Source organism: Pristiophorus japonicus, chromosome 17 (genome assembly GCF_044704955.1).
Source record: "Pristiophorus japonicus isolate sPriJap1 chromosome 17, sPriJap1.hap1, whole genome shotgun sequence".
Classification (NCBI taxonomy): Eukaryota; Metazoa; Chordata; class Chondrichthyes; family Pristiophoridae; genus Pristiophorus; species Pristiophorus japonicus.
This window is the reverse complement of record NC_091993.1, coordinates 95,889,029-96,032,640: the sequence shown is the minus strand read 5'-3', so window position 1 is coordinate 96,032,640 and position 143,612 is coordinate 95,889,029. Positions and strand designations below refer to the sequence as shown.

The 143,612-nt window shown below is 46.3% G+C and overlaps 2 protein-coding genes across 2 annotated transcripts; one reads left to right on the top strand and one right to left on the bottom strand.

Moving 5' to 3' along the window:
• Positions 1 to 46,480: 46,480 nt before the first annotated feature.
• rnpep (arginyl aminopeptidase (aminopeptidase B)) lies at positions 46,481 to 87,039 on the top strand. Its single transcript, XM_070858951.1, has 11 exons — positions 46,481 to 46,911; positions 58,892 to 59,032; positions 60,329 to 60,480; positions 63,126 to 63,242; positions 71,356 to 71,591; positions 72,482 to 72,595; positions 78,014 to 78,126; positions 80,913 to 81,021; positions 83,699 to 83,923; positions 85,806 to 85,948; positions 86,695 to 87,039. The coding sequence occupies exons 1-11, from the start codon at positions 46,549 to 46,551 to the stop codon at positions 86,839 to 86,841; spliced, it is 1,860 nt and encodes a 619-aa protein (XP_070715052.1). The 5' UTR covers positions 46,481 to 46,548; the 3' UTR covers positions 86,842 to 87,039.
• Positions 87,040 to 95,597: 8,558 nt separating this feature from the next.
• On the bottom strand, positions 95,598 to 116,448 carry timm17a (translocase of inner mitochondrial membrane 17 homolog A (yeast)). Its single transcript, XM_070858950.1, has 6 exons — positions 116,375 to 116,448; positions 111,842 to 111,941; positions 107,631 to 107,694; positions 105,459 to 105,587; positions 97,645 to 97,755; positions 95,598 to 96,737 (listed from the first exon to the last, which is right to left on the bottom strand). The coding sequence occupies exons 1-6, from the start codon at positions 116,398 to 116,400 to the stop codon at positions 96,667 to 96,669; spliced, it is 501 nt and encodes a 166-aa protein (XP_070715051.1). The 5' UTR covers positions 116,401 to 116,448; the 3' UTR covers positions 95,598 to 96,666.
• Positions 116,449 to 143,612: the final 27,164 nt, after the last annotated feature.

Below are 143,612 nucleotides of genomic sequence, written 5' to 3'. Positions count from 1 at the left end.
CATGATCTAATTAAATAGCAGAAACAGGTTTGAAAAGCTGAGTGGCCTACTTCTGTTGCCAAATTTTCACCTCATTAGTCTTCCTGCCATGGGCCCAAGCCTAGTGCAAGCACAGTTCCCCTCCCACTCCCTCTACCCAGGCAAAAATGTAATCTCATTGAAAGGGCAAGGTAAGGGCGTAGATTCCCGGCAAAATGGGTCTCCAACCCTTTTGCTTGACCTTTGCACCTAGGGAAATGGCTATGCCCTTGAATAAAGATTACTTTTATTTTAGTTCTGGACACGGAAGCAGCTTTTGCTCGCCTTACCAACATGAAGAGCACAGCACTTTATTTTTATTGAGGACCATTTCACCACTTATATTTTAACTATACTTACCCTAAGGTAAATGAAAGGATTGATGAGGGCAATACGGTTGATGTGGTGTACATGGACTTCCAAAAGGCGGAATAAGCTTGCCAGAAAAGTTGAAGCCCATGAAATAAAAAGTACAGTGGCAGCATGGTTATGAAATTGGCTAAGTGAAAGGAAACAAGAGGAGTGATGAATGATTGTTTTTCGGACTGGAGGAAGGTATACAGTGGTGTTCCCCAGGGGTGGGTACTAGGACCACTGCTTTTCTTGATATATATTGACTTAGACTTGGGTGTATAGGGCACAATTTCAATATTTGCACTTGACACAAAACTTGGAAGTATAGGGAACAGTGAAGAGGATAGTGATAGACTTCAAGAGGACATGGGCAGGCTGGTGGAATGGGTGGGCACGCGGCAGATGAAATTTAATGCAGAATAGTGCAAAGTGTTACATTTAGTTAGGAAAAATAAGGAGTGGCAATATAAACTAAAGGGTACAATTCTAAAGGGGGTGCATGAAGAGAGAGACCTGGGGTATATGTGCACAAAACATTGAAGATGACAGGGCAGGTTGAGAAAGCAGTTCAAAAAGCATACTATATCCTGGGTTCATAAATAGAGGCATAGAGTACAAAAGTAAGGAAGTTATGATGAACCTTTATAAAACAATGGTTTGGCCTCAACTGGAGTATTGTGTCCAATTCTGGGTGCTGCACTTTAGGAAGGATGTGAAGGCCTTAGAGAGGGTGCAGAAAAGGTTTACAAGAATTTTTCCAGGGATGAGGACCAGTTACGATAGACTGGAGAAGCTGGGGTTGTTCTCCTTAGATCAGAGAAGGTTGAGAGGAGATTTGATAGAGGTGTTCAAAATCATGAGGGGTCTAGACAGAGTGGATAGAGAAAACCTGAAGGGTCGAGAATCAGAGGGCATAGATTTAAGGTGATTGGCAGAAGAACCAAAGGCGACATGAGGAAAAACTCTTTTACGCAGCGAGTGGTTAGGATCTGGAATGCGCTGCCTGAGAGGGTGGTGGAGGCAGATTCAATTGTGGCTTTCAAAAGGGAATTGGATAAGTATCTGAAGGAAAAGACTTTGCAGGGCTATGGAGAAAGGACGGGAGAGTGGGACCAGCTGAAGTGCTCTTGCAGAGATCTGGCACGGGCTCAATCTGCCGAATGGCCTCCTTCTGTGCTGTAACCATTCTATGATTCTATAAAGCTGTGGGTGCATTTTATTAAGCATTCTCTTGTGAGATTCAAATATAAATCTCCTTCCGACCTTTGAACTGTTGTCCAAAAGTCTCTCATAAAACAGTAAAAAAATGAATGAGGGAACATTGGTGAATGGAGTATACCCTCATGCAAAGAAAGGCATCATCATTTACTAGTAGCTCATAAGAGGGCATGCCCATGATGAGCGAAATGTAAAGTTCAGCAGGGCTCTGCCAGACTTCTTAAACTTTGATCAGAAACATCAGATCAGTAGTGCTTCATAACTGATGTGCTAATTTCCTTGAGGCTGCCACTGGATACTATGGCAGAGGTTCTCAAACTTCACTCATTGCGTACCCCCTTCCAGATCTACCAGCTGCCCACATACCCCAACCAGCAGACAGGTTTAATATTTTAACCCCTTTAATACCCAAGCATCGCTCCCGCGTACCCTCCCCCCCCCGCCCCCAACCACCCCGGAGATGTCTTGCGTACCCGTACCACAGTTTGGGAACCTTTGTACTATGGGGTAGAACAAAAGAATAGGAGCAGGAACAAGCCATTTGGACCTTCGAATGTGCTCCGCCATTCAATAAGATCATGGTTGATCTTCTACCTCAACTCCACCTTCCAGCAATATCCCCATATCCCTTGATTCCTTAATATCAATCTATTCAATAAGTTTCAGCTTTAGGTTCAACTGGCAACCTGGGCACAAATTGCACCCAAAATTGCGCTAGTTTTGTGCTTTTTCTCGAGTTTCTGCTCAAACTCCATTTGCATATGGCCGAATGTAAAGTCTGCATTAACCAGTGCAATTATAAAATAAAAAATGTTGCTTTAAAAATATTCCTTGATATATTTAAGAGTGGTAACAGTTTTAATCATACAGCTGAAAATGGGTTTATCACAAAAAATAAGCATTTTAATCGGAGTGTCTAGTCCACCACGTGTAAGTCATCTGATTTTAAACAGCTTTTAAAAGCGATACAGAACCATTTTCTAGCTACATTGGGGTACAGTTGTCCGTTTCTTAGTAAAGTTAAAAAATATTTTTATTTAAAAGCTTTTAAAACATGCCTTTTAGTTTCCTGGTGCCTAAACAGTTTAATGTTTAAAGCCTCCTCAAAGGCCTCAAACGAGTGCAATTAACAAAAACTCGCAATGGTGATAAATTCGATCTAGGGTTGTGGCCAGTTTAATGAGTGGAGCCAGCTTCTAACACATAAGAACATAAGAACAAAAGAAATAGGAACAGGAGTAGGCCACACGGCCCCTCGAGCCTGCTCCGCCATTCAATAAGATCATGGCTGGTCTGATCATGGACTCAGCTCCACTTCCCTGCCCACTCCCCATAACTCCTTATCGTTTAAGAAACTGTCTATTTCTGTCTTAAATTTTTTCAATGTCCCAGCTTCCACAGCTCTCCGAGGCAGCAAATTCCACAGATTTACAACGATCTGAGAGAAGAAATTCCTCCTCACTTCTGTTTTAAATGGGCGGCCCCCTATTCTAAAATCATGCCCTCTAGTTCTAGTCTCCCCTATCAGTGGAAACATCCTCTCTGCATCCACCTTGTCAAGCCCCCTCATAATCCTATACATTTCGATAAGATCACTTCTCATTCTTCTGAACTCCAATGAGTAGAGGCCCAACCTACTCAAGCTTTCCTCATAAGTCAACCCCCTCATCACCAGAATCAACCTAGTGAACCTTCTCTGAACTGCCTCCAAAGCAAGTACATCCTTTCGTAAATATGGAAACCAAAACTGCACGCAGTATTCCAGGTGTGGCCTCACCAATACCTTGTATAGCTGTAGAAGACTTCCCTGCTTTTATACTCATCCCCTTTGCAATAAAGGCCAAGATTCCATTGGCCTTCCTGATCAGTTGCTGTACCTGCATATTATCCTTTTGTGTTTCATGCACAAGTACCCCCAGTTCCCGTTCTACTGCGGCACTTTGCAATCTTTCTCCATTTAAATAATAACTTGCTCTTTGATTTTTTTTCTGCGAAAGTACATGACCTCACACTTTCCAACATTATACTCCATCTGCCAAATTTTTGCCCACTCACTTAACCTGTCTATGTCCTTTTGCAGATTTTTTGTGTCCACCTCACACATTGCTTTTCCTCCCATCTTTGTATCGTCAGCAAACTTGGCTACGTTACACTCAGTTCCTTCTTCCAAGTCGTTAAAATAGTTGGGATTCCAGCACTGATCCCTGCGGCACCCCACTAGTTATTGGTTGCCAACCAGAGAATGAACCATTTATCCCGACTCTTTGTTTTCTGTTAGCTAGCCAATCCTCTATCCATGATAATATATTACCCCCAACCTCGTGAACTTTTATCTTGTGCAGTAACCTTTTAAATGGCACCTTGTCAAATGCTTCTGGAGGTCCAAATATACCACATCCACTGGTTCCCCTTTATCCACCCTGTTCATTACATCCTTAAAGAACTCCAGCAAATTTGTCAAACATGACTGTCCCTTCATAAATCCATGCTGACTCTGCCTGACCGAATTTTGCTTATCCAAATGTCCTGCTATTGCTTCTTTAATAATGGACTCCAACGTTTTCCCAACCACGGATATTAGGCAAACTGGTCTATAGTTTCCTGCTTTTTGTCTGCCTCCTTTTTAAAATAGGGGCATTACATTTGCAGTTTTCCAATCTGCTGGGGCCTCCCCAGAATCCAGGGAATTTTGATAAATTAGAACCAATGCATCCACAATCCCTGACGCTACTTCTCTTAAGACCTTAGGATGCAAGCCATCAGGTCCAGGGGATTTATCTGCCTTTAGTCCCATTATCGTACTGAGTACCACCTCCTTAGTGATTGTGATTGTGATTGTGTTAAGTTCCTCCCCCCTTATAGCCTCTTGACTATCCACTGTTGGAATATTGTTAGTGTCCTCTACCGTAAAGACTGATACAAAATATTTGTTCAGAGTTTCTGCCAGCTCCATGTTCCCCATTACTAGTTCCCTGGTCTCGTTTTCTAAGGGACCAACATTTACTTTAGCCATTTTTTTCCTTTTTATATACCTATAGAAACTCTTGCTATTTGTTTTTATATTTTGTGCTAGTTTACTTTCATAGTCTATCTTCCCTTTCTTATCATTTTTTTAGTCATTCTTTGCTGGCTTTTAAAAAATTCCCAATCTCTGTCCTCCCACTAGTTTTGGCCACTTTGTATGCCCTTGTTTTTAATTGGATACTCTCCTTTATTTCATTAATTAGCCACGGATAGCTATCTTTTCTTTTACACCCTTTCCTCCTCACTGGAATATATTTTTCTTGAGAGTTGTGAAATATCTCCATAAATGTACACCACTGTTCATCAACCGTCCTACACTTTAATCTATTTTCCCAGTCCAACTTTGCCCTCATACCTTCATAGTCTCCTTTATTTAAGCTTAGGACGCTGGTTAGAGATCCAACTTTCTCACCCTCCATCTGAATTTGAAATTCAATCATGCTATGATCACTCATTCCGAGAGGATCCTTTACGAGTAGATTGTTTATTAATCCTGTCTCATTACACAGGACCAGATCTAAGATAGCCTGCCCCCTGGTTGGTTCCATTACATACTGCTCAAGGTACTCGTCCCTTATGCACTCTGAACTCCTCCTCAAGGCTACCCTGACCAATTTGATTTGTCCAATCAATATGGAGGTTAAAATCACCCATGAATATTGCTGTTCCCTTTTAACAAGCCCCCACTATTTCTTGGTTTATACTTCGACCAACAGAGTTGCTACTGTTAGGGGGCCTATAGACTACGCCCACCAGTGACTTTTTCCCCTTATTTTTCCTTATCTCCACCCAAACTGTTTCAACACCCTTGTCATTTGAGCCAATATCGTTTCTTACTATTGCAGTGATTCCATCCTTTATCAATAGAGCTACCCCACCTCCTTTTCCTTTCTGCCTGTCCTTCCGGATTGTCAAGTACCCCTGAATATTTAATTCCCAGTCCTGGTCACCTTGCAACCACGTCTGTGTAATGGCTATCAGATCATACCCGTTTGTCTCAATTTGTGCCGTCAACTCATCTATTTTGTTACAAATGCTACGCGCATTTAGATAAAGTGTCTTTAAGTTTTTTTTTTACCCTTTTTTCCTGCTTGTTTCCTCGCTCCTTCAAACTCACTTTCTTTATTTTTGCTTGCTAATTCCAGTTTTACTCTCCTCCCTACTGAATCTATTTTCAGGTTCTCATGCCCCTGCCAAGCTAGTTTAAACCCTCCCCAACAGCACTAGCAAAGCCGCCTGCGAGGATATTGGTCCCGGCTCTGTTGAGGTGCAACCCGTCCGGCTTGTACAGGTCCCACCTCCCCCAGAGGTGGTCCCAATGCCTCAAGAAACTAAAGCCCTCCCGCCTGCACTATCTCCAGCCACGTATTCATCTGCTCTATCCTCCTATTTCTGTACTCACTAGCTCGTGACACTGGGAGCAATCCGGTGATGACTACCTTTGAGGTCCTGCTTTTTAATCTCTCTCCTAGCTCCCTAAACTCTGCCTGCAGGATCTCATCCCTCTTCCTACCTATGTCATTGGTACTGATGTGGACCACGACCTCTGGCTGTTCACCCTCTCCCCCCAGAATGCCCTGCAGCCACTCGGTGACATCCTTGACCCTGGCACCAGGGAGGCAACATACCATCCTGGAGTCACGTCTGCGGCCACAGAAACGCCTGTCTGCTCCCCTGACCCATTGAATTCCCGATCACTATAGCTCTTCCATGCTTCTTCCTCCACCCCCCTCCCCGTGCAGCTGAGTCACCTGTGGTGCCGTGGACTTGGCTTTGGCTACACTCCCCAGAGACACCATCGCCCCACCGGCACTCAGAACAGAGTACCGGTTGGCGAGCGAGATGGACTCAGGGGACTCCTGTACTACCTGCCTAGTCCTCCTCTTCTGTCTGGCAGTCACTCACTCCCTCTCTGCCTGCACCCTCTTAAGCTGTGGGGTGACCGCCTCTAGAAACGTGCTATCCACGTTGCTCTCAGTCTCACGGATGCACCGCAGTGACCCCAGCTGCCGCTCAAGCTCCAAAACACGGAGCTCGATTTGATGCAGCTGGAGACATCTCTCACCCCGGCTGTGCAAAGCACCCGGGACTTCCCACATGGCACAGGATGTGCAATCCACGGGACTGAACTGCCCTGCCATCCCTCTAGTTACACTCGCAAATATCGAGTAGAACTAAACTTTAAACACACCCAGCCGCTACTCAGGTAACAGTCGATTTAATTAACTGGCTCTCCATAGATAATAAAGATCACATATATTTACTGGCAGATCCTACTTACAACAATGCCAAAGGTTTCCTGCTGAAAAGAAAAAGAAAAAGAAAAAGAAAAGAAACATACTCACCAGTCCACCACCAATCACTTACCCGCTTGGTTGTGACGTCACACTTCGATTTTGATTTTTTTAAAAACTTTTTGTCCCTGCACCAGCTGGCTCCTCCGACTGCTGCTGGCCTTTTTATAGGCCTCGACCTCCCGTTCCCGCTTCTGATATGTTTTAAACTATTAAACTCCATTTGCGCTGCATGTAATTTGCGCTTAAATTTGCTCAATCTTTTACGCTGGTTTTGCTGATTTCAGGCGAATAGTGCCGAAAAACCAGAGCAACCGAGCAGAAACTCTTGGCCTGTGTGTTTGGAACTGTAGTTGCCCCTAATCTGGGTGATTGACATTAATCTTACTTGATTACAGTATAACTAAGACTGCCTATTTCCACCTCCGTAACACTTTCCTCCTCCGCCCTTACCTCAGCTCATCTGCTGCTGAAGCTCTCATCCATACCTTCATTACCTCTAGACTTGACTATTCCAATGCACTCCTGGCTGGCCTCCCACATTCTACCCTACGTAAACTAGACGTCATCCAAAACTCAGCTGCCCGTGTCCTAATTCGCACCAAGTCCCGCTCATCTGTCATCCCTGTGCTCGCTGACCTACATTGGCTTCCGGTTAAGCAACGCCTCGATTTCAAAATTCTCAGCCTTATTTTCAAACCCCTCCATGGCCTCGCCCGTCCCTATCTCTGTAATCTCCTCCAGCCTCACAACCCCCTGAGATGTCTGCGCTCCTCTAATTCTGCTCTCTTGAGCATCCCTGATTATAATCGCTCAACAATTGCTGGCCATTCCTTCTGTTGCCTAGGCCCCAAGCTCTGGAACTCCCTGCCTAAACCTCTCCGCCTCTCTACCTCTCTTTCCTCCTTCAAGACGCTCATTAAAACCTACCTCCACGTGCGCTAATTTCTACTTATGCGGCTCGGTGTCAAATTATTTATCTCATAGTACTCCTGTGCAGCACCTTAGGACATTCCACTATGTTAAAGGTGCTATATAAATACAGTTTGTTGTTGTTGTTGATTAACACTAGGAACTAGTAGCAGAAGCTGTGGCTTGGAGACTGACGAGCCAAGAGCATTGCCCCATCACTAAATCTTTATAGAGTAAAAAGGAAGTTATATTAAACCTTTATAAATCACTGGTATGGCCTCAGCTGGTGTATTGTGTCCAATTCTGGGCATCACACTTTATTAAGAATGTCAGGCATTGGGGAGGCTGCAGAGGAGATTTACTAGAATTATATCAGGGATGAGCGATTCAAGTTACGCAGAGACTAGAGAAGATGGGGGTGTTCGCCTTCTGTAGTGGGGAAAATGCTTGAAACTATCATTAAGAAAGAAATAGCGGGACATCTAGATAGGAATAGTGCAATCAAGCAGATGCAACATGGATTCATGAAGGGGAAATCATGTTTAACTAATTTACTGGAATTCCTTGAGGATATAACGAGCATGGTGGATAGAGGTGTACCGATGGATGTGGTGTATTTAGATTTCCAAAAAGCATTTCCAAATGCCACACAAAAGGTTACTGCAGAAGATAAAGGTACGCGGAGTCAGAGGAAATGTATTAGCATGGATAGAGAATTGGCTGGCTAACAGAAAGCAGAGAGTCAGGATAAATGGGTCCTTTTCGGGTTGGAAATCAGTGGTTAGTGGTGTGCCACAGGGATCGGTGCTGGGACCACAACTGTTTACAATATACATAGATGACCTGGAAGAGGGTACAGAGTGTTGTGTAACAAAATTTGCAGATTAGTGGGAAAGCGGGTTGTGTAGAGGACACAGAGAGGCTGCAAAGAGATTTAGATAGGTTAAGCGAATGGGCGAAGGTTTGACAGATGGAATACAATGTCGGAAAATGTGAGGTCATCCATCTTGGAAAAAAAAACAGTAAAAGGGAATATTATTTGAATGGGGAGAAATTACAACATGCTGCGGTGCAGAGGGACCTGGGGGTCCTTGTGCATGAATCCCAAAAAGTTAGTTTGCAGGTGCAGCAGGTAATCAGGAAGGCGAATGGAATGTTGGCCTTCATTACGAGAGGGATGGAGTACAAAAGCATGGAGGTCCTGCTGCAACTGTACAGGGTATTGGTGAGGCCGCACCTGGAGTACTGCGTGCAGTTTTGGTCACCTTAAGGAAGGATATACTAGCTTTGGAGGTGGTACAGAGACGATTCACTAGGCTGATTCCGGAGATGAGGGGGTTACCTTATGATGATAGATTGAGTAGACTGGTTCTTTACTCGTTGGAGTTCAGAAGGATGAGGGGTGATCTTATAGAAACATTTTAAATAATTAAAGGGATAGACAAGATAGAGGCAGAGAGGTTGTTTCCACTGGTCGGGGAGACTAGAACTAGGGGGCACAGCCTCAAAATACGGGGGAGCCAATTTAAAACCGAGTGGAGAAGGAATTTCTTCTCCCAGAGGGTTGTGAATCTGTGGAATTCTCTGCCCAGGGAAGCAGTTGAGGCTAGCTCATTGAATGTATCCAAATCACAGATCGATAGATTTTTAATCAATAAGGGAATTAAGGGTTAGGGGGAGCGGGCGGGTAAGTGGAGCTGAGTCCACGGCCAGATCAGCCATGATCTTGTTGAGTGGCGGAGCAGGCTCGAGGGGCTAGATGGCCTACTCCTGTTCCTAATTCTTATGTTCTTATGTTCTTAGAGCAAATAAGGTTATGGGGAGATTTAATAGAGATATTCAAAATGAATAAGGGTTTTAATAGAGTAAATAAGGAGAAACTGTTTCCACTGGCAGGAGTGTCAGTAACCAGAGGACACAGATTTAAAACATTTGGCAAAAGAACCAGTGGAGAAATTAGAAGAATTTATTTTACACAGCGAGTTGTTATGATCTGGAATGTACTGCTTGAAAGGGTGATGTAAGCAGACTCAACAGTAACATGCAAAAGGGAATTGGATATATATATGAAAAGGAAACATTTGCAGGGCTATGGGCAAAGAGTGGGGGTGGTGGCAGTGAGGTGGGGAGGGGGGTGGTGAGTAGGATAGCTCTTTCAATGAGCTGGCACAGGCACAATGGGTTGAACGGTCTCATACTGTTGTCTATGTTCATTAATATTGCTAGGCCATGATCAAACCTTTCTTGTACAAGATTCTGTATTTTTAAATTATTTCTTCATTTCCACATTAAAAAAAGGGAACAATTAAACTGTTGTTAAAATATCTCAATCAATATGTATGTACAGAGAAAAATAAACATGAAGGTCAAAGATATTGAGGGGAAATTATATGTCGTAGAGGAAAATGGTCACAATTATACTTATAAAATGTATTTTTCTTTTTCTTTTTCATTAAGTCTTTCCCTCAGTTTTTTCTGCTCTCTTTCCCAGTCTACTTTTATCTTTTTTTTCTAGAATCCTATTTTCCTCTGTCTTTTACTTTTGATGGAGTGTATTTTTCTCTCTCACTCAGTATCCAGTCCGGTTGGTTATATTCTCTGCATCTCTTCCATGTTTCTCCATTTTGCTAGTCATTATTTCCCTACTTTCTTTGGCTATTACTCTTTCTTTTCTTTCATCTTGCCCACTCACATCATCAAAATTGTAGCTTTTTACAAGAAGCGGTATAAGATAACGTGATCATTCACAGAGGTCTAAAATGAACAAAATAGCAGCAAAATACATGACTATGAGATTCATGATTGGATTATTTTGAAAGCAATAAACCGATTATTTGTAGCATCCTGGCTCTGTTTGCCTCCAGCATCTAAAGGATATCAAATAACCTGTTAACACTAGGAGCATGTTGGCAGTTGTGTTTACTTGCGGTAAGGCTGAACTATTCATGTGCAAAAGGGCTTTTCACTAACCACATTATCAAACCATAAGAATGTAGCTTTCTGTATTCAAATGGTAATTGATTGCTGGCAGGAAAATTGAATGGAACATGTAATAATAAAAATTTACCAGTTTAACAATAAACAAGCCACCTTTATTTATGTGTATCTTATAGATTCTGGCACTAAATGTAGAAAATAGTGTACAAAACCAAATTAACAGAAACCACCAAATAATGACTATAGAATAATACAGAAACACAGAAAAGACGCAAAAGAGACAGCACAAAGGAAAAGTACTCCACAGTTCAACCAACAAGACAGATATTGACTAGCTAATTCGTTATTAAAAAAGGGAGTATATGCTCTTATAATATTAATTTACTGGCTTTCAAAATGCCTGGATTATATGAGGCAAAAAGCAATCCACAAATCTTCCAAACCTACAATGGACAACTACATAAAAGGTTCAATGATCTTAAACTGGTAATACTTTTAAATATGGTCCATAATAAATTGAGAAAAACAGTAATGATGTTTACAAAACTGGTCTGTTACTTTTCCCTAACTTTTGGTGTCTAGATAATGAATGTTGTGTTTACTGCTAGGTACAATCCTCAAAGCAACGGAGATGTTGAGCGATTTAACTGCATCATCAAAAAGCCAACCTCGCAGCAGGCCAAACATTCGACGAAGTGGTTCATACCATTCTCCGCACATAGCGCTCGACAAAGCACTCACTAACGGGGAAGGCACCCGCTGAGCTCATGATTGGCCGGAATCTTCACTGGCTACTGGACATTCTGAAACCCCCAGCCAAACCTAGCGCAAAGATAACCACACTCACATCCCAGATTTCGGAATGCGAACAAAAAGCAAAGTCGTACACTGACCCAAAACGACGCGCTCAAAAGCCCCAACTGAAGAACGGAGATTGGGTCAGAGTTAAGTGCCCAAACCGTAGTCATAAGCTCACATCTTCACTTTTGCCTCTAAATCAGGTCGTGCGAAAGTTCAGCCCTCACACCTACGAGCTCAATGATGGAACTCGATGGAACGCTCGTAGACTGATCCCAACTCACAGGCCAACAGACCAGTAAGGTGGAACAGAGGCACTGTTCTGTTTCCCAACTGAAAACTTCGATCAAACACCGCAAGCTCTACGTCGATCTCAGCGTATCAGAACATGGCCTAGCTACCTCAAGGACTTCTGTCTGTTCATAGACTGTTTTCAGAAGTGGGGGAAATATGTTGTGTTCATACTCTATTTGTTTGTTACAGGACATTAGTTGGGCATTAGGACCCTGCGGGAGCAATTCACAGTTGCTGTAAACATACTGGTTCATACTGGTTTTGGGACACCATTTTAGGAGTTGCTATAAAGAACACAGTTAAGTTACTTTACTCCTGGTTCAGTTAGTCTGTTATTTACGGACACAACAATGAACAATCATAAAGTTAAGAGTTAGGAAAATCAGCCCCGGTATTTTTGGGTACATTCCAGTGAGTTTCGATAGAAAATCCATGTATTTATAGAGCTTCTAAAATATTAACCAGAACTCTGCCCATTTTCTCAGCCATTTACTTGAGGAATCTAGGGTGCATTTAAAATATTTTAATAATTTCCAACTGCCCTTTGCATTCTTCTTCTGAGCCTGGGCAAAGCTTGCCCTCGTAGCTTTCAGTTAAAAGCTTGACTGACTTCACAGCCTTTTACTGGGCCTGACAATTATTGCAGCATTCTGACTTAAAATAAATCTTGAGTTTCTGTGTTTCTCTCTTTATTTCCCTCTGTTCACAGCCAGAAGAAGCCAGTGGGAGACAGTGGGTGATGATAAATTGCTTATTATTTGCAGTCTGTTGGAAAATAGTATTAATGCTTATCTCATGATCATGCTAACCACTTATTGTTTCTGTTATGTCTGTAATGTACCTATGAATGACTCCACGAAGCAATATGTTGTACTCAAACTGTAGTGACCTTGGTCCTTTATTTGTAATTCCAGAGTGAGGCACAAGCATGGTGGGCAGCCTTTTATACTGGGCCCTGCACACCTATGCAGGTGACCCTCTGGTCTCCCACCGCAATGCCCTCTGCTGGACAATCTCTGCCACAGGGGCAGGAAACCCCGGTCTCCACCAGTTGCACCCTCTAGTGGTATATACACAGTGTAAACCTTATTGACAGTACATCAGGTAACAAGTCTCCATCTTATGCAACTATACAGTGACTACACAGAGAGTATATCTATAGTCTGCATATACAACATCACTCTCCCCCACATCTTTTGTGCCGATTACCTTTGCACTATGTGCTCTGGCTTAGCTCTCCCCAGGCTTAAGTGCCAATAGCCCTTGCACCTTGGCTGTGCTTCGGCTTGGCTCTCTCCGTGTTAACCTCCAAGTCCTTTTGCCACAACGTTGGGTAGTGGTTACCAGTTTTGATGGTTCGATGATGCAGTGGAAGTTCCAGTGGGTTCTGGGTGTGATCCATGTGTGTGTCCATGGTTACATACATCCATTCCCCCCCACAGCGAGATCACGAGATCATGCAGCAGGCCCGTTACATTAACATACAGGATCAGGCACAGAGTAAGTACAAAGAAACGAAGTTACAGCTTGTATCGTGACACCTTGGTTCAGTGACTTACATTCGTTACGTTTTGCGGTCGTGCGCCAGGATTGGGTAGATTGCATTCATGGTTCAGTCATGGTAAGTACTTAGGTAGCAGTACAGGTATGCGAGGATGCAGGTTCCGAGCAACCGGAAGGGGTCCTAGTCATCTGATAGCGGCGATGCGCCCTCTGCTAGCGGGGTGGGCTTGGTTCGCTCTCCTAGCCAGGACTCAGAGCATTTGCTGTTGCCTAGTGGTGGGCAGAGCCACAGATGTGTGTGGCCTCCCTGTCCTCCTTGGATGGCTGCAGAATCTTCTGCCTGCTCTCTAACGGTGTTGGGAACCTGGCTGTTCCAGGTCCCGTTTGGGGAACTCGTTGGTTCTGAACTTTCGTTCCTGGACATGGCCGAGGTAGTGACTGGGTATATGGGGGCTGCACCGTCTCCACCCGGGTGGTGGGCAACGGCGGCCGACTGCGCGTATTGGCACCGTTTTCATTTCCAGGTCCATGGCAAATAGTGTTATTGGGTGCCTGCAGTGTGGGATAGACCTGGGGCAGGGTAACAGGATCAGTGCCTTCACCCTCCTGAGGTCATTGGCCTATAACTTGTGGGGACACCTGGGGATGGGCATCAGGATCAGCGCCTTTACCCTCCCGAATTCGCTCGCTTGATACTTTTGGGGATACACTATTCCCGACATCTCGCAACAACATTTTGTTCTTTACATTAGGAATAGTACCGACATCTCGCAACAACATTTTGTTCACAATCTTAATCGGTTCATTACATTATTGCCATGCATACCATGTCTCTTTAAGTGCAGTTGGTTGCAGGTCTCCTTTAAGAGAACCCTGCTGGCTTTACCCCAATCAAATCCTTTGTTAGACACCACGTGTTGGTCCCTCAGCGTTGCACCTTGTGATATGGCCGTGGCCATCTTTTTTTTCAGCCACACTGCACCTTGCTGCAGCAGGGACGCCATCTTGCCTCTCTCCTCGAGGTTGACTGTCTTGATCCTTCTCTCCCGCGATTCTGCCACAAAAGCTGGAAGAGTGCCTGTGAATTCGATCTTCCTTCCCAGGAGTCCTGCCACTCGAGCCGGGAAGTTACTTTTAGGTCGTTCCGGTCGAAATATTGCCACGCAGTCATGATGGACGGTCTGAGCCTCAGGTGCTGCGCTGTTCTGTTCTCCGGTGCCTGGCCCAAGCGAAGGTGAGGTTTTGCTCTGCCTCTGAGCATGGGGGACATCGATTGCTGGAGTGAAGAGATCTTCCCATTTCCACTGGATCTTCCCCATCCACCTTCTTCCGAGTAGCATTGGACCATTAACTGCAACAATCCACAGAGGTAACTTGTGCACCACGTCATTATGGATTACACCTACATCCGCACTACCAAGGACTGGGATCAGCTCCTTGGTGTAGGTGCGCAACTTTTCCTGTACTGGAACCAGCTCCGTTCATTTTTCGTTCCATAGCCTCTCAAAGGCATCACTGACGGGCTCGCTCCCGTGTCCACTTCCATGAAGACTGGAACGCCGTGCATCTCGACTTCCATCTTCATTGGAGGGCAATTGGTGGTGCAGGTATACACTCCATACACTTCTTCTTGGGGCTGAGCTGCCTCTCTGGCCAAATGGTTTCCTCCGCAACGCCAGCATGGTGCTCCTCAATTAGCACTCCTTGGTGGACTCTGAGTTCTGGAAACCTGAGGTCTGTGCTCTCTGCCCTGAGCAGAGCCACATTCTATAGTCTTGCCTGTGAAAGGCACCATTTTGTGTACAGTACTTGCCGGGTTTGAGTCCACAGGATGAATAATTTGCTTGGTGCTGCAGATTGAGGTCATGAACGCCTGACTGATGCTGATGGCCTTCTGCAGGTTGACTGTGGTGTCGGCAGAGGGCTTGTGAAGGAGGCCCTCGTGGCCAATTCCCATAACAAAGATGTCTCGCAATGCTTCGTTGAGGTGCGTGCCGAAATCACATGGTGCTGCAAGTCTCCTGAGGTCGGCAGCATATTTTGCAAACTCCTGGCCCTCAGGTCTGCGGTAAGTGTAGAATCTGTGCCTGGCCGTGAGGATGCTCTGTTTTGGTTTTAGTTGGTCGTGAATTAGTTCCGTCAGCTCATCATATGTCTTATCCTTAGCCTTCGTGGGTGCCAGCAAGTCCCTGACGAGACAGTAGACCTTGGGCCCACAACTGGTTCTCCACCAATGTGTCCATCTCCCCTGCCAGGTCGTTTGCCACAAAATATTGCTCATGCCTTTCCATGAAGGCATCCCAATCATCAATCCTCTGCAAAGTCTTTTAGTGTGCCAAAGGTAGCCATAATCGCGTATTCTCGTTGCCAGTTATTATGTCTGTAATGCACTTATGAATGACTCAAACTATAGTGACCGTAGTCCTTTATTTGTAACTCCAGAATGAGGCACAAGCATGGTTGGCAGCCTTTTATCCTGGGTCCTGCACACCTATGCAGGTGACCATCCGGTCTCCCACCGCAGTGCCCTCTTGTGGACAGCCTCTGCCACAGGGACATCCCAGTCTCCACCAGTTGCACCCTCTAGTGGTGCCAGCATAGTATATACACAGTGTAAACCTTATTGATAATACATCAGGTAACACGTCTTCATCTTATGCAACTATACAGTGACTACACAGAGTCTGCAGTTATAACAGTTTCAAAAATGTGTAAATACACTTTGTTTTAAAAGCCCAACATTTAAAAGTAAGCCTTTTTTCAAGTCCTTTCAGTGGAAACATGGCCAAAACAATCCAGTAACATGACAATAGTTTACTGTAGAAAATATTAAACTACATTTTAGGAATGGTAAATGAATAAAAGTATTATTGAACTGCGTCATCATCAAAGGCAGTCCCTCGGAATCGAGGAAGACTTGCTTCCACTACTAAAGTGAGTTCTTTGGTAGCTGATCAGTCCAACACGAGAGCCACAGACCCTGTCACAGGTGGGACAGATATTCGTCGGGGGAAGGGGGAGTGGCACTGATTTACCATACACTCCTTCCGCTGCCTGCGCCTGACCTCTTCACGCTCGCAGCATTGAGATTTGAAGAGCTCAACGCCCTCCCGGATGCACTTTCTCCACCAAGGGCGGTCTTCGGCCAGGGTATCCCAGGTGTCAGTGGTGATGTCACACTTCCCCAGGGAGGCATTGAGGGTGCCCTTGTAACATTTCCGCTGCCCACCTTTGGCTCGTTTGCCATGAAGGAGCTCTGTGTAGAGCAGTTGCTTAGGGAGTCTCATGTCTAACATGCGAACTAAGTGGCCTGCCCAGCGAAGCTGATCTAGTGTGATTAGTGCTTCAATGGTGGGGATGTTAGCCTGAGCGAGGACACTGATGTTGGTGCATCTGTCCTCCCAGGGGATTTGCAGAATCTTGCGGAGACATCGTTGGTGCTATATCTCCAGCGACTTGATGTGTCTTCTGTGCATCATCCATGCCTCTGATCCATACAGGAGGGCAGGTATTACTACAGCCCTGTAGACCATGAGCTTGGTGGTAGGTTTGAGGGCCTGGTCTTTGAATACTCTTTTCCTCAGGCGGCCGAAGGCTGCACTGGCGCACTGAAGGCGATGTTGAATCTCCGCTTCAATGTCTGCCTTTGTTGACAAGAGGCTCCCGAGGTATGGGAAGTGGTCCACGTTGTCGAGGACCGCGCCGTGAATCTTGATGACTGGGGGGCAGTGCTGTGCAGCGAGAACAGGCCTGTGTAGTTACTCAGCCATTGCATCGTCCGTCAATGAGAAGTAATTTAATTAATCTTTTCTTCATTCTCTATATAATGTTCTATAGCACCACCTAGTGCCAAAGTTAAGTAAATGTTTTCATCAATTGAACTTTTTGAACATGCACTTTTTGATTCAGTAACATATCCTCCACAAATCTGATCTACCATCTGTTTTTAATTAAATAAAGTTACTTACCTCGGTGGAGCAGCATTTTATTGAGCAAGTCTGTTGATATATGTAACCATGAAAATCATAGGCAGTCCCTCAAAATCGGGAAGACTTGCTTCCACTCTAAAAATGAGTTCTTAAGTGACTGAACAGTCCAATACAGGAATTACAGTCTCTGTCACAGGTGGGACAGACAGTCATTGAAGGAAAGGATGGATGGGTGGAAAAATAGAGACTTTAATGTCATAAATGCAAGTCTTTTTATATAGAGCCTTTCACAATCTCAGGATGTCCCAAAGTATTTACAGCCATTGAAGTACATTTGAGGTCTAGTCATTGTTGTAATGTAGGAAACATGGCAGTCAACATGTGCACAGCAAGATCCCACAGAGAGCAATGTGATAATGACCAGATAATCTATTTTTATGATGTTGGTTGAGCGATAAATCTTGGCCATAGGTTAGGTGAGTGGTCAAATGCATGGCAGATGAAGTATAATGTGGATAAATGTGAGGTTATCCACTTTGGTGGTAAAAACAGAGAGACAGACTATTATCTGAATGGTGACAGATTAGGAAAAGGGGAGGTGCAAAGAGACCTGGGTGTCATGGTACATCAGTCATTGAAGGTTGGCATGCAGGTACAGCAGGCGGTTAAGAAAGCAAATGGCATGTTGGCCTTCATAGCGAGGGGATTTGAGTACAGGGGCAGGGAGGTGTTGCTACAGTTGTACAGGGCCTTGGTGAGGCCACACCTGGAGTATTGTGTACAGTTTTGGTCTCCTGAGGAAGGACATTCTTGCTATTGAGGGAGTGCAGCGAAGGTTCACCAGACTGATTCCTGGGATGGCGGGACTGACCTATCAAGAAAGACTGGATCAACTGGGCTTGTATTCACTGGAGTTCAGAAGAATGAGAGGGGACCTCATAGAAACATTTAAAATTCTGACGGGGTTAGACAGGTTAGATGCAGGAAGAATGTTCCCAATGTTGGGGAAGTCCAGAACCAGGGGACACAGTCTAAGGATAAGGGGTAAGCCATTTAGGACCGAGATGAGGAGGAATTTCTTCACCCAGAGAGTGGTGAACCTGTGGAATTCTCTACCACAGAAAGTTGTTGAGGCCAATTCACTAAATATATTCAAAAAGGAGTTAGATGAAGTCCTTACTACTAGGGGGATCAAGGGGTATGGTGAGAAAGCAGGAATGGGGTACTGAAGTTGCATGTTCAGCCATGAACTCATTGAATGGCGGTGCAGGCTAGAAGGGCCGAATGGCCTACTCCTGCACCTATTTTCTATGTTTCTATGTATGTTTCTATTTACATCCACCAGAGACAGACTGTTTAACGTCCTATCTGAAAGATGGTATCTCCAACAGTGCAGCCCGACCTCAGCAATGTTCCTTTTAATTTTATTTGGGTGCACGGCCCCTTTAAGAGGCTGAGCGGCCCATTCAAAATACTGCATATGCGCAGTTTTTCCTATTTAAAAGCTGGTGAGGTGGCTGCGCGGGAGCTGCAGAGTGCTGCGCGGCAGCGTAAAGGGAACATTGTCCCTCAGAAGTGCCTATTTAAGCAGAACTCAGTCAATCGTTGCATATTGTTTAGATTTCCTGCACAAACCGTTTAAACATTTAACTGTTGATTTGAGTTGGGAAAAGGTTACTATTGGGGACAGGGAGATCATTTCAAGAAATTAGAATGATACAAAATGTGCCAGGTGCGTATTGCATTCATTCTCAGATGCTCAACTGTTCCACAACCCCCCCACAGCACTGGCCCCCCAGTCATCAAGATCCACGGCGTGGCCTTGGACAACGTGGTCCATTTCCCATACTTCAGGAGCCTCCTATCAATAAGAGCAGACATTGACGACAAGATTCAACACCGCCTCCAGTGCACCAGTGCAGCCTTCGACAGCCTGAGGAAAAGAGTGTTTGAAGACCAGGCTCTCAAAACTGCCATCAAGCTCATAGTCTACAGGGCTGTAGTAATACCCGCCCTCCTGTATGGCTCAGAGACATGGACCATGTACAGTAAACACCTCAAGTTGCTGGAGAAATACCACCAATGATGCCTCCGCAAGATCCTACAAATCCCTTGGGAGGACAGACGCATCGTCATTAGCGTCCTCAACCAGGCCAACATCCCCAGCATTGAAGCACTGACCACGCTTGATCAGCTCCGTTGGGCAGGTCACATCGTTCGCATGCCAGACACGAGACTCCCAACCGAACGGAGGGTAAACTTAGTCACCTTTTTCAATTCCTGTAGCAAACTGGAGGTCTTGTGGTGCAGTCTTTTATTCTCAGGAGATTTCAATGGCAACACACCATTTTGAAGTCTAGGAAGTAATCTGCAAATTGTAGGATGTTAAAGTCATAAACGTGACATTTTTACATCGGATGCACAAAAACAAAATGTGTATTTTCCGTTATGCTCATAATAAAGTGATACAACTGAGTACTGTATGCAATGAGTAAGTGTGACCTTAGCTCCTTTAATTAAACTCCAGAGTTTCAGTACAGCGTGGGAGGCCTACTTATATACCGTGCTCCCGAGGGATGCTGGGATCCCTTGGGACTCTGACAGGTAGGCCCTCTGGTGGTCGTGTGATACAGGTTGCCAAGGGTTACATATATAACATTTTCAGATCCCTGGAGAAGAAAATCTAGCTGAGCAGCGCATCAGGATTCTTCAACCAGTTGCTTGAGTGTTTAAAAAGTCAGTGAGAAATGCAACAGACTGTTTAACAATTGCAGCACATTCCTAGCGGCACGTAGCTGCTCCATCGTTGAATCAACCCATCTCAATGAAAGAAAGAACTTGTACTTGTGCAGAACCTTTTTGTATCCTCAGGATGCCTCTCATTCAATGAAACATTTACATGTAATCAATGTAGGCAAATCAATCAAGGTCCAACAAAAAGCAATGACCAATTATTCTGTTTCTGGTGATATTGATTGAGGTGTAAATGTTGGCCTGGACATCATCATGTTTTTTTACATCCGCCTGAACAGGCTAATGTCTCATCTGAAAGATAGCACCTTCAAGTACTACATGGAAGTGTCAGCTTAGATTATGTTCTCCAATCTTGAGAGTGGGCCTTTCTGACTGATGAATGTGCTACTACTGAGCCAACCTGACACTAGAATGGGTGAGCTAACTCCTCCTTGGCAGAGGTGGATTAAAAATTCTTGGGATCCTGGAACATTTGGAAGAACGATAGTGTAGAAAAATGTGAGGGAGAATTAGACATGTATTTAAGGAAGTGAGCAATTGAGAAGTATTGGCTTTTGGGACTGGCCAGATAATCTGCAAAGTCTTTTCTGTTCCTGTGTTTCTGCATTAAATGATGAAAAGCAACCCTCCATATGGGTTTACCCATTAAACAAATGGCTTTCAAATTGGCCGTGGGATCTACAAGGGAATTCCAAATGTACCTGAGGTTATCCGATTTCTATATTTTTAATTTACCAGGACATACGAATATGCACTATCGACAGGGAGCTGCGCATGCGCATAAGAAACAACTGTGGACAATTTTCTATTCATTCAAGAGTAAACGATCACTGGCTCTTTAACCTCTTCTTATAAATTGAAGGCACAGAAAATATTGGGCAGCATGCCCACAGTTTCCTGAATCAGCAGGAGAGGCTCCCCACCAATTGTGTGTATTTGCAAGGTTGGCCCTAACTTCTGTATATTAACACAAAAATTGTTTTCCGTCTTCATAGCACTGTTTACTTAGGGTAGCTGACATTGTGTTTCGAAAACTGGGACAACGGTTCCAGGAAAATGAGCAAAATTTAAATCAATTGAATTATGCCATGGGGGAGTTGGATTTTCTTTTTGGCAATCTAATCTAATTAATTCATTTCAAAATCAACCTATTGCTTTGAACCCAATTTTTTTATATTAAACTGCAAATTTATGTTTTCTAGTTAATTCCTGAATGACCAGTTACTTCAATATTATAGATATATATTTTACAAGGCATTTCATTGTTTGTATTCATTATTGGAAATCCCTAAATTTGCTGAGGATTTATCCTGCGCCAGTTTTAAGTCCAGTAGCCATCATCATAGGCAGTCCCTCGAATCGAAGATGACTTGCTTCCATGTCAAGAAGTTCACAGGTGTTTCAATAAAGGACCTAATATTCCAGGTCCCGAACAAAGCCGACCCAAGCAAAGCGATTGCAATCAATGAAATGCAGAAACCGCAGGATGTCGCAGGTGTACAACAATTTGTCAGCATGACAAAGTACCTTGCAAAATTCTTGCCAGATCTTTCAGACCTCAGAGAGCCTCTGCGATGGCTTACTCATGAAGACACGGTCTGGAAATGGACTGAAGAACAAGAAAAGCGTTTGAAGTTATCAAACAATGCGTGACAGGTTCTCTGCTGCTCAGGTACTTGCAACCGAAGGTCAAGGAGATGCTTCGAGCAAGAATCTTGGATTCGTCCTTCTGCAACAGGGACAACCAATTGCATACGTGAGCCGAAACGCAATGCTCTCAAATCGAAAAAGAGCTGCTTGCTCAAGTCTTCGGAATGGAACGAATCCATCAATATATATACGGTTGCAAGATCACGCTATGGACAGACCATAAGCCTTTGGATGCTATACGATGCAAGCCGTTATCTGCAGCAAACAAGCGACTGCAACGTCTGCTCATTCGGCTCAACCAATATGATGTCAAAATAAAGTATCAACGAGGAATAGAAATGTACCTAGTAGAAACCCTCTCGCGCGCATACCTTGAAAAAGTGGAGAGATCACCGACAGAAATTGAAGTGGAATGCATCCACACGGTGGATTTTCTCCTACTCTCCAAACAAACACTGACTACCATACAACGCACAACTGCAAGTGACTCCATACTACAACTGGTCATACAACAAATCACAACAGGATGGCCAGAAACGACACATAGATGCCTGCCTGAAACACATGCATACTTCAAAATTTGTGACGAACTCACAATACAGGATGGCATAGTCTTCAAAGGCTATCGCTGTGTCATACCAAAATCCCTGAGATCCAACATTCGTCAGCGACTTCATGCTGCTCACACTGGTGTCAAGAGCACTCTTCAACATACCAGAGAATTTGTTTACTGGCCAGGACTGAACAGTGACATAAAAGACTATGTTTCAAAGTGTGAAACATATAACACCTATCAATCGAGCCAACCAATAAAACCATTGATAAGTCACAACCTCCCTCAGAGACTGTGGGAAAAGATTGGTTGTGACATATTCACACTCGATGGCAAAGACTACGTATGTATAGTGGGCTACTATTCCGACTATTTCGAGATAGACAATCTGCATAGAAAAAAAGATGCCACTGTCATCATCAAACACCTCAAGAAATACTTCTCTAACCAAGGTATTCCAGACACGATTCAATCCGACAATGGACCTCCCTTCAACTCACAACAGTTTACAAACATTGCCACAGAATATGGATTCGATCATCAACAAGCTCACCAGAATATCCACAAAGCAACAGAAAGGTTGAGAACATGGTTATGTTCATAAAGTGGTTAATCAAGAAGACAAAGAAAGACTGTGCTGATTCCTACATGAACCTTCTTGTCATGTATGTAGACCATGTATACTAACTGTATAGTCACATAAGGTGTGCCACCAGAGGGCACTGCAGTGGGAGACCTGAGACTCACCTGCATAGGTGTGCAGGGCCCAGTATAAAAGGCTGCCCACCATGCTTGTGCCTCACTCTGGAGTTACAATAAATGGGACTAAGGTCACAACAGCTCAAGTACAATACTAGACTTCATGGAGTCATTCATAAGAGTATTAAAGACATAACAACTGGCGACGAGATTACGAACTTTCACGCAAAAATGACTAACGTTGGTGCATTAGAAAAGTTCTCAGAGGGTGAAGATTGGAAAGCCTTTACGGAGCGGCTCGACCAATATTTTGTACCAAACGACCTGGTAGGCAATGATCTGGCCACACTGGCAGATAAGCGTAGAGCTATCCTGTTGACCAGTTGTGGGCCCGCAGACTACGGCCTTGTCAGGGACTTGCTTGCACCAGAGAAAACAACAACCAAGCCATATGAGGAACTGAAAGTACTAATCCGGACCAACTCAAACTGAAGGAGAGCATCCTCATGGCCAGGCATTGGTTTTATACACACCGCTGCCCCGAGGGCCAGGAAATCGCGGAGTTCGCTGCCGACCTCAGGAGGCTGGCAGGACCGTGTCAGTTCGGTGCATCACTCGCCGATGTATTGCGGAACGTCTTCGTAATTCGCATCGGTCATGAGGCCCTTCTTCACAGGCTACTGTCTGCCGAAACCACCGTCACTCTGCAGAAGGCCATCAGCATCAGCCAGGCATTAATGACCTCAAGCTGCAGCTCCAAGCAGATGATAGAAACATAGAAACATAGAAAATAGGTGCAGGAGTAGGCCATTCGACCCTTCGAGCCTGCACCGCCATTCAATGAGTTCATGACTGAACATGCAACTTCAGTACCCCATTCCTGCTTTCTCGCCATACCCCTTGATCCCCCTAGTAGTAAGGACTACATCTAACTTCTTTTTGAATATATTTAATGAATTGGCCTCAACAACTTTCTGTGGTAGAGAATTCCACAGGTTCACCACTCTCTGGGTGAAGAAGTTTCTCCTCATCTCGGTCCTAAATGGCTTACCCCTTATCCTTAGACTGTGACCCCTGGTTCTGGACTTCCCCAACATTGGGAACATTCTTCCTGCATCTAACCTGTCTAAACCCATCAGAATTTTAAATGTTTCTATGAGATCCCCTCTCATTCTTCTGAACTCCAGTGAAAACAAGCATAGTTGATCCAGTCTTTCTTGATATGTCAGTCCCGCCATCCCAGTATTTAGTCTGGTGAACCTTCGCTGCACTCCCTCAATAGCAAGATGAATCACTCTCAGGACTCAAACCCGGCAAGTACTGTAAATAGAACTGTTGAACGTGAATCTGCCCAGGGCAGAGTGTACAGGCCCCAGAGTCCGCTGAGGGATAAGTTGAGCAGCACCATACTGGCATTGCGGAGGTAATCACAGGGCTCATCAGTGTCAGTTCAGAGACTATGGGTGCAAAGGTTGCAGCACAAAGAGCCACCTCCAGTGAATGTGCAAAAGAGCTGTGACTCACCACATGGAAGAGGAGTCAGCAGATGGCTGTGAATCCAGTGCAGATTACGGGGAGATGGCTAGAGAGGCAGCTCAGTCCCAGGACGAAGTGTATGGAGTATATACCTGCACCACAGATTGTCCTCTAGGGATAATGGGAGTCGAGGTAAATGGCGTTCCAGTCTTCATGGAAGTGGACACAGGGGCGAGTCAGTCAGTAATGAGCCAGAAAGCCTTTGAGAGGCAATGGACCGATTAAGCTGAACGACCCAAGCTGGTCTCGGTTCAGGCAAAGCTGCGCACCTACACCAAGGAACTGATATCAGTTGTTGGTAGTGCGGATGTAAGTGTATCCCATGATGGCGCGGTGCACAATTTACCATTGTGGATTGTTTCAGATGATGGACCAACGCTACTTGAAAGAAGATGGATGGGGAAGATTCATTGGAACTGGGAAGACTTCATCCCTCCAGCGATCGACATCCCCCGTGCTCAGAGGCAGAGCAAGCCCCCACCTTCGATTGGACCAGGCATCGGAGAGCAGATCCGTGCAGCCCCGAGGCACAGACCGCTCATCATGACTGTGTGGCGATGATCCGGCCGAGACGACCCGAACGCGCCTTCCCGGTTTCAGTGGGAGGACTCCTGAGGAGGAAGATTGGATCCGAGGGTGCCTTCCCAGCTTCAGTGGCAGAATCTCTCGGAAAGAAGATCGCGGCAATCGACATCATGGACAGAGAAAAGATAGCGTCCAAACCACGAGGTGCAGCGCTAATGGAGTAACGACACGTGGTTCCATGCAAGGAAGACGATTGGGGTAAAAGTAGTAAGGCCATTTTAAAGGAGGCCAACAACCCGCCATTTTTGAATGAACTGCTTGAAATTGGTAACCAATGTAAAAGTCCAGCTGTAACGAGCAAAATGTTGTTGAGCAATGTCGGGTGCAAATTACAATCAGCCAATGTAACGGGCGAACACCTAACGGTTGTATACAGGTCCAGTGGGCTACCCAATGTTGTAGCCTGTGTCCCCGGGACCAGAACGATGTATCATAAAGTGTCCCCACAGCTGACAGAAGTAGACAAGCCGCAGAGTAAACGATCCCTGGAGAGCAGAGGCACCGGTAGCGATACGCTGACTCAGATCGGTTTAGCATTGCAGGCACCCGATGGCATGAACCGCCACGGGCCAGAAACAGTAAACTGCGCCTATGCTCGCACTCGATTACCGTCGCCCACCACCTGGGTTGAAAAGGCGCAGCCGACAAACCCACTCGCCACCACAGCAATGACCAAGAAGGGTCACCCGCAATGGCTCCTCCGAATGGGACCTGGACCAGCCAGGATCCCAAACTAGAGAGTGCTCACAATGGTGCCCTCAAGGAAAGTGAGTCAGCAGTCCCCTGTGAACTGCTAGACAAGACGAGGCAGCCTCACCGTCGCTTAGACAAAACGCTCACTTGCTCAGACCGCTTCCCAGGGAGCAGCAGCGACACTGTGCAAACGAAAAGGACAGGGAGGTCACAGACACACCAGCTGTCTTTGGGCCTGCCCGACACTAGGAGTAACGGCAAGAGCCCTGAGCTCCGGCAACTCGAGCAAAATGAGCTCACCTCGCCCACAGACCCACTAGCATGGGGCACTGCACCGCCACCAGACGACCCGGATCTCATCCGGCCGTGCTGGAACTAGACTGTCCTTGTGTACCTGTACTGATATACGTGTACTGATCATGTAAATGTACCACACAAAAGGAAATGCAAATGTAACCCACCTAACAAATGTACCAAGATGTAAATGTAAAACCCAGTAATGAACTTGAATGCAACTTGCATATAATGGGCCATTAGCATGATCTCTGTGTGGGGGGGAGAATGGAGTAGTCATGGACTCACAACCAGAAATGCTCAGGCCCCTTTATCTGGGCCTGGAACTCATGATCCCGCTCCTGGAATATTGTTTGATTGCCTTTGGGAGTGGGGGAGCAATTTCCCAATAGTTTTTCCACAAATTCGCCAGTAACTTTATGCTTGCCGAGGAGTGAGAAACGGTACCTGCAGTTGTTAACTGGTGCTTCAGGTTACATTGACTAGTGGGAGCATTGGGTAGTGATGTAACTGACCATTCCTTCTTGCACTTTGCAGCAATTGTACAAGTGAGCTGCAATATGAGTGAATATGAGTCTAAGCTGTGCACCTGGCTTTGACTTGGGTTGCAATCTGCCACCCCAGTGCACTCCCAACGTCTTCAGTATTCTCTCAAGCAAGATATTAAGGCCCCAAGTTTCCACATGATTTGCTCCTGATTTTTAGGAGCAACTGGTGGAGAACGGAGTATCTTAGCAATCGGAATTCTCCACATTTAAGTTTTCTGCAGTTCTAGTCAGGTAGAACAGTTTCACTTTTGAACAGAATTTTTTTTTCAAAAAGGGGCGTGTCCGGCCACTGACGCCTGATTTGAACGTTTCCACAGTGAAAACGTACTCCAAACTAACTTAGAATGGAGCAAGTGAAGATTTTTGTACGCTTGAAAAAACCTTGTCTACACATTAAAAAAATCAGGCGCAGGTTACAAATTAGGCGTCGGGAACGAGATGGGGGGGGGGGGAGGGGGGGGAAGGCAAGTCATTAAATTCTACAATCAATCCTTAGTTATACTTATACAAATATTATACAAATAAATCCAACCTGAATAAAAATTTATAAGCAAAGAAAAGATTAAATAAACCATGTTCCTACCTGTGTGAAAGTGCTTCAGGCAGGCCTTTCAGGCAGCGGTGTGGCGTTGGTCCCGACGGCAGGGGCAAGAAGCAGCAAGTAGCCTCAGTGCTGATCATGGAAGGGAAATGTGGTTTTATTAAAAAATTTTAAAAATTGAACAGCTACAAAGAATTTGAATAGTCTCAAACAATTGCATGTGTCCCGTTTATCACAGTCTATCTTTAATTACAGAATGAGTGGTGGAGATTGAAACGGTAATGAGTTGTAAAGGCTGAATTAAAATGCACAGTTGCTGCAGTAACACTGGTTAAAGAGCCAACATTAATTCAGCAGGTGATTTATTCAGCAGTGCTGCTAACAGCACTCCCTCACACACAGAAATATCAAGAAAATTAAAATGCAAGCCTTTGCAAGGGTTCAATAAACAAATTTTCACTTTTTCTGCAACACTTTTAAAATAGGCCGAGTGCCAATGTTTACTTCAGACTGCGCGTGCGCGAACGCTCCACACGGAAGTGCAGGGTTGCCGGCACCAAAAAAACTCATTTAAATTGTACCCGCCCCCTCCTACTTACAAGATCGGCGCGAGTGGTAGGCTCCGCCCCCTGTGCGCCGCGCCAAGCAGACATCGAGCTGCAAGGAGCTCGAGAATACCGCGTTTTTTTTCAGGCGCCGTTTTCACCGCGTGTGGAAACTTGGGGCCTATGTGTGCAATAGAGCACGTGCTTTTGTGCCCACACACACGGCCACCACACGTTAAAAAAATCCACGCACAGGCATCTTCCATGCTTCAAGATTTAGTTCGGGATCTGGAATTTTAGGTCCTTCATTGAAATACCTGTGAACTTTATGACGTAGAAGCAAGTCATCCTCGATTCGATGATGCTTTTGTGCCTGTGATGCTGAGTATTGTGTGGCTGGGTTTTGTCCACAGTGCTCAGTTGGGAATGTTTCAAGCCTTGCACTAATGCCTGCCTGTTAAATGCAGTATCACAGAATGTGGCTGTTTGTCATTACCACGTTACATGGATTCCTGTATCAAAACCGAGTCTCGAGTTCATCCTGTCCTTTGTCTGGTGAATCCTGTTCCAAATTAATGCTGTGAAATAATGCAATACCAAGTGTAGCTTTTGACAATCCTGTATCTATTAAATCCATGAAAGTCATGCTCTACTAATTTTGTTTCTCATGAGTCTTGTTTCTCATAAGTCTTGTATCAATAAATTCCATGAAATTCTTCTTTTCCAGGATACTGTATTGGTAAAATCCATGTAATTCATGTTATGCCAATTATCTGAATTGTGAATCCTGCATCAAAACAATCTTTTAATTTGAGCCTGTCGCCTTGCAGTTTGTCACTGATGCAGTGACTCGAGTCTGCAGATTGGTGAATGTTCAGCTGAAATCCCACAATTTGAAGGGCCACACCACCATAACATGAGCCAAGGCACATGAACATCCCATTTCCTTTTTTCTTCTTTCGAAAGTAATGCCCTGAAAATGTGGCGTCTTTAGGCAGTGCTGACAGCTTCTGGAATTGCTAAGGTGGAAAGCACACCCGTCCTTAGAGAACATGCCAGTGTCAGTTGACGGCACCCTTCTCTTCTACTTATCCACAACTTTACTCACTGCTCCTCTCGCATGCCTATTGTTTTACCTGCTCTGAGGTCGTATTGCAGCATACACTGGCAGTCGCCTGTTAATGAGCAGAATAATCGGGCCTTGAGCTAGGTGCAGGGGTAATCCTCCTCACAGGAGGGTTTAGAGTTTATGCCAAGAACACAGGCTTTGATTTAAGGGTGTGAGGTGAAACAGCTGCAGCACCACACATGAACTTGCAGTGCCCATTCATGGGGTCACATATTTGAAGGGGTCCACAGAAATTGCTTGGTGGGAAGGGTTTTCAGAGTCAAAGCAAGGTGGGAGGCCAATTGACCTCGGAGTGGTGGTTTGTGGGAGTTTTTACAGGGTTCTGTTGATTGAGTGCAAATCCTCAGTTGAGCAAAATGAATCTTCGACTGGAAGTGTCACGCCAAGGAAGAAATCCAGTCAAGGATAACTATTCTGGAATTTTCTCTCTGCTTTGCTGGATTTTCCATGCTTCCCTCTCCCTGTGTTATTTTTCTGTAACCAGAGATCGGCTAATAGCAACCTATATTATGGAAACGTTATTTACATATGTGCACACTTCAGATGTCACATACTGTCTGATAGAAATTTTTAGGTTATACTGGGGGTGGAAATGATAATGAAACAAAGGTAACATTTGGATTCCACAGAGCAACGGCAGGAACAAAGCATTATACTGCACAATCTTTGCACCTTTTTAAGTCATCTTTGACTGCATTTACTCAGTATTTATTTATCAATTAGACTTTGTAGCCCTAAAGAAACATACAACTGCTGAAAAGTAACACATAATTCCTCCTTATTTACTCTCAGAACCATTCATGATGTTGAACACCTCTATCAAATCTGCTCTTCTCCTTTTCTATTCTAACAACCCCAGCTCTCCAGTCTCACCACGCAACTAAAGTCACTCATCCCTGGTACGAGTTTAGTAAATCTCTTCTGCATCCTCTGTAAGGCCTTGACATCCTTACTATAGTGTAGTCCCCAGAACTGGACACAAAGCTCCAGCTGAGACTTAACCAGTGTTTATTAAAATTTTAGCACAACTTCCTAGCTTTTGAATCCATGCCTCTATTAATAAATCTAAGGATCCTATATGTTTTTCTAACAGCCTTCTCAACTTATCGAGCCATCTTCACAGATTTGTGAGCATACAGCTCCAGGTTCCTGCACCGCCTTTAAAATTGTACTATGACAGTGTTCAGTTCCATTGGCAACTCCTCAGATAATGAAGCAGTCAATGCCCGCATGCAGCAAGACTTGGACGACATTCAGGCTTGGGCTGATAAGTGGCAAGTAACTTGTGCCAGGCAATGACAATCTGAGAGTCTAACCACCGCCCCTTAACATTCAACAATATTACTGTCATGTATTCAACTATCATTGTAACCCATGTATAAGCTGACCTAAGTTGTACACCTTGAAAATATTGACCACAAGGGGGTGAACTTGTGGGAGACATTCCTAACTTGGACTTTCAGGTATAAAAGGGGAAGCTCCACCCACCTTCATCACTCGAGGTCTTCGTAATAAAGGAAACAGGTCACAGAGTGACCTACTCTCAAGTATGGGCCTCGTGTGCATTTATACTGTATAGTAAGGATATATCATTGGCGATGAGAAACTGGGATTTAAACCACGCGAGCATGGCCACTTGCAGCACAGAAGAGAGGTACTGTGTTGGTGATGATTGGGACGACTTTAGTGAGAGACTGCAGCAAAGTTTTGTCACTAAGGAATGGTTGGGACAGGATTCGGCTGACAAACGCAGGGCTCATCTCCTGACGGTTTGTGGATCCAGAATGTACTTCCTGATGAAGAACCTTCTAGCGCCAGAGAAGCCGGCGGACAAGACATTCGAAGAGCTCAGTAAGTTGATCGGGGAACACCTTAAGCCGGCGAGCAGCATGCACGTGGCGAGACACCGGTTTTACACACACTGGCGACGAGATGGGCAAAGCGTTCCTGACTTCGTGGCAGATCTCCAGCGACTGGCGAGCCTATGTAAGTTCATAGATGCATGCAGAGCGGAGATGCTGCGAGACTTTTTTATTGAGGGCATCGGGCACGCTGGGGTTTTCAGGAAACTGATTGAGACCAAAGACTTGACCTTGGAAGCGGCGGCTCTGATAGCCCAGACATTTATCTCAGGGGAGGAAGAGACCAGAATGATATATGACAAAAATCTTGGCTCAAATGCGGCAAAAATCAGGGAGTCAACATTGTTAACGCGGCACACAGTTTTCTGGGCAGACAAGGGCAATCGGACATGCCCCAGCATGTAGTCGAACCCAAAGGGGAAATTCAACAGAGACAACGGCTAGCTGAACGGCGATTCATGCCTTCGCAATGGACAATGCGGCCAGTAATGGGGCCATCAACACCTGTTAATGTTGCGCTTAAGGACAGTTACAGAGACAGTCAGAGATGATCGACTGGTAATGGACCTTTTGTTTCCAACAACGGGGCCTCCAGCTCATGCTGGAGATGTGGAGGCAAACACCCAGCCAGAGCTTGCAGGTATCAGCAATATATCTGCAGAAACTGCAACGTCAGCGGTCACTTAGAAACATAGAAACATAGAAAATAGGTGCAGGAGTAGGCCATTCGGCCCTTCTAGCCTGCACCGCCATTCAATGAGTTCATGGCTGAACATGCAACTTCAGTACCCCATTCCTGCTTTCTCGCCATACCCCTTGATCCCCCTAGTAGTAAGGACTTCATCTAACTCCCTTTTGAATATATTTAGTGAATTGGCCTCAACTACTTTCTGTGGTAGAGAATTCCAAAGGTTCACCACTCTCTGGGTGAAGAAGTTTCTCCTCATCTCGGTCCTAAATGGCTTAACCCTTATCCTTAGACTGTGGCCCCAAGGTTCTGGACTTCCCCAACATTGGTAACATTCTTCCTGCATCTAACCTGTCTAAACCCGTCAGAATTTTAAATGTTTCTATGAGGTCCACTCCCCTCTAAACTCCAGTGAATACAAGCCCAGTTGATCCAGTCTTTCTTGATAGGTCAGTCCCACCATCCCGGGAATCAGTCTGGTGAATCTTTGCTGCACTCCCTCAAGAGCAAGAATGTCCTTCCTCAAGTTAGGAGACCAAAACTGTACACAATACTCCAGGTGTGGCCTCACTAAGGCCCTGTACAACTGTAGCAACACCTCCCTGCCCCTGTACTCAAATCCCCTCGCTATGAAGGCCAACATGCCATTTGCTTTCTTAACTGCCTGCTGTACCTGCATGCCAACCTTCAATGACTGATGTACCATGACACCCAGGTCTTGTTGCACCTCCCCTTTTCCTAATCTGTCACCATTCAGATAATAGTCTGTCTCTCTGTTTTTACCACCAAAGTGGATAACCTCACATTTATCCACATTATACTTCATCTGCCATGCACATGCCCACTCACCTAACCTATCCAAGGCACTCTGCAGCCTCATAGCATCCTCCTCGCAGCTCACACTGCCACCCAACTTAGTGTCATCCGCAAATTTGGAGATACTACATTTAATCCCCTCGTCTAAATCATTAATGTACAATGTAAACAGCTGGGGCCCCAGCACAGAACCTTGCGGTACCCCACTAGTCACTGCCTGCCATTCTGAAAAGTACCCATTTACTCCTACTCTTTGCTTCCTGTCTGCCAACCAGTTCTCAATCCACGTCAGCACACTACCCCCAATCCCATGTGCTTTAACTTTGCACATTAATCTCTTCTGTGGGACCTTGTCGAAAGCCTTCTGAAAGTCCAAATATACCACATCAACTGGTTCTCCCTTGTCCACTTTACTGGAAACATCATCAAAAAATTCCAGAAGATTTGTCAAGCATGATTTCCATTTCACAAATCCATGCTGACTTGGACCTATCATGTCACCTCTTTCCAAATGTGCTGCTATAACATCCTTAATAATTGATTCCATCATTTTACCCACTACTGAGGTCAGGCTGACCGGTCTATAATTCCCTGTTTTCTCTCTCCCTCCTTTTTTAAAAAGTGGGGTTACATTGGCTACCCTCCACTCCATAGGAACTGATCCAGAGTCAATGGAATGTTGGAAAATGACTGTCAATGCATCCGCTATTTCCAAGGCCACCTTCTTAAGTTGCAGTCCATCAGGCCCTGGGGATTTATCGGTCTTCAATCCCATCAATTTCCCCAACACAATTTCCCGACTAATAAAGATTTCCCTCAGTTCCTCCTCCTTACTAGACCCTCTGACCCCTTTTATATCCGGAAGGTTGTTTGTGTCGTCCTTAGTGAATACCGAACCAAAGTACTTGTTCAATTGGTCTGCCATTTCTTTGTTCCCCGTTATGACTTCCCCTGATTCTGACTGCAGGGGACCTACGTTTGTCTTTACTAACCTTTTTCTCTTTACATATCTATAGAAACTTTTGCAATCCGCCTTAATGTTCCCTGCAAGCTTCTTCTCGTACTCCATTTTCCCTGCCCTAATCAAACCCTTTGTCCTCCTCTGCTGAGTTCTAAATTTCTCCCAGTCCCCGGGTTCACTGCTATTTCTGGCCAATTTGTATGCCACTTCCTTGGCTTTAATACTATCCCTGATTTCCCTTGGCGCATATGTGCAGGAAGCCTGCAGCCAGGTTGATGTATGAGGACGGGCCCGATGTAAGCCTTACGAGGCCAAATGGACACTGGGGGAAATCGCTGGAAGCTGAAGTTCAGCGAGTTCATGTGGAGCACATATACAGTTCATACACCAGGACGCCACCGATAATGATGAAAGTGCTCCTCAATGGCATTCCAGTATTAATGGAGCTGGACACGGGGGCCAGCCAGTCCCTGATGAGTATCAAACAGTTCGAAAGGTTGTGGGTATCCAAGTCCAGGAGGTCAAAATTATTGCCGACTGACGCACAGCTACAGACATATACAAAGGAGATCATTCCGTGGCTAGGCAGCGCCACAGTAGTCGTGATCCACAAAGATTCGGAGAACAGGTTGCCACTCTGGATTGTCCCGGGGGATAGTCCCGCACTACTGGGGAGGAGTTGGCTTGCTGTCATGAACTGGAAATGGGGCGATGTCAATGCAATTTCTTCTATGGAGCGAGTATCATACTCACAGGTCCTGGACAAATTTGACTCATTATTTCAACCCGGCATCGGCACTTTCATGGGGGCCAAGGTAGTGGTTCACATAAACCCGGTAGCCAGGCCAGTGCACCACAAGGCCAGAGCGGTGCCGTACGTGATGCGGGAAAAGATAGAATGCGAATTGGACCGCCTGCTGAGGGAAGGCATCATCTCGCCAGTCGAATTCAGTGACTGGGCGAGCCCGATAATGCTGGTGCTCAAGGCGGATGGGTCGGTCAGGATATGTGGCAATTACAAGGCCACCATCAATCGGGTGTCACTCTAAGACCAGTACCCGCTACCGAGAGCGGAGGATCTGTTTGCGACGCTATCCGGTGGCAAACTTTTTTCAAAATTGGACCTGACCTCAGCTTACATGACCCAGGAGCTGGCGAGTGAGTCGAAGAAGCTGACCACCATCACAACACACAAGGGATTGTTTGAGTATAAAAGATGTCCGTTTGGGATTCGTTCAGCCACCGCGATCTTTCAGCAAAATATGGAAAGCTTCCTCAAGTCGATTCCAAGGACGATGGTTTTTCAAAACAACATCCTCATCACGGGTCGCGATATTGAAGAACACCTCCACAACCTGGAGGAGGTGCTACGCAGACTGGACCAGGTAGGGCTGCTACTGAAAAAGGCGAAGTGTGTCTTCTTCGCTCCAGAGGTAGAATTCCTGGGGAGGGGGGTAGCAGCAGATGTGATCAGACCCACTGTGTCCAAAACGGAAGCGATCCAGAGAGCACCCAGACCCCGTAACACGATGGAGCTGCGTTCGTTCCTGGAGCTCCTGAACTATTTTGATAACTTTCTTCCCAAATTGAGCACGCTGTTAGAGCTGCTACACATGCTCCTACGCAAAGGTCGTGATTGGGTCTGGGAGGACAGCCAGCACAGGGCTTTTGATAGAGCACGCAACTTGTTATGCTCCAACAAACTGTTAACGTTATATGACCTGTGTAAACAACTTGTTCTATCGTGCAATGCGTCATCCTATGGGGTCGGGTGTGTGAATGCCAATGGTCAGTTACAGCCGGTAGCTTATGCCTCCAGAAGTCTGTCCCAGGCAGAAAGGGCTACGGAATGGTAGAAAAGGAAGCACTAGCATGTGTATATGCAGTAAAAAAAATGCACCAGTACCTGTTTGGCAGGAAATTTGAGCTGGAGACAGATCACAAACCCCTAACATCCCTTTTGGCTGACAACAAAGCCATAAATGCGAATGTATCGGCCCGCATACAGAGGTGGGCACTTACGTTAGCCGCCTATGACTACACAATTCGGCACAGGCCAGGCACTGAAAACTGCGCCGATGCACTCAGCAGGATCCCACTAGCCAGCACTGAGGGGGCAACTGAGCATGATGCTGAGATGGTCATGGCTGTTGAAGCTTTCGAAAGTGAAGGCTCACCTGTGACAGTCCATCAGATTAAAGTCTGGATAAATAAAGACTCGCCACTGTCTTTAGTTAAGAAATGTGTCCTGAATGGGTACTGGGCAGCCACGTACGGGGCATGCCCTGAGGAATTTAAACCATTTCATAGGCGCAAGGATGAACTCTCGATTCAGGCCGATTGCCTCCTGTGGGGAAACCGAGTAGTCATGCCCCAGATGGGCAGAGAAGTGTTTATCAGAGAACTTCACAATGAGCACCCGGGCATTGTCATGATAAAGGCAATTGCCAGGTCACACGTTTGGTGGGCAGGAATAGATGCAGACTTGGAACTTTGTGTTCGCAGGTACAACACGTGTGCTCAGCTGGGCAATGCAGCCAGGGAAGCCCCCCTTAGCCCCTGGTCCTGGCCCGCCAAGCCATGGTCACGCATCCATGTGGACTACGCAGGTCCTTTCATGGGAAAAATGTTTTTGGTTGTAGTAGACGCCTACTCCAAATGGATTGAGTGTGCCATTTTAAATTCAAGCATATCCTCTGCCACGGTAGAAAGTCTACGGGCAATGTTCGCCACCCATGGTCTACCGGACGTCTTGGTCAGCGACAATGGCTCGTGCTTCACAAGCACTGAATTCCAGGACTTCATGGCAGGCAATGGAATTAACCATGTCAGAACAGCACCGTTCAAGCCGGCCTCAAACGGCCAGGCGGAACGAGCAGTGCAGATAATCAAACAGGGAATGCTCAGAATCCAAGGGGGTTCCCTACAAAGCCGCTTATCACGCCTCTTGTTAGCCAATAGATCCCGACCACACTCGCTCACTGGGGTCCCACCCGCAGAGCTGCTAATGAAAAGGACGCTCAAAACCAGGTTATCCCTTATACACACCCTACCATGAAAAAAATTGTGAGAGCAGGCGTCAGTCACAATGTGACTACCATGACAGGAATGCGAGGGCACGATGTATTGATGTCAATGACCCTGTTTTTGTCCTTAATTACGCTGCTGGGCCCAAATGGCCTGCAGGCACTGTGATTGCCAAAGAGGGGAATAGGGTTTTGGAAGTTAAACTTACCAATGGACAAATCTGCCACAAACATGTGAATCAAACTAAAAGGAGGTTCAGCAACCCCATAGAAGAAGCAAAGGAAGAATACAACGTAGAGTTTACTCCACCACAGGTGACCGAACACCGGAACCAAGTGGAGGAGAGCCCAGTCACTGTGGACAGTCCAGACAGGCCTGAGGCACCGCAAACAGCAGACACTCAGGCCAGCGCCCAACAAACGGAGCCCCAACTCAGGCGCTCTATAAGGGAGCGTAAACCACCAGAGAGACTTAATCTGTGATCCCAATAAGACTTTGGGGGGGAGGTGATGTCTTGTATTCAATTATCATTGTAACCCATGTATAAGCTGACCTAAGTTGTACACCTTGAGAACATTGACGACAAGGGGGTGAACTTGTGGGAGACACTCCTAATCTGGACTTTCAGGTATAAAAGGGGAAGCTCCACCCACCTTCATCATTCGAGGACTTGGTAATAAAGGTAACTGGTCACAGAGTGACCTTCTCTCAAGTATGGGCCTTATGTGCATTTATACTGTATAGTAAGGACATATCAATTACCATCGCCGAATCCCCCACCATGAACATCCTGGGGGTCACCATTGACCAGAAACTTTACTGGGCCAGCCACATAAATACTGTGGCAACAAGAGCAGGTCAGAGGCTGGGTATTCTGCAGTGAGTGTCTCACCTGCTGACTCCCCAAAGCTTTTCCACCAAGGCACAATCAGGACTGTGATGGAATATTTTCCACTTGCCTGAATGAGTGCAGCTCCAACAACACTCAAGAAGTTTGACACCATCCAGGACAAAGCAGCCCACTTGCTTGGCACCTCATCCACCACCTTAAACATTCACTCCCTCCGCCACCGGCGCACCGTGGCTGCAGTGTGTACCATCTACAAGATGCACTGCAACAATTCACCAAGGCTTCTTCGGCAGCACCTCCAAAACCCGCGACCTCTACCACCTAGAAGAACAAGGGCAACAGGCGCATGGGAACACCATCATCTCCTAGTTCCCATCCAAGTCACACACCATCCTGGCCTGGAAATATATCGCCGTTCCTTCATTGTCCCCATGTCAAAATCCTGGAACTCCCTCCCTAACAGCGCTGTGGGAGTACATTCACCACACGGACTACATCGGTTCAAGAAAGTGGCTCACCAGCACCTTCTTAAGGGCAATTAGGGATGGGCAATAAAAGACCAGTGACACCCACATCACATGAGTGAATAAAAAAAATTATTGTTATTGTTTGTTATCATCCTATGCTGTCACCGTTCCCGGTAATGACCAGTGATTCTGTGCACCAAGATTATCTGCTCCCCTTGTCTATTGGAAGACCGCTCGGACACCTTGTGGATTCCAGTGTGAAATCTCGTGAGGTAAGGCCAGCCCACACTGCGATTTGTGTGCACACTAGGTCCGTACAGCAGAGCTGGTCTTCAATCGTCTTGGTCAATCTTTGCCACTGGGCCAAGACCTAGCTCTGTCAAGACCGTGTGGTGGCTGGTGTGCAACAGCGACCATACATTAAAAAAATCCACGCACAGGCATTTTCCACCCTTCAACATGTAGTTTGGGAGCTGGAATATTAGGTTCTTCATGGAAGCACCTGTGAACTCATCCCTTTTTGGCGTGGAACCAAGTCATCCTCGATACAACGGACGCCTATGATGATGATGATGATTTCATTTATATTGACTCTCCTCATTCTTGTTACCAAAATGTATCACTTCACACTTCTGCACATTAAATTTCATCTACCATGTGTCTGTCCATTTCACCAGCCTGTCTATATCCTCCTAAAGTCTGTTGCTATCCTTCTCATTGGTTACTACATTTCCAAGTTTCATATCATCTGAAAACTTTGAAATTATGCCCTATATACCCAAGTCTAGGTCATTAATATACTGTATATCAAAAAGAACATTGGTCCGAATACGGACCCCTGGGATACACCAGTGTATATTCCCCGCAGTCTGAAAAAACTGTTCACCATTACGCTCTGCTCTCTGTCCCTTAGCCAATTTCATATCCATGCTGCTACTTCCCCTTTAATCCCATGGGCTCAATTTTGATTACAATTTGATTATGTGGTACTTTGTTAAATGCCTTTTGATAGTCCATATACACAACATTAACCGCGCTACCCTCATCAACCCTCTCTGTTATTTCATCAAAGAACTCAATCAAATTAGTCAAACATAATTTGCTTTTAACGAATCCGTGCTGACTTTCATTTATTATATAATTTTCCAAGTGCTAATTCATTTTTACCGTATTGCCTCTAAAAGTTCCCCATCACTGACATTAGGCTGACTGACCTGAAATTGTCTGGTTTATTATCCCTTCCCTTTTTTGAACAGGGGTGTAACATTTGCAATTCTCCTGTCCCGTGGCATTACCCCATGTCTAAGGAGGATTGGAAGATTGTGGCCAGAGCCTCTGCAATTTCTACCCTTACTTCCCTCAGTAACCAAGGTTGCATTGCATCCAGACTGGGTGGCTTTTCTGCTTAGAATACTGTCAACCTTTAAGTATCTCCTCTTTATCTATTTTTATCCTATCAATATTGCTACTTCCCCCTCCTTTACCACTACAATGGCAGCATCCTATTCTTGGGCTGAAAAGTCACTGATCAAGAAAGTTCTCTTGTACACATTTTAAGAATTCTTCCCCCTCTTTGCCCTTAATACTGTTATTATCCCAGTATTAGGATGACCATTATCACCACTCTATACTTCTTGCATCTTTCTGTAATTTGCCTTCAAATTTGCTCCTCTATCTCCTTCCCATTATTTGGTGGCCTATGCTATAGTAGGAGTGTAATAGTTCCTCTATTGTTCGTTAATTCGAACCAAATAGATGTTGTCTTAGACCCATCAACATCATCCCTTTCCAGTGCTATAATAGTTTCTTTGATCAATAAATACTGCCACCCCCTCCTTCCCTATCTTTGTAGCCAGTAATATTAATTACCCAATCCTCCCCTTCTTTGAGCCAGGTTTCTGTTATTGCAACTACATCATAGTCCCATGTGGCGGCTTGTGCTTGCTGATGACCAACCTTATTTACTATGCTATGTGTATTTATCCATATAGACTCCAAACCCAACTTCGACTGCCTCACTTTCCCCCCCCGTCTGATCTCTCCTACTTCGGAACTATTAACATAAGCACATAAGAAATAGGTACAGGAATAGGCCATATGATCCCTCAAGCTTGCTCCGCCATCCAATAAGATCATGCCTAATCTGATCATGGACTCAGCTCCACTTCCCTGCCCGCTCCCCATAACCCCTTATCCCCTTATCGTTTAAGAAACTGTCTATTTCTGTCTTAAATTTATTCAATGTCCCAGTTTCCACAGCTCTTCCACAACCCTCTGACAGAAGAAATTTCTCCTCATCTCAGTTTTAAATGGGCGGCCCCTTATTCTAAGATCATGCCCTCTAATTCTAGTATCCCCCATCAGTGGAAACATCCTCTCTGCATCCACCTTGTCAAGCCACCTCATAATCTTAGACGATTCGATAAGATCACCTCTCATTCCACTGAATTCCAATGAGTCGATGCCCAACCTACTCAACCTTTCCTCATAAGTCAACACCCTCATCTCCGGCATCAACCTAGTGAACCTTCTCTCAACTGCCTCCAAAGCAAGTATACCCTTTCGTAAATATGGAAACCAAAACTTCATGCAATATTCCAGGTGGGCCTCACCTGTTATATATGTAAACCTGTATATACATTGTACAGCCACCAGAGGGCTAATCCCTTGGAGTCCTAAGGGATCCCACAATCCTTTGGAAGCACAGGTACTTAATGAGGTCTCACAGGCTGGAGAGGCACTCTGGAGACCTGCAATAAAAGACTAAGGTCACACTTTACTTTGAGCTCACAGTATCCAGTTAGACTCTTTATTCATACATAACAACTGGCGACGAGATATAGATGACGAACCCAACAATGCAGAGAACAGTGGGCATCCTGGAGAAATTCTCGGAGGGAGATGATTGGGAAATCTTCGTGGAACGTCTCGACCAATACTTGTGGCCAATGAGCTGGAAGGAGAAGCGAACACTGCCAAACGAAGGGCGATTCTCCTCACCGTCGCAGGGCATCAACGTATGGCCTCATGAAAAATCTGCTTGCTCCAGTGAAACCCACAGAGAAATCGTACGATGATTTGTGCACACTGATCCAGGAGCATCTGAACCCAAAGGAAAGCATTCTGATGGCGAAGTACCGGTTCTACACTTACAAAAGGTCTGAAGGCCAGGAAGTGGCGAGTTATGTCGCCGAGCTAAGACGCCTTGCAGGACATTGCGAATTTGAAGGACATTTGAAGCACATGCTCAGAGACTTTTTTGTACTTGGCATTGGCCATGAAGTGATACTTCGCAAACTTTTGACTGTAGAGACCCCAACCTTGAGTAAGGTCATAGCGATAGCCCAGGCGTTCATTGGCACCAGTGACAATGCCAAGGAAATCTCTCAGCACACGAGTGCAGCTACAAGTACTGAGAAGAAAGTGATATTGTTTTCAAATCGCAACGTACAGGGAAGGCCCCACATGCCTGCAGCTACATGTTCGCAGATGTCTCAGTCCATCATCAAGGGTGATGAATGCAAGGCCATTAACACCTTGTTGGCGCTGCGGGGGTGATCATCATTTCTATTCATGCCGCTTCAAAGGGTACGTTTGCAAGGGCTGTGGAACAATGGGACACCTCCAATGTATGTGCAGGCGAGCTGCAAACACTGTCCTGAAACCACCATGATGCAGAGGAGGACAGATCCATGGTGGATCATGATGAACCAGAGCCTCAGACCGAGGAGGCAGAGGTATATGGGGTGCACACATTTACCACAAAGTGTCCCCCAATAATGCTGAAGGTTGAATTAAATGGACTTCCGGTGTCAACGGAACTGGACAAGGGCGTGAGCCAGTCCACTATGAGCAAAAAGACTTTTGAAAAATTATGGTGCAGCAAGGCCTCAAGGCCAGTCTTGACTCCCATTTGCACGAAACTGAGAACTTATATAAAGGGACTGATTCCCGTAATCGGCAGTGCTACTGTAAAGGTCTCCTATGATGGAGCGGTGCACAAGCTACCACTCTGGGTGGTACCGGACGATGGTCCCACACTGCTCGGCAGGAGCTGGCTGAGAAAGAGACGCTGGAACTGGGACGACGTCCGAGCGCTCTCGTCCACTGACGACACTTCGTGTGTCCAGGTCTTAAACAAGTTCCCTTCGTTGTTCGAACCAGGCATCGGGAAGTTCCAAGGAGCAAAAGTACAGATCCACCTAATTCCAGACCCATCTATCACAAGGTGAGAGCAGTAGCGTACATGATGAGATAAAGAGTAGAGATCAAGCTAGACCGGCTGCAACGAGAGAGCATCATTTCGCAGATCGAATTCAACGACTGGGCCAGTCCCATTGTTCCAGTCCTGAAGGGAGACAGCACCGTCAGAATCTGTGGTGATTACAAAGTAACTATCAATCGTTTCTCCCTGCAGGATCAAACCCACTACCAAAGGCTGACGACCTTTTTGCTACGCTGGCGAGAGGAAAGACGTTCACGAAGCTGGACTTGACCTCGGCCTACATGACGCAGGAGCTGGAGGAATCATCGAAGGGCCTCACCTGCATCAACACGCACAAAGGTCTCTTCATTTATAACAGATGCCTGTTTAGAATTCGCTCAGCCGCGGCGACATTTCAGAGAAACAGGGAAAGCTTACGGAAGTCGGTCCTGCGCACGGTGGTCTTCCAGGGCGACATCGGGACACGGTCAAGCACCTGCAGATCCTGGAGGAGATTCTTAGTCGACTCAACCGCGTGGGGCTCAGGTTAAAATGTTTGAAATGCGTTTTCCTGGCGCCTGAAGTGGAGTTCCCGGGGAGAAGAATCGTGGCGGACAGCATCAGGCCCACCGATTCGAAGGCGGAGGCAATCAAGAACGCACCGAGGCCACAGAACATGATGGAGCTGCGGTCGTTTCTAGGACTCCTGAACTATTTTGATAACTTCTTAACGGGTCTCAGCACACTGTTAGAATCACTGCACGCCTTACTGCGCAAAAGAGACGAATGGGTATAGGGCAAAAGCCAAGAAAATGCCTTTGTAAAAGCTAGAAAATTGTTATGTTCAAACAAATTGCTTGTGTTGTATGATCCATGTAAGCGTTTGGTACTAGCATGTGATGCGTCGTCGTACGGCGTCAGGTTGTGTATTGCAACAAGCTAATAAATCTGGGAAATTACAACTGGTTGCTTATGCATCCAGAAGTCTGTCTAAGCCTAAGAGGGCCTACAGCATGGTTGAAAAAGAAGCGTTAGTGTGTGCTTATGGGGTAAAGAAAATGCATCAATATCTGTTTGGGCTCAAATTTGAATTGGAAACTGACCATAAGCCACTAATATCCCTGTTTTCCGAAAGTAAGGGGATAAATACAAATTCATTGGCCCGCATCCAGAGATGGGTGCTCACGTTGTCCGCATACAACTATGCCATCCGTCACAGGCCAGGCACAGAAAACTGTGCCGATGCTCTCAGTAGGCTGCCACTGCCCACTACGGGGGTGGAAATGGCACAGCCCGCAGATTTAGTCATGATTACGGAAGCATTCGAGAGTGAGCAATCACCCATCACAGCCCAACAGATTAGAACCTGGACGAGCCAGGACCCCTTACTGTCTCTAGTAAAGAATTGTGTGCTTCATGGGAGCTGGTCCAGTGTCGCAGTGGAAACGCAGGAAGAGATAAAGCCGTACCAGCGACGCAAAAATGAAATGTCTATACAGGCAGACTGCCTTCTGTGGGGTAATCGGGTTGTGGTCCCCAAGAAGGGCAGGGACACTTTCATCAGTGATCTCCCCAGTGCTCACCCAGGCATTGTAATGATGAAAGCGATAGCCAGATCCCACGTGTGATGGCCCGGTATCGATGCGGACTTAGAGTCCTGCGTGCACAGACGTAACACTTGCTCGCAGTTAAGCAATGCACCCAGGGAGGTGCCACTAAGTTTATGGTCTTGGCCCTCCAAACTGTGGTCCAGGATCCATGTCGACTACACAGGCCCGTTTTTGGGTAAAATGTTCCTTGGGGTTGTCGATACGTACTCCAATGGATTGAATGTGAGATAATGTCGGCAAGCACGTCCACTGCCACCACTGAAAGCCTGCAGGCCATGTTTGCCACGCACGGACTGCCTGATGTCCTTGTGAGCGACAACGGGCCGTGTTTCACCAGTGCCGAGTTCAAAGAGTTCATGACCTGGAACGGGATCAAACACGTTACATCTGTCCCGTTCAAACCAGCATCCAATGGTCAGGCAGAAAGAGCAGTGCAAACTATCAAGCAGAGCTTGAAGAGGGTAACTGAAGGATCACTGCAGACTCACCTATCCAGAGTCCTGCTTAGTTACCACACGAGACCCCAATCGCTCGCTGGGATTCCACCCGCTGAACTGCTCATGAAAAGGGCACTTAAGACAAGGCTCTCATTAGTTCACCCTGATCTACATGAACAAATAGAGAGCAGGCAGCTTCAACAAAGTACATATCATGATAGCGCAAATGTGTCACACGAAATTGAAATCAATGATCCTGTATTTATATTGAACTATAGACAAGGTCCCAAGTGGTTTCCCGGCACTATTGTGGCCAAAGAGGGGAGCAGGGTGTTTTGGGCCAAACTTTCAAACATTCATCGGAAACACTCGGACCAAATCAAACTCAGATTCGCGGACTATCCTGAGCAACCCACTTTGGACCCTACCTTCTTTGACCCCCCAACATACACACCAGTGGCAACCGACACCGCGGTTGGTCACGAAGCAGAACCCATCATCCACAGCAGCCCAGCAGGACTCACCACACCAGGCAGCCCAGCAAGGCCAGCTGCACAGCAGCCCAGCAGCCCAGCGAGGGCCCAATAAACGATTCACTAAAACCAGCATTTGCACCGAGACGATCAACCAGGGAAAGAAAGGCCCCAGATCGACTCACCTTGTAAATAGTTACACTGTTGACTTTGGCGGGGGGGGAGGGGGAGTGTTGTTATATATGTAAACCTGTATATACTTGTATAGCCACCAGAGGGCTCATCCCCTGGAGTCCCAAGGGTCCCACAATCCCTTGGGAGCACAGGTATTAAAGAGGCCTCACAGGCTGGAGAGGCACTCTGGAGACCTGCAATAAAATACTACGGTCACACTTTACTTTGAGCTCACAGTATCCAGTTGGTTTCTTTATTCATACATAACATCACCAATACCCTGTATAGCTGTAGCAAGACTTCCCTGCTTTTATGCTCCATTCTTCACTCTAGCACTAGTTATCTCTTCCAGTCCTCTGTGCACCTTGTTTCCCCCTGCCCAATCAGTTCAATCCCTCCCCCGCAAGGATATTGGTCCCAGCTCTGTTGAAGTGCAACCCGTCCATCTTGAACAGGTCCCTCCTGCCCCAGAACTGGTCCCAATACCCCAGAAATTTTAAGCACTCCATCCTGCATCATTTCTCCAGTCACGCATTAACCTGTTTTATCCTACTATTCCTATGGTCATAAGCATGTGGCACTGGGAGTGATCTAGAGATTGCCTTTGAGGTTGCTTATGTTTATCTTCTTTTAGTTTGATTTCTTTCCTATATTAGTGGTGCCCCAAAAGGGGCACTTGCTGTGCTGATTCTTGTTTGGTGACCCTGGGGCAACCCAGTGTCACTCTTAATGGTCCATCAAAATAAGCCCGGCCATACAATTTGTTTCCACCCATCTCTTACTTTTTTCTTCTAGTATTAGTGAATATCGGGTAATATCTGCAGCTTAAGTTACAAAACATCTGTAGGAACAAAGGAACAGGGGTAGGCCATGTAGTCCCTCGAGGCTGTTCCGCCTTTCAATTCGATCGAGGCATGGTTGATCTGCAACCTAACTCCATATACCCACTTTTGTCCCATATCCCTTAATACTTAATAAACAAAAATCTAACAGTCTCTGATTTAAAATTAACAATTGATCAAGCATCAATTGCTCTTGAGGAAGAAAGTTTCAAACTTCTACCACCCTTTGTGTGTAGAGGTGTTTCCTAATTTCACTCCTGAAAGGTCTGGCTCTAATTTTTAGACTATGCCCCCTAGTCCTAGAATCCCCAACCAGTAGAAATTGCTTCTTCCATTAACATAGGCTGGCAGCTTTCTTGAATTGTAAAAGATTTATTATGAAAGTTTAGCTGGTTTGCTTGGATGTTGACTGGTGCATGAAAGAAGTAACCTCTCTTCACCCTGACTCTGAAACAGCAATATGAGGACATAGGCCTATTTTGATGAATCCGTAAGGGGGACATTGGGTTGCCCTCAGCATGTGCCCCAGTAGTAGGGCCTTGGACCTCTGTGACCTGAACAAAGCCAATGTGGAGTTGCTAATTGAAATGGGGGTTGACGCCAAATGGTCGCGCCGTGTTGCACCGCAACACTTTTACAAAAGACGGCAGGTTGCGAGATTTAAACTGTGCAGCGATTGATCTCCGCAATCGGAGGGATTGGAGTGCATCAACACCCAGGGGAATAAAATTTTGATTTAATTTGCTCAGTTTCCTTTTAATTTTGGTTAAGTTACAGTTTTTAATGTTTGTGCCCCATTACCTCTAAATTGGCGATGGCGATTGCCATCCACCAGTGCAATAAGAATGAGCAGCGATTGAACCTCCTCGTGGGACAGTTCCGTGGCCTGGCCAAGGTAGCGGGGTGGTCGTTCGGCCCGACTGCCTGCCTGTCTTCCGCGGCTACGTTCACGCCCGGGTGTCCCTGGAGATGGCGCGCACGGTGTCCACCGGCGCGACCGGTGGGCACCGGAGCGACTAGTGTGCATCATCATCCCGGGGAATAACGTCTTAATTTAATGTTATGATTCCTTTAAACTTTTTTTGTTGTTAACTTACAGTTTTATTGGTTGCGCCTCTTTTAAGGGCGGGGAGCGCATGATTAACTCTGAATTGGCAACTGCCAGCAAGAAGAGGCGTGAGCAGCAGATTGGGAGTGAAAGGCCTGGGCAGTGAAGGGGCGGATCGGTGAAAGGGCGGGGCATTGAAGTGGGCGGGGTGTGTGTGACCCGGGGCCAGAGGAGGTGTATTTGGGCGGGGAGCGGGATCTTGAATCGCACTCGATGCGAGCATGGCGACCGAGCCACTGCAGGACACGGCCACCGCCTCCAGCTTCCGACACTTTGGGCTGCGCCACTTCCACCTCGAGCTGCGGGTGGATTTCGCGCGGCGGCGGCTGCAGGGCCGCCAGGTCTTGGAACTGACCTGCCTGCAGGCCGGCGCCGAGCAGCTGAGCCTGGATATTCACCCCAGCCTCACCGTGCAGTCCGTGTCGGCCCAGTGCGGTGCCGGTGCCCAGTCGGTGGCCTTGCCGCATGAAATCCAGCCCTTCGCCAGCTACGGCTCCATCCTGGTGCTGACCTTACCCGGCCCGTGTCGCCATGGCGACCAGCTGCAGGTGGCCATCGACTACACCGCCACCGATGGACCCGGGGTGAGTTGTTGCAGCTGCTCTTGTTGTTGGGGTTTGGCATCACCCACTGTTTAAAAATATATATTCATAGAATCCTGTTACAACACAGAAGGAGGCCATTCGACCCATTGATCCCTTGCCGGCTGTTTGCAGCAGCACTTCAGCCAGTCCCACTCCCTGCCCTTTCCCCGTAGCCCTGCAGTTATTTTCCTTCAGGTACTTGCCAAATTCCCTTTTGAAAGCTGCGATTGAATCTGTATCCACCAGCTTATCAAGCAATGCATTCCAGATCCTAACCACTCGCTGCGTGTAATCGTTTTCCCCCGTTTGCCTTTGGTTCCTTCGTGTCAGTTATGGTTCAGTGGGTAAAACTCGCCTCTGAGTCAGCAGGTTGTGGGTTCAAGTCCCACTCCAGGGACTAGACCACAAAAAAATCGAGGCAGTGTTGGAGGTTCCGTCTTTTAGGATGAGCAGTCACTGAGGTCCTGTCTGCGTGCTCAAGTGGACAAAAAATCCCATGGCACTATTTTGAAGAGCAGGCGAGTTATCCCTGGTGTCCTGGCCAATATTTATCCCTTAATTAACATAACAAAAAACATTATCTGATCATTATCATATTGCTGTTTGTGGGAGTTTGCTTGTGTGCAAATTGGCTGCTGTGTTTCCAACATTACAATAGTGACTACACTCCAGGTATTTCATTGCCTGTAAAGTGCTTTGAGACGTCTGGTGCTATATAAAAATCCAAGTTTTCCTCCTTTGGTTCTTTTGCCAATTACCTTAAATCTGCGTCCTCTGATTCTTGACCCTTCTGCCAATGGCCAGTTTCTCTACTCTGTTGACCTCATGATTTTCAACACTTATCAAATCTCTTCTCCACCTCTGCTCCAAGGAGAATGACCCCAGTTTCACTTATTCCCCTTGATTTTCTCCTCCAAAAAGCTGAGGCTGGGGGTCATTTGAAAAATTTCAAATTGAAATGGATAGACTTTTGTTTGGCAGTGGTATTAAGGGTTTTTACATAGGATTTACAGCACTCCAACAATCCACTGGAGCCTCCGCCTGTCTTCCCTTATCTAACTCTACCAGCATAACCCTCTTCCTTTCAACCGTGTATGCTTATCTAACTTCTCCTTAAATGCATCTATACTATTTGCCTCAACCACTCCCTGTGGTAGAGTTCCAAATTCTCACCACTCTAAAGAAGTTTCTTCTGAATTCCCTATTTGATTTCTTGGTGACTATCTTGTACGAATGGCCTCCAGTTTTGCTTGTTACTGAACCACGGCGGTTGGACGAAGTTAAGATACAGACCAGCCATGATTTAATTCAATTGTGGAACAGGCTCGAGAGGCTAAATGGCCACCTCCTGTTTCTGTGAATCATCATCAACAACAACTTGCATTTATAAAGCACTTTTTTCAGTGTAAAAAAACAAACAAAATCCCTTCATGGAGGTGTGAGGAAGAACAGACGCTGAGCCAAGTGGGGGAGAAGTTAGGAGGGGTGACCCAAAGTTTGGTTGGGGAGATTGGTTTTAACGAGGGCCGTAAAGGAGATGGTGGGGAGCGGCGGAGGGATTTAAGGAGGTCGGAGTGGAGTAACTTGCATGCCGAGCTAAATATGGGGGCACCGGTAAACTTTCATAATGCAGATTAAATTGCATACAGCTGTTTGGGAAGCCAGTGATGAGGAACCATGCATTTAAAATTGTCACCTGAGATTGAAGTTGGGATAAATTTCTTTACATAGTGCTGGAGCATGCCTTGGAATGCCTTGTGAAAGGGAATGGTTGATGCAGATACTATTTTAAGGCAAAAGTGGATAAAGATTTGAAACCAGAAGATGTAGAGTTATGGGGAAAGAGCAGGGCAGTGGGACTAGTTTTGAGTTGCTTTAACAAAGAGCTAGTGCAGACTCAATGGGCCAAATGCCCACATCCTGTGCTGTAAACATTTTTGGTATATACAATAAATAGTAATTTTAAAAACCTGTGAAAATTATTTGCTGCTACTTTCTTGCTGTTTTCAGGCACATACTGTTTTGGTGTGGAGTAATATATTTGTTGTGGTTTGGGTGATGTCAGCATTAGCTTTTTAAAAAAAATCTCTTTCATTGTCATGTGCTTGCACATGATACTAAAGTTTTTTTTTAAATCCTCTGGTTGGGAAACAAAGCACTTGAGCATAAGGCATCACCTATAAATATTATGACGTTAATCCTTCCCTAAGCTAAAAATATTTTTAATGTGCTAGAAATTTATATTCTCAAACCGAGCTCACCCACTCTGATCAGTTTAATTATTATAAAATTGAATGTGGGTGCAAGACTTGGCATGATATAAATATTGTAGTTTTTTAAAAAAATCAAATGAATTGCACCCATCATGTTTAATTTCATTAAAAATGTTGCGTATCAACTAAAATGTTGCCTTTATACCTTGTATAGTGGTTAAGTGTTTTTCCCTCCTTCAAACTTATTGCATGTAGTAATGATCCATACCTTCACCATAGTGGTATCCAATCTAAATGAATCAAAGCATTATAACATTATCACCACCACCATCATAGGCAGCCCCTCAGAGTCGTGGATGACTTGCTTCCGCTCTCTAAAAATGAGTTCTCGGGTGACTGAGGAGTCCAATGCGGGACCTACAGTCTGTCACACGGGGAGCAGACAATGGTTGAAGGAAAGGGTGGTCGGGGAGCCTGGGTCGATGCATGCTTCTTCTGCTTATTGTGTTCCTAACACCGATGAGAATGCATGCAGGGAGGTTAAAGTAACAGTGACCTCGGTCTTTATTAAGACACTCCAGAGTGAGAAACAGGCCTTGGGGGCCAGCTTATATACAGTGCTCCCAAGGGATGCTGGGATCCCTTGGGACTTCAGGGGATGAGCTCCCTGGTGGCGGAACATGAGCTCATGCTTTACAGATACAGATCGCCCCCCACCCAAAGTCAAAGTGAAAACTATTTACAAGGTGAGGTGGCCGGGAGCCTTTCTTTCCCTGGTGGCCCGCCTCGGTACAAATGTCTGTTCTGGTGTATTGGCTGGGCTGGCATGTTGGCCCTGCAGGGTTGCTGGGTGAGCCTGGCCTTGCTGGGCTGTTGGATGTGATGGGTTCAATTTCCTGGTCCGTGGTGGTGTCGTTGATCCTTTGGGTGTGTGTTGTGGGCTCTCAAAAGGTGGTGTCTGCTGTGGGTTGTTCAGGACAGTCTGTGAACTGCAGTCTCGTTTGGTCCAGGTGCTTTCTGCAAATTTGTCCATTGTCTAGTTTGACTACAAACACCCGACTCCTTTTTTTAGCTATCACCGTGCCCGCGATCCGCTTGGTACCATGTCCATAGTTTAGCGTGCACACAGTCATTCAGATCAATTTCCTGTGACACAGTGGTGTGACCATCATTTACATTTTATTGCTGCTGCCTGCTCTCTACCTGATCATGCAGGTTGGGGTGAACCAGCGAGCGTCTGGTTTGAAGTGTCCTTTTCATGAGTAGTTCAGCCGGGGTCACCCCTGTGAGCGAGTGGGATCTCATGCGGTAGCTGAGCAGTACTCTGGACAGGCGGGTTTGGAGTGAGCCTTCTGTGACTTGTTTAAGGCTCTGTTTGATGGTTTGTACTGCCCACTCTGCCTGCCCATTGGAGGCTGGTTTAAACGGGGCCGAGGTGACATGTTTGATCCCATTGCGGGTCATGAATTCTTTAAATTCGGCACTGGTGAAACATGGCCCGTTGTCACTGACCAGTATGTCAGGCAGGCCATGGGTGGCAAACATGGCCCTCACGCTTTCAATGGTGGTGGTGGCGGTGCTTCCCGACATTATTTCACATTCAATCCATTTTGAAAAAGCATCCACCACCACAGGGAACATTCTACCGAGAAACTGGCCTGCATTGTCGACATGGATCCTCTACCATGGTCTGGAAGGCCAGGGCCACAAACTTAGTGGTGCCTCTCTGGGCGCGTTGCTCAACTGAGCACATACGCGACATTGCCGTATACAGGACTAAGTCAGAGTCGATACCGGACCACCACACGTGGGATCTGGCTATCGTTTTCTTCATTAGTATACCCGGGTGTGTGCTGTGGAGATCCGAGATGAACGTTTCCCTGTCCTTTTTGTTTAGCACTACACGGTTACCTCAACAGGCAGTCTACCTCAATAGACAGCTCATCCTTTTGCTGCTGGAATGGCTTGATTAGCTCTTGCATTTCAATGGGGATTCAGGCCCAGCTCCCATGCAGTAGAGTTTTTTTTTTACTAGGGACAGCAGAGGATCTTGGCTGGTCCAAGTCCTAATCTGGAGGGCCGTGACAGGTGATTTATCATTTTCAAACGCTTCCATGACCATCAACAAGTCTGCGGGCTGCACCACCATCAAGTTTGCAGGTTGTGCCATTTCCACCCCCGTGGTGGGCAATGATAGCCGACTGAGAGCATCCGCACAATTCTCGGTGCCTGGCCTGTGGCGGATAGTATAATCATACGCTGCGCCACCTTTGTATGCGGGCTGTGGCATTAGTATTTATCCCCTTGTTTTCAGCGAACAGGGATGTGAGAGGCTTGTGATCGGTTTCCAACTCAAACTTGAGGCCAAACAGGTACTGATGCATTTTCTTTAACCTGAACACACACACGCTAATGCCTCTTTCTCAATCATGCTGAAGACAATCATGCTTGTCTTGGCCTTAGACAAGCTCCTGGAGGCATACGCGACAGGTTGCAACTTCCCCGCAACGTTGGCTTGTTGTAATACACACCCGACTCCGTACGATGACGCATCACATGCTAGCACAAGTCTTTGACACGGGTTGTACAATACAAGCAGCTTGTTGGAGCATAAAATGTTTCTGGCTTTCTCAAAAGCAATTACTTGTTTTTTTTCCGCATACCTAGTTCTCACCTTTACACAATAATACATGTAGAGGCTTTAAGAGGGTGCTTAATCCTGGTAGGAAGCTACGAGACGAATTTAAGGAGCTAGGAGCTAAATTTAAAAAGTAGGACCTCAAAAGTAGTAATCTCGGGATTGCTACCAGTGCCATGTGCTAGTCAGAGTAGGAATTGCAGGATAGCGCAGATGAATACGAGGCTTGAGCAGTGGTGCAGCAGGGAGGGATTCAAATTCCTGGGGCATTGGAACAGGTTCTGGGGGAGGTGGGACCAGTACAAACCGGACGGTCTGCACCTGGGCAGGACCGGAACCAATGTCCTAGGGGGAGTGTTTGCTAGTGCTGTTGGGGAGGAGTTAAACTAATATGGCAAGGGGATGGGAACCAATGCAGGGAGACAGGGAAATAAAATGGAGACAGAAGCAAAAGACAAAGGAGATGAGTAAAAGTGGAGGGCACAGAAACCCAAGGCAAAAAACAAAAAGGGCCACTGTACAACAAAATTCTAAAGGGTCAAAGTCTAATATAAAAAGGCAAGCCTGAAAGCTCGGTGCCTCAATGCGAGGAGTATTCGGAACCCAGGAGAGGGCTCTGAGCTAGTTAGTGGGTGAGTGCAGATGAACAAGACCCCAAGAAAGAATGCAGGAGGCAACAGAGCAGAGCAGCACTGGGGTAAGTGTAAACCACAAGGTGATAGGAAGGGACAATATGTATGAATATAAAGGGGCTGCAGGAGGGTTCAAAACTAAATCATGGTTTTAAAAACTAGTATTAAAACACTCTACCTAAACGCACGCAGCATTTGAAATAAAGTAAATTAGTTGACGGCACAAATCATTACAAATGGGTATGATTTGGTGGCCATTACAGAAACGTGGTTGCAGGGTGGCCAAGACTGGGAATTAAACATACAGGGGTATCTGACAATTCGGAAGGATAGACAAGAAGGGAAAGGAGGTGGGGTAGCTCTGTTAATAAAGGATGATATCAGGGCAGTTGTGAGAGACGATATTGGCTCTAATGAACAAAATGTTGAATCATTGTGGGTGGAGATTAGAGATAGTAAGGGGAAAAAGTCACTGGTGGGCGTAGTTTATAGGCCTCCAAATAATAACTTCACGGTGGGGCGGACAATAATCAAGGGAATAATGGAGGCCTGTGAAAAAGGAACGGCAGTAATCATGGGGGATTTTAACCTACATATCGATTGGTCAAATCAAATCGCACGGGGTAGCCTGGAGGAGGAATTCATAGAATGCATACGGGATTGTTTCTTAGAACAGTATGTTACAGAACCTACAAGGGAGCAAGCTATCTTAGATCTGGTCCTCTGTAATGAGACAGGAATAATAAACGACCTCCTAGTAAAAGATCCTCTCGGAATGAGTGATCACAGTATGGTTGAATTTGTAATACAGATTGAGGGTGAGGAAGTAGTGTCTCAAACGAGCGGACTATGCTTAAACAAAGGGGACTACAGTGGGATGAGGGCAGAGTTAGCTAAAGTAGACTAGTAGACTAAACGATGGCACAATTGAGGAACAGTGGAGGACTTTTAAGGAGCTCTTTCATAGTGCTCAACAAAAATATATTCCAGTGAAAAAGAAGGGCGGTAAGAGAAGGGATAACCAGCCATGGATAACCAAGGAAATAAAGGAGATTATCAAATTCAAAACCAATGCGTATCAGGTGGCCAAGGTTAGTGGGAAACTCGAAGATTGGGAAAATTTTAAACGACAGCAAAGAATGACTAAAAGCAATAAAGAAAGGAAAGATAGATTACGAAAGTAAACTTGCGCAAAACATAAAAACAGATAGTAAAAGCTTTTACCGATATATAAAATGGAGAAGTGACTAAAGTAAATGTTGGTCCCTTTTAGAAGAGAAGGGGGATTTAATAATGGGAAATGTGGAAATGGCTGAGACCTTAAACAATTATTTTGCTTTGGTCTTCAGTGGAAGACACAAAAACCATGCCAAAAATTGCTGGTCACGGGAATGTGGGAAGGAGGACCTTGAGATAATCATGATCATTAGGGGGGTAGTGCTGGACAGGCTAATGGGACTCAAGGTAGACAAGTACCCTGGTCCTGATGAAATGCATCCCAGGGTATTAAGAGATGGCGGAAGTTATAGCAGATGCATTCTTTATAATCTACCAAAATTCTCTGGACTCTGGGGAGGTACCAGCGAATTGGAAAGCAGCTAATGTAACGTCTCTGTTTTTAAAAAAAAAAAGAGGGCAGACAAAAGGCAGGTTAGTTTAACATCTGTAGTGGGGAAAATGTTTGAAGCTATCATTTAAGGAAGAAAATAGCGGGACATCTAGATAGGAATAGTGCAATCAAGTACTACGTGCCGTTTTGGTCACCTTGCTTAAGGAAGGATATACTAGCCTTGGAGGGGGTACAGAGACGATTCACTCGGCTGATTCCGGAGATGAGAGGGTTACCTTATGATGATAGATTGAGTAGACTGGGTCTTTACTTGTAGTTCAGAAGGATGAGTGGTGATCTTATAGAAACATTTAAAATAATGAAAGGGATAGACAAGATAGAGGCAGAGAGGTTGTTTCCACTGGTCGGGGAGACCAGAACTAGGGGGCACAGCCTCGGGGGAGCCAATTTAAAACCGAGTTGAGAAGGAATTTCTTCTCCCAGAGGGTTGTGAATTTGTGGCTTTCTCTGCCCAAGCAAGCAGTTGAGGCTAGCTCATTGAATGTATTCAAATCACACAGATTTTGAACCAATAAGGGAATTAAAGGTTATGGGGAGCGGGCGGGTAAGTGGAGCTGAGTTCACAGCCAGATCAGCCATGATCTTTTTGAATGGCAGAACAGGTTCGAGGGGCTAGATGGCCTACTCCTGTTCCGAATTCTTATGTTCTTCTGTTCCAAAATAGTTGTGTCCCAGGAACGACTGCAGCTCCTTGACGTTCTGTGGCCTGGGCGCATTCCTGATGGCCTCTGTCTTGGCGTCTGTACGCCGCGATCTTTCTCCCCAAAAACTCCCCTTCTGTTGCCATGAAGATGCATTTCGACCTCTTCAGCCGCAGCCCTACGCGATCCAGTTGCTGGAGGACCTCCTCCAGGTTTTGTCGGTGCTTGACGGTGTCCTGACCTGTGACCAATATGTCGTCCTGAAAAACCACCGTGCATGGTACCGACTTGAGTAGGTTCTCCATGTTTCTCTGGAAGATCGCTGCAGCCGACCGAATTCCAAACGGGCATCTGTTGATGAACAGTCCCTTGTGCGTGTTGATGCAGGTGAGGCCCTTCGAAGACTCTTTCAGCTCCTGCGTCATGTCGGCCGAAGTCAGGTCGAGCTTGTTGAACGTCTTGCCTCCTGCCAGCGTCTGCCTTAGGTAGCGGGTATTGGTCCTGTAGCGCGAAACGATTAATAGTTATTTTATAATCGCCGCAAATCCTGACCGTGCCATCATTTTTAAGTACTGGAACAATCGGGCTGGCCCACTCGCTGAATTCCACTGGGGATATGATGCCCTCGCGTTGCAGCTTGTCCAGCTCGATTTCCATTCTCTCTCCCTCATGTGAGGAACCGCTCGCGCCTTGTGCTGAATGGGACCAAGTGGATCCGCACCTTCACCCCGGAAAAGTTTCCAATGCCTGGCTCAAAAAGGGAAGGAAATTTGTTGAGAACCTGGGTACATGAGGCCTCATTGACATATGATAGCGCTCGGATGTCATCCCAGTTCCAGCGGATTTTGCCCAGCCAGCTCCTTCCAAGCAGTGTGGGGCCATCGCCCAGGACAATCCAGAGTGGCAGTTTGTGCACCATGCCCTCGTAGGTGATCTTAACCATGGCGCTGCCCAGGACAGTGATGAGCTCTTTGGTGTATGTTCTCAGGTTCGTGTGGATGGGGCTCAGGGCTGGTCTGAGTGCTTTGTTGCACCACAGTCTCTCAAACATCTTTTTACTCATGATGGATTGGCTAGTGCCAGTGTCCAGTTCCATGGCTACGGGTAAGCCATTCAATTTTACATTTAGCATTATAGGTAGACATTTAGTCAAATGTGTGCACCCCGTGTACTTCAGCATCTGCCTCCTCTGAGGCTCGAAATTGCTTTGACCCACCATGGACCGGTCTTCCTCTGTCACGTGGTTGTTAGCAGTTTTTGCAAGCTCGTTGGAGGTGCCCCATTGTTCCACAGCTCTTGCAAACATACCCTTTGAAGCGGCATGAATGGGCTAAATGGAAGCCTCCACAACGCCAACAAGGTGTGAATTGCCTTGCATTCATCCTTTGTTGCGGACTGTGAGTCATCTGGGTCACCTGAGGCCTGCTGGCAGTTGCAGATTCGTGGATTCTGCCCTGTACATTTCTGCTCTCAAACACAGTTCCAGTTAATTTATGAACATTGCTAGCACTTGTGTGCTGAGATTTGTTTGGTATTATCACTGGTGGACATAAACGCCTGTGCTATCGAAATGGCCTTACTGAGGGTCGGTGTCTCTACAGTCAAAAGTTTTCGTAGGATGGTCTTGTGGCCGATGTCCAGTACAAAAAAGTGTCTCAGCATTTTCTCCAGGAAGCCATTAAACTCTCATTGTCCTGCAAGTCGCCTTAGCTCGGCGACGTAGCTCGCCACTTACTGACCTTCAGATCGCTGGCATGTGTAGAACCGATACCTCGCCATCAACACGCTCTCCCTCGGGTTAAGATGCTCCCGAACCAGTGTACACAGCTCCTCATACGACTTATCTGTGGGTTTCACCGGAGCCAGAAGATTCTTCATGAGGCTGTAGGTCGGTGCCCCGCAGACTGTGAGGAAGACCGCTCTCCTTTTTTTTTTGTTTGCAGCGCTTCTTTCTCCATCCAGTTCGTTGGCTACAAAGTACTGGTCTAGCCGTTCGACATAGGCTTCCCAGTCCTCATCTCTGAGAACTTCTCCAGAATGCCCAGTTTGCTGCATCTTTGCATTGGATTTGTATACTCATCGCCAGTTATTGTGTTCCTAACACAGATGAGACTGCACACAGGGAGGTTAAAGTAACAGTGACCTCAGTCTTTATTAAGATACTCCAGAGTGAGGAACAGGCCTTAAGGGCCGGCTTATATACAGTGCTCCCAAGGGATGCTGGGATTCCCTTGAGACTTCAGGGGATGCGCTCCCTGGTGGCGGAACATGGGAGTGCATGCTTTACAGATACACAACACCGCTGTCTACACTTGGTTTCTGTTTTTTCTCAGCAATGGGACTCTAGGTGCTCAGCGCCCTTCCAGATGCTCTTCCTCTACTTTGGGCGACCTTGGGCCAGGGATTCCCAGGAGCTGATAGGGATGTTGCACTTTATCAAGGACTCTGAGGGTGTCCTTGAAACATTTCCTCTGCCCGCCTGGGGCTCACTTGCAGAGTCGAAGCTCCGAGTAGAGAGCTTGTTTTGGGAGTCTCGTGTCATGCGTGTGGATGATGTGGCACGCCCAATGGAGCTGATTGAGCATGTTCGATGCTGAGGATGTTGGCCTGAGCGAGAACATTGATGGTGCGTCTGTCCTGCCAATGGATTTGCAGGATCTTGCGGAGGCCCCACTCAACAGCCGTCCTCTGGTTCTTATCTTTCTAACCTTTGAACCCAGTTTAATAAACTTTGGTGCTGCAGTTACACCACCAAATACTAAAGTACAAACGCTGAATATGTTCATCTGAAATTCCATTCTCCACTACTCTAGTGGAGGTATTAATCAATTTATTTTAAATGGGCTAATGCAATAGTAGAGAGGGGAATTTCAGAACTTGTATGTTGGTAACATACGGCATAATTTCGGGATCTTTTTAAAAAAAAAAATGTTTACAATTTACTAATTTTATCACTTCTAATTTTATTTAACTTTTTATTTAAATTTGAACCTAGAGTGGATTGAACATTTTATGGCATAGATATATTTTAGTATTTTAATAATTACACCAAACTAATTTGGCTATGACTTGCACTTCTGGTAAGTCTTTGGTAGCTACTTGGAAGGATAGATAGCACAGGAGACCCAGTTCTCCTCGTTAATGACATCAAAACTGAATGCAGTTCCCAGATCCCTCAGGATATTAAATGGAGTGTACTTCCTCATTGCTGATCTGAGTTCAGTTTCTTTAGGAGCTTTTTAAAGGTCAGCACTGTATCGTAAATGTCAAGAAACTACCGGACACCCTCCAAAAACAATCTTTCGTCAATTTGTTATTGGAACCCAAGAGAGAGTGAACTATTTTTGAGCAAACCGTCAGTTTGACAACCAGTGTGATGAGCTGAACACTGGTGGTACTTATGTCCAGTTTGAGTAGATTTATGTTAGTGGTTCTGGCCTTGAAGTTAACACTGATCCACCAGAGCTTGGAGAAGTTTGGTAACCTGGCAGTTTTTGGTTGGGGAAGGGAAGCTCCTCTGGTACAATGGGTAAAAGTGTGACAATTTAGAAAAATCAATGGAAATTTAAAAAGGAAAGTAAAGGACTTGCATTTATATAGCACCTTTCACGACCTCAATGTCCCAAAGCACTTTGTAGCTAGTGATGTACTTGAAGTGTTGTCACTGTCTGGTTCCTTTAACTGTTGCTGCAGGTATTCATAAATTGCCATGAGAATTGTTTTGTGGATTGTTACTGGAACCCAAGAAGAAGTGAACTATTTTTGAGCAAAATATCAGTTTGACAACCAATGTGATGAGCTGAACACTGGTTGTACTTGTGTTCACCAGTCCAAAAACTGCTCCCTGCAAGATTTCTCTTATTTTATATTTTAAACCTGCCTTAACCCACCAGGGGGTACACCTCACAATTCGAGAACCAGTTTGATACTGTGCATATTGCTCATTACTAGAGAGTCCCACAGTGTCTAGTACGACAAGGGTCCGGGTGAGTAGATGTAGATATGGAGAATTTTTCAATGTTTTGCCTTTTGTTACTCCAGAGATCCTGGCTTCATCCAGTACAGACTGCCAACAAAGAGAAACTTCTATATATGTCTGACTTTCCTGTGCTTAATCGGTCTGTCTTTCCCTCCTTCCACACTCCAAGCAAAGTACTCTGCTGCTGTGCAGGTAAAATGCTGCAACTCTGCTTGAATATGGCTTATCATTGTGTTCTTTTTGTCAGGTTGTTTGGCTGGACCCTGAACAGACAGCTGGAAAAGTAAAGCCATACCTCTTCACCCAAGGTCAAGCTGTCTTGAATAGGTCCTTTTTCCCTTGTTTTGACACTCCTGCAGTTAAGAGTACTTACTCTGCCTCCATTAAGGTAAGACTACTGATTTTTCCTTAACTATGTTAAATTTACAAGAAAATAACAAGGGTTGAAAACTCCAGATACTAAAGTGTATGCCCATACAGGATTATAGTAGAAATAATTCTGAAGCCATGTGTATCATCAAATAATAGTAAGCAATCCCTACCTCTTTTATAGTAGTGGAATTTGACTTAAGACAAGTGATTAATAATCCAGGACTTTGTTCCTTTTAATTTGTCCAGGTGAGTTTATTTATCTAAATTGCTACATGATTGTAAATGTTACTGATGTCTTTCTATTTATTCCCAATGTTAATGTTGTAAAGCTGGTGGCCTGAGTCATTGAGCAAATGATCTGTGCAGTATTTCCTCCTTTTCAGTGGTGTCATGAGTTAGAATCTTGACTCATAGCCCTTCACCCCCACCTGCATTCTTATTGGAGCACATTTCATGACACTGAAGAGGAGATTCTACACAAAATGTCTGTCTCCAGACTGCCTCTACAAAGCAGATTTTAAGCAGAAGACACCAAGAAATGATAAACCAACTGCAGTTGTGATTATTAAATATCCAAATTTTGTCAATTGCAACATCAGGTGTAATTTGATAAAATGGCATAATCAGGTCAGAATAAAAAAGATTCATAGATTCCTCTGGATTAAGGGCACATGATTAAAGTGTCCAAGTATTCTGAGCTGAACAAAAATATATTTGGCTGTCAGGTTTTACATTGCAGCACCAATCAATTTTAAGACTGAACCAAATTTAAATTGTCTTTACAGATGGATAAATATTCAGCACAGTTCATTTCGAAAGCCTGGTTATTCGGGCCCTCATTCAGCAAAATCCTAGAGTCTCCCCTCCCCAGCAATAAATAATTAACTGAAATTAGTCGTGGCAGGATGTTTGTTTGGACTAAATATCATTATTTTGACTTGTTCTATGTAAAACATTAAAAAAGCAATTGCAGCATCTGCACAAGAGTCAGCTCCTGAGTGCTCACAATGCCAGATACCATCTCTCCATGCTGCAGCCCCTCTAAAATTAGGCTACCAAAGCTAGCCACTCCCCTAGCCAAGCTGCTCTGGTACAGTTATGACACGGGAATTTGCCCAACAATATGACCAGTTGCCCAGGTATATGTCCTATCACAAAAATTCAAGACAAATCTAACCTGCCAATTACTGTTCCATCAGTCCTTGTTTTTTTTTCTCAATGTAGATAGTGGGAAAATACTTTGAATTGAAAGTATTCCTCTTGCACAATTTCTCAAAGTGTGGAATTTTTAGTACTATTATTTGTCTTTTAGGTTCCTGAAGGATTTACAGCAGTTATGAGTGCAACTAACTGGGAGCATGATGAGAAAGAAAACACATTCAACTTCAAAATGCATCACCCAATTCCTTCATATCTTGTTGCTTTAGCAGTTGGTGATATTGTCTCTGCAGAGGTTGGACCGAGGTGAGTCTTTTCTCTCCCTCTAGCTACTTCACAGTGGTTTGAGTTTAAAAGCACTGACAAGCCACTTTTTATTCTGCTTTTGCCAGTATATTACTTCACAAACCAATCAGTTCCAAAAGATTACACAATGGAAGGTCTTTATGGTTTCAGTATGTCCCTTGAGTAGGTATCCTGCTGAGAGCTTTAGAGCATTTCTGCATTAAAATGAATAAGTAGTCAGATTACAATCGGGAGCATTTATTTGAAGAATAAAGTGAATTCTGATGCATTTGTTCCCAGTTATATTATGCAGTTAATTTTATTATTTGTGAAGTAATGCAGGATGTAATTGCTGTAGGATGTTTCTCAGATGTGATGAGACACTATCTGGCTGATTCTCCAGTTGGGAAAAATGCAGTTGTGATATACATGTGATCGAATGGACTGCAGTTTCAGCAATGTCATCTAATTTAAATATGTTGTCTCGCATTTTCCATGTGCACAGGGACTGCTCTGGCAGTAGATGGGTGGGGAATGAGGAATGCAGCAGCTCTTGAAGGGCTGCTGTTCATTTTTCTTGCAGACTGACTGTTCTGGGGCACTTTTGTGAAGAAGATATCTGTGGCCTGGAACAAGTGGTTGGATTCCCTTTTTAACAAGAGTCTGGAGCGAAAGCTGGAGGGGGTGCAGCTGATCAAGATGTAATTTTTATTGGGCGAAGGGTAACCCTCCCACTTGAGCAGCAAGCATTGCAGGAGGTGGTTACCTGAGTAAATGCAGTTTTCCATCTCCATAGGGTCTTTGGAGATGTTCTGAGTAAGAGTGCTAAGGTAAGGTTTATTAAAGTGTGTACTGTGTGTGCACGAAGCACTGACTGCACAACATAGTGCTATATCAATAGTGCAGCCTCAAACCACTTAATTTGCTCCTTTGACTAAAGTGGAACTTACAAAGGGCATGATAGGTACCAGGCGAGAGAGACACTCTGCACTCTGATTAAAGGCCAACAACAGAGAAGGAAACTGTGAAGAAGGGACATACAACTTGAGTAAGTCAATAATCTGGTTTCACCTTCTGTGGAACTTATGATTTATCGTACTCTATTTATTGTTCGAAGAGATATATGAATGTTAGAGGTGGCAGGAAACAAAGGGATGTTAGTAAAGACAGTAGTGATTAGACTGAGTATATTAAAGGGTCGATATAATAGAGGGCTGTTAATGGGGGAGGGTTACAACTATAGTTTCTACATCAAGTTCTGTGTGATTGCTCTCATTTGTTTCCTCCTCACACAATCTATGTATTGATTCAATGAATCCTTCTATTCATATATGAAAGAAAGAAGGACTTGGATTTATACAGTGCCTTTTATGACCACCGGACATCTCCAGTGCTTTACAGCCAATGAAGTACTTTTGAAGTGTAGTCACTGTTGTAATGTAGGAAGCGTGGCAACCAAGTTTCCACAAACAGCAATGTGATAATGACCAGAGAATTTTTTGTAATGTTGATTGAGGGATAAATATTGGACAGGACACCAGGGATAGCTCATCTTCGAAATAGTGCCACGGGGTCTTTTTACATGCACTTGCTGCAAGGTAGTTGTTGTGGGCCTTGATGGTTAAGTAACTGTAATCAACGAGGCTGTGCTCTCTCGTGCTTTCGTGGGGAAAGTAGCAAACTTGTTTCTTTTGTCAAATGGGGATCTATGATCTGCTTGATGCATGGGTGGCCCAAAAGTCTGACTAATGTGGCTAATATTCCAGTGGTGAGTTGAAAGGATCCAATGCTGTGTGACTTTCTCAGCAATGCTAAGGGCCATTCCTCTGCTAAATCTTGGGAGCACATCAGGCTCTAGGAGATGACAACATTTGGTCACGACCTACTTCATGTCACAGGACAGTGAAGACAGGTTCCCATCATGGCCAAGTAGGTTTGCTTGGGTCAGAAAGCAAAGATCCTGGGTTGATTGAGTGGGCAACAGATGCCTAAGGCACACTTGCCTTTCTTCCCTCCTTATTACATCCTTTTCTCTTCCAAATCCATGCTCACCTGCCCAATTCCACGCTGCACACACTTGCTGCCTGTGTGCAACAGTAGGGAATCAGGCCTTGTAGAAATATAAGTTTTGTTCAATTCTTTCTTTCTCTCGCCCTCTTCACCCTTGCTCCATTATCTTTCATATACTTTCTTTCATGTACTCTGTTTTACTCTTGCTCTTTTATCTTTCACGTTTTTCTCTCATTCTATAGATGCTTTATAGCATTCATAATACAGTTGTAAATTAAAATCTGGATGGCCTTGTATCTGGTTAATATTTGAATCATTTCCACTTTGAACCTCAGTTGCTGACTTAGTAATCAACAGACAATTTGCAACTAAAGAACGGGGACCATAACTTTGTTTATCTGCAGATTTAGTGATGAAGCTTCAATGGACAGTCTTGACCTATAGTCACAATATGTGGTAAAGGAGAGGTAATATTGGGATTGAGTTCTGTCTCCTGGAAGAATTTAATATTCTGCCCATATTGACACAGGGAAAAATAAGGTTTATTTTTAAGAATGATATTTGTCACTGAGTAGAGATTATATTGACTCAATGACATGGTTTTTATTGTTCAATTCTTATTGCTTGAGTATTAAGTCATTTTATTTCTGGTACAGAAGCCGTGTCTGGACTGAACCCTGTCTGTTACAAGCTGCTAAGGAGGAATATGACGGTGTGATTGAAGAGTTTTTGAGAGTTGGTGAGGAGCTGTTTGGACAGTATGTGTGGGGAAGGTAAATCTGTCTTTCTGATATCTTTATTATTAAGAATCTTGTGTATGCACACTGTTCCTGCCCACAAAGCTTGCTTTGTATTGTAATGATTTTTGGTAATTCTTTTATGCAAACATTTAACATTGGAACTGCCTATATAAATTATTTATTTTGGCATTTCCCCATGTAAACAATTGCTTGTTGCGATTTGTTGATGAATCAACTAAAACACACACGTTGTCCTTTTCAAAAAAAATTGTCCTTTTTTCTTAACTGAAATTTCTAATGTCCAAAATAAGGCACACCTGCCTTTCTTCCCTCTGCATGAACATCCCTTTCTCCTCCAAATCAATTTCGATTTGCTCAGTTCCATGCTGCACACACATTGACTCCTGTGTGCAACAGTTGGGCAACAGCCTTTCTATAAATACAAGTTTGTTTCTTTGTTTCTCCATTTTCTCATGCATTTTTTGTCTGCCTCATGCATGCTCTCTCTTGCCATCTCCATTGTCCCCCTTCCCTTGTGTTCACAAAACCTTTCATTCATGCACTCTTTCACGCTCACTCTCTTGTCTTTCACTTTGTTTTTTTTTATTCTAAAGGTGCTCTATAGCATTCACAGTACAATTGTAAACTAATCTGGATGGCCCCTTAATTGACACACAATTTTCTTCAATAAAAATGCATATTTGACAATGGGACGGTTAAATTTAGCTAATTTGTCTTGTGTTTTTAATATACCTTCCATGAAGTTCATATTCAAGCTTCCAGCCTGGACTTTGGATATTTTTACCATAGAATAGTTGGACAGAGTTTGCCTCACATCTGTAAATTCTAAATAAGTTTCCCATCAATGTTGGTAAATCAGTTTCCCTGATAATACTATTTGGCATAACATCCTGTTGTTACTTTGGCCCCAAGTTTCCACATGATTTGCTCCTGATTTTTAGGAGCAACTGGTATAGAACGGAGTATCTTAGAAATCGGAATTCTCCACATTTAGTTTGCTCCAGTTCTCGTCAGTTAGAACAGTTTCACTTTGGAACAGAATTTTTTTTTTCAAAAGTGGGTGTCCGGCCACTTACGCCTGATTTCAAAGTTTCGTGAGTGAAAACTTACTCCAAGCTAACTTAGAATGGAGTAAGTGAAGATTTTTGTACGCTCAAAAACCTTGTCTACACTTTAAAAAAATCAGGCGTAGGTTACAAATTAAGTGTAGGGAACGAGGTGGGGGGGGAGGGGAGGGGAGTCATTAAATTCTACAATCAATCCTTAGTTATACTTGTACAAATATTATACAAATAAATCCAACCTGAATAAAAATTTATAAGCTAAGAAAAGATTAAATAAACCATGTTCCTACCTGTGTGAAAGTGCTTCAGGCAGGCCTTTCATGTTGGAGACAGGCAGCGGTGTGGCGTCAGTGTCTCGACGGCAGCGGCAGCAAGCTTCGAGCTGAGCTGCAATGCTTGAGGCAGGCCTTCATTCTCTTCATGGCTGGCCGCGAAGAAGCAGCACCGGACGGACCCGAGGCCATTTGGCCATGAGATATCAGCGGTGTCGGTGGCTGGCCGGCAACCGAAGAATCAGCGGACCGATGTGAGGCCCTTCGGCCATGAGATAGCAGCGGCGTCAGTGGCTGGCCGGCAGCCGAAGAATCAACGCAGGACACACGCAGCTCATTAAGGTTCTTGAGGCCATTCGGCCACGCTTTAGGGGCGGCGTCAGTGGCTGGCCGGCAGCCAAAGAATCAGCAGCGGACGGACGTGAGGCCATTCGGCCATAGGATGTCAGTGGCTGGCCGGCAGCCGAAGATACAGCAGCAGCCTTCGAGCTGTGAGGGGGACTGAGGCCATTTGGACAGGGAGAGGCCGCCACATCGACAGTTTTATATTTAAACTTTCAGAATGGGTGTTGCATTGTCAACACCACGTATTATTGCAAAGTTGAATTGGCACTCTTATTTCTCCAAACACACAGTCCTTAATTTGCATGCACCAATGCAGCACCGGTTCTGCAAGTTTAGCAGTGAAAAGCTGAACTCACTGATTTCAGCAGGTGATTTATTCAGCAGTGCTGCTAAAAGCACTCCCTCACACACAGAAATATCAAAAAAAAATTAAATTACAAGCCTTTGCAGGGTCCAAGAAACAAATCTTCACTTTTTCTGCAGTATTTATAAAAATGGCCGATTGCCAATGTTGTGTGAGACTGCACTCTCGCTCCAACGTGCACGCGCAGGGTTGTCGGCACCACGAAGGCTAATTTAAATTGTACCCGCCCCCTGCTATTTAGAAAATCGGTGCGAGTGTTAGGCTCCGCCCCCTGCTGCGAAGAGCGCGCCGCGCCAAGCAGACATCGAGCTCCAAGGAGCTTGAATTCCGGATTTTATTTTAGGCGCAGTTTTCGGCGCGAAAAACAGGCGCCCAGCTCGGAGGTGCGCCGTTTTTGCCGCGGCACGAAACTTGGGCCCAAAATCTCTAACTCACTGAGTAATGCTAGTATCTAGAAGAATGGGTACCAAGGTAAGGTACAACATTTTAATTGAGGGGAACTGTGACTACCATAAACTCCTGAAGATTAGATTGCAGGTTTAAACCTGCAATCTGGCATTTTCTATGACCTTGTTTAATGGATTAATGATTTAATATCTTGCTGTTCTGAAGAACAACTTGTTTGGTGCAACATATCTTGATGGGAGCAATGTATATGCTACATACAAAGTCAATGGAATCATTTACAGCCTTATCTGTTAATTTCAAACACACATACTGGCCGGAACCTTACCAGCGCTGCGAGTGCGGATTTGGAGATGGGTCTGCTGTCAAAATCAAAAAGATTGACAACAGGTTGGTATCCTGCTGTGAACACGCCTCCGTGTCAGGTCTGTCATTCCTGAACAGACCCGACATCAAGCGGTGGCTCAGCCAATTTAGATAGTTGAAAGCCTATTAAAAGGTAGTTGAGCAGGATTTTACCATGTACTTACCATTTTGCCAGATTTTTAACGAGTTTCCCGGAACCTGATTATCACGTTGGGTAAATTGGTTGGATGTTGTCAGCATCGAATGATTCACTAACCTGACAGCTGCAAATGGTCTATGACCACTCCCATTTCATAGATCTTCACTTTCCAAGGTTAGAAACAGTTGTTTACTGCATTTAGAAGAGATTGACCTTTTATGCAGCTAGCAAGTGTTTGGAGCAAGCTCTATATACAGTGTCACTTCATTGGAACAACCTCTCTCCATTGACAGATAGCTTCTGTCATCTCCACCTCACCTGCCATCTATTCCATCAGCATCGGTGCCCTTGGAAAAAAACTTACCGTGGTCCTCATTTCCAAAATGATCAGCTCCCACAGTGGCAGCACCAACATCCACGCCAACCTTCACCGCAATCAAGTAATGCTGCACTGGACACAGGGCATCATCACCATGCACATTGCTGCCTGGGATGCCAGTGATGGCCTCACCATGTCCAAAGTTGCTTCACTTAACACTGTACACTCTGGCTGCCACATATGCCAGGTTGGCAGCACCTTATACCATCACCATAAAGCATCCCTACAATGTCTAAGCCCTTCCTTTCACACATCACCATTTGGGGTTTGAGGTGTAGTGGCATTGTCTTACCATTCACTGGAAATCACTGACACTTTCAAAGGTGCGCACACATCTGTCCAAAAAAGCAAAGTGGTGAAAATAAAGATTTCAGTGCTTTACAACACATTAACAGAAACTTTATGCAAACATTTGCTAAAGCACCCAAGTGTCTACTCTCGTGTGTTAGTTTGAATGATTGGACAAGGGTTAGTGAGATGGGGAAGTGATAACGGAGACAAAGGGATGGGTAGAGGTGTAAGGTAAGTTTGTGAGTATGGATGTGCAGGAGTAGGGTAGGAGAGGCAGTGTGATGGGGATGTAATGAGTGGCACAGCAGGATGAGGTTGAGTGTGGCTTTGCAGTAACGTTTTGTGATCTACTGAGATAATTGAAAGGTTTGTGCCACTGCAGCCAGCTCCTCCTGTCAACATCCCTGTTTGTGCCCTCCTGTGCAATGTGCAACCAGGCTGCGTTGGTGTCCTGGGGAGGTCTCTTCTGCCCATTGGAAGGAAGAGAACCTCTCTGCATATAGAGGGAGTCATGGGAGAGCCTAGGTGCAGCTGTGCACCTCTGTTCAGTGCTAGTCACTGTTTACAGCAGCTCAATACTGTAGAACACTGACAGCATACCTGTCAAAATGAATGTGGACATGGCCCCTTTTAAGAAAACCGGCTGATGTGTCATCAGATGACCTCATCAGACGGCTTCCTTTTAATTGGCTGGGAACCTCGCAGGGCGGGCTTAATAAGCCCAATCAGGCCAAAATCACTTGGAGGTGGTGGGATGAAGACAGGAGCAGGGTTTGAAGCTGTCTACTTTGACCACACGAACTTTCCATGGATGCAAAATCGCGGCCCTAGTGTTCATATTGGTTGCAGCTGACCGTCTCCACTACACTTCTGAAACTGATCCAGTAATTTATAACCTCACTATTCCAATATTACACATTTATTATATAGTTAATAGGATTTCAGTCACTGACCATGGATCAACTGAATTGAATGACTGTGTTGCCAAGAAAAGTGAAAGGAATGAGAACTGAGGTAATAATTGTATTGGTTTGACAAGATCCTGGGTTTGTTCAAAAACATATTTCAGTTTATTTTCAGAATACTTACCAAATAAGTGTTCTAAGATCAATGTGGCTCAGCTGGTAGCACTCCCTTCTTGGTTGTATTTAATGCCCATTCTGGATTTAAGCATGCAATCTAAGCTATCATTTCAATGGAGCACTGTGGGGAAAGCTGCATTGACAAGTGCAATATTTCCAACGAGATGTTAAGCAGAAGCCCAATCTTCCCCCTTGAGCAGATGTAAAAAAAATTCCAAGGCATGAATTGGAGAACAGCAATGAGTTTTCCTGGTGTCCTGGCCAACATAGTTGCATATCAAAATTAATCCATTGGTTGCAGTATGCATTGTCAAGTCCTGGGGACATAAGGTGCCTATAAATTCATGTTTTGTCTTATCAAAAAACAATGATTTCCTTTCTTAATGATCCTATATGTTCAATGGTAGTGGTAGTCTTTGGTGGCACCTGTTTATTTCACTACTCTAGCTGGACTCATTGATTCCAGTGGGCTCTCCGCGAATGCAATTGAGCTGTGTAAAACATAGCAGTCAAATTTAAAATAGGAGTACGTTTAGTGGAATGCAAAATCTTCAATCAGGGCAAGTGCCTTTCAAAGACCCACCCTAAAGGTTGCACATATCTTTGCAGTTACGAAGTGTGTTTTCTGGTTTGTTTGTTTTTATTTTGGGTGTTTTTTTATTTGGAGAAATGTTTTGCTGCTGAGAGAGTTCTTTGCTTTTACTAGTGTTGGGCTAACATGTGGGAATTGTCCTTGCCTGACTGGGGCTGACTGGTAAACATTTGTTTTTTTTTTAAACTCTTGGATGGGTAGGTTGGTGAATTCTTTTTGGAAATCAAGGTTGGAGAGAAACTGCAAACAATGTTCCAGAAAGTGAAGGTGAAACCACACAACACAGCCCAGAAAGTAAAAGTAAAATACTGCAAATGCTGGAATCTGTTGCCACCATTTTCTGTTTTTATTTCAAGTCGGGCAGCAACTGCAGAGAGAAACTGAGATAACGAGTTGTGTTGAAAAGGTCATCGACCTAAAATGTTAACTTTCTCTCTGCAGATGCTGCCTGACCTGAGTGTTTCCAGCATTTTGTTTTAATTTTCTGTCCAATGGGTGGAAGAGACCTCCCCAGGAGACGAACGCAGCCTGGTTGCACATTGCAGAGGAGGGCACAAGCAGGGATGTCGTCAGGAGGACCAGGCTGCAGTGTCGCAAATCTTTCAATGATAGTCATAACGGGGAACAAAGAAATGGCAGACCAATTGAACAAGTACTTTGGTTCGGTATTCACTAAGGAGGACACAAACAACCTTCCGGATATAAAAGGGGTCAGAGGGTCTAGTAAGAAGGAGGAACTGAGGGAAATCCTTATTAGTCGGGAAATTGTGTTGGGGAAATTGATGGGATTGAAGGCCGATAAATCCCCAGGGCCTGATGGACTGCATCCCAGAGTACTTAAGGAGTAGGCCTTGGAAATAGCGGATGCATTGACAGTCATTTTCCAACATTCCATAGACTCTGGATCAGTTCCTATGGAGTGGAGGGTAGCCAATGTAACCCCACTTTTTAAAAAAGGAGGGAGAGAGAAAACAGAATTATAGACCGGTCAGCCTGACATCGGTAGTGGGTAAAATGATGGAATCAATTATTAAGGATGTCATAGCAGCGCATTTGGAAAGAGGTGACATGATAGGTCCAAGTCAGCATGGATTTGTGAAAGGGAAATCATGCTTGACAAATCTTCTGGAATGTTTTGAGGATGTTTTCAGTAGAGTGGGCAAGGGAGAACCAGTTGATGTGGTGTATTTGGACTTTCAGAAGGCTTTTGACAAGGTCCCACAGAAGAGATTAATGTGCAAAGTTAAAGCACATGGGACTGGGGGTAGTGTGCTGACGTGGATTGAGAACTGGTTGGCAGACAGGAAGCAAAGAGTAGGAGTAAATGGGTACTTTTCAGAATGGCAGGCAGTGACTAGTGGAGTACCGCAAGTTCTGTGCTGTTGCCCCAGCTGTTTACATTGTACATTCATGATTTAGACGAGGGGATTAAATGTATCTCCAAATTTGCGGATGACACTAAGTTGGGTGGCAGTGTGAGCTGTGAGGAGGATGCTGTGAGGCTGCAGAGTGACTTGGATAGGTTAGGTGAGTGGGCAAATGCATGGCAGATGAAGTATAATGTGGATAAATGTGAGGTTATCGACTTTGGTGGTTAAAAACAGAGAGACAGACTATTATCTGAATGGTGACAGATTAGGAAAAGGGGAGGTGCAACGAGACCTGGGTGTCATGGTACATCAGTCATTGAAGGTTGGCATGCAGGTACAGCAGGCAGTTAAGAAAGCAAATGGCATGTTGGCCTTCATAGAGAAGGGATTTGAGTACAGGGGCAGGGATGTGTTACTACAGTTGTACAGGGCCTTGGTGAGTATTGTGTACAGTTTTGGTCTCCTAACTTGAAGGACATTCTTGCTATTGAGGGAGTGCCGCAAAGGTTCATTAGACTGATTCCTGGGATGGCGGGACTGACATATCAAGAAAGACTGGATCAACTGGGCTTGTATTCACTGGAGTTCAGAAGAATGAGGGGATCTCATAGAAATGTTTAAAATTCTGACGGGTTTACAGGTTTGATGCAGGAAGAATGTTCCCAATGTTGGGGAAGTCCAGAACCAGGGGTCACAGTCTAAGGATAAGGGGTAAGCCATTTAGGACCGAGATGAGGAGAAACTTCTTCACCCAGAGTGTGGTGAACCTGTGGAATTCTCTACCACAGAAAGTTGTTGAGGCCAATTCACTAAATATATTCAAAAAGGAGTTAGATGTAGTCCTTACTACTAGGGGGATCAAGGGGTATGGCGAGAAAGCAGGAATAGGGTACTGAAGTTGCATGTTCAGCCATGAACTCATTGAATGGCGGTGCAGGCTCGAAGGGCCGAATGGCCTACTCCTGCACCTATTTTCTATGTTTCTATTACAGTACAGCAGGTAAACTGGGAGTGAGCCAGAACTGGTATGGCAACCATCCCATCTGTCCAGCACTGGCATTAAATTAGATTTTAGTAAGAGAGATCGTGTCGCATTGTTATTTTATATCTTGCACGTTGTATTGGATAGACCAAGGGGTTCTGTCCCCCATCGACTTTGGTTACAGCCTACAGTATATAGCTCTGCCCTTGATTGATTCCATCAATTCTTCCAAAACGTACACAATTTGACACTGATCCATTCCTACATCCAGCCACAGTGACTGCCTCAAGTCTCTACATGCAGAACTAATAGTTTGGGTTTAGTGGTTTGAGCCTCAGCGACTGAGGAGGAAGCAAGTATTGAGATCCTATGGTGTGAAGAATGCAGGTGTACAGAAATTGGGAATGGGATGGTGCTTTTTTTTAAACATTATAAAAAAACTTAATAACCATAAATTTCTTGTAATATTCTAAGGTATGATCTCCTCTTCATGCCTCCGTCTTTCCCATTTGGTGGAATGGAAAATCCCTGCATTACTTTTGTTACTCCATGTCTGCTGGCTGGAGATCGGTCACTGGCTGATGTCATCATCCATGAGATTTCTCACAGCTGGTTTGGCAATCTGGTCACAAATGCCAACTGGGGAGACTTCTGGCTGAATGAAGGATTTACAATGTATGCTCAACGGAGAATTTCAACAGAACTTTACGGTATGCCTTTTGAGAATATGTTAGTGATTCAGACACTCCCAATTGTTGTTTTTGGAAAATGTGATAAGATGCTCACTATTTAAGATGTTCTTTGGTACCTACCATTCATGCATACTGCTCAGTGAGATATTAGCCATGTGTCTTAGTACAGATTCTACACCCTCAATTTTTTTGTTCTTTTTAAAGTTATGCCACACGATTTTAAAATATAACCGTCTCTAAGTGTTTTATTATATGATGTCATATGACTTGCTAAATATCAGTTTATTGAACAAAACCAATAAAGTGGATTGTTTGGCATCAGAAGGTTATTGTGCCAACATCTATTGTAGCATTTTCCCTATGTGATAACTTCCTGATCTGGAAGGAACTGATGAGAAATTATTCATTTCTCCACCTGGGAAAAGAGTTAAGAGGGGTGCCAATCTATGGTTCTTGAAGCAGGCAATAGGGCAGAAGTATGTGTGAGCATGTCATGTCTGCTTCTTGCCTTGTATTTTTATGGGGCAGGGGAGCCTAAAGAAGGGGAGAAAAGGGAGTATTTTTAAAAACAAGGTTATTGGTATTTACAGTGTAACATTTCATAGCCTGTAAAAGGTAGGGGAGGACTAATCATGAGCATATTCACTGTCATTGCCTGTAGCATTCCAGGAGTGCTTGGTAGGAGGAAAGTCCTCACTAAACAAAAGGATTGGTGTCAATTCCCACTTTTTCTCTTGTCCTTGGATCCTTCTCCATACTGGTGAATTGTCTGCTTTTTAAAAATCCCAGTTTACTGTCATCACAGATGGGTTTTACTCACTGGCAGCTTTGTGATGCAGTGGCAGTGATGCTGTTCTATCACCCAGTTACATCTTCTGTACATTTTACTTGTAAAGTTTATTTCTCAGGTTCAGCATACACTAGTCTTGAGGCTGCTACAGGGAGAGCCCTACTTCGTCAACACATGGATAACATTGGGGAGGACCATCCCCTCAACAAACTGAAGGTCAGAATTGAACCAGGTAAGGGCTCTGATTCTAGATCTGTATAACTTGGTTTGGATTCACTTTGAATCAATTCTGAGTTTATTTCAACAATCGATCTCATTAGCAAATGCTACTTTTCTCCAATTTTTACAACTAATGAGTACATCTAAATTCACTTGTGAATATTTCTATTAAGTGTTCAGAAATTAAAGATTGCAAACCATTTACTACCTCTGCCATCACTTGTTTTGCTTAGATCCATATTTTATATAGTCCAGTTTATCTCTGGCCTGTTTCTCTCAATATTTTAGTTTATATCGGCTAAGCCTTCTACTGGAAAAGCAGCTTTATTTAATTCTGCTATCCCTCTCTAGTCTCAGACATAGACTTTTCCCCTCCAGTATATTAGTTTAAATCGTTCCCTACTGCTCTGTTTACCGTACACCCATATCCTTGTGGAGAACGTTGATTCCCTTGTTCTGGAACGAACTCCAATGCACCAAGATTGTGAACTTTAACACTTTTTTAATGTAAAAAATTAATTCATGGGATGTGCTTGTCGCCAGCAAGGCCAGCATTTATTGCCTGTCCCTATTTGCCCTCGAGGGTGGTGGTGAGCTACTGCCTTGAATAAGTGGTACTTCAGAGGTAAATTAAGTGTCAACCACATTGCTGTGGGTCTGAAGTCACATCAGCCAGACCAGGTAAGGACGGCAGATTTCCTTCCCTAAATTGTATAAATGAACCAGATGGTTTTATGACAATCTGGTAGTTTCATGGTCATCATTACTGAAAGTAGCATTTTAATTTTAATTAAATTTAAATTTCCCAGTGGTGGGATTTGAACTCCATAGTCCAGGCCTCCGGATTATTAGTCCAGTAACACAACCACTATGCTACTGTGCCCGATCACACATCAGCCCTACAACCATGTGTTGAGCTTCCCAATCTATTGTTCCTTACACTTGACCAGTGCATGGCACAGGAAGAAATCTGGGAATGACTATCTTTTGAGATTTTATTTTGCAATCTAGTGGCTAACTTCTTGAACTCCATCTGCATGACCTCAAATGTATTTCTTTCTACATCTATATAACTGGTTCCAACAAGGACCATGACTTCTTGGCTGTTCTCCCTCCCTTTTCAGAAGCTTTTCCACCCGTTCAATGATGTCCTTCACCTAGCACCTGAGACAATATACTATTCGGGACTCCTACTAATGTATACAAAAAAAGGCTGCCTGTCCCCTTGATTATAGTATCTTCCATTATTAGCATTATTAGCCCCTTGCTCCATGGTGCCATAATGTTGCTCAGGACCACCCACCGCAGTCATTGTCGCTATTCACTGTGGATCAGTGGGTAGCACACACTCCTGAGTTAGAAGGTTGAGTTCAAACTCCACTCCAGGAACTTGAGCATATAAATCTAGGCTGACACTCCAGTGCAGTGCTGAGGGAGTGTTGCACTGTCAGAGGTGCTATCTTTTGGATGAGATGTTAAACTGAGGCCCTGTCTGCTCTCAGGTGGAAGTAAAAGATTCCATGGCACTATTTCAAAGAAGAGCAGGGTGTTATCCCTGGTGTCCTGGCCAATATTTATCACTCAATCAACATAACAAAAACAGATTATCTGGTCATTATTGCATTGCTGTTTGTGGGAGTTTGCTGTGTGCAAATTGGCTGCAGCATTTTTCACATTACAACAGTGGCTACACTGCAAAAGTTGGTTCTGGACTTCCCCCAACATCGGGAACATTCTTCCTGCATCTAACCTGTCCAGTCCCTTCAGAATTTTATGTTTCTGAGATCCCCTCTCATCCTTCTAAACTCCAGTGAATAAAGGCCCAGTTGATCCAGTCTCTCATGTCAGTCCTGCAATCCAAGGAATCATTCTGGTGAACCTTCACTCCCTCAATAGCAGGAATGTCCTTCCTCAGATTAGGAGTCCAAAACTGAACACAATATTCCAGGTGAGGCCTCACCAAGGCCCTGTACAACTGCAGTAAGACCTCCCTGCTCCTATACTCAAATCCCCTAGCTATGAAGGCCTACATACCATTTGCCACCTTCACTGCCAGCTGTACCTGCATGCCAACTTTCAATGACTGATGTACCATGACACCCAGGTCTTGTTGCACCTCCCCTTTTCCTAATCTGCCACCATTCAGATAATCTGCCTTTGTGTTTCTGCCCCAAAGTGGATAACCTCACATTTATCCACATCTGCCATGTATTTGCCCACTCTCCTAACCTGTCCAAGTCATCCGGCAGCCTCTTGGTGTCGTCCTCACAGCTCACACCACCACCCAGTTTAATGTCCTCTGCAAACTTGGAGATATTACACTCCATTCCTTCATCCAAATCATTAATGTATATTGTGAATAGCTGGGGTCCCAGCACTGAGCCCTGCGGCACCCCACTAGTCATTCTGAAAAGGACCCATTTATCCCGACTCTCTGCTTCCTGTCTGCCAACCGGTTCTCTATCCATGTCAGTACATTACCCCCAATACCATGTGCTTTAATTTTGCACATCAATCTCTTGTGTGGGACCTTGTCAAAAGCCTTTTTGATAGTCTAAAGACACCACATCCACTGGTTCTCCCTTGTCCACTTTACTAGTTACATCCTCAAAAAATTCCAGAAGATTTGTCAAGCATGATTTCCCTTTCATAAATCCATGCTCACTTGGACTGATCCTGTCACTGCTTTCCAAATGCGCTGTTATTTCATCTTTAATAATTGATTCCAATATTTTCCCCACTACTGATGTCAGGCTAACCGGTCTATAATTACCTGTTTTCTCTCCCTCTTTTTAAAAAGTGGTGGTACATTAGCTACCCTCCAGTCTATAGGAACTGTTCCAGAGTCGATAAACTGTTGGAAAATGATCACCAATGCATCCACTATTTCTAGGGCCACTTCCTTAAGTACTCTGGGATGCAGACAATCAGGCCCCGGGGATTTATCGGTCTTCAATCCCAACAATTTCCTGCCTAATAAGGATATCCTTCAGTTCCTCCTTCTCTCTAGCCCCTTGGTACCCTAGTACTTCCAGAAGGTTATTTGTGTCTTCCTTCGTGAAGACAGAACCAAAGTATTTGTTCAACTGGTCTGCCATTTCTTTGTTCTCCATTATAAATTCACCTGAATCTGACTGCAAGGGACCTGCATTTGTCTTCACTAATCTTTTTCTCTTCACCTATCTATAGAAGCGTTTGCAGTCAGTTTTTATGTTCCCTGCAAGCTTTCTCTTGTACTCTATATATTCCCCCTCCTAATTTAAACCCTTCGTCCTCCTCTGCTGAATTTTAAATTTCTCCCAGTCCTCAAGTTTGCTGCTTTTTCTGGCCAATTTATATGCCTCTTCCTTGGATTTAACACTACCCTTAATTTCCCTTGTTAGCCACGGTTGAGCCACCTTCCCCGTTTTATTTTTACTCCAGAGAGGGATGTACAATTGTTGAAGTTCATCCATGTGATCTTTAAATGTTTGCCATTGCCTATCCACCATCAACCCTTTAAGTATCATTTGCCACTTTATTCTAGCCAATTCACACCTCATACCATTGAAGTTACCTTTCCTTAAGTTCAGGACCCTAGTCTCTGAATTAACTGTCACTCTCCATCTTAATGAAGATTTCTACCATATTATGGTCACTCTTCCCCAAGGGGCCTCGCACAACAAGATTGCTAATTAGTCCTTTCTCATTACACATCACCCAGTCTAGGATGGCCAGCCCTCTAGTTGGTTCCTCGACATATTGGTCCAGAAAACCATCCCTAATACACTCCAGGAAATCCCACTCCATCATATTGCTGCCAGTTTGGTTGGAACATAAGAACATAAGATAAGAATTAGGAACAGGAGTAGGCCATCTAGCCCCTCGAGCCTGCTCTGCCATTCAACAAGATCATGGCTGATCTGGCCATGGACTCAGCTCCACTTACCTGCCTGCTCCCCGTAACCCTTAATTCCCTTATTGGTTAAAAATCTATCTATCTGTGACTTGAATACATTCAATGAGTTAAATCTATATGTAGATTAAAGTCGCCCATGATAACTGCTGTACCTTTATTGCATGCAATCCTAATTTCTTGTTTGATGTTTGTCCCCAACCTCACTACTACTATTTGGTGATCTGTACACAACTCCCATTAGTGTATTCTGCTGCTCCACCCATACAGATTCCACATCATCCAAGCTAATGTCCTTCCTTACTATTGTTAATTTCCTCTTTTTTAACCAGCAATGTTACCCCATCTCCTTTTCCTTTCTGTCTGTCCTTCCTGAATGTTGAATACCCCTGAATACACTTTACTGGTCTTTTGCACTCCACTGGCCCCTCGTAGTAGCAAGAGTTTCTCGGCTTGTCTGCTCTCCTGTCTATTCCAACTGCTGCCTGGCCAACAGATATACTTGCTCACATACCAAGATGAGTACTTCCTAACCTCCCCCCCCACCCCCCCCCCCCCCCCCCACACACACACACACCTCTTGTACATCCCAATCTGCCTACTCTGGCACCTGGTCCAAGTGTATCCTATTTTGCCTGACTGCATGAGACATGAAAGAGGAATGCCATAAATACCAAGCAAAAGTGAGTAGGACATGAAGGACAGTAGGGGGAAAAAAAAACGTGCCTTTCCTGACCTTGGAACATCTCAAAGTGCTTTACAGCCAATAATGTACTTTTTGAAATGTAGTCATTGTTGTAATGTAGGATGAAGAGCAAATAGAAAGATGGAATATAAAAGCAGAGATCATGCTAGAGCTTTATAAATCACTGGTTAGACCTCAGCTGGAGTATTATGGACAATCCTGGGCACAACATTTCAAAGGGTCCAGAGGGGGTTTACCAGGGATGAGGAACTTCAGTTATGAGAAGGTTGGAAAAGTTGGGACTGTTCTCTTTGGAACAGAGGTTGAGGTGACCTAATGGCCATTTTCAAGATGAGGTGTTTCGATAGGAAAAAAATATTCTCTTTGGTGAGTGGGTGAATAACTAGAGGTCATAGATTCAAAATCATTGGAAAAAGATCTAGAGGGGAGATGAGAATTTTTTTCACCGAGTTGTCAGGATCTGGAATGCTCTACCTGCAAAGGTAATGGAAGCTGATTCTATGAATAATTTTAAAGGAGTTGGACAGGTCCTTGACAATGAGGAACTTGCAGGGTTAGGGACAAAAAGCGGGGATGTTGGGACTAAGCACGACTGCTCTTAGAGCCAGCATAGGCATGATGGGCTGAATAACCTCATTCTGTGCTGCAAGTTTCTATAAATGAAGTGATCTTCAATGCTAGGCATTTTACCTATTCCACCTGGCCTTTGCTCCCAAAATGCCCCAGGTTTGCTCCATTATCAAACACAAGTCTACTTTTATGGAAAATTTATTTTCCTTTTTAATGGGAAATTAATTTATTGTAACTGTTTAATGTAATTGTTTCTTTAGGTATTGATCCTGACGAAACCTACAATGAAACTCCCTATGAGAAGGGCTACTGCTTTGTATCATATTTAGCTCACCTTGTGGGTGATCAGAAAAGATTTGATGCTTTCCTTCGGGTAAGAACCCTGTACCAAGTTCCTCATCGATACAGATTTTATTTTATTTTTGTGAGCAGCTGGTTAATAGTCACTTGCATGTCTGGTCCATTTTAAACAAGCTTTTCACATGAAGTTGTGGCAATGCTCCAAAGCACCATTTATTTCAGCAAATCTTTTTTCAAGCTTAATTCAGGTTGTTTTCACTATGCAAAGACCAACTTTGAAATCTTAAGATTTAGGCTAGCTCCCAATAATTTTTTCTCATTTTCACTACACAGCCTCCATTGATATGTCTGCATTCTCTGTTTTGTCTTTGGGCTTTTACCTAGATATTTTTGTGCTCTGTGCTAAAGACCACTCTAATATGTGAGCCCCTGCTTACTACAAAGCAGAGTCTGACTTTATACCTGTGATATGATACAGTAACTGCTAGGTAATACTACATTCATTTACTAGATTTGAGACAAACCCTGGAGTGATGTCCTAGACATCCAAAAGCGGAAAAATAAACACATATCAGAATGTACTTTAGGCTATAAACTATATAACCGGCTTATTAAAGCTAACATATAAACAATGACAATAGACAATACAGCAGCTTGCAAAGATTTTAACTTGCAATCTCTCCTGAAGTACCTGACACTTCATTAACTCAACTGATACGACTAAACCTGGAATAGAGTCTTTACTGTAATTTATTTACATATATAGGACACCTCCACACAAGCTGTGGTACAAAACTGGGTGCACGTTGCCTGGGATCTACCCCTCATGTCTTCAAGTTGAAAATGGAATATAGGAAAACAAAGTGCCTTCTGTAGTTGAATGAAGTTTATCAAATTAACAGTTTTCAAAACTCCACCAGCAACTTCTCTATTAGATTGATTTTCAGGTCACAGTAAGCAAGACTGTTTTATAATTTCACAAACTTTAACAAATATATTTGTACAGGAATAATGCCTTTCAGGTAATATTTTATGTAGCAGACAAACTTTGCAGTCTGGGGAAGGCAAGCTAGCAATAACCAAATCTGGTTATCTGAAACTTAACCTTATGCGTTTTATATTATGGGAAATAGTGTCACAAGGGGAAACAATCCTCTCTTTCTTTCTTTGTAAACTTGCTGTTGGATAGTATGTAGGATTCCACTCTGTCTCGTGGCACTATCAGACATCTTTTGGAACAGGCTACATTTTTAAATAGATGTATTCACAAGTAGATGTTTTTAGAGAAGCAAATGGTAGAGGTGAGATATTGAACAGTTCAATTGGAGAAGTCCCTTTGAATTCTTATAGAACTTGAGATGCGATACAACTAAAAGAAATGAGCAATCTGGGTTTCTCAATGAAAACACAATACCATCTTTGTACATTATTATAGAAGCTTGTGGAGATTGATCTTCAAGCCAAGCTGCATAAATGTTTTTTTTTTCTGTCATTCGTTTCAAGAACAGGCACTTGCCTTGATTGCTGGTCTGTCAGAACACAATGATTAGTTACCAACAATTTTGCAAACGGCATGGAAATGACCACCTCACTGGGTTTGAGAAATCTAACACAATTTCAACCCACATGGAACATTTAGACACATTCTATTACACTTGGTTTAAGCTGCCTTTTAAATAACTTTTCTGACTAGCAGCAAGCAACCTTCCTTTCTGCAGCCTGTTCTGATGGACTTCAAGTAGGGATTTTGTGAACATTATTCCGAAGCAAGTTTGTAATAAGATTAGCAAGTCAAAATACTTTATATGCTTCATCCGAGCAAATAGGTGGACTTTTAATGAAGATGTTTAAACTACCATTTTAAAAACCACAAAGAATTTCTGTCAAGGTTTTGATCTCAAAAATCTGATTTCTTCCTTTCACTTTCACTTCCAGCCAATCCCTTATTCCTTGCTGCCCCCTCATTGCAAGTGGAGCTTTGAGGTGTCCTGATCTATAGAAACTGAGAGGTTGCATCAAGTATTTTCTAAAGGGTTTTCATTGGATGAAAGATCTTTTTGGAGGACAGTTTTACAGCAAATTGAAAGTTAGATTAAACTATCTGCTTGGCTTAGTTGGTAGCACTCATCTGAGTCGGAAGGTTATGAATTGTAGCGCCAGTCTAGTAATTGAGCACTTAATGTAGGCCAACTCTCCAGTGAATACTGAGGAACTGCTACATTGTTGGAGGTGCTGCCCTTTGAGTGAAACATTAAACCAAGCTTCGTTCTGCCTAGTTTAGTGGTTCAGGTGGACATTAAAGATCACATAGTACTGTTTGAAGAAGAGCAAGGAGTTTTCCCAGTGTTCTGGCTAACACTTGGCTCTCAAGCAACACCACCAAAGGCAGATTAACTGGTGATTCATCTCAATGCTGCTTGTAGGGTCCAGTTTCCTTTATATAGTTAATGTGTAGAAACATATCCAAACCTTTTGTCAAGAACATTTGTCAATGAGTATACTTATTAGTGGACCCCCAAGCCAAATGGACCCATGACCAATAAACTCACCTATGGTGGTCAGAGTTAACGCGGATTAAATTCTATGGCAGATAGAGTTGCAAACTAAAGTACTGTAAGAATCATCATGTGTCAAATTTACTGGACATAGATGCTGCTAGATAAAGGAAGCACACAGTGTAAATCGTAACACAACACGCACTTCACCGAGGAGTTCACATCTTTGTTCTAAGCATGAGTGCATTGCTACAGTTCCTTGCTGGAAGCAAGTCATAAGTATGCTATTCAGTGTCCAGTTTTAGACATTTGTTTCCATTTCAGTATACTCTTGTATCCTTAACACATTCTTGTTTGTATGCAGGCCTATGTGGACAAATTCAAGTTTCAAAGTCTTGTAGCAGAGGATACTTTGAAGTTTTATTTAGATTATTTTCCAGAGCTCAAGGAAAAGAATATTGAAAAAAGACCAGGTAATGCTGTTTTATTGAAGAATGTTTAAAATAATACAATGTTTGTTTATTATAAATTCATATATACAAAGGGGGAATCCTTTTGTCATTGAAGTGCTCTTATTCAGAATTCATCATTCTGCTCTTACTGATGGGTCAGTGGCTTTTACTGGATAGCCTGTGTTATGGTTACTGAATTGTCTTTTTAAACATTTAGGAACCAACCTGACAGTTATAGATTTTCTTACAAAAATAATGGACAGCAGGCAAGGCTGTAGTATAATTGAGGGATTAATATATCCTCAGATCTGATGTTGGTTAGTTAGTTTTCAGCAGCGTTCGATGTCTTGTCATTTTACAACCTAACTGGTGGATCCTAAGTACGTAAACAATCTCCTTCCCCATCACCAGAGGCTAAATAAAAATATTATTCTTCATTGTTATTGCAAATATAACATTGTAGTTCAATGTCACTCACTCATTGCAGTAACATTGCATTTTATCCACTTCTGGGGGTTTTGATATCTATTAAATATTAAAAATGTTGAGTAGATTGCAACATTCCATTTCAATTTGCATTGAATACTCCTGTATCAGGCTGTGTCTGTGGCAACAAACATTTTTTTAAAGCATTAAGATTTACCCGCAGTACTCGTTACACCTGTAGGTGGTGCTATGATTTGCATTGGTAATGGTAAACGATCTATCATTGCGTTCACTCCAGATCCAACACAGGAATGGTATTTTGCCCATGAAGTCGGCATGCAATCAGAATTACACGGAAATAGCTGTTCTGTCCGACCAGTCCGTATTGGTGTGTGTTGCATACCATTTGCTCATCTGGAACCCACGTCCCCTGCCTTCACCACTAATAACGTGCAAACTGGCTCTGATGTAGTGACCTGATCTCCCTCCCATCATCTTGCCTGAGCTCCAATAAGTTCCTGCCCTCATTGTGGGAATTCGGTCCATCAGATTCAGGGCCTTGAGGGAAGGTTATCTCAGTCCCTTTCCCAACCCCCCCCCCCCCCCACATGACTAAAATTGGCATCTTGGGTAGAAGGAAAAACTTTTTTTAATAACACTCCCCCTCCTCTCCTCCTGAAGGAAAAAAATGTGGGGCCTGGCTCACCGACCCCGCTAAGATCAAAATACAGTTGCAGCAACTATTTCCTGCTTTATCATTTTCCATTGTATACTCAATCCACTGGATGTTTGTACAGCAGTTTGGTGTTGATGCAGATTTTGCTGATGACTAAGGCCTTGGAGAGGGTTATGTTTTTGTAAATAGGAAAAAAAAAATCAGTCTTTTCAAAGCATAGCCTTATACTTTCCCAATTTGTGCATGTGCTCCCCAAACCCTTGTCTGTAGGCTCAGGCACTTTTTCTCTGGTACATGTTGGTAGCAGCACTGTTATCGAGTGCCTTCATTTCTTTATAATGTTGGACTGCTGTTAGACTGCCTGTGGGTCCTTGTAAATGGTACTGTGATTCATGATTGAGGCAAAATCCCTCTTTCTTCCCCCTGCTCACTGATGGCCTTTGGCAGTTTTCTGCTCCCTCCTGGTGCCTTGTTCACTTTGGAATATGGGCGTTTCTTTGCAATACAGGGTGACGAGCAGGGAAATAAGGTCCCACACAAGAGATTAGTGTGCAAAATGAAAGCACGTGCTATTGGGAGTAATGTATTGACATGGATAGAGAACTGGTTGGCAGACAGGAAGCAAAGAGTAGGAATAAACGGGTCCTTTTCAGAATGGCAGGCAGTGACAAGTGGGGTACTGCAAGGTTCAATGCTGGGACCCCAGCTATTTACAATATACATTAATGATTTGGACGAAGGAATTGAATGTAGTATCTCCAAGTTTGCAGATACTGAGCTGGGTGGCAGTGTGAGCTGTGAGGAGGATGCTAAGAGGCTGCAGGATGACTTGTACAGGTTAGGTGAGTGGGCAATTACATGGCAGATGCAGTATAATGTGAATAAATGTGAGGTTATCCACTTTGGTGGCAAAAACAGGGAGGCAGAATATTATCTGAATGGTGACAGATTAGGAAAAGGGGAGGTGCAACAAGACCTGGGTGTCATGGTACATCAGTCATTGAAAGTTGGCATGCAGGTACAGCAGGTGGTGAAGGCAAATGGCATGTAGTCAATTCCTTAGTAAATTTAAAAGAAAAATTCATAATCTTTCAAAGCTTACCTAGTCATGTCCTTGTACCCAAAAGAACCGGCTTAATTTTTGGAACCTTGAAGACCTGCAAACAAGCACATTTAGTGGAAACTCCCAATGGTGATTCTTTCATCCTGGGGGTGTGGCTAGTTTTGTGGGTGGGGCCTGCTTCCAGCGCAATGTTTTAAAAACTAGAGAAAAAGATTGTGGAAACTAGAGTTGCGCTGAAAGCAATTTGAGCTTAAAATTCCACAATCTTTTGTGCCAATCGAGCAGAAACTTCAGGGCATTAAGTAGAAATATATGGCTATATTAAAAACATTTGTAGAGAGATGCAAAATGTAGTTTTCCCATGTTCCAGTTTTTTCACTTTTTACAATACATTGTGAATATCAGAGAATTTTAGCGACATTGAGGGCAGCAGAATCCAACTAGTTGAGACAAGGATCAGGACTGTTTAGTAGGAGTTGAACATTCTAGTGCAATAGCTGATGAACTATATTAATCCTTTTCTTTTCATTGAGGGTTTGAGTTTGACCGTTGGTTGAATACTCCTGGATGGCCACCTTACCTACCAGACCTTTCATCTGGTGATACACTCATGAAACCTGCAGAAGGCTTGGCAAATCTCTGGCTAGCTGCAGATCTGAACATGGATGCTATCAAAGCTATTGATATTTCCTCATGGAAAACCTACCAGATTGTGTACTTCCTTGATAAACTACTGGAAAAATCACCTTTGCCTCAAGGTAACAACCCATGCTAATTATATTAACATAAGAGCTTAGTATTTTAGTGACTTAAAGTAGCACTTGAAACATACTCTGCTCATGCAACACTTGAAGGCTACCAGTCTATCATTAAATTACCCTCGAGTTCAAAAATGATTCATGGTCACAGAAATAGGCCATCAGCTCCTTGAGCCTGTTCTGCCATTGTGATCATGACTGATCTGTATCCTGACTCCATCTGCCTGCCTTAGCTCCATAATCACTTGATACCCTTAGCTAACAAAAATCTTATCAATCTCCGATTTAAAATTATTAATTGAGTTAGCATCTACTGCTTTCTGTGGGAGTATTCCACGCTTCTACCACCCTTTTGTGTGAAGTCTATCGCCACTAAACCAAAGGATCAATTCACAATGAAAAATAAAGACAGACAATTTGTGATTACACACTTTATTTTTAGCCTTCGCTCAGTGGTAGCACTCTTGCCTCTGTCATAGGTTGTGGATTCAAGTCCCATTTCAGCGCATAATCTAAGCTGACACTTCAGTGCAGCATTGAGGGAATACTGCATTGTCAGATGTACCATCTTTTGGGTGAGCTATTAAGCCAAGGCCCCATCTTCTCAGGTAGACAAAATATCCCATGGCTCTACCCCAAGAAGAGCAGGGGAGTTTTCCTGCTGTCCTAATCAACATTTATCTTTTGATCCACACCATAAAAACAGATAATCTGTCATTTATATCTCTGCTGTTTGTGGGACCTAGTTGTACACAAATTGGCTGCCATGTTTCCCTATATTGCAACAGTGAATACACTTCATTAGCAATGTTCCCTTAAAGTGTGTGTGGCATGGTCCCTTTAAATATGCTTCATGACTGTGCATGTGCTGTACCTCTTCCAGCGGCAACAGCTGGTGAGTGGTCTGCGCAGGACTTCCCAATCGATGTTCAAAAAAGGGTGTAAAGATAAACCCAGCAATTACAGGCCAGTCAGTTTAACCTCTCTAGTGGGGAAGCTTTTAGAAACAGTAACCAGAGACTAATTTAAGTCACTTGGGGAAAGGCAAATCCTGTTCAAATAACTTGATCAAGTTGGTTAATGAAGTAACCGAGGATAACGTGGTTGGTGTATGTATGGATTTCCAAAAGCTGTTTGACAAAGTGCCACAAAATGGGCTTGCCAGCAAAAATGGACAGTGGCAGCCTGGATATGAAATTGGCTAAGTGACTGGAAAGAGTAGTGGTGAGCATAAGAACATAAGAAATATGAGCAGAAGTAGGCCATTTGCCCCCTCGAGCTTGCCCTGCCATTTAATAAGATCATGGCTGATCTGATCTTGGGCTCAGCTCCACTTCCCTGCCCACTCCCTTATCATTCAGAAATCTGTATCTCCACCTCAAATATATTCACTAGTTTCGGTTGTTTTTCAGACTGGAGGAAGGTGTACAGTGGTGTTCCCCAGGGGGCGGTTTTAGGACCACTGCTTTTATTGTGTATTAATATCCTGTTTTTTTTTTTCTGGCCTAGAACTATACTGGTAGTTACAACATTTGGTGTTCAGGAAAGCACTGATTTCCCCCACTTTCCAAACCTCACCCCACCCCACACCAGGCCAGGTGTAATGCTCCTACTATTATCCTGCTCACTCAGCACAGACCAAGGATCGGACTTGAGATTTTACTGGTCGGAAAGGCTCAGCTACTCGCTGGATAAACCCAAGTCATAGAAGGTGCCCTTGTGGTTAACCAGAAATTTCCCATGCATTTACAGTATTTTGAAACAAGTCTAGATTATTTACAACCCATGACCAATACCAAATAAAATGTTCAGGAAAAGCTATATTGTAAATGTTATAATGCAAATAATAATTCTATAATATTTGAAATCTGGTTTTCTGTAGGAAATATTGCAAAACTGGCTGAAATGTACCCAAAGATATCCAAGGCTAAGAATGCTGAAATACGTTTCCGCTGGGTGCAGATTGTTGTGAAAAATAATTATGAGGACGCATTTGATGAACTCAGGAATTTCCTCCACAGTCAGGTATGTAAATGAGTAACTATATTGAAGCTGTGGTCCCATTCAATGTATGCAAGATTAAGTGTAATATTATAAAAACATGCTTTAAGCAACTGTTGCTTTTATATCTTTTACATACTAAAATTGAGTCAATTCAAAATGCATTGAAAACACCTGTGTCCAAGAAGGGAGGTGATTAAGATTTGAGGGCCAGTGAAAGGTGGGATAAGGGGTGGGAAGAGAAAGGTTTGAGGAATAAAAACAAACATTGAGGGACAGAGCTACACAGTTTGAGGGGAAAGAGACTGGGATCACCGAGAGACAGATTGTCTATCAGAATAAGATTTGAGATGAAGTGGTTTAGGAGGATAGTGTGAGTGTATTGGGAAACAAAGACAGATTGCAGGGACAAAAATACATTGAGACTGGCAGCTTAATGACACGGACATAAACAAAGCAAGATGGTGGCATAGAAAAAAAAACATTGAGATATGGAGACTGGTGAAAGCCAAAAAGATCCAGATAGAAACATTTATACTTATTCTCATGTTCTGTATGGAGTATTGTACAAAAATGTTCAGAAAATAGTCATACCATGAATAATTTTTTGCAGAGATGGTGGCCAGGAAGACAGGTGTCACGGGTCACTGCTTCACTAGTAGTCTGTAAACCCAGTGTTAACTGAGCTCTGCAAAATGTTTAAACTTAAATACTAATGCCTCCCGTAACACGAGAAATTGTTTTGTCACATTTCCTCTTTTTTTAAATAGGGAAAGCAAAAGTACACGGTTCCTGTTTATCGAGCCATGTGGTCTGAAACTGACGGGACTCGTAAACTGGCACAAGAGATTTTTGCAGCCACAGGGAACCAACTCCACAAAAATGTGCAAAATTATGTGAAGAAAATCTTAGTCTGAAACGGTGAAGATTCAACATATAATGCAAATCTTAATTTGTGGGAAATTACCTGCCTATTTCATATACAATTTTTACTTCCCAGCAGACTGTTTTTGAATATTCTTGTATTTCAGAATGTACAGCTCTGTTGTGAACATGATGATTATTGCTTTCCAATTGATGTGTTTATAAAATCAGATAAATCATTTGTTTTTGAATCTTGTCATCTCTATTTGTGAATGTAGTACATATATCTGCTTCAGTAAGGAGTTAAACTATGCTCACTTCTCAGGATCTGGAATATTAGGTCCTTCACTGAAACACCTGTGAACTTAGCCCTTTTCGGCATGGAAGCAAGTCATCCTCGTTTCGAGGGACTGCTTATGACTTGGTTATTTTTCAAAATAGGTCTGTCGAATCCATTTTCTGAACACCCTGTCAAAAACTTATGAAGCAAATTCTGTTAGTTCACCAGAATTGTATCGCCTCATTGCCTGCCTGTAGGATTTTAATTGTCACTGCTCATTATAAGAACATAAGAAATAGGAGCACGAGTAAGCCATACGGCCCCTCGAGCCTGCTCTGCCATTCAATAAGATCATGGCTGATCTGATCATGGACTCGGCTCTACTTCCCTGTCCACTCCCCATAACCCCTTATCGTTTAAGAAACTGTTTATTTTTGTCTTAAATTTATTCAATGTCCTAGCTTCCACAGCTGAGGCAGTGAATACCACAGATTTACAGCCCTCAGAAGAAATTTCTCCTCATCTCAGTTTTAAATGGGCAGCCCCTTATTCTAAGATCATGCCCTCAAGTTTTAGTCTCCATCAGTGGAAACATCCTCTCTGCATCTACCTTGTCAAGCCCCCTCATAATATATGTTTTGATAAGATCACTTTTCATAATTCCAATGAGTAGAGGCCCAACCTACTCAACCTTTCCTCATAAGTCAACCCCCTCAACCCAGAATCAACCTAGTGAACCTTCTCTGAACTGCCTCCAAAGCAAGTATATCCTTTCGTAAATATGGAAACCAAAACTGCACGTAGTATTCCAGGTGTGGCCTCAACAATATCCTGTATAGCTGTAGCAAGACTTCCCTGCTTTTATACTCCATCCCCTTTGCAACAAAGGCCAAGATTCCATTGGCCTTCCTAATCACTTGTTGTACCTGTATCCTATCCTTTTGTGTTTCATGCATAAGTACCTGCAGGTCCCGCTGTAATGCAGTACGTTGCAATCTTTCTCCATTTAAATAATAACTTGCTCTTTGATTTTTCTGCCACCAAACCTGCTGGCAGCCATTGATCAATAATGCTTGTTTGCATCAGTACCTGAATTTTTCAAATATAGAAATTAGGTGCAGGAGCAGGCCATTTGGCCTTTCGAGCCTGCACTGCCATTCAATAAGATCATGGCTGATCATTCAACCTCAGTACCCCTTTCCTGCTTTCTCTCCATACCCCTTGATCCCTTTAGCCATAAGGGCCATATCCAACACCCTTTTGAATATATCTATATCTAACAAACTGGCCTCAACAACTTTCTGCGGTAGAGAATTCCATAGGTTAACCACTCATGAAGAAGTTTCTCCTCATCTTGGTCCTAAATGGCTTACCCTTATTCTTAGACTATGGCCCCTGGTTCTGGAACTCCCCAGCAACGGGAACATTTTTCCTGCTAACCTGTCCAATCCTGTCAGAATTTTGTGTTTCTGTGAGATCCCCTCATTCTTCTAAACTCCAGTGGATACAAGCCCAGTTGATCCAGTCTCTCCTATGTCAATCTGGTGAACCTTTGCTGTACTCCTTTTAATAGCAAGAATGTCCTTCCTCAGATTAGGGGACCAAAACTGAACACCATATTTCAGGTGTGGCCTCACCAAGGCTCTGTACAACTGCAATAAGACCTCCCTGCTTCTATACACAAATCCTCCTAGCTATGAAGGCCAACATGGCATTGGCCTCCTTCACTACCTGCTGTACCTGCATGCCAAACTTCAATGACTGATGTACCATGACACCCAGGTCTTGTTGCAGCTCCCCTTTTCCTAATCTGTCACAATTCAGATAATCTGTCTTTCTGTTTTTGCCACCAAAGTGGATAACCTCACATTTATCCACATTATATGGCATCTGCCAGGCATTTGCCCACTCACCTAACCTGTCCAAGTCACCCTGCAGTCTCTTAGCATCCTCCTCACAGCTCACACCACCACCCAGCTTAGTGTCATCTGCAAACTTGGAGATATTACATTCAATTCCTTCATCTAAATTTAAGTATATTGTAAATAGCTGGGGTCCCAGCACGGCACCCCACTGGTCACTGAAAAGGACCTATTTATTCTGACTCTGCTTCCTGTCTGCCAACCAGTTCTCTATCCACGTCAGTACATTACCCCCAATACCACATGCTTTGATTTTGCACACTAATCTCTTGTATGGGACCTTGTCAAAAGCCATTTGAAAGTCCAAATACACCACATCCACTGGTTCTCACTTATCCACTCTACTAGTTAACATCCTCAAAAAATTCGAAGATTTGTCAAGCATGATTTCCCTTTCATAAATCCATGCTGACTTGGACCGATCCTGTCACTGCTTTCCAAATGTGCTGCTATTTCATCCTTAATGATTGATTCCAACATTTTCCACAGCACCGATGTCAGGCTAACCAGTCTATAATTCCATTTTCTCTCTTTAAAAAGTGGTACATTAGCTACCATCCAGTCCATAAGAACTGATCCAGAGTCAATAGAATGTTGGAAGTTGTGGAGGAGGTGAAGGGGAAGAGAGAAAAACAACTTGCAACCACTTAAAGCACAATCAATGGCCCAGAAATTGTGGGAGATTTCCCACAGCCGGCTGCCTCTGACCTGAAACATTTCTATGGATCTAACTGATGGCCCAGGATCTCTTAAGCGAAGGCCTGAGTAGAGGCCCAGGGATCTACGCACTTTGTACGCGTCCCTGGGGGGTCACGTGCGCCGGCCCAACCAATCCAAGTAGAGGTATTCCCATTCATACTTGTGATTCACATACAGAATCACAAGTATGAATGGGAATACCTCAAACAATAAATGAAAAAAAAAATTGCATAAGAATTTCAAGGGATTCGCTGGGCAAATAGCTTAACTCTGCCCACCAAGGCCCTTTACTTCTGGATGCATGTGATTCTGTTGAGGATTTTTGACATAAGTTCCAAGTTTAGGCATATGCACAGTGTGCCCATAGGGGCTGTGAATTCAGGGCCATTGTTTCGTCAATCGGTTTTCTAGAATTGTTTAATAGTTTATTTACATTTTTGGTACAGGTACAACGTCCTGGTACGAAGGCCATTCCAGATTTCCGAGAAGAAATCCGATGTTCCAAATCAGGAAACCCTTGGGCTGACTTTCAGGTACTTCTGGATTTCGGAGAAGAAAATCTGGAAAACTCGGACAATTTTTGGGTAATTCCAGCTTTCAGAGACAATCCGAGGTCCTGAATCCAGAAACCCTGGGGCCGACTTTCATGTAGTTGGACCTCTCTGGTCCAGCACCCTCAGGACTTGACCGGTGCCAGAACAGAGAATTTTCTAAACCACGGGAGGTCACACTTCCCTATACCCGTCGATAGCCCCCGGGCTCCTGTGTGCGCGCGTGTATGCTGGCCGCCTGTGAGCGGCTCCCTCAGCCAATTGCCCTCAATGACATGACAGCCATTCCAGCCTATCACACGTCTGAATATCTTTGCCCACTGTCATGTTTTACTAAGAAAATTATAGCTGCTTCAACAACTTTGAAGCCTCTTCTACTTTGCAGTATTGCAGATATGCAGGATGGGCCCATTCAGCCTCAACTGTACCTCCAATCCAGGGCAAGTTCTGACCTCCCTCTCCTTCTTGATTACCAAGTTTAAATGGAGTACCGACAATTTGATTGACAGCCAATTGCCAAACATACTCCTTAATTAGCTGGAGCAGCTGTCAATCAACTTTAAAAAAAAATAAACCCTCCTTCCCCCTCAGGCCTAACTAATGCCAAACTACAGATGTTTCCGCATTAGAGTCCCGGACTGGAAGTACAACCTGTATTTCCACATTTCTGAGCATTAGATTCGATCAGACCTCGAAGCCACCCTGTGCCGGTTTGCGTATTTTTTTTGATTCACGTTTGAAAAAGCTACGTACAGCTTAAGTCCAGTTTTCGGGAAATATTTCTGGATTCCTGACAACGACTCTTGCAATCTGCACAATGTCTGGTTTTTAGAACTCCTAATTTCAGCCGTTTTACCTGTATATGCTAACCTCAGTGAGGAAGGAAAATTGGAGCTGAAAATCGAGACTCCAGGATGGTATGTTGCCTCCCTGGTGCAAGGGTCAAGGATGTCTCCGAGTGAGTGCAGGACATTCTAAAAAGGGAGGGAGAACAGCCAGTTGTCGTGGTATACATTGGTACCAACGACATAGGTTTTAAAAAAAGGGATGAGGTCCTATGAGATAAATTTAAGGAGCTAGGAGTTAAATTAAAAAGTAGGACCTCAAAAGTAGTAATCTCGGGATTGCTACCAGTGCCACGTGCTAGTCAGAGTAGGAATCACAGGATAGCAGAGATGAATACGTGGCTTGAGCAGTGGTGCAGCAGGGAGGGATTCAAATTTGTGGGGCATTGGAACAGGTTCTGGCGGAGGTGGGACCAGTACAAACTGTCAGTCTGCACTTGGGCAGGAACGGAACCAATGTCCTAGGGGGAGTGTTTGCTAGTGCTGTTGGTGAGGAGTTAAACTAATATGGCAGGGGGATGGGAACCAATACAGGGAGACAGAGGGAAACAAAAAGGAGAAAAAACAAAAGACAGAAAAGAGATGAGTAAAAGTGGAGGGCAGAGAAACCAAAGGCAAGAAACAAAAAGGGCCACTGAATATAAAAGGGCTGCAGGAGGGGTAAAAACTAAAAATCATGGTTTAAAAACTAGGATGAAAACACTCTACCTAAATGCACGCAGTATTCGAAATAAAGTAAATGAGTTGACGGCACAAATCATTACAAATGGGTATGATTTGGTGGCCATTACAGAAACATGGTTGCAAGGTGGCCAAGACTGGGAATTAAACATACAGGGGTATCTGACGATTCAGAAAGATAGGCAAGAAGGGAAAGGAGGTGGGGTAGCTCTGTTAATAAAGGATGATATCAGGGCAGGTGTGAGGGATGATATTGGCTCCAATGAACAAAATGTTGAATCATTGTGGGTGGAGATTAGAGATAGTAAGGGGAAAAAGTCACTGGTTGGCGTAGTTTATCGGCCCCCAAATAATAACTTCACGGTGGGGCGGGCAATAATCAAGGGAATAATGGAGGCATGTGAAAAAGGAACGGCAGTAGTCATGGGGGATTTTAACCTACATATCGATTGGTCAAATCAAATCACAGGGGGTAGCCTGGAGGAGGAATTCATAGAATGCATAAGGGATTGTTTCTTAAAACAGTATGTAACAGAGCCTACAAGGGAGCAAGCCATCTTGGATCTGGTCCTGTGTAACGAGACAGGAAAAATAAACGATCTCCTCGTAAAAAATCCTCTCGGAATGAGTGATCACAATATAGTTGAATTTGTAATACAGATTGAGGATGAGGAAGTAGTGTCTCAAACGAGCGTACTATGCTTAAACAAAGGGGACTACAGTGGGATGAGGGCAGAGTTGGCTAAAGTAGACTGGAAACAAGGACTAAACGGTGGCACAATTGAGGAACAGTGGAGGACTTTTAAGGAGCACTTTCATAGTGCGCAACAAAAATATATTCCAGTGAAAAAGGGCAGCAAGAGAAGGGATAACCAGCCGTGGATAACCAAGGAAATAAAGGAGAGTATCAAATCAAAGAGCAATGCGTATAAGGTGGCCAAGGTTAGTGCGAAACTGGAGGATTGGGAAAATTTTAAGCAACAGCAAAGAATGACTAAAAAAGCAATAAAGAAAGGGAAGATAGATTACGAAGGTAAACTTGCGCAAAACATAAAAACAGATAGTAAAAGCTTTTACAGATATATAAAACGGAAAAGAGTGACTAAAGTAAATGTTGGTCCCTTAGAAGATGAAAAGGGGGATTCAATAATGGGAAATGTGGAAATGGCTGAGACCTTCAACAATTATTTTGCTTCCGTCTTCACAGTGGAAGACACAAAAACCATGCCAAAATTTGCAGGCCACAGGAATGTGGGAAGGGAGGACCTTGAGACAATCACTATCACTAGGGGGGTAGTGCTGGACAGGCTAATGGGACTGAAGGTAGACAAGTCCCCTGGTCCTGATGAAATGCATCCCAGGGTATTAAAAGAGATGGCAGAAGTTATAGCAGATGCATTCGTTATAATCTACCAAAATTCTCTGGACTCTGGGGAGGTACCAGCGAATTGGAGAGCAGCTAATGTAACGCCTCTGTTTAAAAAAGGGGGCAGGCAAAAGGCAGGTAACTATAGGCCGGTTAGTTTAACATCTGTAGTGGGGAAAATGCTTGAAACTATTAAGGAAGAAATAGCGGGACATCTAGATAGGAATAGTGCAATCAAGCAGACGCAGCATGGATTCATGAAAGGGAAATCATGTTTAACTAACTTACTGGAATTCTTTGAGGATATAACGAGCATGGTGGATAGAGGTGTACCGATGGATGTGGTGTATTTAGATTTCCAAAAGGCATTCGATAAGGTGCCACACAAAAGGTTACTGTAGACGATAAAGGTACGCGGAGTCAGAGGAAATGTATTAGCATGAATAGAGAATTGGCTGGCGAACAGAAAGCAGAGTCGGGATAAATGGGTCCTTTTCTGGTTGGAAATCAGTGGTTAGTGGTGTGCCACAGGGATCAGTGCTGGGACCACAACTATTTACAATATACATAGATGACCTAGAAGAGGGGACAGAGTGTAGTGCAACAAAATTTGCAGATGACACTAAGATTAGTGGGAAAGCGGGTTGTGTAGAGGACTCAGAGAGGCTGCAAGGAGATTTGGATAGGTTAAGCGAATGGACTAAGGTTTGGCAGATGGAATACAATGTCGGAAAGTGTGAGGTCATCCACCTTGGGAAAAGAAAAACAATAAAAGGGAATATTATTTGAATGGGGAGAAATTACAACATGCTGTGGTGCAGAGGGACCTGGGGGTCCTTGTGCATGAATCCCAAAAGGTTAGTTTGCAGGTGCAGCAGGTAATCAGGAAGGCAAATGGAATGTTGGCCTTCATTGCGAAAGGGATGGAGTACAAAAGCAGGGAGGTCTTGCTGCAACTGTATAAGGTATTGGTAAGGCCGCACCTGGAGTACTGCGTGCAGTTTTGGTCACCTTACTTAAGGAAGGATATACTAGCTTTGGAAGGGGTACAGAGACGATTCACTAGGCTGATTCCAGAAATGAGGGGGTTACCTTATGATGATAGATTGAGTAGACTGGGTCTTTACTTGTTGGAGTTCAGAAGGATGAGGGGTGATCTTATAGAAACATTTAAAATCATGAAAGGGATAGACAAGATAGAGGCAGAGAGGTTGTTTCCATTGGTGGGGGAGACTAGAACTAGGGGGCACAGCCTCAAAATACGGAGGAGCCAATTTAAAACCGAGTTGAGAAAGAATTTCTTCTCCCAGAGGGTTGTGAATCTGTGGAATTCTCTGCCCAAGAAAGCAGTTGAGGTGAGCTCATTGAATGTTTTCAAGTCAAAGATAGATAGATTTTTAACCAATAAGGGAATTAAAGGTTACGGGGAGAGGGCGGGTAAGTGGAGCTGAGTCCACGACCAGATCAGCCATGATCGTATTGAATGGCGGAGCAGGCTCGAGGGGCTAGATGGCCTACTCCTGTTCCTAATTCTTATGTTCTTAAAACATTTTGAAATGAGTTGATCCATTTAATTGGTTTGTTTTAATAGCTGCAGGTTCTTGTGTTTGAGAAATAATGTGTCTTGTGCTGCTTTATTGCTGTAACTTATGTCTATAGTTGAATGAGACACAACTAATGTGATATTTCAGTGAATCTGAATCAGAAAAGTAACATTTCAGACTACAGCCATTATGATGCAAGTGATGTGCATTGTGAAATACTTTTATAGAGAGACACCTATCACAGACTAAAGAGTTGTACCTGTTCAAGTAATGAATAGCACAAATAGTCTATGGCTCAAACAGGGTGGCTGCCGATGATAATTAAGTCATTTACGAAAAGTGGGCCAATACTGTCCAAGATCATCCATGGAAACCCTGAGATTAAGCATAATCCAAAGTCCCATTGTGTCCCACTTGTGGCAAGCATAGAAACATGGTCCAACTCTGCAATTGGGCCTCGCAAGTTGACTTCATTTTGACTCAACGCTCAGCATTCTGGTGCTTGAACATTAACATTCAATTCTAAGTAAGTGTCTAAAGAACAAAGTAGTAACTTGTGGAAAGGTGTTCGTAGATCAGTGGGGATACAGAAACGTTTCTTTGCAGTTCAGCCCTGGGTATGAAACGAGACATATTTAGAATTTTTTTCTTTTCGAGTTGAGGCCAGACTTATAGGGCGTGTGTCAGGCTTTTATATGAAATGATCAATTTCAAATGACCTTCTGTACCAACTTTTCAATTCACAGAAATGAGTACTCGGCTACAACAGAGACTGCACTATAAAGACACATTGGGGAGAATATGGGAAACATTTCAATTACACCTCCTGACAAGTCTGTCAAACCATCTGTTGACTGGATTAACCTAGCCATAAATTCCATGAATTAGAAGCTAGGAAAAAAATGAATGGATGATTCAATATTACAAATAATACTTATTTATTGAGGATACTTTTAGTCTTCTGATAGAACAATACTAAATGTAATCAGTGGCAAGACACAAAGATCATCTCATCACATTAGTATTCTTCACTGTGCCACTCTATTGCACAATTTAAACTCCTAATGGAAATTTGGTTAGGTACAATGAAGTGACAAGTTGCTTCATGCACAATTCAATACAAGGTGTTGAAGGACTGCAGCAAAGTGATATTTAAGGTTACAGCATTTGAAAACCCAGTCGTTCTAGGTCAATACAAGGGTTTTCTTATAATATTGGTACCTAAATTCTCATCTTTTACTTGTTACAGTAAAGGTAATGAGTACTATCCCCCCCCCCCCCCAATTTCTTTTTACTAATTTGAATTCATATTATAAATAGTGGCTAAAATAATGATCACACTTTATATTAACCACTATAATTTCCAATTAAGACCATGGGTCATACCAAAACATGCACAGGTCACAGCAAGTATCAAGTACCCAAAGTATTAAAATAAATTAAATCATTAAAATTCCTGCCATGTGGTAAATTTTTAATGTAATGAGGTGGAACAACTATTTCCTCAATATTTTGTGATCTTACTAGTTAAACTAAATGTCTGAAAATGTACAGTACTTCTTGGGAAGAAACTGGATGTTGAGATTATTTGCTAGATTTGAAATGACACAAAAGGGATACGATGTCAAAAGATTATCACTGTTTACAAATATATTCACCGAAGAACACTATAAAACTCAGGCACAAAAATAATCTTGGGTTACATAATAGCTGATACAAGGGCCTTCATACCTAGGTAAAATATGGCATATAACGTATATACATATATTACAAGGTTACTGGCAAAAAATCTTTTATACATTCTTAAATTTTCTACAATGCCCTTTTCTAACCACAACAACCCTGCAATAACTCACATCAACAGCCTTGAAAAATTGGTTACATATGACTACATATGAAAATGTATTCTGCACAGGATGTTCAGTGTTTTTTTTCCCCTTAATGACACTGTCTTTCAGCAATCACAAAGCTAGAGGTATTTCAATAGATGTCACTGATATTGTCTGTAGTCACCAAATGATGGAGTTTGTAGCTGAGTAGGATCATCTGCAAACTGTGGACCTACAAGGTGGGGGAGGGGGGGGGGAAAAGATACTTTGTTTAAAAAAATATACTTTTTCATATATATATTCTCTAGCTTCTCTTCAGGAACAATTGCAGAATAATCTGATCACCTGGTGTTTCACCCCACAAAATTAATTCTGAACACTTCGAATATGATCCACCACCATGGAAAAATAGGGCTTCTCATTTTTTGTGTACAGATCATACATGGTGCACGCCATGTCACATGTATTTCTGAACATCAGCTGTAAAAGGTTGGACATCCCTGACCTACAATATTTAACTTTAATGCCATTTCAATAATCCAGCTCATATTATAAATCATTCAAATAATACTAACTGTATAGTAATTTGTTTTCCAGATAATTCCTTTACTGAAAATTTCAGCTATATCTATTCCAACAGTATTTGGCCCAATTCATACAGAAAGTGCCATTTAAAGGGGTTATTAGATACCAACCAATATACATTTTTTTTTAAGTATGTATTTGGTACAAAAAGTTGCTTCCAGGTATTTCTGTTCCTCTGTACTGCAGACATCTGAAATATTATATTTGCAATAATATTGAAATTTGTGCTGGTTGTACCAAGTAATGAAACTTTCTCATCACTCCAGTCTTAGCTACAAAGGCATAACTTAATCTGGGAAACTGCACAAGTGCCAGCCAGGGCACTTGTAGGAGGAAAGACAAAGTGCCCGAGGAAAGAGCCTTAGTACACTGCTCAAATAGTCCTCGTAATGGGCTTACCGGTTCAATTATCTGTGGAAATAACCCGTCCATCCAGCCAAAGCAAAATGCTGACACACTTGAAATATATATATCTACATATTTTATTAATAATTCTTTATATATTTGTTCTTGGGGATGATGCTGGCAATGCCACATTTATATTGACAGCTTACCTGTTGGAAATTGTGTTGAAGCAAATCGTGTGAGCATTATTCCAGCTCCTTCAATCAAGGCAAGAAGTATACCTCCCATCGCAGCAGATCCCACCATTGCCATTGGACCATCTAAATGAAAATTCCCACATAATTTATAATAAATGCTCTAGAACAGTGAGAATATATCAAACCAGATTATACTGATGTTTTACAAACATTTTCTTTCTCAGAGAAATTAAACTAACATTCTTGTTTTGGTGGTTGAGGGAAATGCAGTGAACATGGACTTTCAGAAAGTCCTTAACTCGGCACCACACAGACTATTGGAATAGATTAAGGTGTATGGAATATAGAAACATAGAAAATAGGTGCAGGAGTAGGCCATTCGGCCCTTCTAGCCTGCACCGCCATTCAATGAGTTCATGGCTGAACATGCAACTTCAGTACCCCATTCCTGCTTTCTCACCATACCCCTTGATTCCCCTAGTAGTAAGGACTTCATCTAACTCCTTTTTGAATATATTTAGTGAATTGGCCTCAACAACTTTCTGTGGTAGAGAATTCCACAGGTTCACCACTCTCTGGGTGAAGAAATTCCTCCTCATCTCGGTCCTAAATGGCTTCCCCCTTATCCTTAGACTGTGTCCCCTGGTTCTGGACTTCCCCAACATTGGGAACATTCTTCCTGCATCTAACCTGTCTAACCCCGTCAGAATTTTAAACGTTTCTGAGGTCCCCTCTCATTCTTCTGAACTCCAGTGAATACAAGCCCAGTTGATCCAGTCTTTCTTGATAGGTCAGTCCCGCCATCCCGGGAATCAGTCTGGTGAACCTTCGCTGCACTCCCTCAATAGCAAGAATGTCCTTCCTCAGGTTAGGAGACCAAAACTGTACACAATACTCCAGGTGTGGCCTCACCAAGGCCCTGTACAATTGTAGCAACACCTCCCTGCCCTTGTACTCAAATCCCCTCGCTATGAAGGCCAACATGCCATTTGCTTTCTTAACCGCCTGCTGTACCTGCATGCCAACCTTCAATGACTGATGTACCATGACACCCAGGTCTCTTTGCACCTGCCCTTTTCCTAATCTGTCACCATTCAGATAATAGTCTGTCTCTCTGTTTTTACCACCAAAGTGGATAACCTCACATTTATCCACATTATACTTCATCTGCCATGCATTTGCCCACTCACCTAACCTATCCAAGTCGCTCTGCAGCCTCATAGAATCCTCCTCGCAGCTCAGACTGCCACCCAACTTAGTGTCATCCGCAAATTTGGAGATACTACATTTAATCCCCTCGTCTAAATCATTAATGTACAGTGTAAACAGCTGGGGCCCCAGCACAGAACCTTGCGGTACCCCACTAGTCACTGCCTGCCATTCTGAAAAGTCCCCATTTACTCCTACTCTTTGCTTCCTGTCTGACAACCAGTTCTCAATCCATGTCAGCACACTACCCCCAATCCCATGTGCTTTAACTTTGCACATTAATCTCTTGTGTGGGACCTTGTCGAAAGCCTTCTGAAAGTCCAAATATACCACATCAACTGGTTCTCCCTTGTCCACTCTACTGGAAACATCCTCAAAAAATTCCAGAAGATTTGTCAAGCATGATTTCCCTTCCACAAATCCATGCTGACTTGGACCTATCATATTACCTCTTTCTAAATGCACTGCAATGACATCCTTAATAATTGATTCCATCATTTTACCCACTACCGATGTCAGGCTGACCGGTCTGTAATTCCCTGTTTTCTCTCTCCCTCCTTTTTAAAAAAGTGGGGTTACATTGGCTACCCTCCACTCCATAGGAACTGATCCAGAGTCAATGGAATGTTGGAAAATGACTGTCAATGCATCCACTATTTCCAAGGCCACCTCCTTAAGTACTCTGGGATGCAGTCCATCAGGCCCTGGGGATTTATCGGCCTTCAATCCCATCAATTTCCCCAACACAATTTCCCGACTAATAAGGATTTCCCTCAGTTCCTCCTCCTTACTAGACCCTCCGACCCCTTTTATATCCGGAAGGTTGTTTGTGTCCTCCTCAGTGAATACCGAACCAAAGTACTTGTTCAATTGGTCCGCCATTTCTTTGTTCCCCGTTATGACTTCCCCTGATTCTGACTGCAGGGGACCTACGTTTGTCTTTACTAACCTTTTTCTCTTTACATATCTATAGAAACTTTTGCAATCCGTCTTAATGTTCCCTGCAAGCTTCTTCTCGTACTCCATTTTCCCTGCCCTAATCAAACCCTTTGTCCTCCTCTGCTGAGTTCTAAATTTCTCCCAGTCCCCGGGTTCTCTGCTATTTCTGGCCAATTTGTATGCCACTTCCTTGGCTTTAATGCTATCCCTGATTTCCCTTGATAGCCACGGTTGAGCCACCTTCCCTTTTTTATTTTTACGACAGACAGGAATGTACAATTGTTGTAGTTCATCCATGCGGTCTCTAAATGTCTGCCATTGCCCATCCACAGTCAACCCCTTCAGTATCATTCGCCAATCTATCCTAGCCAATTCACGCCTCATACCTTCAAAGTTACCCTTCTTTAAGTTCTGGACCATGGTCTCTGAATTAACTGTTTCATTCTCCATCCTAATGCAGAATTCCACCATATTATGGTCACTCTTCCCCAAGGGGCCTCGCACAACGAGATTGCTAATTAATCCTCTCTCATTACACAACACCCAGTCTAAGATGGCCTCCCCCCTAGTTGGTTCCTCGACATATTGGTCTAAAAAACCATCCCTTATGCACTCCAGGAAATCCTCCTCTACCGTATTGCTTCCAGTTTGGTTAACCCAATCTATGTGCATATTAAAGTCACCCATTATAACTGCTGCACCTTTATTGCACGCACCTCTAATTTCATGTTTGATGCCCTCCCCAACATCACTACTACTGTTTGGAGGTCTGTACACAACTCCCACTAACGTTTTTTGTCCTTTGGTATTCTGCAGCTCTACCCATATAGATTCCACATCATACAAGCTAATGTCCTTCAGAACTATTGCCTTAATTTGCTCCTTAACCAGCAATGCTACCCCACCTCCTTTTCCTTTTATTCTATCTTTCCTGAATGTTGAATACTCCTGGATGTTGAGTTCCCAGCCTGATCATCCTGGAGCCACGTCTCAGTAATCCCAATTACATCATATTTGTTAACATCTATTTGCACAGTTAATTCATCCACTTTATTGCGGAATTAGGGAAAGGGTAATAAATTGGATTTAAAAACTGGTTAGAAGGGAGGAATCAGAGTATGAGTTGAGCAATTTCTGAGAATGTTTGGAAGTGGAAAGCTGTGTTCCCCAAGATTTTGTTCTGGGACTACATCAATGATTTGGATACAGGGTGAGCTGGTGTCCAAATTTGCAGGCAATACTAAAACAGGATACATAGTAAATAACTCTGAGGACCAAATGAGGCTTCATAGGGATACAGATGAAATGATGGAAAAGGAATTCAATGTCAGCAAGTGTGAGGTGTTACATTATTCAAAAAAGTAATACAGGTAGAGTGAACAAAATCCAGAAACCTCGGAACTGAGGCCGTTCCGGATTTTGGAACGTTTTCCCAATGTCCCGAATCTGGAAACGCCTGTTTCAACAGCCCCGGCTCTTTCCAATCTGTGTGTGGGGATGGATACTAGTCCTTCCATCCCCACACAGGTAACTGACACTGAACCCCCCCCCCCCCCAGGGGAAAATCTGTTTTCATATTCATTTTGTATCCATTGTGAGGAAATTGCTGAGCGGGGAAGAGGTCCAGGGGGAGGGTCCGGGCAGCAGGGGAAGCGAAGGAGTCCGGCAGCTCTGGATTTCAGAACATTTTCCGGATTCCGGATGACCCCACCACAGATCGCCCTGGTGCCTGGAATAGTACGAGCTTCGGAACTCTGGATTTCGGATGCTCAACCTGTACTTTTAACTGGAGAACGTTGGATGATGTGGAAGAGGAGATTTGGGGGTTCAGATTTTCAAGACATTAAAAGCAGCATCTCAAGTGGATAAAGACATTAAAAAATCTAATGGAATATGGTTTTATGGCAAGAGATATAGGGCTAGAAATTAATTTTTTAGCAAAAATACCGCTTTCACTTTGCTACCGCTACGAGACCTAAATTCAAGCTTCAATTTGTGCAGCGGTAAAAATCGCCGTTGTAAACCGCAAATTCTCTGCAACTTTACTCCGAGGCCGATACCACTGCGAGAGGCGCCTTTTGGAGGGGGGAACCCCCCCCCCCCCAAAAAAAAATTGCAACAAACAATTAAAAAAAAAATCATAAAACATTCACAAGACACTTAACTATCGAATCGCTGAAAAAGAATTAAAAAATAAAAACTTTAACCTACCTTTTTTGCAAGTCTTCATCCATACCGCTGCAACACAGCTTTTACCTGCCAATATTTCTTGCGCTAAATACGAGTTCGCGCCGAGCCAAATTTTTGGCTAAAGCGATATTTCGAGTCTTGCACGGCAGCGGTCCGCTCCCCAGTGGTACTTAACCACCACTGCCGCAAGACATGGGAATTTCTCGCTGACTTTTTTTTGCCAAAATCGGTGAAAAAACAGTCGCAAGGTTGGCAAATTTTTAGCCCATAGAATATAAAAATCAAGATTTAATGGTGAATCTATATAAAACTTTAATAAGACTATTTAAGTTGAAGTCCTACATTCAGTTTTTGCCTCTATAGGAGAGATGCCAAGAGGGTACAGGGTATACTCACTAGGATGTTGCCCGCTGAGAAAATATAATTATAAAGACTTGAAAAATTTGGGCTGTTTTCATTAGAAAAAGGAGATAATAGGGTAATTTGATAGGTGTTTAAAATGATGAAGGAATAGGACAGAGTAAATAAAAATATGCTATTTCCAAAGTTGATGGGCTTAGAACGAGGGGATATAGATACAAGATTAAATGTAAAGAGTTAGGACCGAGAGCAGAAGAAATTTGTATGGCTGCAGAATGCGCTACCAAAGTTAGTGACTGAACCAGAGACCATGCCAGCTTTTAAGAATAGGTTAGATAGATGGATGAAGCAAAGAGGGATAAAGGCAAATGGGAACAGGGCAGACACATAGGATTACGACTATGCTGGTGTGAAGGATAAATACAAACGCAGACTGGTTGGACTGATTAACCTGTTTTAGTGTTGTAACTTCTATGTAATTACAGGTACTTACACTGACTGGGGTAATCAGTGGTGATTGAATGGCTGATATACTCAGATTATAATTTTAAAATTGTTAAAAAACATTCATCCTGAACGCAACATATTTTTGTGCTTGGATGCATAGGTGATTTGAAGCAAACGACTCACAGATTATCACCTGGAATTGAATAGAACCACAAACCTCTAATCTAAAACATTTTTATAAAAAGTTTATGAAGCTCCCTCATTCCTTTCTTGAGCTGGATCTAGTAAACCAATACATTTCCAAGCAACTTGCTCCAAAGTTATTAGAATGGGACTAATTTAAATAAAAAAACATATCCTAAAACAATCTAGGACAAAGTTCCTCAGCTCTAAAAACTATTTTAATAATGTGTAATGCTTCCTTTTTAATGAAATTCCAACTAATTTTACTGTTGGAACAAGATGCAAACACAACTGAACCAAAAGGTTCTCGTTTGTTCTAATACTAATAAAAACACAATCCTGATTTTCCATTATCACAGTATTTTGCTGCTGGAAAACTGCTTGAACAAGATTTTTTTTTTTAAAGAAGTGAAGTAGACAATATTTTCATTGGTTTTCTGTTCTGTCCCTGAGAAGAGTTCATGAATTCAAGGTTTCAGTGCAGTTAAAAATAAACGGATAATGTTGTTGTAATATATCTTCAATGAACGTTTCACAGTATGGCCATATCCTAGAGCATTCATAAGCTCTATATCTTACACTTATTATTATTCTTAAACAACTTGTATTTATATAGTAAAACATCCCAAGGTGCTTCACAGGAGTATTAAGACAAAAAAATGTTTTTAAAACGTTAAAATAGATTTCATGAAACTTTGGTACAGCTTTTATAGATTTTTTGAACTTTAAAAACAATAGATTTTATAGAGGAATCAAAACAATGGAAATAATCTCTATAACTATTCCAATATAGAGATCTATCCTCCAGATTCCAACTAGTAACTAATATGGTGCTACACGCCAAATTAAGGATCAGAATATAATCCCTCCCAAACTGCATCCACCAATATGCAATTAAAAACCATCAGATTGGTAAAATGGCTTTGAAAGAACACCGCAACATGTGGAAAGAGTAGTACGACAGCAACTTGCAAAGTTCAGATTCCCTTACTGGCAGGGCAGCATAAAAGTAAGATTCACAGTGGCAGACTGCTGTTAAGTCAAGGTAATCGCATTTAAAGTCAATTATAACAATATAAGAAATAGGAGTAGGAATAGGCCACCTGGCCCCTCGAACCTGCTCCGCCATTCAATAAGATCATGGCTGATCTGATCATGGGCTCAGCTCCACTTCTCGGCCTGCTCCCCATTACCCTTTACACACGTATTGCTCAAAAATCTGTCTATCTTCATCTTAAATATATTCAATGACCCAGCCTGTACAGCTCTCTGGGGCAGAGAATTCCAGATTTACAGCCCTCAGAAGAAATTCCTCCTCATCTCAGTTTTAAATGGGTAACCCCTTATTATACAGCAAAAAAAAACTTTGCCTAAAGAACATCCATGATGTTTACAATATACATAGATGACCAGAGGAGGGGACAGAGTGTAACAAAATTTGCAGATGACACTAAGATTAGTGGGAAAGCGGGTAGTGTAGAGGACTCAGAGAGGCTGCAAGGAGATTTGGATAGGTTAAGCGAATGGGCTAAGGTTTGGCAGATGGAATACAATGTCGGAAAGTGTGAGGTCATCCACCTTGGGAAAAAAAAACAGTAAAAGGGAATATTATTTGAATGGGGAGAAATTACAACATGCTGTGGTGCAGAGGGACCTGGGGGTCCTTGTGCATGAATCCCAAAAGGTTAGTTTGCAGATGCAGCAGGTAATCAGGAAGGCAAATGGAATGTTGGCCTTCATTGCGAAAGGGATGGAGTACAAAAGCAGGGAGGTCTTGCTGCAACTGTATAAGGTATTGGTAAGGCCGCACCTGGAGTACTGCGTGCAGTTTTGGTCACCTTACTTAAGGAAGGATATGCTAGCTTTGGAAGGGGTACAGAGACGATTCACTAGGCTGATTCCAGAAATGAGAGGGTTACCTTATGATGATAGATTGAGTAGACTGGGTCTTTACTCCTTGGAGTTCAGAAGGATGAGGGGTGATCTTATAGAAACATTTAAAATCATGAAAGGGATAGACAAGATAGAGGCAGAGAGGTTGTTTCCATTGGTGGGGGAGACTAGAACTAGGGGGCACAGCCTCAAAATACGGAGGAGCCAATTTAAAACCGAGTTGACAAAGAATTTCTTCTCCCAGAGGGTTGTGAATCTGTGGAATTCTCTGCCCAAGGAAGCAGTTGAGGCTGGCTCATTGAATGTTTTCAAGTCAAAGATAGATAGATTTTTAAGCAATAAGGGAATTAAGGGTTACGGGGAGAGGGCGGGTAAGTGGAGCCGAGTCCACGACCAGATCAGCCATGATCTTATTGAATGGCGGAGCAGGCTCGAGGGGCTAGATGGCCTACTCCTGTTCCTAATTCTTATGTTCTTATGTTCTTATGATCCTACAGCCTCTTAGGATTATGCTATTTTTTTCCCAATACTACTATTAACTTGTTGCATACCAAGTAGAGACATCACACTGACTGACTTGTAAATATGCAGTTTGTTTCACTTACTTCTTGCAGCTAATATGGCTCCTGTCATGGCTCCACTGGTTATAGAATTCCACGGATCTTCTTTACCTCTGACCTTCACTAAGCCACAGTCAATCATTGAAAATAGTCCACCCCATATGGCAAAGCTTCCTAAAAACATTTTTAAAAAGTGAGCACGGGAGATTGTTAGCCACTTAACATAAATTGGTCTAAAATTACTTCAGACTTTTCAGCAGCAGAAAATTGAAAAATTCAATTGCCAGGCATATAATTATAACCACAGTGAATGCTTACACCCACAGATTGAGGAAGTTATTCATCCAATAGTGAAGTAAAACAGTAGTATTTAGTGTACAAAAAAAATTGGTAACTACATAAAACCCTTGACATCCTATGGCCAGATCTCAATGAAGCAGAGATGGGTTAAGAATTAGTTATAATAGTTTGTAATATTAATTTATCGCATCAATTTGGTTACATTATTAAGCAATGATAATGCTTCACAAAAAAGCCTTTTTCCCTCCAATCAGGAGGTTGTCTTCCTTCTGAACTTTTTCTGGTGCTTGACAGGCATTAGCAAATGTAACAAATTCCTGAAATAGTGTAACTCAGTATATTAAAGCTGTTCCGCCCAGGTCAGGTTAAAAGAAGCAACATTAGTTGGTCCCACTTAGGATTATCAGCAATGAATATACTACTGCTGTAGCCCAGAATATTGACAGCTCTAGAAGATGGTAACAAATACTTTGTAGTGGAATAGCCCTAGCCGGTCTCATTCAAACTTTGATTTCTGTTGCTAGTACGGGAAAATATAAAGTGGAGGCATAGTCACTGGGGAAAGCTCTATTTAATTGATGCTGTCAACGAAACTCACAGTAAGAAAAATAAATATTTTTACCAATTTTGCACAAACTAAAGCTTCTGCTTGAGATCAACAAACAAAATGACCTGCTTAATTCCAACGATGCTACATGCTGAAGATTACTATGAATTTCGCTAACCGTCAATCGTAATAACTGGATAGAACTTGCAATTATATGGTGCCTTTGCAGAACCCCTGCAAGTGTTTCACAATCAATTCATTACTTTTGAAGTACCGTGAGCTGTCATGTCGGCAAAAGTGGCTTCCGATTTGCACATTGATGCAAGGTACATTAAAGAACAAATGGGATGAATAAACAACCAATTTATTTTAGTGGTGTGGATTGAGAGAAATGTTAGCCAGAACACTGGGTGAACTCCCTACTCTTCTTCAAGTTCATCTTTTACATTCACTTAAACATTCAGATGAGATCTCAGTTTACCTGCTCATCCAAAAGATGGCATCTCTGACAACAGAGCACTCACTCAGAAGCATCACCCTAGATTATATGCTCAAACTTTGATGTGGGGCATAAACTCAACACATTCTGACTCAGGTAAGAGCATTACAAATTAAGCCACACCGACAAAACAATGTTTCTGTTGCTATAATTTATTAAATGGTTTGTACTCCCATAACATAGTAAAATAATTTAATAACTGCCTTCCACCCTATCACAAGCCTTCCCTTTTGTTCCTTCTTCCCCTCCCCTTTCAGTGCTCCTTGAATCTGTTCTTTTCAAACATTCGCCAGTTCTGACGAACGGTCGTCGACCTGAAACATTAACTCTGTTTTTCTCTCCACAGATGCTGCCTGACCCGCTGAGATTTCCAGCATTTTGTGTTTTTATTTAATAACTAAAACTAGTTTTTGAAAGCCTTACAGAATCCATTTTTCTACAAACTTTGCCACTGTGGATAAAATAAGTTTTCACAAGGCTCAGGAACCCCTCATTTACTAGAAAGACTTCTAAACCAGGCCATTGTTGGATAAGGTAGATTTTTTTTCCCTGCCCCAAGGTGTCTCAGTGCCCACCTTGCCACTCCAATTAAGCAAGTGTGTTCTGCCTGGGATTACATCATGTTTCATAGTTCAATAGCCTGGAAGTGTAAAAGGAAGTCTTCTTTACACTCCTATGTTACAGCTTAGATTCCTAACACAACTCAGCATTCAGCCACAAGTTTGGTAGGTTTGCTAATTGTTAGTCATGCATTGACTTCTTCTGTCTTGTGAGAACCAACGTGATTCAAAAGACAAACTATTACAGCTGGGTCTTTAATTTTAGAAATGCAATGGTAATTTATAATGCGGTACAAATACAACTAACATACCTCCCAATTGTGGAGCTCTGGTCTTAACTGCTGTCAGACTTCCGCGAAATCTATGACTCATTCCCTGTTTTTAAACATAAAAAAATGTAGGCTTAGTAGTGCTTGAAAGCATGCAACAGGCTTTGATGAAAGAAATGTAAGCAAATGCAAAAGTACCTTTAAAATTATATTGTAAAGGCACTTAGTAATAACAGTGCTACTCACTCAAAGTCAAAATAAGTTAGAATAGTTATATATATATTTAATCAGAGCATTTTAACCACAGTATGGGTCACTCTCTACTTTTGTGCTTGTATGCATACTTGTGGAAAACTCAAACCAAGACTACATCTATAATTCACCCAATCTGCATGGAATCAATAGACTCCTACATATGCACAACATACCAAAAATCTTATTATTTCTAATTAGTAGCATCTTAGGAAATTAATATTTTCTGACATAACACATGCAGAAAAACAACTTGCATTCAAATAACACTTTTAACCAAAGTGCACAAGGAAAATCAGATGCTGAGCCAAAGAAGAGATGAGATAGATCTGAAAAGAGGAACAAATCAGTGGAAAGAGAATACAAGAGCATGGTTTGTACGCAGCCCCTTTAACGGGCTGCAGAGCCCATTCAAATTTCTGCTCGTGAAATTTTTCCATTCAAATGCCAGTGAGCAACCTGTGCAGGACATCCAGATCGCTGTGCAGTCATGCAGTGTAATGGGAATATTGCATGGGGGCCACAGCACCTGAAGGCATGGATATCAATGCTGGGACAAAGAGATAGGGTATGTCAGAGTCAAAGAAACAGTGCATTCAGGGGGAGAGAGAGTGGGTAGGGCTGGAGACAGTTATAGAAATAAGAACATAACACAAGAAATAGGAGCATGAGTGGGCCTTACAGCCCTTCGAGCCTGCTCCGCCATTCAATAAGATTATGGCTGATCTTCGATCTCAACTCCACTTTCCCGAAAATAAGGAGGGTGTGGCCATGGAGGGATTTATAAACACGAATTTAAGACGGGAAAGAGGGAAAAACTAGGTAACTATCGACTTGACAGTTGAACATCAATTGTGGTGAAGTTACTGGAATCTATTGGCATGTGAACAAGTATCAACTAATCAAAGAGAGTATGGATCTGTGAAGGGTAGGTAATGTCTGTCTCATCTAGTTGATTTTTTTTTGAAAAGGACACTTGTATGGTGGATAGGGGAGAGACTATGAATGTTATTTATATGGACTTCCAGAAGGCACTTGATAAGGTTCCGCACAAGAGATTAGCAAAAATGGGAGCGCACAGAATTGGAAGTATCCTTGTGACATGGGCTGATAATTGGTTGGGAAGTAGGAGACAGATTCGGGAAAATGGGAAAGCGCCGATTGTCAGGATGCAACAACTGGTGTTTCCGGTACTGGAGTCTCAGCTTTTAACTATATATATATTACTGACTTGGATGAAGAAAGAGTGTGTTGTATATCCAAGTTTACAGATGATACTCGGGTTGGAAGTCACAGTATGTTGTGTGGTTGGCAGCAGGAAGTTACAAAGGGACATAGACAAACTAAGTGAGTGGAAGAACTATGACAGATGGAGTTCAATGTGGGGTAAGTGTGCAGTCACCCACTTAGAATCCGAGAATGACAAATCATAATACTGTCTTAAATAGCGAGGGGCTAGGAGATGTGGAGGAGCAAAGGGATTTAGGTGTCCATGTATACAAATCACTACAGTGCACAGGTACAAAAAGTAATCAAAAGGCTAATGGAATGTTTCAAGAGGGTTGGAATGTGAGGAACTGATGCTTCAGTTGTACAAAGCCTTGGTCAGACCCCTATCTCACGTACTATGTACAGTTTTGGGCATGGAACCTCAGGAAAGATATACTGCCCTTGGAACGGGGAAGGGGTACAATGCAGATTCACCAGAATTATACCAGGGCCTAAAAGGCTAAGGACAGGTTGCATAACTTTGATTTGTATTCCCTTGAATTTAGAAATTGAGGTCTTTAAATTGAGAAAAGAATGCGACAAGGTCGATAAAGAGAAACAAAACCTTGCATTTATATAGCGCCTCACCCATGATAAACGTCTCAAGGCGCTTCACGGGAGCACTATCAAACAAAATTTGACAAAACCACACAAGGAGACATTGGGCCGGATTTTTGGCTTTTGGGGTTTTTCGGCAAACGGTAGCGATACGTGAAAATTAATATTTATGTTACGCTACCGTTTTTAGGTCGAACATTTGACCTTTACGTCTGCGCCAGGAAAGGGGGGGGGGGGGGCAAATGCACGAGGATTCGTGGTGCAAATACACGAGTTGCGCCAAATTTAGACCGGGGCTGGGAGCGCTGCGAGAGGAGCCTTGGGAGAGGGGGGAAAAAAATTCAAAAAATGTTCACAAAATCCTTAACCATCGAATCGCTGGAAAAAAAACTTTTAACTGACCTTTTTTGCAGGTTTTCATACTTACCGCTGTTAGCAGGTTTGCACCGACAGGTTTGACCTGTTGCTATTCTGGCCGTGGTATGCAGGGTCGTGAGAGCCAAAAGTCCGACGCAAACGCAATCCACATCGTTGCACCTCTCCCCACCACCGCTGCAAGCAGGTACTCAGGATCCCGCCCGAACTTTGCAACTGGGTTTTCATGGCAGAGGGTCAAATCGCAGTGGAAACCCGGTCGCAAACCTCTCGAAAATCCGGCCCAAGAGGACAGATGACCAAAATCTTGGTTAAAGAAGTAGGTTTTAAGGAGCGTCTTTAAAAAGGAGAGGTAGAGAGGACGGACTGGTTTAAGGAGGGAATTTCAGAGTTTACGGGCTAGGTAGCTGAATGCATGATGGAGCGCTTAAAATCGGGGTTGTGCAAATGGCCAGAATTCAAGGAGTGCAGAAATCTCGGAGGGTTGTAGGGCTGGAGGAGATTACAGAGATACGGAGGGGTAAAGCCATGGAGGGATTTGAAAACAAGGATGAGAATTTTAAAATCGAGGCGTTGCCAGACGGGGAGCCGATGTCGGTTAGCAAGCACAAGGCTGATGAGCATTGGAATAGTCAAGTCGAGAGGTAACAAAGGCATGGATGAGGGTTTCAGCAAATGAGCGGAGGCGGGGTGGAGTTGAGTAATACTATGGAGGCGGTTTTGGTGATGGAGCGGATATGTGGTCTAAAGCTCACCTCGGGGTGAAATACGACTCTAAGGTTGTGAATGGTCTGGTTCAGCCTCAGACAGTTGAGAGGGATGGAGTTTGCGGCAGGGTCCAAAGACAATGGCTTCAGTCTTCCAAATATTTAGTCGGAGGAAAATTCTGCTCATCCACTCCTGGATGTCAGCCAAGCAGTGTGACAAATCAGCGATAGTGGAGGGAGTCGAGAGTGGTGGTGATGAAGTAGAACCGAGTGCCGTCAGCGTACATGTTGAACCTGACATTATGTTTACGAATGATGTCACCAAGGGGCAGCATGTAGCCAAGAAACAGGAGGGGTGGGGGGGAGGGGTCAAGGATAGATCCTTGGTGGACTCCAGAGCCGAGGGTACAGGAGCAGGAAGAGAAGCCACTGCAGATGCCTCTGGTAGGGAAATCCAGAAAAAGTGGGTATCATCTTAAAATTAGAGCAAGGCCATTTGGGAAGGAAATCAGGAATCATGTGTCATGCAACAAGTAGTGGAAATCTGGAACTCATTCCCCCAAAAGTCTGCGGATATTGAGTCAATTGAAATTTAAGACCAAGATCGTTAAATTTTTGTTGGGTAAGGGGATTAGTGATATGGAACAAAGGCGGATAAATGGAGCTCAGGGACAGATCAGCCATGATCTGACAGAATGACAGAACAGGCTTGAGGAGCTGAATGGCTAACTGCAGTTCCTATGTGATGGGAAAGCTGGACTTGGTTCAGGGTAGGAACTGGGCAGCAGAGTTTTGGATGAGCTGAAATTTAGAGAGAGTGTGGATGATGGAAGGTCAGCACTGGAGTAATTAAGTCTGGTGATAATGAAGGCAATAATAGAATGGAGTGTGAAGAGGGAAGAATGGTCAAAAATAAAGTTCCCTTTCTCAGCTCAAGATACATTGCACATCGAAATTAACACTCTGGCATTACATGTCATGCACCAGGAGAATTACAAATCATGGCTAAGAGACTGTATAAAATAACTGAACATTTTTAAGTCACAAAAATCAATATACTATAATTTTAATCAGGGTTGTGAAATGACTTACCACTGGAGCATTCCTGAAGCCTTTAATAGACTGAAATATTCCACCACCAATGGCACCCATTGTAAAGGCACCACCACAGTCATCAACTATCCTCCAAGGGCTAACAAGAAAGAAAATATACTTTACTTACGATGTTGCGTATACATAATATACCGTGGCCCTGTTAGCTGCCCAACCAAGGAAGAAAGGGAAAATCAGACTAACATAGCTATTCACCATTAACTCCTGATGGCCATTTCTTGTGAAGCTGTTCTAATGGTAGCCATGCAGAAATCAGCAGGCCCACCCCCTGATCAACTTATAGTTTTACCACAACGGACACTACTTTTACAAAAAAAAGGTGCTCCACAAAAGGATACTTGTAATGTTGCAGCAAACCACCATAATATGAGACATATTTTCCTGGAAACTTATTCCACTGAAAAAAGGTGAAAACAATTACAATGTCATTTGTTCTTGGTTAAATTAGTTGATCAATTTTTTGCTTTGCATGTCAACAGTAGGATTTTCTCAGTCCATTAAACAGACCATTTTGTTGCAGAGTACATCTAACCCAACTTCACTTGTAATACGTGCCATGGCTGATCTCAAACAGTACAGGAATTATGACAAAAACTACTATTTTTATGTAGTTACTTTCAGTAAATTTGCTCAATTACTAAACCAGCTCTGGAATCCATAAGGATTAAGAATGTGCATTTTCACAGGTAACATGGATGCTGTGCAATCAGCAAGGTCCCATGAAATCAAACCTCACAAAACACAAGAACATAAGAAATAGGAACAGGAGTAGGCCATAAGGCCACTCGAGCCTGCTCTGCCATTCAATAAGATCATGGCTGATCCGATCATGGACTCAGCTCCACTTCCCTGCTCGCTCCCCATAACCCCTTATCGTTTAAGAAACTATTTCTGTCTTAAATTTATTTAATGTCCCAGCTTCCACAGCTCTCTGAGGCAGTGAATTTCACAGATTCACAACCCTCAGAGAAGAAATTTCTCATCTCAGTTCTAAATGGGCAGCCCCTTATTCTAAGATCATGCCCTCTAGTTCTAGTCTCTCCCACCAGTGGAAATATCCTCTCTGCATCCACCCCTCATAATCTTATACGTTTCAAAAAGATCACCTCTCATTCTTCTGAATTCCAATGAGTAGAGGCCCAACCTACTCAACCTTTCCTCATAAGTCAACCCCCTCATCCCCGGGATCAACCTAGTGAACCTTCTCTGAACTGCCTCCACAGCAAGTATATATTTTCAGAAATATGGAAACCAAAACTGCCGCAATATTCCAGGTGTGGCCTCACCAATACCCTGTACAGCTGTAACAAGACTTCCCTGCTTTTATATTCCATCCCCTTTGCAATAAAGGCCAAGATTCCATTGGCCTTCTTGATCACTTGCTGTACCTGCGTACCATCCCCCTGTGTTTCATGAACAAGTACCCCCAGATCCCGCTGTACTATGGCACTTTGCAATCTTTCTTCATTTAAATAATAACTTGCTCTTTGATTTTTTTCTGCCAAGGTGCATGACCTCACATTTTCCAACATTATACTGCATCTGCCAAATTCTTGCCCACTCACTTAGCCTGTCTGTGTCCTCCTGCAGCCTCTATGTCCTCCTCACACATTGTCCTTCCTCCCATCTTTGTATCGTCAGCAAATTTGGCTACGTTACACTCAGTCCCCTCTTCCACGTCGTTAATATAGATTGTAAATAGTTGGGGTCCCAGCACTGATCCCTGCGGCAATCCACTCGTTACTGATTGCCAACCAGAGAATGAACCATTTATCCCGACTCTCTGGCTGACAAACAGAAAACAATCTTCTATCCATGCTAATATATTACCCCCAACCCCATGAACTTTTATCTTGTGCAGTAACCTTTTATGTGGCACCTTGTCAAATGCCTTCTGGAAGTCCAAACACACCACATCCACTGGTTCCCCTTTATCCACCCTATTCGTTACATCCTCAAAGAATTGCAGCAAATTTGTCAAACATGACTTCCCCTTCACAAATCCATGTTGACTTTGCCGAACCAAATTTTGCTTATCCAAATGTCCTGTTACTGCTTCTTTAATAATGAACTCCAACATTTTCCCAACCACAGATGTTAGGCTAACTGGTCTATAGTTTCCTGCTTTTTGTCTGCCTCCTTTTTTGAATAGGGGCATTACATTTGCAGTTTTCCAATGTGCTGGGATCTCCCCAGAATCCAGGAATTTTGGTAAATTACAACCAATGCATCCACAATCCCTGCCGTTACTTCTCTTAAGACCCTAGGATACAAGCCATCAAGTCCAGGCGATTTGTCTGCCTTTAGTCCCATTATCTTACTGAGCACCGCCTCCTTAGTGATAGCGTTGGGTTAAGTTCCCCCCCCCACCATAGCCCCTTGACTATCCACTGTTGGAATATTGTTAGTGTCCTTTACCATAAAAAACTGATACAAAACACTTGTTTAGAGTTTCTGCCATCTCTATGTTCCCCATTACTAATTCCCTGGTCTCATCCTCTAAGGGACCAACATTTACTTTAGCCACTCTTTTCCTTTTTATATACCTATATAAACTCTTACCATCTGTTTTTATATTTTGTGCTAGTTTACTTTCATAGTCTATCTTCCCTTTATTAATCATTTTTTGAGTCATTCTTTGCTGGCTTTTAAAAGCTTCCCAATCTTCTGTCCTCCCACTAATTTTGGCCACTTTCTATGCCCTTGTTTTTAAAATCAGATACTGTCCTTTATTTCTTTAGTTAGCCACGGATGGCTTTCTTTTCTCTTGCACCCTTTCCTCCTTACTGGAATATATTTTTGAAAGTTGTGAAATATCTCTAAATGTACACCACTGTTCATCAATCGTCCCACACTTCAATCTGTTTTCCCAGTCCACTTTAGCCAACTCTGCCCTCATACCTTCATAGTCTCCTTTATTTAGGCTTAGTACGCTGGTTAGAGATCCAACTTTCTCACCCTCCATCTGAATTTGAAACTCAATCATGCTATGATCATTCATTCCAAGGGGATCCTTTACTAGGAGATTGTTTATTAATCATATCTCATTACACAGGACCAGATCTAGGATAGTCTGCCCCCTGGTTGGTTCCGTTACATACTGCTCAAGGAACCCGTCCCTTGTGCACTCTATGAACTCTTCCTCAAGGCTACCCTGACCAATTTGATTTGTCCAATCAATATGGAGGTTAAAATCACCCATGATTATTGCGGTTCCCTTTTTACAAGCCCCCACAAAACCTTTAATATCAAAAATTCAATACTAAAATCATTCATCAGCAGGAGCTTTAACAGATGTCCCGCCACATCAATCAGAAAATTGTTCGCAAAGGATAAAATGCAGTAAGCAAATGCCAAACATTTTGCGCACAAGATCCCACAAACATAAATATCAGGTTAATCTGATTTTCGTGTCACAGGTTGAAGGAGAAATGTTGGCCAGATTACCTTACTCTTCTACCAATACCATGAGATCTTATAATATCCATCTGAATCAGTGGAACCTCAGTTTAATGTTACAAAGGACAGCATCTCTGACAGTGCAGCACTCCTTCAGCATTGCACAGCATCAGCCTAGGGTTCTGTGCTCAAATCCTGAAGTGGGCTCGAACCCACAACCTTCCAAAGTGTTACCAACAAGCCAAGCTGACACTTCCCATTCAGGATTCCCTCCAGACGGAGGTCAGCTTGTTGTGTGCAAAAAGTCTTCTCTGACCAGGCAAAGACCATGAAAAACACACAACCAACCCCATGTTCCCCAGTGACCTTTGGAGGGGGAGGTGGCTCCCCTAGCGCAGGCACACTAGTCAGTGTGGCTGAAAACAGGGAGCATAAGCAGCCAGCACACCATAAATGACGATCACACTTCCTTTTCTCTCTCTCCCGCCCCCCAAAACAAAAACAGCCCCTAGAGCCATGATACTCACAAGAGCCTTCCCTCCTGGATCTTCCACTCCTCCCCAGATCACGACACTCTCCCCAATATATCTCCCCCGCAGGCCAGAAACTTCTCAGTGTCCCCCACCCCAAGGTCAGGACACTTCTCCTACAAAGCCATCGCCCCCTCCAAAGGTCAGGACACTCCCCAATATAAATTCCTTGCCACAGCCCCCACCCCACAGAGCCCAGACACTCAACCCTCCACGAACCCTAACCCCTCCCCAGGCCAAGGCACTCACTGCCCAGCATAGCTTCGCCACAGGCTTGGACACTTGTAGACCTCCCACCCACCCCGGGCCAGATCTCACTCCTATCCCCACCCCACCCCCCGGGCCCCGACACTCGCTCCCCTGTCCCAGGCAGTCATGTCCCAACACTCCTCCTCTCCCCAGCCCCAGGCCTCGGGCCGACACTCGCTCCATCGGGAAGGTCAGAGACACGCGCGGTGCCTTTGCCCAGCGGCAGACCGGAGCTGCACTATCGGTTGCTCGATGCCACAGCGGCCCCCAGCCGGCCTCTCCCCGCTCCGACGGCGGACCCGGCCTCCTCCAACGGTCGCACGGACCGGCTCACCAGGGCTCGCGCGCGTACTCCTCCATCTTCCTCAGTGACGTGACCCCGCTCCCAGTGACGTGGCACCCGGAACGCAGGCGCCGCGCCAGTGTCATTAGGGCGCATGTGCAGAAGTGTTGCAATTGGGCTCGCTGCTGCCTTGTGTCCTTGCGTGTGATTTAGGGTATTCTGCTCGGTGCAGAGAAAATCCATAAGGATTCTTGGTATTTTTCAATGTGGGCATTTGGAATAGTTTTCTCAGCTATTTTATTCTGCGTCATAGCAAGATTTTGAAAAATAAAGGATGGCCATTATGTGTGGTTCAGGAATAAATTAAATGCCAAAGAATTGGATGCTCAGTCCTTGAGTATATTCAAGGCTGAGATAGATTTTTAGATTCTAGGGAAATCAAGGGATATGGGGACCAGTGGCGATGAGGCCGTATGTTGGTATGTTTTCAGGAACAGGAAAGAAAGGATGAGATCCAAAATGGCCCTTATCTTTTTCATAGATTAGTCCAACCCAACCATCCTCTATCCCTATGCATATGCTGTCCCATAGATCTGTAAGCATAGGCCAGTGTCCATAGGTATACTGACAATATTATGTATGAATAAAGAGTCTGACTGGATACTGTGAGCTCAAAGTAAAGTGTGACCTTAGTCTTTTATTGCAGATCTCCAGAATGCCTCTCCAGCCTGTGAAGCCTCCTTAAGTTCCTGTGCTCCCAAGAGATTGTGGGATCCCTTGGGACTTCAGGGGATGAGCCCTCTGGTGGCTACACAAGGTATATACAGGTTTACATATATAACAGACAACACCCAGCTTTACCTCGATTCCTGAACGCCCTGTTACTCCTATGCTTCCAACTACCTGTTTGACACAGAAACACAGACATAGAAACATAGAAAATAGGTGCAGGAGTAGGCCATTCAGCCCTTCGAGCCTGCACCACCATTCGATAAGGTCATGGCTGATCATTCCCTTAGTACCCCTTTCCTGCTTTCTCTCCAGACCCCTTGATCCCCTTAACCGTAAGGCCATATCTAACTCCCTCTTGAATATATCCAATGAACTGGCATCAACAACTCTGCGGCAGGGAATTCGACAGGTTACCAACTCTCTGAGTGAAGAAGTTTCGCCTCATCTCAGTCCTAAATGGTCTACCCCTTATCCTAAGACTATGCCCCCTGGTTCTGGACTTCCCCAACATCAGGAACAATCTACCTGCATCTAACCTGTCCCGTCCCGTCAGAATCTTGTATGTTTCTATGAGATCTCCCCTCATCCTTCTAAACTCCAGTGAATAAAGGCCCAGTTGATCCAGTCTCTCCTCATACGTCAGTCCTGCCATCCCGGGAATCAGTCTGGTGAACCTTCGCTGCACTCCCTCAATAGCAAGAACGTCCTTCCTCAGATTAGGAGACCAAAACTGAACACAATATTCCAGGTGAGGCCTCACCAAGGCCCCAAATAAAAGGTCAAAACATCCTCCAGGAACATGGATGCTGTCTTGTTCTGTTCTCACCAAAAGCTCTGCACACCAGCCCTGATTCGATTCACAGTTCCAGACTGCTTAGGCTAAATCTGACAAGAGTACAATCTTTGTGCTCTATTTGACCCAGAGCAGTACCTCAAACTCCACATCCAGCCCACCATCAAGGCTGCCTATTTCAAAAACAAAAACCACTTGCATTTATATAGTACCTTTAGTGTAGAAAAATGACCCAAGGTGCTTCACAGAAGTGTAATCAAGACAGAAATCAAAACTGGGCTAAAGACAGAGATATAAAGAGGGGTGACTAAAGGCTTGGACAAAGGGGGTGATACGTCCTTACTATACAGTATAAATGCACACGAGCCCCATGCTTGAGAGAAGGTCAGTCTGTGACCTGTCCTTTATTCCATAGCACTCAAGTGATGGAAGTGGGTGGAGCTTCCCCTTTTAGATCTGAAGGTCCAGGTTAAGAGTGTCTCCCACAAGTTCACCACCGAGTGGTCATTGTTCTCACAGTGTACAACTTAGGTCAGATTATACATGGGTTACAATGCTGGTTGAATACATGACATCACCTCCCCCCCAAAGTCTTATTGGGATCACAGGTTGAGTCTCTCTGGTGGTTTACGCTCTCTTGTAGAGCACCTGAGTTGGGGCTCTGGTTGTTAGGCGCTGGCTTGAGTGTCTGCTGTTTACGGTGCCTCAGGCCTGTCTGGACTGCCCACAGTGATTGGGCTCGCCTCCCTTTGTTTCCTGTGTTCGGTCACCTGTGGAAGAGTGAACTCTATATCGTGTTCTTCCTCTGCTTCTTCTATGGGGTTGCTGAACCTCCTTTTTGTTTGATTCACATGTTTGCGGCAGATTTGTCCATTGGTAAGTTTAACTACCAGAATCCTATTTCCCTCTTTGGCAACCACAGTGCCTGCGAGCCATTTGGGCCCTGCAGTGTAGTTGAGGACAAAAACAGGGTCATTTACATCAATACATCGCGCCCTCGCATTCCTGTCATGGTAGTCATATTGTGACTGGCGCCTGCTCTCGACAATTTCTTTCATGGTGGGGTGTATAAGGGATAACGGGGTTTTGAGCGTCCTTTTCATTAGCAGCTCTGCGGGTGGAACCCCTGTGAGCGAGTGTGGTCGGGATCTGTAGGCCAACAGGAGGCCTGATAAGTGGCATTGTAGGGAACCCCCTTGGATTCTGAGCATCCCCTGTTTGATTATATGCACTGCTCGTTCTGCCTGGCCATTTGAGGCTGGCTTGAACGGTGCCATTTTGACATGGTTAATTCCATTGCCTGCCATGAAGTCCTGGAATTCAGTGCTTGTGAAGCACGGGCCATTGTCGCTGACCAAGATGTCCGGTAGACCGTGGGCGGCGAACATTGCCCGTAGACTTTCTACCGTGGCAGAGGATGTGCTTGAATTTAAAATGTCACACTCGATCCATTTGGAGTAGGCGTCTACTACAACCAAAAACATTTTTCCCATGAAAGGACCTGCGTAGTCCACATTGATGCGTGACCAAGGCTTGGCGGGCCATGGCCAGGGGCTAAGGGGGGCTTCCCTGGGCGCATTGCCCAGCTGGGCACACGTGTTGCACCTGCGAACACAAAGTTCCAGATCTGCGTTTATCCCTGGCCACCAAACGTGTGACCTGGCAATTGCCTTCATTGTGACAATGCCTGGGTGCTCCTTGTGCAGTTCTCTGATGAACACCTCTCTGCCCATCTAGGGCATGACTACGTGGTTTCCCCACAGTAGGCAATCGGCCTGAATTAAATTCCTCATGAATGGTTTAAATTCCTCAGGGCATGCCCTGTACGTGGCTGCCCAGTCCCCATTCAGGACACATTTCTTGACTAGAGACAATAGCGGGTCTCTATTTGTCCAGACTTTAATCTGACGGGCTGCCACGGGTGAGCCTTCGCTTCCGAAAGCTTCAACAGCCATGACCATCTCAGCAGCATGCTTGGTAGCCCCCTCAGTGGTGGCTAGTGGGAGCCTGCTGAGTGCATCGGCGCAGTTTTCGGTGCCCGGTCTGTGCTGAATAGTGTAGTCATAGGCGACTAACGTGAGTGCCCACCTCTGTATGCGGGCCGATGCGTTTGCATTTATGGCCTTGTTGTCAGCCAAAAGGGACGTTAGGGGTTTGTGATCTGTCTCCAGCTCAAATTTCCTGCCAAACAGATACTGCAGATACTGGTGCATTTTCTTTACCGCATATACACATGCAAGCGCCTCCTTTTCTACCATCCCGTAGCACCTTTCTGCCTGGGACAGACTTCTGGAGGCATAAGCTACCGGCTGTAACTGATCCTTGGCATTGACATGCTGCAACACACACCCGACACCATAGAACGACGCATCGCATGTTAACACAAGTTTCTTACATGGGTCATATAGCGTTAACAGATTGTTGGAACATGACAAATTGCGTGCTCTATTAAAAGCCCTTTCCTGGCTGTCCTCCCAGACCCAATCGCGACCTTTGCGTAGGAGCACGTGTAGCGGCTCTAGCAGCATGCTCAATTTGGGAAGAAAGTTACCAAAATAGTTCAGGAGCTCCAGGAATGAACGCAGCTCCGTCGTGTTACGGGGTCTGGGTGCTCTCTGGATCACTTCCGTCGTGGACGCAGTAGGGCTGATCCCGTCTGCTGCTACCCTCATCCCCAGGAATTCTACATCTGGAGCTAGGAAGACGCACTTCGCCTTTTTCAGTCACAGCCCTACCCGGTCCAGTCTGCGTAGCACCTCCTCCAGGTTGTGGAGGTGTTCTTCAGTATCGTAACCCGTGATGAGGATGTCGTCCTGAAAAACCACCGTCCCTGGAATCGACTTGAGGAGGCTTTCCATATTTCGTTGGAAGATCGCGACGGCCGAGCGAATCCCGAACGGACATCTGTTGTACTCAAACAACCCCTTGTGTGTCGTGATGGTGGTCAGCTTCTTCGACTCACTCGCCAGCTCCTGGGTCATGTAAGCTGAGGTCAGGTCCAATTTTGAAAAAAGTTGGCCACCGGATAGCATTGCAAAGAGGTCCTCCGCTCTCGGTAGCGGGTACTGGTCTTGGAGTGACACCCGATTGATGGTGGCCTTGTAATCGCCACATATCCTGACCGACCCATCCACCTTGAGCACCGGCACAATTGGGCTCGCTCAGTCACTGAATTCGACTGGCGAGATGATGCCTTCCCTCAGCAGGCGGTCCAATTCGCCTTCTATCTTTTCCCGCATCACGTACGGCACCGCTCTGGCCTTGTGGTGTACTGGCCTGGCATCCGGGTTTATGTGAATCACTACCTTGGCCCCCATGAAAGTGCCAATGCCGGGTTGAAATAATGAGTCAAATTTGTCCAGGATCTGTGAGCATGATACTCTCTCCACAGAGGAAATTGCATTGACATCGTCCCATTTCCAGTTCATGACAGCAAGCCAACTCCTCCCCAGTAGTGCGGGACTGTCCCCCGGGACAACCCAGAGTGGCAACCTGTTCTCCGAATCTTTGTGGGTCACGACTACTGTGGCGCTGCCTAGCACCGGAATGATCTGCTTTGTGTATGTCCGTAGCTGTGCGTCAATCGGCGATAATTTTGGCCTCCTGGCCATGGACGCCCACAACTTTTCGAACTGTTTGATACTCATCAGGGACTGGCTGGCCCCCGTGTCTAACTCCATTGATACTGGGATGCCATAGAGGAGCACTTTCATCATTATCGGTGGCGTCCTGGTGTATGAACTGTATACGTGCTCCACATGAACTCGCTGAACTTCAGCTTCCAGCGATTTCCCCCAGCGTTCATTTCTGCAATTTCTGCAGGTATTTTGCTCATTTCTGCAAACTCCGGCTGAATGTATGCCTCCACGCCTCCAGCATGAGCTGCTGTTTGAAACAAAAGGTCCCTTGCCAGTCGATCGTCCCTGACTGCCCCGTTATTGTCTTTGAGTGCGCCATTAACAGGTGTCGATGGCCCCAATACTGGCCGCATTGTCCCTTGCAATGGCGTGAATCGCCGTTCAGCTTGCCATTGTCTCTGTCGAACTCCCCCTCTGGGTTCGACTACATGTTGGGGCATGCCCGACTGCCCTTGTCTGCCTGGAGAACTGTGTGCTGCTTTAACAATGTTGAATCTCTGTCCCAACCATTCCTTAACACAGTACCTCTCGTCTGTTCTGCTTGTGGCCATGCTCGCGTGTTTTAAATCCCAGCTTCTCCCCGCCATTGATACGTCCTTATTATACAGTATAAATGCACACGAGGCCCATGCTTGAGAGAAGGTCAGTCTGTGACCTGTCCTTTATTCCATAGCACTCAAGTGATGGAAGTGGGTGGAGCTTCCCCTTTTATATCTGAAGGTCCAGGTTAGAAGTGTCTCCCACAAGTTCACCACCTAATGGTCATTGTTCTCACAGTGTACAACTTAGGTCAGATTATACATGGGTTACAATGCTGGTTGAATACAAGACATGGGGCTTTAAGGAGGGTCTTAAAGGAGCGGGAGGTGGAGAAGCAGAGGGGCTTAAGGAGGGAATTTCAGAGCTTTTAGCCTAGATGGCTGAAAGCATGGCTGCCAATGGTGGAGCAAAGGAATTTTTGGAAGAGGCCAGCAATGGAGGAACACAGAATTCTGATAGAGTTGTTGGTCCGGAGAGGGTTATATGGAGCATCGGACTATGAATACAGTGAATACAGAGAGAGTGTTTCCACTTGTGGGAAAGAGCATAACTAGAGGCCATCCATATAAGATAGTCACCAAGAAATCCAAATAGGGAATTCAGAAGAAAATTCTTTACCCAAAGAGTGGTGAGATTGTGGAACTCGCTACCACAGTAAGTGGTTGAAGTGAATAATATAGATGCATTTAAGGGGGAGGACTAGACAAGCATATGAGGGAGAAGGGAATAGAGGGTTATGTTGATAGATTTAGATGAGGAAAGACGAAAGGAGGCTCAAGTGGAGCATAAATGCTGGCATGGACTGGTTGGGCCGAATGGCCTGTTTCTGTGTCGTATATCCTGTGTAATGTAAGCCTATATAATGTAAGCCTATATAATGAAGTGATTTGAACACAAGGATGAGAATTTTAAATTTGAGGCATAGGGAGACCTGGAGCTAATGTGGTCAGTGAGCACAGGGATGATGGGTGAAAAGGTCCTGGTGCGAGATAGAATACAGGCTGCAGAGTTTTGGATGAGCTGAAGATTATAGAGTGGAGGATGGGAGTCCAGCCAAGAGGCCATTGGAATAGTCGAGTCTGGAGGTGTCAAATGAGTATTTTGGCAGTATATAGTCTGAGGCAGGGTGGAGATGGACAATGTTACGGTGGTGAAATATGTGGTCTTTGTGATGGAAAGGATATGGGATTGGGAGCTCAGCACTGGGTGAAATAGGGTGCCTGAGGTTGTGAACAGTCTGGTTCAACTAAGACAGAGGATAGGGAGATGGAATTGGTGGTAAGGGTATGGAGTTTGTGCTGTTTGCACCGAAGATGATAGCTTCAGTGTTCCCAATGTTTAACTGGAAGAAATTGTGGCTCCTTCAGACTTGGATGTCGGACAAGCAGCCTGATAACACAGAAGCAGTGGAGGTGTCATCATCATCATCATAGGCAGTCCCTCGGAATCGAGGAAGACTTGCTTCCACTCTTAAACTGAGTCCTTAGGTGGCTGAACAGTCCAATACGAGAACCACAGTCTCTGTCACAGGTGGGACAGATAGTCGTTGAGGGTAAGGCAGGGTGGGACAGGTTTGCCACACGCTCTTTCCACTGTCTGCGCTTGATTTCTGCATACTTTCGGTGATGAGACTCGAGGTGCTCAGCACCTTCCGGGATGCACTTCCTCCATTTAGGGCGGTCTCTGGCCAAGGACTCCCAGGTGTCAGTGGGGATGTTGCACTTTTTCAGGGAGGCTTTGAGGGTGTCCTTGTAATGTTTCCTCTGCCCACCTTTGGCTCATTTGCCGTGAAGGAGTTCCGAGTAGAGCGCTTGCTTTGGGAGTCTCGTATCTGGCATGTGGACAATGTGGCCCGCCCAACGGAGCTGATCAAGTGTGGTCAGTGCTTCAATGTTGGGGATGTTGGTCTGGTTGAGGACGCTAATGTTGGTGCGTTTGTCCTCCCAGGGGATTTGTAGGATCTTGCAGTGACATCGTTGGTGGTATTTCTCCAGCGGTGTCAAGAAGGTAGTGAAGGGATAGAACTGAGTGTCGTCAATATACATGCGGAACTTGATCCCAGATCTTTGGATGATGTTGCCAAGGAGCAGCATGTAGATGAGGAAGTGGAGGGGGCCAAGGATAGATCCTTGGGGGGGCTCCAGAAGTAACTGTGTGGGGGCTAGAAGAGAAGCCATTGCCAGCAAAATGTTTCCACCCCTACTTCCTACCCACTGTTGTTGAAATCCAACTTCTTCCTATTCCCCATGGGCAATCACGTGGATATTACAGATTGCCCATGGGGTTCTCCCACTGTCCTGGCCAACATTTTTCTTTCAAACAACACCACCAAGAACCTACATCACATCCAGTCTAACTTCTCCAACACTCCAACACTCAACTCAATAGCTTTTTGGATACAACAACATACAACATCTTGCATTTATATAGCGCCTTTAACGTAGGGAACCATCTCAAGGCACCTCACAGGAGTATTATGAGATAAAACATTTGACACCGACTTGTATAAGTAGAAATTAGTGCAGGTGACCAAAAGCTTGGTCAAAGAAGTAGGCTTTAAGGAGCATCTTGAAGGAGGAAAGAGAGGTGGGGAAGTTTAGGCAGGGAATTCCAGAATTTGTGGCCTAGGCAACAGAAGGCACGGCCACCAATGGTTTAGCGATTATAATCAGGGATGCTCAAGAGGGCAGAATTAGAGGAGCGCAGATATCTCGGGGGGTTGTGGGACTGGAGGAGATTACAGAGATAGGGAGGGGCAAGGCCATGGAGGGATTTGAAAATAAAGATGAGAATTTTGAAATCGAGGCGTTGCTTACCGGGAGCCAATGTAGGTCAATGAGCACAGGGATGATGGATGAGCGGGACTTGGTGTGAGTTAGGACATGGGCAGCTGAGTTTTGGATCACCTTTAGTTTATGTAGGGTAGAATTTGGGAGGCCAGCCAGGAGTGCGTTGGAATAGTCAAGTCTAGAGGTAACAAAGGCATGGATGAAGGCTTCAGCAGTGGATTAGCTGAGGCAAGGGCAGAGATGGGCGATATTACGGAGATGGAAATAGGTGGTCTTAGTTATGCTGTGGATATACACAAAACTGCAACACATCCAGAACACCACCAGTTTCATCCTATCCCATACTAAGCTTCATTTCACATATTACCCCTTGCTCAACTTGCTTTCAGTTATTTCAGCTGTATAAATGTAAGTTGTTGTTCCTAGATTCTATTACCTTTTGGGGAAAAAAAAGTTATACCTAGTTTCATTCATAATCTAAAAGCTTCAACTAGATTACCCTGAAGTCTCCTCCGAAGTAAGCAAGCACAGCTTCTGTAATTTTCCCTCATAACTTAAATTCTTCAAGCCTGGCATCATAAGAACATAAGAATTAGGAACAGGAGTAGGCCATCTAGCCCCTCAATAAGATCATGGCTGATCTGGTCGTGGACTCAGCTCCACTTACCTGCCCTCTCCCCGTAACCCTTAATTCCCTTATTGGTTAAAAATCTATCCATCTTTGACTTGAAAACATTCAATGAGCTAGCCTCAACTGCTTCCTTGGGCAGAGAATTCCACAGATTCACAACCCTCTGGGAAAAGAAATTCTTTCTCAACTCGATTTTAAATTGGCTCCTTCGTATTTTGAGGCTGTGCCCCCTAGTTCTAGTCTCCCCCACCAATGGAAACAACCTCTCTGCCTCTATCTTGTCTATCCCTTTCATGATTTTAAATGTTTCTATAAGATCACCCCTCATCCTTCTGAACTCCAACGAGTAAAGACCCAGTCTACTCAATCTATCATCATAAGGTAACCCCCTCATTTCTGGAATCAGCCTAGTGAATCGTCTCTGTACCCCTTCCAAAGCTAGTATATCCTTCCTTAAGTAAGGTGACCAAAACTGCACGCAGTACTCCAGGTGCGGCCTTACCAATACCTTATACAGTTGCAGCAAGACCTCCCTGCTTTTGTACTCCATCCCTCTCGCAATGAAGGCCAACATTCCATTCGCCTTCCTGATTACCTGCTTCACCTGCAAACTATCCTTCTGTCATTCAATCACAAGGACCAATTGTGGAGCAGTGGAGGCGTGTCCTGCTCAGTTGGAGCTGTGAGCAGTGAGGAGAGCTGCTATCAACTTTTGCTCCTGCCTGGAGAGCCCTGAGACCAGCCCAGGAGGAGAAGGAAGGAAGGGGCTTCACCTTCAACTTCTATCCAGAGGGAGAGGAGGAGAAAGCAGAAAACTTTCAACATCTTTTCACCATTCTGCAAAGAGTTGGAGAGAGGGGGAAAAACCACAACAACATCCAGTGTGGAAGGAGGGAGACTCTACAATTTCTACAGGTGGGTGTGGGTGCATTTCCCCAAACAGACTTTGTTGTATCGGTGGGGGGAGGAAAGAAGACCACTGAGGGCCGGAACATCGCGGGGGGTGTGTGTGTGTGTGGTAGTGTGCGTGGGGGCCGTGCTTACAACTAGGCCCCCCCCCACAATTGGAACCCCCCCCACCCCCCCCACATTTGCCTAGCCTGGGATAGCTGGAGCTACCAGGCTGAAGATTGTTATTAATCACCCAATTAAAGATCGTTAGGAGTGCCTGGTGGCTCCAGCTACCCCAGGTGAAGACATCTTCTCCCCCCACCTGAAGACCACCCCAAAGACTTTTGTGTTTTGCCATCTGGGGAGTGCACCCACCCACAGCTGCGAGGGGAGACCTGCCCTCGCAGCCCCCCCCCCTTCCCACCCCCCTCTCTCTTTCTCCGTTACCCTCTGTTTCTCCCCTCTCTCTCTGAGAACCCTTTCCTTCCAAATTAATAAAAAAAAAAACCCAATTAAGACAACTGAGCAGAGGGAGCAAGGCCTCTCCCCAATTGTCAACGAGGGGAGAGGTGCCTCGTTAAGGGCTCCTCTGCTCAGTTAACATAAGAGGCCATTAAAGACCATTAAGGCCTGTGACTTTGGGGTGGGTGTAGCCCTTAAAGGGACCCCGTGATGGCGACCCCATCCACGCCGGTGGCAGGGCCAGCAAGGTCGTATGCGCAGGCGGTGTCCACATCCACGGCACCTCCTGCGCCAGCCGCTGCCCTGCCACCTTTCAGACTAATAACAAAAAAACACGGGGTCAGGAGCTACACTCACCCCACAATGAGCATCGAGGAGTGCGTGCGGGCGATGGCTGGGGTAGTCGGCCCCTCGGCCATTGTCGCAGCCTCCAAGATGTCTGGGAAGGCCGTGTTCTTCCTGGGGTCGGAGCGGGCGGTGTCCCTGGCCCTTGAAAAGGGGCTCACGGTGGGCGGGACGTTCCTGCCGGTGGACCCTCTCGAGGCCACCGCGCAGAGGGTCATCATTTCAAACGTCCCGCCCTTTGTTCCCGCTGAGCTCCTCCTCCCTCACCTACACCAACTGGGGGAGGTAAGGTCGGGGATCAACCCCATACCGCTCGGCCTCAGGGAGAACAGCCTGCGCCACGTGTTCTCCTTCCGCCGCCAGCTCTTTGTCCGGCTGGCGCGGGAGGAGACGACGGAGGGGAGCTTTAATGTGGTGCACGAGGGGACTGCCTACCGCGTCTTCTGGACGTCGGACGGCGTGCGGTGCCATGCCTGTAGGGAGGTGGGGCATGTTCGTAAGAACTGCCCCGCCTCCAAGGCCGCCAAACCACCGAAGGCGGCCAAGGCTGGCACCGCCGCCACCCCTCCCCCTAGTTGCGTCCGCGTGCCGGGAGCCATGGGTGCGCGGGCATCGTCGGAGGCCTTTGTTTTCAGGGCCTCCGGCGGGGGGGAGGGAGAGCGTTCGACCGGAAAGAAGGCGCGGAAGAAGGCGAAACATCTCGAGGCGGGTCCCCTCGGTGCGCCGGAAAGTCTGACCACCGCGCTCAGCCCAACCCAGTCACCGGCGAGCGCGGGGTGCCCCGAGCCCGTGCCCGGGCCCTTGAATACCACCACAGAGGGGCCCAGGCGCGGGCAAGAAAAGGAAAAGGGGGGGGCGGAGCGGGAGGCCTCGGCAGACATGGAGGTCTCCCTGACTCCGCGCGCCCCCAGGAACAAAAAGAGGCACCGCCCCAATGAGGCGGAGGGGGAACAACATCCCTCCGCGGAGGAGTCGGTGCCCGCCGCGTGTCCCGCGTCCCCCACCAGCGCCCCCAAATTGCGCTGCAGGCGCGAGGAGTCTTTCCCCGGGGAGGGTGAGACAGTTGAGGCTGCCCAGCCTCTGCCTCCCGGGGATGGAGTGGAAGATCTGCCTGTCGTGGGGGGCGTGGGGACCGCGGAGGAATGCGTAGCCGCCGGGCCGGGCATCCCGGGGACTGAGGCGGGCGAGGCCGAAAAGGCCGAACCTGAGCCCGCCCAGCTATTACCCAACTTCCCCCGGGATTTGCTCGACCCGGCAGAGAATGAAACAAATAATTATGACACTGTAGATGCTGGGCCGGGGGGTGGCAGCGGGGAGGGGGAGGAACACCCACCCTCGCCCCTTACTTTGGAGCTGGAGCACTTGGAGGGCCTGGGGATTTCCTATGGCCGGGTCTCTCCTTGTTCTCCGGTTCCTGGGGCGGAGGGGGAACCCCTTCCGCTGTCATTTCCCGACCCAGCACCATTTTTAAAAGAGCCCAGTGGGGACTCCTCTGCCGACGATCCTGGGGGTGGGATCGGGGCAGTGCCAGGGCCGGTTGGAGCGGCCGGTTCATTTGCCGTACCTAGTGCGGTCGATGGGCCGGCTGCTGGCGGCCACCTCCCGGAGGAGGACGGGGACTCGGTGGGGGACGCGGGTGAAGACCTAGAGACCACCGCCAGTGAGGCGGTGGATCTACTCGCGGCCGCCGCTGAGGCCCTCCTCGTTCCTGCAAAGGAACTCCGGGACTTTTTGGCCCAGAGCCGGGGTCGCCGCGACCAAGCCCGACTGGCCCTGGAAAAATGGTCCGAGCCGGAGCTGATCAAGGGGTCCGTCCGCGCCGCCGTTAAAACCTTGGCCGCGGGCGGGCCCTTGACAAAGGAGCAGCACCTTGAGCTGCGCGAGCTCGAGGGACTCCTCGCTGGGCTGCGGAGGGAGCGGAGTTCAACAAAAGACTCCGCTCCCTCCCCCACAATAGGTTAAGGTAGAGGTTGCACTATGCTTTTGCCATGAAGATAACCATAGCCAGCCTCAACATCAACGGCGGCAGAGGGGCACGCCGTAGATTTGACAATTTTTCGCTCCTGCGGGAGGGGAAATATGCGGTGTGCTTCCTGCAAGAAACCCACACCGTTCCGGGAGACGAAGCCACGTGGCTCCTGGAATGGCAAGGAGAGGTCCGCATGAGCCACCTCACCGCCATTTCTAGTGGGGTGGCCATCTTGCTGGGCCCGCATTTTCAGCCGGAGATCTTGAGGGTCGAGGAGCCCGTGCCAGGCCGCTTGCTGCACGTAACGGTTCGCCTGGGGGACGTGCCGCTCCATCTCGTGAACGTGTACGCCCCTCATCCCGGCCCGCAGCAAACGCGCTTCTTTGAAGAGGTGTCCGCTCTTCTTGGCTCCGTCGACGTCGGCGACTGCATTGTCCTCGGGGGGGATTTTAACTGCACCCTCGAGGCGAGGGACCGCTCCGGTGCCCCGCAGTGCATGACGGCGATGGAGAAGTTGAGGGACCTGGTCGGGTCCTTCGACTTGGTGGACGTCTGGCGAAATCTCCACCCCGACTCCAGCGCCTTTACTTGGGTGAGGCCTGGAGTTGGATGGTCTAGAGTCGACCGCCTTTACGTGTCTCGGGCGTACGTTTCCTGCGTCCCGGCGGCCTCCATGCGGCCGGTGCCGTGTTCGGACCACCACCTGGTGTGGGCGGAGCTCGCTTCGCTCCGCGCGAGGACGGGGTCCGCGTACTGGCACTTTAACAACCGGCTGCTGGAGGACGTGCGGTTCCAGGACTCGTTCCGTCGATTCTGGTCCGACTGGAGAAGGAAGCAGGGGGGCTTCCCCTCCTTGAGGCTATGGTGGGACGTGGGCAAGGCTCACGTCCGCGTCTTCTGTCAAGAGTACGCGAGGGGGTCGACCAAGAGGCGGGCGGCCAGAGTCGGGCACCTAGAAAAAGAGGTGCTCGACCTGGAAGCCCGTCTCGGTCAAGTCGTCCAGGACCCGGCCCTGCGGACGGTGTACGAAGCGAAGAAGGCCGCGCTGAAGGACCTGCAGCTCGTCGGGTCCCGAGGCGCGTTCGTGAGGTCGCGGATCCGGTTCCTGCGGGATCTGGACCGCGGCTCCCCCTTCTTCTACTCGCTGGAAAAAAGGCAGAGTGTCCGTAAGCAGCTCTTGACGCTGCTGGCCGACGACGGCTCTCTCGTCTCGGATCCGGAGGGCGTCAACAACAGGGTCCGTGAATATTACGGGGCTCTGTTCTCTCCGGATCCGTCCAGCGAGGAAGCGCGTAGAGTTTTGTGGGAGGACCTGCCGAAGGTCGGCCCGGAGGGCGCCGAAAATCTGGAAGCTCCGCTAAGCCTGGCGGAGCTGACCGGTGCCCTCGCCCGGCTCTCGAGGGGAAAATCCCCGGGGCTGGACGGGCTGACCGTGGAGTTCCACAGGGCGTTCTGGGACGTCCTGGGGAGCGACTACGCGCGGGTCCTGGGGGAAAGTCTGGCGACCGGGGAGATGCCCCTCTCTTGGCGCAGGGCAGTCATCGTCCTGCTGCCTAAGAAGGGCGATCTCCGCCTCCTTAAGAACTGGCGCCCGGTCTCCCTCCTCAGCACGGACTACAAAATCTTCGCCAGGGCGATGTCTGCTCGCCTTGGTGCCGTGCTGGACCACATGATCCACCCCGACCAGTCATACACGGTCCCGGGCCGGACGATCCACGACAACATCCATCTGGTCCGGGACCTCATCCATTGTTCCCAGGAGGCTGGTCTGTCGGTCGCCTTCCTATCCCTCGACCAAGAGAAGGCGTTCGACAGGGTGGATCACGACTATCTGCTCGGAACTCTGCGCGCTTTCGGGTTCGGGACGCATTTCGTCGCCCGGATCCGACTTTTGTACGCCGCCGCGGAGTGTCTGATTAAGGTTAACGGGTCCTTGACGGCGCCCCTTCGCTTTAGGAGAGGGGTGCGCCAGGGATGCCCCATGTCCGGCCAGTTATACGCCGTTTGCGTGGAGCCTTTCCTGCGCCTCTTGCGGACGAGGTTGACGGGACTGGCTCTGCAAGGGCCGGGCGTGGAGGTCGTCCTCTCGGCTTACGCCGATGACGTGCTCCTCGCGGTAGAGGATCCCGCTGACCTGCGGAGGATGCGTGAGTGCCAGGAGATTTACTCGGCCGCGTCCTCCGCCAGGATCAACTGGGAGAAATGTTCCGGACTCCTGGTGGGTCAGTGGCGGGTGGACTCCCTGCCGGAGGAGCTCAGGCCTTTTGCCTGGAGCACGACCCATCTCCTCTATCTGGGAGTCTACCTTAGCCCCGACGAGGAAGCCTGGCCGGCGAACTGGCAGGAGCTGGAGGCCAAGGTCGCCGCTCGCCTAGGGCGCTGGACAGGACTGCTCCGAGTGCTGTCCTACAGGGGTCGAGCGCTAGTCATAAACCAGCTGGTGGCCGCAATGCTGTGGTACCGGCTGGTCACTTTGACCCCTCCCCCTGCGTTTGTCGCCAAGATACAGAAGAAGCTGGTGGACTTCTTCTGGAACAACAGGAAGCACTGGGTCTCTGTCGCGGTCTTGAGTCTCCCGCTTGAGGAGGGCGGTCAGTCGTTGGTGTGCGTCAGCGCCCAGCTCGCGACTTTCCGTCTTCAGACCCTGCAGAGATACCTTTACGTCGAGCCCCCTCCTAGGTGGTGTGCTCTGGCGAGGTATTTCTTCCGCCAGCAGCTCGACCTCAATTATGACACGCAGCTCCTGTTTGTGAACTTGGGGGGTGCCAGGACCGCCCTCCGGGAGCTGCCTGTCTTTTACAGGGAACTCATCAGGGTCTGGAACAAAGTCTCCACCAAGCGCAGCTCTCCGCCGGCTGGAGTGGCGGCCGTCCTGCAGGAACCGCTGCTCGGGAATCCGTACCTCCACGGCCGAGGCTTCATGTGGCGGTCGGAAGAGAGGGCTGTGGCTGGTGAGGTGACCAGGGTCAGGGACCTGCTCGATGGCGGAGGAGCGGGCTGGATGGCGCCAGTCGCGCTGGCGCGGCGCCTAAATTCTGCCAACGTCCGCCGCGCGGCCGATGCCATCGAGTCGCTAAAAACAGCTCTGGGCCCTGACTCCGTTAGGTGTATCGAGGAGGCTCAAGCACGTGGGGAGATCCCGTCCGAACTGACCCCCGTCCGGACGGAATTCCTCATCGGCGCCAAACCCCGGAACCTCCCTCGGGGGCCGGCGCCTCACAACTTGAGCCGCCTCGGGGAAATCCCCTCCGTGCCTTTCAGTTCCGCGCGGAGGGGTTTCCTGTACGGGCTGCTCCTGCACACCCTCAACTTTGCCATCCTCGCCGGCCGTCCGGACACGCCATGGCGTACCATCTTGCCGTCCGGAGGAGGCGGGGGTCCCCGATGGAGGGCACTCTACGCAGGGGTCCTCCCACTATTCATCGGGGACTTGGCCTGGAGGGTGGTGCACGGAGCAGTGCCGTGCAACAAATTTTTAAGCCGGTTCACGGACTCCCAGGCCGCCTGCAATTTCTGCGGTCTGGAGGAGTCCGTGTTCCATGTTTTTATGGAATGCACGAGGTTGCAGCCCCTGTTCCACTATTTGAAGGGGCTGCTCCTGAAATTCTGGCTGCACTTCAGTCCCACTCTCCTGATCTTTGGGCACCCTGTGCGGAGGGGAGCGGGTAGGTCCGAAGGCCTCCTCGTAGGACTGCTCCTGGGCACGGCCAAGGGTGCCATCAGCCGGTCCAGGCAGCGGGCGGTCGAGGGGGTCGTTCAACCTGACTGCCTGCCTCTCTTCCGCTCTTACATCCGGTCCAGGGTGTCCTTGGAGATGGAGCACGCGGTGTCCACCGGTACGCTCGCGGCCTTCCGCGAGAGGTGGGCACCGGAGGGACTGGAGTGCATCATCACGCCCGGCAACCAAATTTTAATTTGATTTTACGTTTTAAAGTTAATTTGTTTTAATTGCCGGTGCTTTTAGTGTCCCCTTCCCTTTTATAGGGGGCACTGGGGAAAAATTGTGATTTTAGTGCCCAAAAAAAAAACAAAAAAAAAGAAAAAACAAAAAAAAAACACAAAAAAGGGGGGAAAAAAAAAAAATGGGCCTTGTAAATGTCTGGAGTGTCACCCAGGTCGGGTGGCACAGTTTAATGTTTATGTTTTCGCAGGTAGACTCTAAAAGAGTTTCAATCACAAGGACCAATTGTGGAGCAGTGGAGGCGTGTCCTGCTCAGTTGGAGCTGTGAGCAGTGAGGGAAGCAGCAAGCAACTTGAGCTCCTGCCTGTAGAGCCCTGAGACCAGCCCAGGAGGAGAAGGAAGGAAGGGGTTTCACCTTCAACTGTTATCCAGAGGGAGAGGAGGAGAAAGCAGAAAACATTTCAACAACTTTTCACCATTCTGCAAGGAGTTGGAGAGAGGGGGAAAAACCACAACAACCATCCAGTGTGGAAGGAGGGAGACTCAACAATTCTACAGGTGGGTGTGGGTGCATTTCCCAAAAAGACTTTGTTGTTTCGGTGGGGGGAGGAAAGAAGACCACTGAGGGCCGGAACATCGCGGGGGGTGTGTGTGTGTGTGTGTGGTAGTGTGCGTGGGGGCCGTGCTTACAACTGGGCCCCCCCCACAATTGGAACCCCCCCCACCCCCCACATTTGCCTAGCCTGGGATAGCTGGAGCTACCAGGCTGAAGATTGTCATCAATCACCCAATTAAAGATCGTTAGGAGTGCCTGGTGGCTCCAGCTACCCCAGGTGAAGACATCTTCTCCCCCCACCTGAAGACCACCTCAAAGACTTTTGTGTTTTGCCATCTGGGGAGTGCACCCACCCACAGCTGCGAGGAGAGACCTGCCCTCGCAGCCCCCCCCCCTTCCCACCCCCCTCTCTCTTTTCTCTGCTACTCTGTTTCTCCCCTCTCTCTCTGAGAACCCTTTCCTTCCAAATTTTAAAAAAAAACCAATTAAGACAACTGAGCAGAGGGAGCAAGGCCTCTCCCCAATTGTCAACGAGGGGAGAGGTGCCTCGTTAAGGGCTCCTCTGCTCAGTGAACATAAGAGGCCATTAAAGATCATTAAGGCCTGTGACTTTGGGGTGGGTGTAGCCCTTAAAGGGACCCCGTGATGGCGACCCCATCCACGCCGGTGGCAGGGCCAGCAAGGACGTATGCGCAGGTGGCAACCGCTTCCACAGCACCTCCTGCGCCACCCGCTGCCCTGCCACCATTTAGATTAATTACTAGAAAACACGGGGTCAAGAGCTACACTCACCCCACAATGAGCATTGAGGAGTGCGTGCGGGCGATGGCTGGGGTAGTCGGCCCCTCGGCCATTGTCGCAGCCTCCAAGATGTCTGGGAGGGCTGTTTTCTTCCTGGGGTCGGAGCGGGCGGTGTCCCTGGCCCTCGAAAAGGGGCTCACGGTGGGCGGGACGTTCCTGCCGGTGGATCCTCTCGAGGCCACCGCGCAGAGGGTCATCGTGTCGAACGTCCCGCCCTTTGTTCCCGCTGAGCTCCTCCTCCCTCACCTACAACAACTGGGGGAGGTAAGGTCAGGGATCAACCCCATACCGCTCGGCCTCAGGGAGAACAGCCTGCGCCACGTGTTCTCCTTCCGCCGCCAGCTCTTTGTCCGGCTGGCGCGGGAGGACACGACGGAGGGAGATTTTAATGTGGTGCACGAGGGGACTGCCTACCGCGTCTTCTGGACGTCGGACGGCGTGCGGTGCCATGCCTGCAGGGAGGTGGGGCACGTTCGCAAGAACTGCCCCGCCTCCAAGGCCGCCAAACCATCGAAGGCGGCCAAGGCTGGCGCCGCCGCCACCCCTCCCCCTAGTTGCGTCCGCGTGCCGGGAGCCGTAGGTGCGCGGGCATCGTCGGAGGCCTTTGTTTTCAGGGCCTCCGGCGGGGGGGAGGGAGAGCGTCCGAGCGGAAAGAAGGCGCGGAACAAGAAGAAACATCTAGAGGCGGGTCCCCTCAGTGCGCCAGAAGGATTGACCACCGCGCTCGGCCCAACCCAGCCACCGGCGAGCGCGGGGTGCCCCGAGCCCGTGCCCGAGCCCTTGACCAATACCGCAGAGGGGCCCGGGCGCGGGCAAGAAAAGGAAAAGGGGGGGGCGGAGCGGGAGGCCTCGGCAGACATGGAGGTCTCCCTGACTCCGCGCGCCCCCAGGAACAAAAAGAGGCACCGCCCCAATGACGCGGAGGGGGAACAACATCCCTCCGCGGAGGAGTCGGTGCCCGCCGCGTGTCCCGCGTCCCCCACCAGCGCCCCCAAATTGCGCTGCAGGCGCGAGGAGTCTTTCCCCGGGGAGGGTGAGACAGTTGAGGCTGCCCAGCCTCTGCCTCCCGGGGATGGAGTGGAAGATCTGCCTGTCGTGGGGGGCGTGGGGACCGCGGAGCAATGCGTAGCCGCCGGGCCGGGCGTCCCGGGGACTGAGGCGGGCGAGGCCGAAAAGGCCGAACCTGAGCCCGCCCAGCTATTACCCAACTTCCCCCGGGAGACGCTCGACCCGGCAGAAACACAATTTACTGTTTTTAATGATACTGTAGATGCTGGGCCGGGGGGTGGCAGCGGGGAGGGGGAGGAACACCCACCCTCGCCCCTTACTTTGGAGCTGGAGCACTTGGAGGGCCTGGGGATTTCCTATGGCCGGGTCTCTCCTTGTTCTCCGGTTCCTGGGGCGGAGGGGGAACCCCTTCCGCTGTCATTTCCCGACCCAGCACCATTTTTAAAAGAGCCCAGTGGGGACTCCTCTGCCGACGATCCTGGGGGTGGGATCGGGGCAGTGCCAGGGCCGGTTGGAGCGGCCGGTTCATTTGCCGTACCTTGTGCGGTCGATGGGCCGGCTGCTGGCGGCCACCTCCCGGAGGAGGACGGGGACTCGGTGGGGGACGCGGGTGAAGACCTAGAGACCACCGCCAGGGAGGCGGTGGATCTGCTCGCGGCCGCCGCTGAGGCCCTCCTCGTTCCTGCAAAGGAACTCCGGGACTTTTTGGCCCAGAGCCGGGGTCGCCGCGACCAAGCCCGACTGGCCCTGGAAAAATGGTCCGAGCCGGAGCTGATCAAGGGGTCCGTCCGCGCCGCCGTTAAAACCTTGGCCGCGGGCGGGCCCTTGACAAAGGAGCAGCACCTTGAGCTGCGCGAGCTCGAGGGACTCCTCGCTGGGCTGCGGAGGGAGCGGAGTTCAACAAAAGACTCCGCTCCCTCCCCCACAATAGGTTAAGGTAGAGGTTGCACTATGCTTTTGTCATGAAGATAACCATAGCCAGCCTCAACATCAACGGCGGCAGAGGGGCACGCCGTAGATTTGACAATTTTTCGCTCCTGCGGGAGGGGAAATATGCGGTGTGCTTCCTGCAAGAAACCCACACCGTTCCGGGAGACGAAGCCACGTGGCTCCTGGAATGGCAAGGAGAGGTCCGCATGAGCCACCTCACCGCCATTTCTAGTGGGGTGGCCATCTTGCTGGGCCCGCATTTTCAGCCGGAGATCTTGGGGGTCGAGGAGCCCGTGCCAGGCCGCTTGCTGCACGTAACGGTTCGCCTGGGGGACGTGCCGCTCCATCTCGTGAACGTGTACGCCCCTCATCCCGGCCCGCAGCAAACGCGCTTCTTTGAAGAGGTGTCCGCTCTTCTTGGCTCCGTCGACGTCGGCGACTGCATTGTCCTCGGGGGGGATTTTAACTGCACCCTCGAGGCGAGGGACCGCTCCGGTGCCCCGCAGTGCATGACGGCGATGGAGAAGTTGAGGGACCTGGTCGGGTCCTTCGACTTGGTGGACGTCTGGCGAAATCTCCACCCCGACTCCAGCGCCTTTACTTGGGTGAGGCCTGGAGTTGGATGGTCTAGAGTCGACCGCCTTTACGTGTCTCGGGCGTACGTTTCCTGCGTCCCGGCGGCCTCCATGCGGCCGGTGCCGTGTTCGGACCACCACCTGGTGTGGGCGGAGCTCGCTTCGCTCCGCGCGAGGACGGGGTCCGCGTACTGGCACTTTAACAACCGGCTGCTGGAGGACGTGCGGTTCCAGGACTCGTTCCGTCGATTCTGGTCCGACTGGAGAAGGAAGCAGGGGGGCTTCCCCTCCTTGAGGCTATGGTGGGACGTGGGCAAGGCTCACGTCCGCGTCTTCTGTCAAGAGTACGCGAGGGGGTCGACCAAGAGGCGGGCGGCCAGAGTCGGGCGCCTAGAAAAAGAGGTGCTCGACCTGGAAGCCCGTCTCGGTCAAGTCGTCCAGGACCCGGCCCTGCGGACGGTGTACGAAGCGAAGAAGGCCGCGCTGAAGGACCTGCAGCTCGTCGGGTCCCGAGGCGCGTTCGTGAGGTCGCGGATCCGGTTCCTGCGGGATCTGGACCGCGGCTCCCCCTTCTTCTACTCGCTGGAAAAAAGGCAGAGTGTCCGTAAGCAGCTCTTGACGCTGCTGGCCGACGACGGCTCTCTCGTCTCGGATCCGGAGGGCGTCAACAACAGGGTCCGTGAATATTACGGGGCTCTGTTCTCTCCGGATCCGTCCAGCGAGGAAGCGCGTAGAGTTTTGTGGGAGGACCTGCCGAAGGTCGGCCCGGAGGGCGCCGAAAATCTGGAAGCTCCGCTAAGCCTGGCGGAGCTGACCGGTGCCCTCGCCCGGCTCTCGAGGGGAAAATCCCCGGGGCTGGACGGGCTGACCGTGGAGTTCCACAGGGCGTTCTGGGACGTCCTGGGGAGCGACTACGCGCGGGTCCTGGGGGAAAGTCTGGCGACCGGGGAGATGCCCCTCTCTTGGCGCAGGGCAGTCATCGTCCTGCTGCCTAAGAAGGGCGATCTCCGCCTCCTTAAGAACTGGCGCCCGGTCTCCCTCCTCAGCACGGACTACAAAATCTTCGCCAGGGCGATGTCTGCTCGCCTTGGTGCCGTGCTGGACCACATGATCCACCCCGACCAGTCATACACGGTCCCGGGCCGGACGATCCACGACAACATCCATCTGGTCCGGGACCTCATCCATTGCTCCCAGGAGGCTGGTCTGTCGGTCGCCTTCCTATCCCTCGACCAAGAGAAGGCGTTCGACAGGGTGGATCACGACTATCTGCTCGGAACTCTGCGCGCTTTCGGGTTCGGGACGCATTTCGTCGCCCGGATCCGACTTTTGTACGCCGCCGCGGAGTGTCTGATTAAGGTTAACGGGTCCTTGACGGCGCCCCTTCGCTTTAGGAGAGGGGTGCGCCAGGGATGCCCCATGTCCGGCCAGTTATACGCCGTTTGCGTGGAGCCTTTCCTGCGCCTCTTGCGGACGAGGTTGACGGGACTGGCTCTGCAAGGGCCGGGCGTGGAGGTCGTCCTCTCGGCTTACGCCGATGACGTGCTCCTCGCGGTAGAGGATCCCGCTGACCTGCGGAGGATGCGTGAGTGCCAGGAGATTTACTCGGCCGCGTCCTCCGCCAGGATCAACTGGGAGAAATGTTCCGGACTCCTGGTGGGTCAGTGGCGGGTGGACTCCCTGCCGGAGGAGCTCAGGCCTTTTGCCTGGAGCACGACCCATCTCCTCTATCTGGGAGTCTACCTTAGCCCCGACGAGGAAGCCTGGCCGGCGAACTGGCAGGAGCTGGAGGCCAAGGTCGCCGCTCGCCTAGGGCGCTGGACAGGACTGCTCCGAGTGCTGTCCTACAGGGGTCGAGCGCTAGTCATAAACCAGCTGGTGGCCGCAATGCTGTGGTACCGGCTGGTCACTTTGACCCCTCCCCCTGCGTTTGTCGCCAAGATACAGAAGAAGCTGGTGGACTTCTTCTGGAACAACAGGAAGCACTGGGTCTCTGTCGCGGTCTTGAGTCTCCCGCTTGAGGAGGGCGGTCAGTCGTTGGTGTGCGTCAGCGCCCAGCTCGCGACTTTCCGTCTTCAGACCCTGCAGAGATACCTTTACGTCGAGCCCCCTCCTAGGTGGTGTGCTCTGGCGAGGTATTTCTTCCGCCAGCAGCTCGACCTCAATTATGACACGCAGCTCCTGTTTGTGAACTTGGGGGGTGCCAGGACCGCCCTCCGGGAGCTGCCTGTCTTTTACAGGGAACTCATCAGGGTCTGGAACAAAGTCTCCACCAAGCGCAGCTCTCCGCCGGCTGGAGTGGCGGCCGTCCTGCAGGAGCCGCTGCTCGGGAATCCGTACCTCCACGGCCGAGGCTTCATGTGGCGGTCGGAAGAGAGGGCTGTGGCTGGTGAGGTGACCAGGGTCAGGGACCTGCTCGATGGCGGAGGAGCGGGCTGGATGGCGCCAGTCACGCTGGCGCGGCGCCTAAATTCTGCCAACGTCCGCCGCGCGGCCGATGCCATCGAGTCGCTAAAAACAGCTCTGGGCCCTGACTCCGTTAGGTGTATCGAGGAGGCTCAAGCACGTGGGGAGATCCCGTCCGAACTGACCCCCGTCCGGACGGAATTCCTCATCGGCGCCAAACCCCGGAACCTCCCTCGGGGGCCGGCGCCTCACAACTTGAGCCGCCTCGGGGAAATCCCCTCCGTGCCTTTCAGTTCCGCGCGGAGGGGTTTCCTGTACGGGCTGCTCCTGCACACCCTCAACTTTGCCATCCTCGCCGGCCGTCCGGACACGCCATGGCGCACCATCTTGCCGTCCGGAGGAGGCGGGGGTCCCCGATGGAGGGCACTCTACGCAGGGGTCCTCCCACTATTCATCGGGGACTTGGCCTGGAGGGTGGTGCACGGAGCAGTGCCGTGCAACAAATTTTTAAGCCGGTTCACGGACTCCCAGGCCGCCTGCAATTTCTGCGGTCTGGAGGAGTCCGTGTTCCATGTTTTTATTGAGTGCACAAGGTTGCAGCCCCTGTTCCATTATTTGAAGGGGCTGCTCCTGAAATTCTGGCTGCACTTCAGTCCCACTCTCCTGATCTTTGGGCACCCTGTGCGGAGGGGAGCGGGTAGGTCCGAAGGCCTCCTCGTAGGACTGCTCCTGGGCACGGCCAAGGGTGCCATCAGCCGGTCCAGGCAGCGGGCGGTCGAGGGGGTCGTTCAACCTGACTGCCTGCCTCTCTTCCGCTCTTACATCCGGTCCAGGGTGTCCTTGGAGATGGAGCACGCGGTGTCCACCGGTACGCTCGCGGCCTTCCGCGAGAGGTGGGCACCGGAGGGACTGGAGTGCATCATCACGCCCGGCAACCAAATTTTAATTTGATTTTACGTTTTAAAGTTAATTTGTTTTAATTGCCGGTGCTTTTAGTGTCCCCTTCCCTTTTATAGGGGGCACTGGGGAAAAATTGTGATTTTAGTGCCCAAAAAAAAAAAACAAAAAAAAAAAGAAAAAAACAAAAAAAAAAAACACAAAAAAGGGGGGAAAAAAAAAATGGGCCTTGTAAATGTCTGGAGTGTCACCCAGGTCGGGTGGCACAGTTTAATGTTTATGTTTTCGCAGGTAGACTCTAAAAGAGTTTCAATCACAAGGACCAATTGTGGAGCAGTGGAGGCGTGTCCTGCTCAGTTGGAGCTGTGAGCAGTGAGGGAAGCAGCAAGCAACTTGAGCTCCTGCCTGTAGAGCCCTGAGACCAGCCCAGGAGGAGAAGGAAGGAAGGGGTTTCACCTTCAACTGTTATCCAGAGGGAGAGGAGGAGAAAGCAGAAAACATTTCAACAACTTTTCACCATTCTGCAAGGAGTTGGAGAGAGGGGGAAAAACCACAACAACCATCCAGTGTGGAAGGAGGGAGACTCAACAATTCTACAGGTGGGTGTGGGTGCATTTCCCAAAAAGACTTTGTTGTTTCGGTGGGGGGAGGAAAGAAGACCACTGAGGGCCGGAACATCGCGGGGGGTGTGTGTGTGTGTGTGTGGTAGTGTGCGTGGGGGCCGTGCTTACAACTGGGCCCCCCCCACAATTGGAACCCCCCCCACCCCCCACATTTGCCTAGCCTGGGATAGCTGGAGCTACCAGGCTGAAGATTGTCATCAATCACCCAATTAAAGATCGTTAGGAGTGCCTGGTGGCTCCAGCTACCCCAGGTGAAGACATCTTCTCCCCCCACCTGAAGACCACCTCAAAGACTTTTGTGTTTTGCCATCTGGGGAGTGCACCCACCCACAGCTGCGAGGAGAGACCTGCCCTCGCAGCCCCCCCCCCTTCCCACCCCCCTCTCTCTTTTCTCTGCTACTCTGTTTCTCCCCTCTCTCTCTGAGAACCCTTTCCTTCCAAATTTTAAAAAAAAACCAATTAAGACAACTGAGCAGAGGGAGCAAGGCCTCTCCCCAATTGTCAACGAGGGGAGAGGTGCCTCGTTAAGGGCTCCTCTGCTCAGTGAACATAAGAGGCCATTAAAGATCATTAAGGCCTGTGACTTTGGGGTGGGTGTAGCCCTTAAAGGGACCCCGTGATGGCGACCCCATCCACGCCGGTGGCAGGGCCAGCAAGGACGTATGCGCAGGTGGCAACCGCTTCCACAGCACCTCCTGCGCCACCCGCTGCCCTGCCACCATTTAGATTAATTACTAGAAAACACGGGGTCAAGAGCTACACTCACCCCACAATGAGCATTGAGGAGTGCGTGCGGGCGATGGCTGGGGTAGTCGGCCCCTCGGCCATTGTCGCAGCCTCCAAGATGTCTGGGAGGGCTGTTTTCTTCCTGGGGTCGGAGCGGGCGGTGTCCCTGGCCCTCGAAAAGGGGCTCACGGTGGGCGGGACGTTCCTGCCGGTGGATCCTCTCGAGGCCACCGCGCAGAGGGTCATCGTGTCGAACGTCCCGCCCTTTGTTCCCGCTGAGCTCCTCCTCCCTCACCTACAACAACTGGGGGAGGTAAGGTCAGGGATCAACCCCATACCGCTCGGCCTCAGGGAGAACAGCCTGCGCCACGTGTTCTCCTTCCGCCGCCAGCTCTTTGTCCGGCTGGCGCGGGAGGACACGACGGAGGGAGATTTTAATGTGGTGCACGAGGGGACTGCCTACCGCGTCTTCTGGACGTCGGACGGCGTGCGGTGCCATGCCTGCAGGGAGGTGGGGCACGTTCGCAAGAACTGCCCCGCCTCCAAGGCCGCCAAACCATCGAAGGCGGCCAAGGCTGGCGCCGCCGCCACCCCTCCCCCTAGTTGCGTCCGCGTGCCGGGAGCCGTAGGTGCGCGGGCATCGTCGGAGGCCTTTGTTTTCAGGGCCTCCGGCGGGGGGGAGGGAGAGCGTCCGAGCGGAAAGAAGGCGCGGAACAAGAAGAAACATCTAGAGGCGGGTCCCCTCAGTGCGCCAGAAGGATTGACCACCGCGCTCGGCCCAACCCAGCCACCGGCGAGCGCGGGGTGCCCCGAGCCCGTGCCCGAGCCCTTGACCAATACCGCAGAGGGGCCCGGGCGCGGGCAAGAAAAGGAAAAGGGGGGGGCGGAGCGGGAGGCCTCGGCAGACATGGAGGTCTCCCTGACTCCGCGCGCCCCCAGGAACAAAAAGAGGCACCGCCCCAATGACGCGGAGGGGGAACAACATCCCTCCGCGGAGGAGTCGGTGCCCGCCGCGTGTCCCGCGTCCCCCACCAGCGCCCCCAAATTGCGCTGCAGGCGCGAGGAGTCTTTCCCCGGGGAGGGTGAGACAGTTGAGGCTGCCCAGCCTCTGCCTCCCGGGGATGGAGTGGAAGATCTGCCTGTCGTGGGGGGCGTGGGGACCGCGGAGCAATGCGTAGCCGCCGGGCCGGGCGTCCCGGGGACTGAGGCGGGCGAGGCCGAAAAGGCCGAACCTGAGCCCGCCCAGCTATTACCCAACTTCCCCCGGGAGACGCTCGACCCGGCAGAAACACAATTTACTGTTTTTAATGATACTGTAGATGCTGGGCCGGGGGGTGGCAGCGGGGAGGGGGAGGAACACCCACCCTCGCCCCTTACTTTGGAGCTGGAGCACTTGGAGGGCCTGGGGATTTCCTATGGCCGGGTCTCTCCTTGTTCTCCGGTTCCTGGGGCGGAGGGGGAACCCCTTCCGCTGTCATTTCCCGACCCAGCACCATTTTTAAAAGAGCCCAGTGGGGACTCCTCTGCCGACGATCCTGGGGGTGGGATCGGGGCAGTGCCAGGGCCGGTTGGAGCGGCCGGTTCATTTGCCGTACCTTGTGCGGTCGATGGGCCGGCTGCTGGCGGCCACCTCCCGGAGGAGGACGGGGACTCGGTGGGGGACGCGGGTGAAGACCTAGAGACCACCGCCAGGGAGGCGGTGGATCTGCTCGCGGCCGCCGCTGAGGCCCTCCTCGTTCCTGCAAAGGAACTCCGGGACTTTTTGGCCCAGAGCCGGGGTCGCCGCGACCAAGCCCGACTGGCCCTGGAAAAATGGTCCGAGCCGGAGCTGATCAAGGGGTCCGTCCGCGCCGCCGTTAAAACCTTGGCCGCGGGCGGGCCCTTGACAAAGGAGCAGCACCTTGAGCTGCGCGAGCTCGAGGGACTCCTCGCTGGGCTGCGGAGGGAGCGGAGTTCAACAAAAGACTCCGCTCCCTCCCCCACAATAGGTTAAGGTAGAGGTTGCACTATGCTTTTGTCATGAAGATAACCATAGCCAGCCTCAACATCAACGGCGGCAGAGGGGCACGCCGTAGA

Excerpts from the sequence above, each read along its gene's own strand:
- timm17a (XM_070858950.1), bottom strand. The coding sequence starts at position 116,400 with ATGGAGGAGTACGCGCGCGAGCCCTG. Across the intron at positions 111,942-116,374 it reads GAGTACGCGCGCGAGCCCTG|CCCTTGGAGGATAGTTGATG; the intron begins GTGAGCCGGTCC and ends CTTTCTTGTTAG. Across the intron at positions 97,756-105,458 it reads AGCCATATTAGCTGCAAGAA|ATGGTCCAATGGCAATGGTG; the intron begins GTAAGTGAAACA and ends ATTTTCATTTAG.
- rnpep (XM_070858951.1), top strand. The coding sequence starts at position 46,549 with ATGGCGACCGAGCCACTGCAGGACACGGCCACCGCCTCCAGCTTCCGA. Across the intron at positions 46,912-58,891 it reads CCGCCACCGATGGACCCGGG|GTTGTTTGGCTGGACCCTGA; the intron begins GTGAGTTGTTGC and ends TCTTTTTGTCAG. Across the intron at positions 71,592-72,481 it reads AATTTCAACAGAACTTTACG|GTTCAGCATACACTAGTCTT; the intron begins GTATGCCTTTTG and ends TTTATTTCTCAG.